General features: G+C 41.3%; 7 protein-coding genes and 1 pseudogene across 8 annotated transcripts; 7 read left to right on the forward strand and 1 right to left on the reverse strand.

The window, feature by feature from the left end:
• Positions 1 to 8211: 8211 nt before the first annotated feature.
• On the forward strand, positions 8212 to 10274 carry LOC146646397 (zinc finger MYM-type protein 1-like; annotated as a pseudogene).
• Positions 10275 to 19435: 9161 nt separating this feature from the next.
• LOC146646398 (uncharacterized) lies at positions 19436 to 23317 on the forward strand. 2 transcript variants are annotated; one of them, XM_085391641.1, is made up of 7 exons: positions 19436 to 19486; positions 20793 to 20932; positions 21068 to 21187; positions 21403 to 21436; positions 21528 to 21575; positions 21965 to 22064; positions 22154 to 23317. In XM_085391641.1, the coding sequence occupies exons 1-7, from the start codon at positions 19447 to 19449 to the stop codon at positions 22227 to 22229; spliced, it is 558 nt and encodes a 185-aa protein (XP_085247767.1). In that variant the 5' UTR covers positions 19436 to 19446; the 3' UTR covers positions 22230 to 23317. The 2 variants fall into 2 exon arrangements, with proteins under 2 accessions (XP_085247767.1, XP_085247768.1); XM_085391642.1 differs by having other exon boundaries at positions 21528 to 21563; positions 22154 to 23316.
• A 1708-nt stretch (positions 23318 to 25025) lies between these two features.
• Positions 25026 to 28405, forward strand: LOC146646399 (uncharacterized). The gene is made up of 7 exons (XM_085392098.1): positions 25026 to 25152; positions 26106 to 26248; positions 26409 to 26528; positions 26773 to 26806; positions 26906 to 26941; positions 27198 to 27303; positions 27385 to 28405. The coding sequence occupies exons 1-7, from the start codon at positions 25143 to 25145 to the stop codon at positions 27434 to 27436; spliced, it is 501 nt and encodes a 166-aa protein (XP_085248224.1). The 5' UTR covers positions 25026 to 25142; the 3' UTR covers positions 27437 to 28405.
• Positions 28406 to 30620: 2215 nt separating this feature from the next.
• Positions 30621 to 34275, forward strand: LOC146646400 (uncharacterized). Its single transcript, XM_085391328.1, has 7 exons — positions 30621 to 30714; positions 31630 to 31775; positions 31962 to 32084; positions 32424 to 32457; positions 32577 to 32612; positions 32933 to 33032; positions 33111 to 34275. The coding sequence occupies exons 1-7, from the start codon at positions 30693 to 30695 to the stop codon at positions 33202 to 33204; spliced, it is 555 nt and encodes a 184-aa protein (XP_085247454.1). The 5' UTR covers positions 30621 to 30692; the 3' UTR covers positions 33205 to 34275.
• A 3557-nt stretch (positions 34276 to 37832) lies between these two features.
• Positions 37833 to 41431, forward strand: LOC146646401 (uncharacterized). The gene is made up of 7 exons (XM_085391327.1): positions 37833 to 37988; positions 38858 to 38997; positions 39176 to 39295; positions 39580 to 39613; positions 39744 to 39785; positions 40118 to 40217; positions 40296 to 41431. Exons 1-7 carry the CDS (start codon positions 37958 to 37960, stop codon positions 40387 to 40389), a joined length of 561 nt encoding a protein of 186 aa, XP_085247453.1. The 5' UTR covers positions 37833 to 37957; the 3' UTR covers positions 40390 to 41431.
• An 8745-nt stretch (positions 41432 to 50176) lies between these two features.
• Positions 50177 to 56926, forward strand: LOC146646402 (uncharacterized). Its single transcript, XM_085391765.1, has 7 exons — positions 50177 to 50271; positions 52157 to 52219; positions 52492 to 53576; positions 53709 to 53830; positions 54086 to 54186; positions 54515 to 54605; positions 55873 to 56926. Exons 2-7 carry the CDS (start codon positions 52201 to 52203, stop codon positions 56000 to 56002), a joined length of 1548 nt encoding a protein of 515 aa, XP_085247891.1. The 5' UTR covers positions 50177 to 50271; positions 52157 to 52200; the 3' UTR covers positions 56003 to 56926.
• A 3495-nt stretch (positions 56927 to 60421) lies between these two features.
• LOC146646403 (uncharacterized) lies at positions 60422 to 68560 on the forward strand. Its single transcript, XM_085391856.1, has 8 exons — positions 60422 to 60545; positions 61410 to 61509; positions 61629 to 61683; positions 62050 to 63194; positions 64625 to 64716; positions 64845 to 64945; positions 66861 to 66960; positions 67273 to 68560. Exons 3-8 carry the CDS (start codon positions 61665 to 61667, stop codon positions 67403 to 67405), a joined length of 1590 nt encoding a protein of 529 aa, XP_085247982.1. The 5' UTR covers positions 60422 to 60545; positions 61410 to 61509; positions 61629 to 61664; the 3' UTR covers positions 67406 to 68560.
• Positions 68561 to 71623: 3063 nt separating this feature from the next.
• fndc5a (fibronectin type III domain containing 5a) lies at positions 71624 to 117810 on the reverse strand. Its single transcript, XM_085391932.1, has 6 exons — positions 117324 to 117810; positions 95481 to 95596; positions 92326 to 92524; positions 76589 to 76678; positions 76289 to 76422; positions 71624 to 75845 (listed from the first exon to the last, which is right to left on the reverse strand). The coding sequence occupies exons 1-6, from the start codon at positions 117379 to 117381 to the stop codon at positions 75786 to 75788; spliced, it is 657 nt and encodes a 218-aa protein (XP_085248058.1). The 5' UTR covers positions 117382 to 117810; the 3' UTR covers positions 71624 to 75785.
• Between the last annotated feature and the right edge of the window lie 26369 nt (positions 117811 to 144179).

Below are 144179 nucleotides of genomic sequence, written 5' to 3' on the forward strand. Positions count from 1 at the left end.
TTTGTTTGTGACGGTAGACATCTCTAAACCATCATGAGTTCAGGCTTTCATTTCAATCCAATTACACCCTGTATTCTCACAGTCGAACTCGTCCGGCTTCACCTCTCACTGGTCACTGTCCTCTTCTCTCAGTGTCCTTTTGTTGTCTTGAATTCCAGCAAACACAGTCTGTTTCTTCTCTGTTTCTCTTCAGTATTTTCCTTTTGGATCAAGTCCCAGCCTGGCAAAATACCACATTCAGTGCCTTTAAACAGTCATGTCACACTGTTCTTACCAGCCTGCTGTCCACCGTGCATGTTTCATCACGTGGTTTCTTCTTTTCTGTTGATCCTCTCAGTCATCTCTTTCAAGATTACTCCAAGCATGGCAAATCTGACAATCAGTGTCCAGTGCTTTACCACCGTTCATTATCCCACTGTTCAACTGCCCAGCCTGTAATTTACAGTACATGTTTCCACCTCGTGGTTCCTTACATGCTGCTGCTGGTGTCGTCAGTGTGGTTTCCGTTGCACTGTCTTTTGCCTGCTATTAATTCTTCTCAAGTCCACGATGTTCTGTTGGTCTTCATCAGGAGATTAACTGTCCTTTGAGCTTCTTCTCAGGATGGGGACAAGTGCGAGGTCAAGCTGTAAAATTTTAAGCCAAAATCTGGCCTGTTTTCTCCCAATTATGCTACTCTAGTGGTTTTGGCGCCGTACTCAAAATTCCAGGTTGAGAGAAGTCCACCTTTATTTATCTGTAATCTGTGTTGACACACTAAAACATACAATTAATAATCTGTGTTGACACACTAAAACATACAATTAATAATCTGTGTTGACACACTAAAACATACAATTAATATCCTTTTCATTTCTTTTCTCAAAACCTCCATTCGCTTTATCTGCCTAGAGTTTAACTCATCTGTTTCTCTCTCTGGGTGCTCACTCGTCACCTTATATGGGCATGCAAACTTCCTGTCACCCACACCATTTCCTGTTACACACACACAGCACGCAGCTGCTCAGAGCAGCTCAAGCTGCTTTGCTGTTTCTCCAGGCTAATCAAACGTATTTTATATTTACAATCTACAAACCCTCTGTAATTCTACTAACTTTTGATCTAAAATGTAGCCTCATTCACACAATGATTTCATAATCCTCTCACACACACACCTTTTAAATAAACTAAACTCTTATAACATCACTCATGCATCTCTTAAATTAAAAACACTTTCAAACTTTAAAACATCCTACTTTACATCACCAAAGAAATACCTCTCACACCTTTATTCATCATTCAAAACCTTCTAGTCACCGCATTCACACACTTAAAGTGTGACCAGAGTTGAGGAATATAACTCAAAACACACTTTCCTAAGAGTATTTTAGACATGCTTGTCATAATCAAAAAGAGCAAGTCAAAAACAAACAAACGAAAAATTTAAACCTCCATTGATTCTCACCGCACACACAAGATATTAAAAATAAAACACACCAGCAACTAATGCTGGAGAAAAGTTACTACTGAAAGTAATGTGTTAGTCTTAAGTATATACAGTGCACTCAATATATTTATATATCTACATCCAACTTCAGTCAATTACTATACATCCCCTACGGCAACTCAAAACTTTATTTATAGTCCTCTAATAAACATAAATGGCATTTTAAACACACACTCAACAATGTTTGCAGCAGTATTTGTAAAACCAACTGTGGCTTAAACAGTTCACTGCTTACTCATTTGCATTTTCACTCACACACACCGTCTAAAAATAGCAGCAGGCAGTCAGTGCATTACTGACTCGACACACAGAGATCTCTCACACCAAATTTTCTTATTCTATATTACAACGACGTCTTATATTTACAACCACTGTCAGATCTGTCAGCTTTAGCGCCTACACAATTTCGACAAATTTAAAATAACCGCCCAGCGGATAAACTCCCTGAGTTTTTTGCGACCAATTAACCAGTATCAAGACTTTAACTGTTTCTGGCCTCATTTCTAAAATCCCTAACTCAATTTAAAAGCGTCAACCAACCCAAACTTTGAAGTTTTAGGTTAAAGTTATATGCCCGAAGTCCAACTTCTTCTGACCAAAAAAGCGCAGGTACCGTTCCAAACGGTAAGGAGACTCTAACTCCTAGCTTAATTCCAGGATGCCCTGTACCCCACAGTTAAGCCAAACTGAACTAACCCTGTTCGCCGACAGGTCAATGTCGCGCGTCCACGACAAGGAGGGAGCGTAACCTCCGGGCTCTGCGCTTCCTAGAACCCCCACGGTTCCGTTCTAAGATAATTTATAATACTTTGGAACAACAATCAACACCCGAAACAAGTGTATAACTGAGGCAGGTGCAACCTAGTGGTCAATGGAGACTCCAACTCACAACATGACCGCTCAGGTCCACTCTTATGACCAAATTTGGACTCTAACCAACACAATAACCAATTCCCTACCAAACTACTTGAGACTCTAACTCAATTTCTTTGGGACTTCAACCCAGTATTTAAACTTTTCCTGGCAGACTCTAACTGCTTTAGCAGACTTTACTGCTTTCATTTCTTCTTAGCAGAACTCTAACTGCTTCAACTCATGAAATTTTCATCAAAATCAAAACAGACATCCACCAGTAACTTCAGTGAGTAGACTTAAATTTTATCATATCCAATTTGGCACACTTTGGAAATAATTCAACAGGTAGTGCCTTACCTTTTGGATAAGCCGGCTTATGCCCACTCACTTTGACCACTGGAATTCATGTCTGCCCGTCAGACCACCTCAGAGACCACCAAATTTCTCCATCTAAACCTCCAATCCTCCCTCCTCAACCACCGGACGAGCCCCCAAATGTTAAGGTTCAAAATTGAGGAAGGAGAGTACAAACCACCCATGGTCCAGAGGATCTTGGTCAAACAATGATTTTAATGAACACACGTGTGGGAAGACACTCTGTACGCAGACAACCAGTAGTCCTCGACTTAATCAAAGCATAAACAGATATTTTATAGCATCAGGGTTTGATTTACTGACGCCCCTTCATGCGTCACAGATACATTTTATACATAGATCAGATCAACACCACCATGGCTTTTAAGACAGAACATCATCTTCTATTTTCATGGCTAGCCCTTCCTGTCTACCTTTCAGTTCTTGTCTTGTTCCTCTTTCTTGCCGAGACAACAAGGAACGGTTCCTCTTTTACCGAGACACTTTTGCAGTTACAGCCAGACATGAGTAACCTCTTCTCTAAATAAATCTAACTAATGTGTGTGTGTGTGTGTGTGTTGACCTCACATGCTCTCTGTGTCACCTGTTGCACTTCTGACCTTTCACCAGAACGGAGGCTCACTGAGACTATGTGTATGTCTTCTACTAAATAAATGTTTTAATCAAGAACCTCTACTAAACATAATAACTGTGTGCATAAGCATCTTAAGGCCTTCTTAAAGCTATCTGTTACTTTGTTAAAGCAATGATCATTTTAAATAACCTAGTGATTCAAATGGCCTCGTCTGGCCTGCTCCTCAGAATAACTTAGACTTTGCTTTCACTTCTGCAAACTTTCTGCAACTTCCTGTCAGCCTGCAACTTAGTCTTTCTGAGAGAGACACTGTTTAAACCTCTAAATGCAATATAAACTACAGATTATATTCTTAATGCAATGGTACTGATGACAATTATTTAACAATAGCGGTAAAATAATTTCCCTGCTCCACAAAGGTTAGTTATTAGAGTTTCCAACCGTTCCGTAAAAAACGGAATCGTCTGGTATTCAGAGAAAATATCAAGCGTTTCGTATCGAGGTGAAAAGGAACAGTTTTTGTCCTGGACTTCAGCTACAATGAAAAAGACACAAAGCTGGATTTATTCTGTGTCTTTGCTGCACAGCTGCCTCTTCTTCTCTCATTTTCTCCCCTCCCTCTCCTGTTGCTACTTCAATCATGAAACTGATCAATGATCAGCTGATTGGCTTTTCTCTCTTGTTTGTTTATCGCTCACTTTGCGCCAGAAAGAGGAAACCAGCGGATGTCGCGCTAAACAACAGCAGCACTTTTAAGCTTGATCAGCTGTTGTTAGAATTTATTTAATATTAATTTCTAGTATCAGCTGATGTTTGCTGGAGCCACAGCTGCAAAAAAGCTGCTGGTCATGATATGGTTTGAATATGTGGTGAGAGGGAAACATGAAGATGAAACCAGGAGATGTCCTTACTGAATCATCAGAGCTGTGATGGAGAAACAGGTTTACCTTTTAGGTGACATGAATGAGTTGAAGAGAAGTTATGAACTGTTTCTGAGAAATAACACCAGGATCCTTTTCTAAGTAGCTAACAGCTGGTAACTGTGCAGGGGCGGATCTAGCAAAGTTTTACCAGGGCCCAGGTAGGGCATTAACAGGGAAAGGGGGGCACAAAGAAATACTTTTCTTTCTTATTCTCATTTAAAATGTGTCGCTTTTAACAAATAATTATCTGAATCTTACAACAAACGTTTTCATCTGATGTAAAATGTATAGAAATCCATTATTGTACATAGTAATTTTTTTTAGGGTCCCATCATAATTTCTGCTACTGAAAATTCAGAAGTAGCTAAGTACTGTATATGATGCCAGTATTTACCCACATTTTCTAGATACTGTACCAGTACTGTGTGTAAAATGCCATCAAAAAGTCAATTAAGTTTTATTGTTTCTCACCTGTCTTTCTATCTCCTTTCACTTTTTAAAGGTTGCCATGTTAGAAAAAATATTTTGCCCTGCCATGCTGTTTATTGATGTGGCAAATGAATGGTTTATGAAAATATATCTAAATCTGCCATCAGTAATCAGTAATGATCATGTCTCACCTCTAGTCTTCTCTGTCTTAATTTCAGGTTTTCACCATGTGTTGTAGATAGTTCAGGAGGTTAACTCGACCAAGCAGTCTACTTTCAGGTACTGTTTAGAATACCAGAATAGGGAGGATGGTGTAGGTTTAAGTTTATTAGATTGATACATATATACCAACAAGACAGTGTACATCACTGTGACAACAGCGTTTGTTTTCATTCAAAGGCTTTATGGTTTTTCCTATAATACCTGGTGGGCCGGTCTCTAGTCAAAATGCCTGGGCTGATTTTTTGTCCCAGTCCAACCCTGGTGTTTTATATACCTGAACATGGAGCACTGTAACTGGATTTGAAGGAAACTCACTGGTGAGGTTACTACCTGCGTGCTTCGGCCTTTTGTTGGGCACCAAAAGCTTTAAAAAACAGTGTGTATGTGTCGGTCAGAGAGTATTTAAGAACAAAGTGACAATCTTATTTTTTTTTGTATTGCAAAATCTATTTTTGCACTCTGCATTCACCCGTGTTCGAAAGCACACATTTCATGTAAGGGAATTTAATGTCCACACGTGTCAGCCTCATCATTTAGGACTATATGCAGTGCCTCTGTTCGCCCTTCCTTCTCATCCTTAAATATTTGACCCTCGGTGAGACTTCACCATCGCTGAAGACGACCTGAAAACAGTTATTAAAAAACAAGCAGTGTGAGAGGACGCAGGTGTTACGCGGCGCTCCATCACCATATGTTAAATTATGTTCACTCCACTAGTTTACTATATTTTTCTCAGGGATGGATCCCAGTGTTATTTTAGCATTTGTTAATATATTCATTTAATTTAATTCATCGGTTTTCAATAAAAATCCAATTATCAGTGTGTGTCACGTTTTATTCTGAAATCTAAATGTTGAATATTATTTTTATGTCATGTCTTCTCCACTGTGGGGATTTGCTGCCTGTTTTCTTTTTTTTTATGGACTGATTTGTCTAATTCAGAGCTCATAAAACTGTCTGCTTGCTTTTGCATGTATATTTTTTTATTTATAGATAAAACAAATAATAAAATAATCACAAATTGTTTGTAGACATCGTAATATAAATACCTTTGTTCGCACAGTGGCGTGAGGCAAATCTGCACAAATCTAAAATTTTAATTAAAAAATTGAATAACTAAAAATAAAGTTTATGATCATGAGCGCTCAGGAGAGTTTGGTGCTGTTGCTTGTCGGAGTCCTGAGACGACATCTGTCAGCGTCCAAGAAGGGGGGTGGGGTGGGGTGGGGGGGGGACCTGGTGAGCCTCACAGGTAATATTTGTTGTTTCTGAGACTGCGCGCTCACAGATCGGCTTATTTCAATGAGTCAACCCTCTTATTTAAAAATATTTAAATACTTGTAGCTTGTAATTGTACGTTTCTTTTTCCTTAAGACAAATGTGTACATTTAACTAGCAAAACTCAGAAGGTGGCGCCAAATCCTCATGTTTTTTCTGCATTTGGAGACGCATGCGCACAGGATTACAGACGGATCTCGGTTATTTCACTGTATGGGCAGAAATCTGTGCCATCAGAAACTGAATTTGAATAAGTTCAATTTGAATTTGAATTGCTCAGATTGAATCTGAATTGTAACTTGAATAAATGCTTTTGAAAACTGAATTTGAATTAGTCTAATTTGAAATTGAATTTATGGTTTGAAAATGATCATCACTAAATTTAAATTGAATTTATATTTTGAAAATGAATTGATTTGCTTTGAAACTGCATTTTATCCTTTAAAAATTCAGCTCTCGAATAATTTCAGTTTCACTTCTCACCAGTGGCGTCGTTAGGCCTATTTTAGGGGTGCTGAAGCCTCCCTAAAATATTCTTAAGCCCCCCTAAATAATTTGGTGGTTTTTTTTTTTTTTTTTTTTTTTTTTTTTAACTTATTCGATTTTTTTTTTACAGAACTTGCAGACAAATTCAATATAAAGATGCAGGAATATGAGTTTAAAGAAATAATAATATAAACCTGTCGCTATTCACACAAATATGATCATAACTCGGTTGGTCCCTTTCGCTTTACATTGTTAAGGTAGCGTCAGTGCTTCGTTATCCAATCCCTTCCAGTTGTTCACAGGGGACATCCACATGACTGAAAATCCAGTCCTCGTTTTCACTGCTACTTTACACTCCGCTCGTATACACCTGCAGAAACACTAGCGTGCATGTGGCAAACGGCAAGAAATCATGGATATACGCAAGTTTTTCAAGAAAGTACGTTTTCATCACTGGCTGGTAGTAACAATTAGTTAGCTCCAGGTAACAGCAGAGAGTCCCATGTAAATAATGAACCAGGTGCTCCCCATTTTGTAAATAAAAACCTGGCTAGCGCACTAAGTTAAATTGTTAGCATAATGTTAATTTCTGTCACTCGTTTTAGCTCTGAAAAATCCAGCTGAGCTCATTCAGGTATGGTTATCATCAGTGGAAATAATAATAATCACTCCATCCCCATTAACCTGTAGGTGTCAGGGCAGAGGAGCACAGAGAGGCAGAGGGGAGAGACGTCTGCTGGAGAGGTGAGTCAAAGGATGGAGTCATTTGTGATGGAGACAGTCTGATTAGAATTTTATGGGACTCAATATGGATATGAAATATGAAACATTTCAGTCACGGTACAACATATAAGACCTGTTTAACTTGAGCTTTTATTTAGGAGAGTCAAGGTTAGAAAGTGGAGAGAGCAAAGAGAGAGAGATATATATAAGTCAAATTAGCCTGACTCACATATTTTTGAGGGTTCTATTTTAATATTACTTCAATTCAAGTAATTTAGTAATATTTTTCAGGGCTTTAAATTGCAACCATTTTAGTCACATGCGTGCTCAAAATATAATGTTTGTAACTTCAAAATATTTGGGAGCAACAAATTACTGTGGAGCGGGAGCAGAAGTCATGATATTAGCAATTTACATTACAATTCAGTATGTTTTAATGTATCTTGAAGGGTGAGGCAGAAGGAGTGGCTGAGGGAGAAAAAGGTCAACAGGCAAGTTCAAGTCAGAGAGAGCAAGGAGAGACAGAGGAGCTGCAGCAAATAGATCGAGAGGCAGAGGAAGATCAAGTTATTACAGAGAGAGGAGAGCAAACAGGCCAAGAGAGGGAAAATGATGAAGCAGCTGCAGCAACTCATTCTACTACAGGGTTTGATTTAGGTGACAAAGACACAGGGCCCAGACAGGTGAAGCTGAAGAGCTATCCACATGATACGTTTGGTACACAGAAGCGAGCATTTAACCACAGCTGGTTTGAAAAGCACAACTGGTTAGAATATTCAGTCAACCAGAATGCAGCTTTCTGCTTCCCATGTAGAGTGTTTGGCAAAAACATCAAACATGATAGTTTGGTCAGTAACGGTTGCAAGAACTGGAAGAAAGCTTTAGTCATCTTTGGCAAGCATGAGATGGCACAAACACATAAGGACAGTGTTGTTACATGGAAAAGCTACCAGGGAACTAGCAAACAGGGAAACGTTGCACAGATGATAGCAACTGCAAATGTGAGTGAGATAGTCGAAAGAAGAGAGTATCTCAGACGAATTGTTGCAGTCACCTCTATGTTAGGGAGACAGGGACTCCCTTTTCGTGGTCATGATGAAGGTGAAGACAGCCCAAACAGAGGGAATTTTCTTGCGTGCATGGAGCTTTTGAAGGAGTTTGATGCTTTTCTTCAAAAACATAATCCCCCATCAAATGCACAGTATATCTCACCAACATCCCAGAATGACATGATTGACTGTTGTGCCCAGGAAGTTACTAGTGTCATTGTATCTGAAATGACAAAGTCTAAAGTCTATTCCATCATGGTGGATGAGGCAAGGGATAAAAAGGCAGAGCAGTTAGCTGTTTGTGTCAGGTACGTGTCAGAGGGGGCAGTGAAGGAGCGTTTCCTTGCACTTGCAGAGATAAAATCATTTGATGCCCAGTCCATTGCAAATGAGATTCAGCAGCAGATCCAAAACTATGGTCTTGCAGAGCTTAAGTGTGTAGCACAAACATATGATGGTGCAGCCGTTATGAGTGGCTCCACTGGAGGTGTACAAGCACATTTTAGAAGGCTCCATCCTGAGGCTATCTATGTGCATTGTTATGCTCATCAACTCAACCTGGTTTTGTGCAATACTTGCAAGGCTGTCCCAGAGGCTGTGGAGCTTTTCAGCTTGTTGGAGTGTGTGTATTCTTTCTTCAGCACCTCCCTAGTCAATCATCATAAGTTCATGGAGACTCAGGCAAAGCTTGGATTGACAAAAACTGAGCTTGTGCAACTTTCAAACACTCGCTGGGCATGTCAGTTGCGATCAATCAGTGCAGTTCTTGAGACATTGCCTGCCATTTTGGAGTGCCTATCTGCAATTGGATCCCCCATAGCTGTTGGTCTCAGAGCAAAGCTCTACAAGTTCTCAGCAGTCTATGCACTACTGATGTTTTAGTCGATTCTGTCTGTAACCGAAGGACTCCACAAATTCCTGCAGAAAGAGACTTTAGACCTGGCAGAAGCTTTTATCTGCAAACAAGCTGTGTGTGACACACTTAAGGGCAAACACTCAGATGCATTTGCTACAGAGCTGTATGAGAAAACCAAGGCCCTGTGTAACACCCACAGTATCCCTGAACCAGGTGCCAAGACAAGGCACAAACAGAGGAAAATGGAGGATTTTGTCCTGGAGGCAACTGTGGGTTCACGCACTGAATTGAACAACTCAGACACATTGAAAAGAGAGTTACTTTTCCCTTGTGTGGATCGGATGGTTGGCGAGCTTGATCAAAGATTTTGCAGTGTAGATGCAGGGCTGCTAAAAGGCGTCCAGGCATGCAGTCCTAAATCTGAGAACTTCTTGAGTGAACCACACTTGAATGAACTTGCAAAGCACTATAGACTTGACCTGAAAAAAGAGGAGGTTCTGGTGGCCAGAAACTTTCTTACCCGGAAAACAGAGGCTGGATGTCCACCCAAAAATATGTTGTCTGTGTACAACCTCCTTGATTCAGACATGTTTCCCTCTCTGAAGGCAACCATCCAAGTTGCCCTAACAGTGCCTGTCAGCAGCTGCTCGTGCGAACGGTCCTTTAGTGCACTGCGTCGGCTGCACTCCTGGCTGCGTCAAACAATGGGTCAGAAAAGACTTCACAGTCTTGCAGTCATGTCTATTGAAAAAGACACGCTTCAGCATCTGAGTCACAACAGAGTGATTGACCGATTTGCCACTCTTAAAAACAGACGTCATTCTTTGATGCTTCCACCCACCAAGTAACTGGTGATTGCAGCCAGAAAAATGTACTTTTTTATTTTCAGTTTTTTTCTTGTTATTGATGCAGCAAACACATTTCCTCTGTTTTTTTGTTGTACTGTATTATAAAGCAGACTGAAATAAAACAATAGATCTATTGGTGGCCTAGGATGTTTAATCTGTCCAAAAAAGTAGGAAAACAATTTCTCAGTCTTTTTTTTCTGTTTGTGAAATTTTGTGCTCATTCACTACGTTCGTTCATGTCGTGTGCATCTCTTGGGGGCTAAGCCCCCCCTGTCCTTAAAACCTAGTGACACCCCTGCTTCTCACCATTCAGTTTCAGTTCTACAATTCAATTTCAGTTCCAAAATTCAGTTTTTTGGAACTTACATCCGGTTCAAGCGCAGATTAATAGAACTACGTTTTACTAGCGGACCGAAAGTGTTACTGACGGGAATCTACAGCGTCTTGAGCTGAATTAAGACTTCAGAAGTCATTCGTCATGTCGAATGACCAGCGGATAAACTCTCAGGTTGGTAATAAATGTATTACATGTATAAGAACAAGCGTCATGTTAACAAATGATAGCCGTAAGGTAACTTTTATGCTTATTGTAGCTGTTAGCTAAAAACGCTAATTTAGCGTAGTTTGCCCTGAATTCAGCTTTGACAACAAATATGATCGACTGTTTCTAGAAGAATTCCAAAGTTGTCATCTTGGACCCTCTCAGAGTACCCCCTCTGTATGCTTGCAGAGACCCCTACAGTAGGGAAACATGCAAAACGGTGTCCAAACCTTTGTGTTTTAGCTTTATTTATGTCTTACACAGCATCCCAACTCTTTAGCTAACTTAATAACTTTAGCTAAAGTGAATAGTTAGTCTAATTCATTAGTGCAGCATTACTGGATCGCCTCTGTTTGAAGTGATATAATATGATATACAACTATCACTGAAACAGCAAACTTTGTAAATAAGCAAACAACACTTCTCATTCTCTAAACGTTTGGCCACAGCTGTAGATTACACTATCAGTGCTTGTTCACTCTTGACAATAATTACACTTCTAAATTCTCTTTGTGCATTTACAGGTAAACCATATCTAATATTTTATCTAAATGACTGCTTTGTCTTTGAAAAGGGTGAGCCTGAGGCCGGTGACAGTCCAGTTCTACTCTAAGTACATCCTTACAGTGGCTCACAGGACAAGGCCACATTCCTGTCCTGCCAGAAGAGAAGAGAAACTTCAGAGTCTTCATGCAGTTCAACCACACCTGTCATATTCCGTATGACAGGGGTCTCAAACTCCAGTCCTCAAGGGCCAGTGTCATGCAACTTTTCCATGCCCTCGAGGACTGGAGTTTGAGACCCCTGCTGTATGGTGTTCATGCTGTTTTCTACCACACAGTTACAGCATGTCTGACTGCCTGTTCAGCATATGCAAAAATATATGATGAGTTTAAGCATGTGATGACTAAGGCCTTCCATTATGGTGTTTGTCATCACATGTCACAGACATCTGGATGATCATTTGGAATAAATAAAATACTAAAAACTTGTTACTTCATCTTTTATCTTTATTATTATTATTATTATTATTGTTCTTATTTTACACTTTTCATTGTTAGGCATTAGGTTTATTTGTAGTAGTCCTTTCCAACGTCTTTCCCTCTTCCATGTTACTGTGTCAGCATCTATTTGGGTTTGGAAGTGGAACAGAAAGTAAGGAAATCCAAAGTGCCATTAAAACCAGGAGAGGTTCTTATATTTCAGAAGAAGGGATTAATTCAAAAGAAATGACCTCAATGCCATATTTCATTTAGGAACCCTAGAGAGCACTTTGCAAAATAACACATTCTTATAATTTCACCCTCAGATGAGCCAAGCTACGACTGTCAGGGAAGGTGATGTAGGTACAGAGCATATGAGAGTGGTTAAGTTAATGTCTCTTGTCTAGATGAAGGCACAAGAGGGACCAATGGCAAGGCGTAGAGATTCAGTATCTTCAGTCTTCAGTGGACACTCCATTTCTGGCACAAAACACCTGTAAAAGATGGTCGATTTAGGAGGTGACCCGACAACTTCAGCCTGTCAAACATATTAACTCATTCACTGCCATTGACGTCTATAGACGTCAATTGAAAAACTTACGTTGACTGCCATTGACGTCTATAGACGTCAATTACGTTTTTCAATGGGAGGGGCTAGAATACAACCTCGGGCAGCTTGTCAGTGAATATCAGACTTGCATTCATGGTATGTAATGACAAAATCGACCTGCAGGTGGCAGTAGTGCGATTTAGGTAGTGCGATCAGAGTCGCAGTGTGGAGGAAGTGTTATAATGATTACCACACAAAAGTGAATTATTCATTGTGAATAAATGTTTCACTATGTACATTTTATTTTTTCATATATTTGTAAATAAATTGTTTTGATAAAACATAACCTTTCTCAGTGTTATTTCTGTTTTATAGAAGTGAAAAACTATTTTATATGTTAGAGGTGTCACAAAGCAAGAAATATTAGTGTCAAAGGCACTTTTCTGCTTGAAATGTATTTTTCACAAAAAGCTCGTTTTCTCCCTTTTTTTGGTCAAAACAGGCATTTTTGGTGGAACCCACCTCTCTTCTACAGCTGATTACTAAAGAATGGAAAATGCTAGAAACAAGCTTTTTATTTGGATGAAAGAAGAGAGTCTGTTCTTCATTTTGGTAGGTTCAGCGTTTATATGATCATAACACACAGTTTTCTGTGGCTCTTCAAAAATGAGTAAAAATGCTCAAAAACCCTGGCAGTGGGGAGTTACCTGATTTGAAAATGGCTGGCAGTGAATGAGTTAATGGAGCAGTATGCTTTAAAAAAAAAATCTAATTAAGCATGCACTCAGTACCCTAAGAACACAGTGATAGTTGTATATCACGTTATATCACTTCAAACAGAGATGATCCAGTAATGCTGCACTAATGAATTAGACTAACTATTCACTTTAGCTAAAGTTATTAAGTTAGCTAAAGAGTTGGGATGCTGTGTAAGACAAATAAAGCTAAAATACAAAGGTTTGGGCACCGTTTTGCATGTTTCCCTACTGTAGGGGTCTCTGCAAGCACACAGAGGGGGTACTCTGAGAGGGTCCAAGATGACAACTTTGGAATTCTTCTAGAAACAGTCGATCATATTTGTTGTCAAAGCTGAATTCAGGGCAAACTACGCTAAATTAGCGTTTTTAGCTAACAGCTACAATAAGCATAAAAGTTACCTTACGGCTATCATTTGTTAACATGACGCTTGTTCTTATACATGTAATACATTTATTACCAACCTGAGAGTTTATCCGCTGGTCATTCGACATGACGAATGACTTCTGAAGTCTTAATTCAGCTCAAGACGCTGTAGATTCCCGTCAGTAACACTTTCGGTCGCTAGTAAAACGTAGTTCTATTAATCTGCGCTTGAACCGGATGTAAGTTCCAAAAAACTGAATTGTAGAACTGAAACTGAATGGTGAGAAGTGAAACTGAAATTATTCGAGAGCTGCATTTTTAAAGGATAAAATGCAGTTTCAAAGAAAATCAATTCATTTTCAAAATATAAATTCAATTTAAATTTAGTGATGATCATTTTCAAACCATAAATTCAATTTCAAATTAGACTAATTCAAATTCAGTTTTCAAAAGCATTTACAGTGGGGCAAAAAAGTATTTAGTCAGCCACCGATTGTGCAAGTTCCCCCACTTAAAATGATGACAGAGGTCAGTAATTTGCACCAGAGGTACACTTCAACTGTGAGAGACAGAATGTGAAAAAAAAAATCCATGAATTCACATGGTAGGATTTGTAAATAATTTATTCGTAAATCAGGGTGGAAAATAAGTATTTGGTCAATAACAAAAATACAACTCAATACTTTGTAACATAACCTTTGTTGGCAATAACAGAGGTCAAATGTTTACTATAGGTCTTTACCAGGTTTGCACACACAGTAGCTGGTATTTTGGCCCATTCCTCCATGCAGATCTTCTCGAGAGCAGTGATGTTTTGGGGCTGTCGCCGAGCAACACAGACTTTCAACTCCCGCCACAGATTTTCTATGGGGTTGAGGTCTGGAGACTGGCTAGGCCACTCCAGGACTTTCAAATGCTTCTTACGGAGCCACTCCTTTGTTGCCCGGGCGGTGTGTTTTGGATCATTGTCATGTTGGAAGACCCAGCCTCGTTTCATCTTCAAAGTTCTCACTGATGGAAGGAGGTTTTGGCTCAAAATCTCACGATACATGGCCCCATTCATTCTGTCCTTAACACGGATCAGTCGTCCTGTCCCCTTGGCAGAAAAACAGCCCCATAGCATGATGTTTCCACCCCCATGCTTCACAGTAGGTATGGTGTTCTTGGGATGCAACTCAGTATTCTTCTTCCTCCAAACACGACGAGTTGAGTTTATACCAAAAAGTTCTACTTTGGTTTCATCTGACCACATGACATTCTCCCAATCCTCTGCTGTATCATCCATGTGCTCTCTGGCAAACTTCAGACGGGCCTGGACATGCACTGGCTTCAGCAGCGGAACACGTCTGGCACTGCGGGATTTGATTCCCTGCCGTTGTAGTGTGTTACTGATGGTGACCTTTGTTACTTTGGTCCCAGCTCTCTGCAGGTCATTCACCAGGTCCCCCCGTGTGGTTCTGGGATCTTTGCTCACCGTTCTCATGATCCTTTTGACCCCACGGGATGAGATCTTGCGTGGAGCCCCAGATCGAGGGAGATTATCAGTGGTCTTGTATGTCTTCCATTTTCTGATGATTGCTCCCACAGTTGATTTTTTCACACCAAGCTGCTTGCCTATTGTAGATTCACTCTTCCCAGTCTGGTGCAGGTCTACAATACTTTTCCTGGTGTCCTTCGAAAGCTCTTTGGTCTTGGCCATGGCGGAGTTTGGAGTCTGACTGTTTGAGGCTGTGGACAGGTGTCTTTTATACAGATGATGAGTTCAAACAGGTGCCATTCATACAGGTAACGAGTGGGGGACAGAAAAGCTTCTTACAGAAGACGTTACAGGTCTGTGAGAGCCAGAGATTTTCCTTGTTTGAGGTGACCAAATACTTATTTTCCACCCTGATTTACGAATAAATTCTTTACAAATCCTACCATGTGAATTCATGGATTTTTTTTTCACATTCTGTCTCTCACAGTTGAAGTGTACCTCTGGTGCAAATTACTGACCTCTGTCATCATTTTAAGTGGGGGAACTTGCACAATCGGTGGCTGACTAAATACTTTTTTGCCCCACTGTATTCAAGTTACAATTCAGATTCAATCTGAGCAATTCAAATTCAAATTGAACTTATTCAAATTCAGTTTCTGATGGCACAGATTTCTGCCCATACTTTGCCTCCCAGGTGTGCTCTGGTCAACCCTCCATGAGCTTCAACCTTCAGCTCACAGCGTGGACAGGAAGAGGCTGCCCAACAGCAGGTGAGCAGTCCACACTAAACACACCATTAAAATGTTTTCTCTGTGGAGGTCATCAGTAAGAATAAACTCTAAATGACTCACCTTGGTAAAAGAAGCTGTCTCAGTGCGCCATCGTGTGGAACATACAAGAACATACAGCCGATATTTAATACGTGAAGCCAGACCAGTTTTTTATTTAAATACATTTTGAAAGCTGTTTAACTATAAGTTACGTCATGCATCAAATATCCCATATTTTGGAAATTGTTTTGTTAAAGTGATTTTAATACTGCTTTTAATGATACTACTGTGATAATAATAATAACAGTAATTATTATTAACAATGGACGGCCTGAGAGATGAGGCCAGGTATGAGTCACCGTGGGCTCTGATGTTCACAGAAAACATTGTGATCTGTGCTGAGAGTGGACGGCAGGCACAAAGGAGAAGACACATTGAGCTGAAGTAGTGAAAGTAGAATAGTTTCAGTATCTGGTGTCAACCATCCAAAGCAACAGACAGTGCAGGATGGGTGGAGCAGGTGGAGACGATTGTCAGAGGTAATGTGTGACAGAAGGATAGCAGCAGGCGTGAAAAGGAGAGTTTACAAGATGGCAGTGAGACCTGCTGTGGTGTTTGGTTTGGAGACAGGAGGCCGAGCTGAAGATGATTTTCTTTGGGAGAAACCGGGATGGACGAGATTAGAAATGAGCACATCAGCAGCCTGGCTGTGGATCCAGCAGCTCTCCTGTAGACAGGAGTCTCTCCTGGCATTTCTGAACAGTCCAATTAGACCAGTACTGTATAATCCAACATCCTTTAAACATCTCTGCTCAGGTGCTCTCCACAGCCCGACTCGCCAACGTGCTTCGGTCATGCGTTCAGCCAAGTACTGTGGGGTGAACTGTGGCCATCTGGGAGACGTCCAGTTGACCTTTTTCCAAATTTCAACCTCACACTTTAAAAAAAAAAAAAAAAAAAAATCCAATGTAGACATTTTTAAGGACACAGGTCTCACAGTATGTTTAAGGCCTGTTTATGACCTTAAAAAGGTCGTTCATGCTGGAAACCCCTCCAGTGGACCTGAGTTAAAACAATCCTGCAAAGAACAGTGAACCAAATTTCCTCCACAGTGGTGTGAAAGACTCACTGACAGTTATCAGTAAATATTTGATTGCAGTTATTACTCCCAAGGTGCGCACAACCAGTTAGTCTTGTTTTGCTCTATTATGTTGACTCCTTTTATACTTGACACACATATTTCTCACGGAAGACCCTTCTTCTGTACCAAACAGTTCACAAACACTTCACTGTTCTCTTCCTGCTTCACCAGCTTCCTCCCTGAAAACTTGACTTGACTTTATTCAGGAATGATTTAAGTGAACATGGCTGAAAAGGCTGAAAATGGGTCAGTGTGTTCACATTACATCACCCTTTTCATGAATTAAAAAAGATGACTTTGAATGCTTTATATATTGTAATGACATTTATTTTATTTGAACATACAGTGTTAAAAATAAACAAACAAACAAAACTATCCTCACCTACTCCCTATCAGCACTGTGCACCTGTGTGGTTAATGTAGAAAGATTACTGGAGATTAAACATAACTAAACATAATTTATTGCCATGCAGTGAAACTGATGGTTACACAGGGTCTGTAAATATCAGCTGCTGATAAAACTTGTTTAATGGTGCTTTCATTTGTTTACATACTTTCAAAATAAAGCAGTCTGGGTGAAGTCGTCACGTTTCGTCATCACGAGCGAATGATTTCGCCACCCTACGCAGCGGTTGCATCAGGTCATTAATATGACTTTTTTTTTCAGAATCCTTCCTGTTTTGTTTTTTTCAAAATAAAATCACACATTAAAGACATTAACTGTAAAATATGTTATTAAAAGGCTACTGGGGGGAATGATAAAGCAGGCACTTTTTGCTGGCTCAGTATGAGTGGTTGCTCAACAGGTTTAGCAGCAACATCAATAATCAAACTCCCACTTCAAAGTTTTGACTGTTTACAAACCTTAAAGCTCATCTTTAACTCAGTCCAGCACATCTGAATCAAGTCACATATATTTTTGAATAATTAGAAATATACTAAGATTTAAAGACTTTACTGATGACAGGTGACATCAGAAAAAACTGTGGCTGAGTGCACGGTCAGTGTGCCATCTCCAAAGGAAAAATCCTTGATTGGGTGTTTTGGTGATGGTAATGGAGACGGTCAAGAGTTTACATTCAGCATGGATGTAATGTCAATGAATGTCATGATAATTTGTGAGTTTTAATAATTTCTTTGAACTGATTGGTGAAATGATTGTACAGCCTTTAACAACATTAGGTTTCAATAGACTCAAGTGTAGACATACACACCTTTAATATATAGTTAAATGTAACTTAACAAGTTGTATCTTGACCAGATGCTTTTCAGTATCCATCAACATGCTTCTGGCAAAGTGCTTTTTTTTGGGGGGGGGGGGGGGGGGGGGGGCTTTTTTCTCGTTTATTAGATAGTAACAGTGAAGTCTGACAGGAAAGTGGAGGGAGGGTGAGGGGAAGACATGCAACAAAGGCCTGCTCATCCCGGTGAGCTAAACTGGTGCTTCTGGCATAATTCTGGTTGGATATTTAACCACTAGTCTCCGCAGAAAAGGTGGAGTCTAAATTAAAATTGGTTAGTTTCCTGGCACGGACCCGACTTCAGATTTTAAATAAGGTCGTGGCTTTAGCGTTAGCCTTTTTTATTTATTCCAAAACCAGGTTTAATGTGTCCTGTTGGAAAACCCCATCATGTCCAAGTTTCAACTGTCTCAGAAAATTTGAAGGTAAATGGCCTGTATTTATATAGCGCTTTACTAGTCCCTAAGGACCCCAAAGCGCTTTACATATCCAGTCATCCACCCATTCACACACACATTCACACACTGGTGATGGCAAGCTACATTGTAGCCACAGCCACCCTGGGGCGCACTGACAGAGGCGAGGCTGCCGGACACTGGCGCCACCGGGCCCTCTGACCACCACCAGTAGGCAACGGGTGAAGTGTCTTGCCCAAGGACACAACGACCGAGACTTTCCAAGCCGGGGCTCGAACCGGCAACCTTGCGATTACAAGGCGAACTCCCAACTCTTGAGCCACGATCGCCCCTCGAAGGTAGTCCTGCTCCTCTTTCTTTATTGCGTCCACTTTGTGTAGTGTGCCAGCACCACTGCAGAAGAACAGCTTCTGATGCTCGACAGCTGGTTCAGTGTTCTTAGCTTTGAAAACCGAATCTTAACTCGTCCAAACATACCACGCGTCATTGATGCCAAAGAGCTCAATCTTTAAAACTCTTCCTGAGACTGCATTTGGCTCGTCCATGTGGGCTGCTGCACATTTTTGAAGCAGGTGCTTTTTATGGTCGCGACCCTCGCAATCCATGATCATGTGAAACTCTCCAGTGTGGAAGACCGATGACTCCACACATTGACCAATACTCATTGGTCTGAGTATCAGTGGTTCCAGTGAGAGCTGCCAAACAATCCTTATTATGCTGGCAAAGATCTAATCAATCATGATCACTAAAGGTAACAGGCCTTGGGCTCGTTGAGTCGACCTTCAGCAGAACTTATTAAAAGATTTAAGTGAATGTATTTCCATGGGATTCACATCATTTTTATGCTCGTCTAACCTTTCAGTGACTCCCTTTGAGCTGTGAATGAGTGCATCCCCATCTAGGATGAAGCTGATCAGAGATCAGTATGTGTTAGTTTGCAGTGAGTCTTCCCTTTCATGTGTTTTAAATCATATAACTCTCAGCACATTTTATTTTGAAGGCGTGGCATTGAGCGTTTTTTTGAGGGGGAGTTTTGGTAGAGAAGACCGTGTGAGAACAAAGACAGGAGCTCAGGAAGTTGAGCATTTAGTCACCAGAGCGATGGCTGGAGGGTGGAGGCTGAGCGCTGCGCTGCTGCTGAGTGAGTTTTGTTAAAGAACTTTTAAAAAAGCTTCCTGGAAGCAGAGCGTGTGTGCTCTTTATGACGAAGGGGAAAGTATTTTTATGTGGTGAATGTCCGTGTGATTGTGAGAGGAGCACGCCGAGGGTGAGATTGCGTCACTCGGTATCCAGTCAGCCTTCGACAGCTTTCACTGTCTTTACTTAAATTTACTCGAGCAGTGATCCGATCTTGTTTTACTAACAACCTCGGGAAGGTAACACTAACATGTTTCCTGTTGTGTAATCTGCACTGCAGTTATTTCCACGTGTCGTCTGTGGCTGGATTCATCGCCGCGTCCTAAACTGACGATTATCTGTTTTACTTTAGAGGAAGTTTAGTTTAGTGTAGCAGAGGAGGTTTCGTTCAGATTTTTACAGTTTGGTTCAGGTTGGTCTAAAGGTCTACACACACACACACACACACACACACACACACACACACTCACTCACTCACTCACGTGTGTATGTGTGTGTGTGTGCTTGTTTGACAACAGAAAACCAACACGAGTCACGAGCCAGACGAGTCACAAGATCAGGCCATATTACATCATTTCCTAGACATGACACTCCCCTGCGGGCCCACCTTTCTGTTCCAAAACTTGAACATCCGGATATTTGACTTTGTCAGTGATTTAAAAAAAAGATTTTAAAGAAATTGAGCTTTGTACAGAGTGCAGGTTTCCCCAAACACTCTGAGTTATTACTGCTATAGTGACCAAGTGACCTTTTTTTATGCGACTGCGTAGCATTTTTATCAGCTGCCCCTCCTCCCACACGAGACAATGTTTACAAATGTTAACACGCCTGACAAATACACAAAGAAGGGACTCACAAGGATCAGAATGACTAACACACTGTAAGCTGACCAAAGCTAAAAGTAAACTAAAACTGATTCACTCAGGTTTAAAAATGGGTCATTCATCTCCACAGGATGTAGTTAATCTGTTAATTGTTGTTATTTAAGCTCAGCAGAGAGCTCGTCTTTGGCATCAGCTAAAAAAAACAGCTTCATAACAATAACTCTGGCCTCAGACCACAAATATAAACTTCCAAACTTTATGCAAACTGCACTCAGTACACTGTTGTATGGATTATGCAAAAACATGCGCCCTGCATAGTGTTTCTTTATTTGATATAAATCAGTTGCATGTAACTGTCTCACCTGAGCACACTCTTTGCCTCGACGGTTATATTTAAATGTACAACATGCTTAATAACGTTTGCATTTATTTATAAAGCTCACTGTAATTGGTCAGAATAAAGAAACCTCATCTTTCTGTTCCTAGGTGTGTTCGTGCAGGCTTTGAGCGGGCAGCCAGTGAAGTGCACCGTCTCCCATGATGGTGGCACGACCACGTACGCCCTCCAGACCGAGTTTTCTGACAAGGATGTGCAGAAGCCTGAGTTCTCGTGGTTTAACATCTCCGTGAGTGACCTCTCACATAAATGTTCTCTTATATATATCATAAACTTTAAAGGGTTCCATGTAATTTGTATTTATTCGGGATTTTGTCGCATGACAGGCTGATCATTTTTATTTGTTTTCATTTGCTGACTTTAGAAATACGTCCTCGCCAACCACCTCGATCAAATTGCTGTGGTGATAAGTCGCAGCTTCAACGCTCTCACTGTCAGAGCTTGCATCGAAAACCTTTTCTGTGAAGGACACGTCAACTCCAAGGTACAACCCTCCAAATATGAGAAAAAACTTTATTCCACACTGGAGGGAAAAAACTTGCCTGTGTTATCGGACGTGTTGTAGTGTGAATAATGCTGTTTGCTCAAGAGAGGTTGAGTTTACTCTGCAAATCTGCTAATCACAAAATAAATATGCAGGGAAAACAATCCTGTCAGCAGTACTTCATCCTAATAACTGTCTCTTTTTGTTTTCCGTAGGGGAAACCTCTCGACTACACGGCCAACTGCACCAGTGAGTATCGCTGCCCCGTCCTCACATTGTGTCTGGTTTTTGTTTTCATCAATTTTGAAGTAAAATATGAATTTCTCGTGTTCTTTTGCAGCCGTCTGCCCTCCCGTAGCTTTGCCCGGAGACCAAGGTGAAAAAAACAGTCAGTATTTATGTCACTGTGTCTGTGTGTCACTAAAAGAGACGAAACTGAAATGAAACGTGATTAAATCACAGGAATGTTTGGCAGCGTCTGCATGTTTTCACACGTGATGAACAAATACAGGAAAGGGCCTCATTATTAGATAACACATATCTGTAACACCAGTTACAGTGGAGAGATCAAACTTTGTTACACTAGTACTTTTTACCCGCTCTATTTATTTATGACATCATCTTTAAATAACAGTGTTGCATGCTGTGTGACGTCCCATTCAGGCTATTTAAGAGAGGTAATAAACTCTGAGAACGTGACTGTTTTTATTAGCTGTGAATAATTTATTTGGCCTTTAATGCAATATTAAATATTATTAAATCTGTTTTCCTTCTCAGGGAACTCTCATCACTGGATCATCCCTGTCATTGTCATTGTCATAGTGATAGTGATAGCGCTTGCATGCATCATCCTGTGCTGCAGAAATGAAAATCTCAGGTAATCTTCTCCCCGTATATAAATCATACAATGACATGCTGTGTCCTCATCTGGCGTGTTCATAACTGCTGCTCTGTTTTCATTGGCAGGAGATGCCGCTGTGGGCAAACCAGAGGACTTTACATCGTCGGGAAGAAAGAAGCAGCAAAGCCAGAAATTGTGTAGAAAGAACAGATCTGAAACGATGATCTTTCCCCTTTTTTCACTTTGAAGTAGAGTGTGCATGAAAAGGTTAATCTCCACCTGTGAGTGGATGCTTTCTGTAGTTTCCCACTGCATCTACACAGTAAGTGTAGATGCAGTGGGAGTGTGGACACTTCCTCTGGACTCATCTTCAGTTTCTCTTTGTTCGTACTTTGGCACAGTTAATGACAGCACAGTGGTGGTAATGAGTGACAGAATGACACTTATGTGACTGGATGCTGGAGACTTGAGGTGCTAAACTCTAAGTCATGTGTGACCTTTTATTTTAAGCATTACTTAATGATGATAATAATAATAATAATAATAATAATAATAATAATAATTCATCTCTGAAGCAGTGGGCAGCCACTGGGCGCCCGGGGAGCAGCGTGTAGGGACGGTACCTTGCTCAGGGGTACCTCAGGGTAGCTGTTTAGTGGATTCGAACCCTCCTGTTTTGCATTATACTTGCCAAAGCTGAACCCCAGCTCACTGATTAGTGTTACTGTAACTGTATCTGGCTACGGCCTCGATCCCGTTGTTGATTTTATTCCACTTGCCGGTTAGCTGTGAGGGATTGGTGCACAGGTGAAAAGTTCTCTGGGCTGTGGAAGCTCTCAGACTCTTTGCTGCACCAGCGAGTGCACTTTGAGGAGCCAAAAAGCATTAATACAACCCCCCCCCCCCCCCCGTGTAAACCAGCTGTGGAAGCTCAGAGACTCATAATGCAGCACCAGGGCGTGCACTTTCAGTGTCCTATAGCATTACAGCACATAGTATATATAACATATAGTAATATAAAGATGAATATAGATGACTTACTATCTATATGCTACTGATATTTTATAATATGAAACTATATTATTTATATATAAATATATTATTTTTATTATTATATAACTTATAAAGATGAACATTGCGATCTTAAACTACTCGTCATGTGTCCTCTTTACGCTGTCCTTATGAAGTGTATATTTTAAGCTGTCAATCAAACATTTGTTTCTCTATCTGTTGTATTACTGTTTCTTTTTCACTCATTAAAAGCTTCTGCTCAGACTCATGAGCTCATTGTGTTTTTTGCAGCTCATGCTTGGTTTTAGTTTGTTTTTTCTTTCTTCCTGTTTTTCCTACAGGGGCTTTTTTTGGGTCTTCTATCTGGTGATATGTTCTGAGCCAATTGAAGCTGAGCAGGTGGGTTGACACATGCACAAGGAAATGATTGGTCATGTTTGTGCTGCTGCCACTTCAGAACACGATGCCTCTGCACATTTAAGCAATGACAGTCACGAGTCTTGTTCTGGGGTGGGGGCTTTTTGATGAAGCTACAGAGGAGTCCTTAAACGTTCTTCATTTTTTTTGCTGATGTAAAATTTAAAAATGTAGTTATAAAATCCAGAATGCATGCTGGTGCTGCGGGTGGCCGTGTAACTCCAACAGCATTTACTGTGTGTGTACATAACAGGAAGGAAGAGGGCAGAGGGGCTTTTCTAATTCACTGCAAGAAAAATCACTGGTGGGAGTTTCCCTGCACATGAACCTGCAGCGACACTCCAAACTCGTTGCTTGTTTATATACAGTATGTATCTTTAGCTTATATTCAGCCACAGACACAAACTGTTTGACCCAAAACATTGACTTTCACACATGCTACTCCATAACATGGTGATGTCACCGTGTTTCCCTTTCTGTGAGGTTACTGCAGGTCAGACAGCAGCTTATGTAACATTACAAGTATACAGAACACGCATGGATGTGGTGTGAGTAGTGTCAGCCAATAGGGATGAAGCCGTCTGGCAGAGCATGCCATAGTATACAGTCATCCTCACGTTGAGGTAACTAGGCCACAACCGTGTGACCTTACGTGACTGGTGTGCATTGCGGTGGAAGAAGAATTTAGAGATTTCCTGGAGCGTTCAAAGAATTTGCAGTCTCAGAACAAACCAAACCAAAACAGTCTGTCAGCTGCTGTAATCAAAGTGGTTTTAATCCTCATAGCCATATAATGAAACAGCTCGAGGTGGATAGATGTTAAAAAAATGTTATAGATATATGTAGTGGTTAATAAAAACAAAGAAAATAAAGAAGAAGAATGAGGTCAAGTTAAGTAACCGTATCGTGGGTTAGATGGTTTCCAGCCCTGTCTAGTCATGCTGAAGGGGATTTTTTTTTCTCACTCGGCTCGTATTCGTGCACTTACTTTATTGCAACGCTTCAACTGAAACATTCCTGAAATCTAAAGTGTTGCAATAAACACTTCTGTTTTTTATTATTTGCAGAATGACATTGCAAAATGTTTATATTTAAAATCTGAAACCATAATTTTGGCTCTGAGTCTGTTTCTTTGGTTTCCTCTTTCCTTGTGTTTGGGTCAAAGGTCAACCGAATCACAACAGTGTGTGTATAGCATAAACCATGTGGTTTATGATTATTTTTCTCCAAAGGACTTCTTGATTCTCTCTGCGTGGCTGATGTGAGATGACTTTAAAGTCATTTTTGGTCTTTGAGGTGTGCTTTGGTTCATTATGAACTTCTCCACAAACCGGAGGTTGGAGCGTGACTTTGAAGAAAGGAGCACTGCTCATCCTTCATTTTTTAAGCTACCCAAAAACTTTCTTCCTATTTTTTTCTCATTTCTTTTTATTGTTTTGGCGGCTGAATTTTGCTACGTGACTCCCTGCAAAATCCTTTTTCTGATGTGTTATGATTTGTAACCTGTGGCTGAGAAACACCTCGGTCTTCCCCCAAAGAGTTGGAGGAAGTAGGTGGAGGAGTGAAGGGCAAGATGCGGGGCCCTGCGATGAATTAAAGGTGTGGTCTCTGTGTGGAGCTTTCAAAAGAAATCTGCAGTTCGTTTCAAGACAGAAGGACTGTGAAGACTGTGAGACACCGGCAGCGATGCTTTCAAGTGAGTAAAGCACAAAAGACTTTCAGTGTGAATAACCTGAGTGAGTCTGCTGCATTGCGTTGTTTCTGCACTCATTTAAAATGTGTTTCCTGAGTATTTTGCATTCATCGTTTTATTTGTGCCTTTTATTTGTTTTTCATGTTAGAATGAGTTCAGTTTTCCTTCAAGCACTTAAAGCTCACCTTCACTCCCAGCTTCACTGTTGCTTTGTTTTTGGGTCTTTGCTTCACTTTTTTTTGTTGAAAAAGAAGAAAGCAAAGTGGCACATTTATGCTATAAATGTGACGTTGCAGCTCATTTAAAGCTGACCAAGCATGTGTCATGACAGAAGTCAGGCACAAAGATAAGCATCGCTCTCACTGTTTGAACTTGAGCGGTGTGAGCGTTAGTGGTGTTCCTTCCTGTTTACCTGATCGATAATCAAGTCAGAGGCCGAGGAGACGTCTGCTACAGTGTGTAATGAAGTCAGTGGAGTTGATTGCTGTGACTAATTACTGTAGGCTCCACTCAGATCTGAGTGAGTGATTATTGGTCTAGAATCACCAGCTGTCAGACCTAATATGAAACCTGTCCAGACAATCCCGTATTTCTTCAAGGGAAGTGAGAATGTATCAAAAATGCCCCGACTGAAACTTTAACAGTTATTGGAGAAGAAAAAAGAAGGCGGCACAAAGACTGTCACATGAGAGCTTTTCCTATACTTAAAGAACCCAAAACACCGCTTTTAAGCTTTATCTTACCTCTAATCTGCAGAGTGTGTTTATTTTTCAAGTTTGGTATATCAGTATACCTGAGCTCGTCACTCCAGTACAGCTGTATGCACGGATTAGGACAATGTCTGTTTTTCATACAAGCATAAAGACATTAATGGCGGTTTTGAGTCTTATTAGCTTGTTTGTGTTTACCATAAATATAAAGATTAAATACCAATAAAAGCACATTTTTGTCCACAGGTAGACTTCAGCTCTCCAGCATACAGGACTTGATGTGCAATGTGTCCCACGGTGGTGGCACAGCCAAATACAACATCCAGAAGTTTGTTGATTTCATGGATGCAAACAGATCCAAGCTCGAGTTCTCCTGGATCACTGCAGACGTGAGTAGGACGACTCAGAGCAGCTTCCCATTTTAAGATGTGGTTAACACTATTATCATACATTTAAGGTCAAGCTTTATTCAAATATATCTGTAAGAACATGTGATTTTGTTGTGTGATGAACTGTTTTTTAAAATTTCTTTTTATTTTCTGACTTCAGAAAAGTGTCCTCGCAAACCACCTGGACCACACGAAGCAGGTGATAAGTAGCAGCTGCGACACTCTCGTCACCTCAAGCTGCTACCCAAACGTTGTCTATGAAGGACATGTCGTCTTAGAGGTATATTAGAGCATAAAAGACAATCTAAGATGTGAGGGTGAAGTTTCTGTGCTTGCATGGTTTGTGGGCAAAGTGTTTTCGAAGAACAGTAAGGGCGCAGAGGCTTAGTTTAGGAGTGGGTTCGCTCGCTGTGGAAATCTGATAAACATGCTCAGAAGTATCGCAACCACATAGTAAACTGATAAACTCTCAGTTAAATTCTCAGATAAACTGAGACATCTAATTGTCTGTTTATTTTCCACAGGGGACGGTTCGAGATTACACAGCCAATTGCACAAGTTAGTCACCGTCCTCCCACATGAGCAATGTTCTGAATATTTTCTTCTCCTTTTCATATCATTTGAGCTTTTTATGACTTTTCTCTCTTTCTTTCACAGCTACCTGCCCTGCAAAAGGTCTGTTTGATGGAAAAGGTGGGACAAAAGTCTTAATCTGCATAACGTATGATTTTTAGATCAAAGTTAAAAGGAATTGGTGATTAAGATGCTGGAAATTTTCAACCACACGCATCTTCTGTTACTTGGAGTAAAATTGCTGCAGCTGCAAAACCACAGACAGCTGTCTTTCACTTTCATTCCTACAGCACAACAAAAGTCATGCATCACAGAACTAGAATTCCTAAAAAGGAAATAGTGGTTTGAGGAAACTGTTTTTGTGATTTGGTACTAGGGGAGTCCTGCTTGACTGTAATCCCTCCTTTCATGATTGCTGTCATGGTTATCCTGACAGTCCTACTGCTGGCAGGCCTCATGGTGTGCCTCGTGCGCTCTAGAAGGTATTCTTTTAATTGTGTCAGCATATAAATGCATCACAGTTACCTGACGTGTTTTAAATAGTTATTCTCTTGTCACTGAAGAAACAATGGTGCGCCCGTGATGCAAGACTCCGCACTGCAGAGGAAAGTCTGAATACCAGCTGATGTGGAGACGGGAAATCCGGAGAGCAGCGTGTAAAAGTTTCTCTGCACATGTTGGATTCAAACTTTGTGTTGATGCCTCTGCAGTATTTTATTAATGATATTCGTCCGTTATATATCTTTGTTTTTCTGTGTTTTTGTCAGGCAGTTACAGAAACACAGCAGAGTTTCCACTCAGGACCCCCAGTATAATAAATACGCTTGAATAATAAAGTCATTGTTTTAGTGCATTAATGTGTAAAAATGTGTCCACCGGGTCAGTAGATCAGAGCTGTAATGGCCCTGACAAAGGCCACTTTCATGACTTCATGGGCTATTCTGCTACTACAGGGTTACCAAGTAAGAGTATGTCATAATTTATTAGAGGATTTAAATTTTTATGAGAAACAAATCAGCAACTTAAGCTTTAAAATCAGTGGATTGAGTGAATGCTGTGTGCCTCTTTAGACTGACCTCCGCCTGCTGCAGGTACTAGAAAGAAGGAGCCTGCAGCAGTTTACAAGAAAACCCTGACAAATTTAAAGTTGCAGCACTTTATCTGTAGATGCACTTGGATCCCAATGGGAGCAGCTGAAGACATGGCTTTTCTTCACTTTTAAACTATGCATGCAGACGGTTTGATGAAGGGCTTTTATTCGGGTTTTAATGTGAAATTTACGATGGCCCAGAGAGATCAAATCCACTGGAACTTGGAGAAACATCCACAAGTAGAAACACAATCATCACATAATTGATGTGAGATTGTAGATACATGTGTGCTATTAGCTGTTTGCTCTCCGTTTGTCACTTCCACAGCTGCTCCGTCACATTATTGTCTCACTTCCTTGTTTTCCAAAGTTGCAGTGCGTTTGACCTCTCAGGGCCTCCGTGGAAAAGTTTGTAAGAAGAGACTCCTCACTAGTGAGGGTCAATTTTAAGCTGGTTTGCTTTGTAGATGAAATATATATTTAACCCAGCTGTATCGCAGTGTGATTTCCTTTTGTTTAAAATCAATAAAATCTTCTGTTTGTGATCATGATTTTGTCTTTATCGTGTGTTGTGGGTGCAACTTCTTTCTTTTTTCCACATCTTTCAGGGACAGAAGCTTTTCAGATGAGAGGGAAAATTTGGTTCAATTTTATTTTATTTATTTAGTGAAAATCACAACAACAGTCATCTCCAGGCCCTTAATATTGGAAGGTAAAGATCATACAGCGTATTGTACAGTAATTCAGGGAAACCCCCAACAATCTGACCACTCCCTATGCGCAAGCACTGCTTTGGGAAGATTTTCCTTCCCACTGCCAATCTAACAGGAAGAATCCTCCTGCAGAAGGGAGGGAGACAGGACAAAAGACATGCTGTGGAAGAGAGCCAGATAACTGATGATTAAATGCAGAGTGTTATATAAACACATGGTCAGAGAAAGTGAAACGCTCGGTGCATCATGGAAGTCCCCCAGCAGCGTACGTGTGTCTGCAGAAATGTACGCAGGACCTTAAACGTCAGCCCACTTCCCTTAAGCTGCAGCATGTAGGAGCGTGCACACGGATATATTTTATCTTTGGAGCCATTTGGAGCTCAATTCGGCTCTGCTACAAATTCCACCACAGTTGCCAGGAGGATGCATGCAATGATGGCTACACGTGTTTCCTTGTAGGTAACCATGTTTAATTGGAAGAACAACGATTTCAAGCATCACCCTCCTTTTAATGCATCCAGTCTGCTATTCTAACTCAGTGAGCATAACATAATGATCTCCAGCCTTGTGCTCGTCAACATTTTCACCTGAGTTGATGAGGACATTATTGAAATGATCTCAGCAGGTCCTTTTATGGCATGAAATGCTGAATGATGAAATGCAGTGGAAATTGAAATTTTGAGATTAAGTTCATTTTCATGGCAAAGAAGGATTTTGCAATTCATCTGATCACTCTTCATAACATTCTAGAGTACATGGAAATTGCTATCATAAAAACTGAAGCAGCAAAATTTGTGGAAACCAGTATTTGTGACTGTACCACAAGCTGCTGTGTGCCTTCTCTTTACTCTTTTCTTGCATTCAGAGTGAGTCCTTATGTCTCTTTCTAGAAAAGCTACCTGAACTGTAGTAACCCTCACGTCAGTTCCAAGAAGCTAGTCTGACAATACAGTGAAACAATGAAGGGGATTTTTTGCTTTCTCTGTTTTCTCTGTATTTCTGCTGATGAGCTTCTTGGAAGCTTGAAACAATGTGGGCAAGGCAGCGCTCTATTATTGCACATTACTCACAGAGTTTCTGATCCTCAACCTTGGTGCGGTCTTAACTTTTTTTTCAGCTACATCAGGTCACGAATGCTTTTAATTTTCTTTCACTCTGATTTTTTAGGGAATTTTATGTCAGCATCTGTTGAAACTGACTACATTTAGGATTAGAGATTAGTTTCTGAGGGACAGGAGTACATGCTTGTACTCGCAGAAGCGCGTGTATCACATTCAATTAGGTTTAATCCCAGCAGCCCAGTGCATAGCCATTCCTCTTGGATCACATCATCAGGACGAAACCCGCTCCCGTCCTGCTGCACCGACTCCCTCATTTTCATGGTATTGTTACTTTACATTTACATTACTCCCGCTTGCATCATCAAAAGTACGAAGTTCCGCTTAGGATTTTTAACAATAAAAGCACAAGCCTAACTTCAATGCAGCAATCTGAAACCATAAAGCACAATATTCAAATATGAGAAATAATAAACTAGCCTGAAGCTGTGTGTGTGTGTGTGTGTGTGTGTGTGTGTGTGTGTGTGTGTGTGTGTGTGCGCGCGCGCGCGCGCGCGCGCACAGTAGTTGAGACTACTCTTAATCGGTGCCAAACAAGCTTGCAGGAGCTGCTCCATTTGGATTGAATGCATCACTCATTGCTTTTTCAGCAGCGGTTTTAATAACTGGTCGTGTTTATTGCATTATTATAGATAAATAACATATTACTTTATGGTTTGTTATTTTTGGTTCATCTCAAACACACTCACACACTAACAGGAAATCCCCTACACTGGATTAAAAACTACACCTGGAATAAAGTGAAACTTCAATTGAAAAAAATAATTTGATTTAAAGACCAATATTAATCTTCACCCACGTCTGGGAAATGGTGAAATCTAAGCTTCTTCTTTCTAACTTTATTTTGAAAGCCTCACTTCCTGCAACGATGTGAAAAAATTAGCAAGACAGAAGTCTCCAGGAGCTGGCTGCAGGCTCATGAAAGAAGTGGAGATCACGCGCGAGGAAAGATGTTTCCTGCTGCGCTCTTATGTGAGTGACCTGTTAATTAATAACGATAATTAATATCATTACTATTATTATTTTGTTGCTTGGAAACAAAGCGTGAAAGCTGCATGACAGAGAGGCAAAGATTTGGAGCGAATACATGTTCTGACTGTTGCGTCACTCTGTGAAGTAGCACTATCGGCTTTCTTTAAGGACATTTGAATATGTTATAATATAATTATTCTTCGCTGTGATTTTTACCGCTTTATTTTAAAGCTGCTGCACCGGTAGTATTTGTACTCCTACACTATTAGATTTTGTTATTTATGCAGTTCGGGGCGGTACTAGTATTCGTAGTAATTTCTGTAGTATTCTGCATGTATTCTGTATTTATTGCAGAATTAATAGTTCTGTGTTCGCCACAGATGGTTTGGTTTCATCGATTTTGTTTTGCGTGTAAACACGGTTTACATCTGCGGCGTAACTCACATATCACACTCACACATGGGGTCACCAGTCACGAGTATTAAAATTTCAGCATTACTGAGGGAATTCCCGGGAGGCGGGACGGGGCGGGCCAGGGGGTGTGGAGTAGGTTTCCTTGCTGTCACTCGTGTCGGTGCTGTTTGTGTATGTGTGTGAGTAGTGCCACTAACCACGTGACCCAGTATTTATGGGACGACACAGCATACTGAAAGTAGTTTGAGTTTCTAACGGGCAGCTTGTAGTAAGCTCACACATCCTGATCTATTCATCTCTTCCTACTGAACCAAAACATGACTGTTAAACTCAACTTTAACATCTGACACAGAAAATGAAACCGTGACCTACTTTGACCTACGTAGTCCTTGACCTCACAGCATGAGCTTTACCTTCATTGTCTCGTGCACTAAGTGCTGATAAAATATTCATGTGCATAACTGTAACATGACTTAACTTCAAACTGCATTTTGTTCCCAGGGGTGTTTGTTCAGCTTTGCAGTGCGCGTGACATGATGTGCACCGTCACTCACGCTGGCAAAAAGACTACATACAACATCTCAGACCTGTCCCCTGATATACGAAACGAGGCTTCCTGCTGCATGTTTACGTGGTCCAATGCAACCGTAAGTGTGATTAAACCAGAGCAGTTTGATCTGTCCAACATAAGCAGCTATGACATATCAACATGTGTGCAGTGAGAAGGCATTCGGATCTATTATGACTTACTTACAGTGTGATAGTCTGGCTTGTTTTAATATAATGTGGTTGAATTGTTTTCTTAATTATTTATTTAAATTCGATGACTTTAGGATTTTGTGATCGCACACCACGGGGGCCTGTTCCTGCAGCCCGTGATGAGCAGCAGCTTTGGCACACTAATCACCTCCAAATGCATCGGCAACGTTAGCTTCACAGCCACTTGCGTGATAAAGGTATGACTCTTTAAAAAATACCTTGTTATGAACTAATTAAGTCATAAAAAAAAACGTTTAAAAATGCAAACATGTGAGGGAGGAGATTTTCTGAGTTATGTTAAGCATTGTGGGGTGAACAGTGTGTTCATAGGAGGGGTTTAATCTGGAAATGATGAGATGAATATACTGTGAAAATGTCTGTGTGGGTTCTCAGTCATCCAGGTCATGGTTGTCTGTGGAGCTCAGAAAGAAAGCGAGTGGACGTCTTTAAGTTTAAAGAACTTAAAGACGTCCACTCGCTTTCTATGCTGTGAAAACAACCTTTAATCACAATCACTGTGTCTTTGTTCTTCATAGCAAAGAGCATATGATTACACAGCCAGCTGCACCCGTGAGTATCACCGTGCTAAATTTAATTAAATAAAATTTTTGTCTTTATTTGTTCAGCCCGTGTTAGAGTTTCTGTGTTCATTTATAAGTCTAATGTGATTTTCTGATGTTGTTTTACAGCCGTCTGCCCTCCACAAGCTCTGATTGATGACACAGGTAGGCATTTGATACACAGGTAGCGTGCTCAGGCCTCAGGTGCCTCGCTGTGGCTCATGTTAGCAGAGAACTGATCTTCAGCACCAGTTAGTGAGGAGATCAAACTTTGATAAACTAGTGCTAAACCCACTCTGTTTATTTATGACGTCACAGATAAATTAGAGCATTTATTTGTGGCGTTATTATGACTGTAGTGCAACTGCATGCAGATTTCTCAAGACTGGTATTAAGCTCTGAGAAAATGCCTGTTTTTGTACCTTTGAACAAACTACTTGACCTTTGAGATGATGTTAGATGTTGTTGGCTGTTTGTCTTTTCAGGAGTGCCTCCTTCCCAGATCGGTGTCATTGTAGTAGCTTTCATTGTCCTGCTGGTGCTCGGCCTCGTGTGCTTCCTGTGCTACAAATATAGACTTTGGAGGTATTTATCTGACTGTAACAGCTGTATTTAATGACATGCTCATCCAATATGGTCTAACTAATGCTCTGTCTTTGATAGTAAATGCTGTGGCCAGACTGGAGGCATCTACCCTCGTGTGATGTTTAAGAAGGCTCCGCAAGCAAAAGCTGATGTGGAGACAGGAGGAGGATAGAGCAGCTTCTCGGTGCACGATAAATCTATAGCCATGCTTTCTCCGTCCTTTCCCCTGCATTACTTAAGTAGCAGTATGCTTGCATTAATATTTCATCTCTGCGGGTTTGCTTTTCTATATTTTGCCGGGCGGCTTTTTGGGACAAGACAGTTACAGCATGAAATCCATGTTACAGGATATTAGAGGCTTGATGTGCCAAACTCTAATGTAAGAGTTCTTCCTTCCACACTGTTCAATTCAATTTTATTTGTATGAAAGCAAAATGACAACAACAGTTTGAGGCTCTTCTGTGGCCTCATCAATGCTAAAAAACGCTGTGACTGATGAAAGGTCATTGATTTCTTCCCACACAGACAAACCTCAGCTCAGTGTTAGAAACTGTATCCTGTTACAGCGCTGTTTCATTAATTCCACTTGCCGGTTAGCTGTGAGGGATTGGTGCACAGGTGAAAAGTTCTCTGGGCTGTGGAAGCTCTCAGACTCTTTGCTGCACCAGTGAGTGCACTTTGAGGACCCAGTAGCATGAATAAATTAACAATGACCCCCCTACTTCCAGCCAGGACCCCCATGTTAGTGTTAATGATGTAAACCAGCTGTGGAAGCTCGGAGACTCGTAATGCAGCACCAGGGCGTGCACTTTCAGTGTCCTATAGCATTACAGCACATAGTATATATGCATACAACACTATAAAGAATATTATAAATAACTTATTATCCAAATGTTGCTAATATTTTTTATAATATGTTTATTATTATTTCTATTATATAAGATATATATGTTTATAATAATTATAAATACACTACCTGGGGTTGAGATGCAATAATAAAGTACAGTGTACTTGTATTGTAGTACTGGATTGCTTGTGATTATGACCAGTTATTATGAATGTTTTAGTCCTAAATAATGCATCATGAATCCTGCCTTATCAAACGTGTGTGTGTGTGTGTGTGTGTGATCAGGCTCACCAAATCATTTTTCTGTATCACGTTTCTTGTATTTGTTTTTGCTGTTGTCACAGTTTCATGTTAATTTTACAGCTAATGCACCTGCAAAGAATAAAATCACTTTGTCTAAAAGCACAAGTCATGCATTATGCAAATTTGTTGTTCCAGGTTTTATATTATAGCTCTTTGTCTGCTGCAAGTAGTCTACAAGTAACTGTATATAATTTTAACTAGGTAGTACATGAATAAGTACTGCTTAACTGCAGGTATTTTACAGGAAAGGAGTCCCACAAACTTCTGTAAGTAAATTTAAATAGTCCATAATATCAATGAATTAAGTAATTTTAAGTACCACATAGTCTCTTAGTAATTTCCCCATCTTACACTATAAGTATGCTGTACTTTTTAGGGGACTTGCCATATTATTGTCAGGCTTGAGTCAAGTGAGAAGCTCCTTCAAAATAGGGAATTTATTTGCAATGATAGCAAAAACAATTCTACAGTAGTGATACATCCCAATCCCAGGTGCCAGTGGTACTTCTTCCACTCCACTTCAGCTCACTCAGTATTTATAATTGCTCACCACACACAGGTGAGTTTCGTTGCAGGTAACAAAAAGAACCTCAATCACTAGAGCCAGGTTTCACTGAATGCAGTCATTCAACAGTCATTCCAGACAGGCTTGAGCTGGGAAACATGAAAAATGTTATGGATCTTCATATTGTGGGGCAGGATGAGACAGACAGACACAGGGTGGATCATAGATGAAGACAGGAAGTCGAGGGGCGGATTGTTCCAAATGCTAATCAATCTGTGATATATTAGCTGCTGGTGACAGTGGTTCTTCTTCTACGGTCCTTCTCCCTTACAAAAGCTCCGCCAGGGTCAAAAATATTTTTCCATTGCCTCCCTTTCATGTTTGGAAAGGCCGTAAAGGCGACTCTTAGGTGATGGAACACCAAGGAGCAGGTCTATTCCCCAATCGTCAGGGCGATGAGGAGGGAGAGAAAGAGCGAACTCTAAACACTTCTGCAAGTTCGTGATACAGAAAAGGGACTGAGGACAGATCAGGTAACTCGACCAGAAATGACCGGGTTAAACTGGAACAGAGAGATCTGTGGTTCTTACACAGTTTTGCCCAGTCTATATTTGGATTGTGTGTGCTCAACCAGGGTGCTTCGTGCATCAAACATGAACTAACTAATCTTTCCACATTTTCACCAGACAGGGACAATGACATGGACTGAGTGTGATGTGTGATATCCAGGAAATGGGGACCATTCAAAGCAGAAACTTGTCCCTGTTCAGGAAGGGTGACAAGTGGGATGTTAAGCTCTTTTGCTAGCACTTGATCAATAAAGCTCTGTTCAGCCTAGGAGTCTCTTAAGGTTTTCAAACAGTGAGTGAGAGCATTAATGATGAATTTGGCTGAAACCATGAGTCTGGGTGGGGAGGAGTTATCATTCATCTTGCCTGCCAGTCTCCCCACACTTACACCCGATCTTTTGTTCGCACAGGGCAGGTGCCAACAAAACGTCCCTTCTTCAGAAGGTGAGAGGTGCACAGGCTGTTTCTCGTTGTATTCAGACTCACCTCTCCCCCGGCTAGGCTCCTCACCACATGGAGGAGAGCCCTCCAAAGGGGTGAGGGAGTTGTAGTTGTTCACTGGGAGAAACCTTTCGTCACTCAGCCAGGATACTTTGTTTCTCTGAACAAATTTCTTCCACTGAAAACACAACCTCAAGAAGAAGATTTCCATCTTGCATCAGCATGCATCAAGACACTTCTTATATGCATATTCACCCACATGGTTATCCGACCAGATACACATGGAAACAAGAGCATAAAGTGAATTACGGAGATCCTTGGCAGCCAGCTCCTATCTTAAGTTTTCTTCTTCTTCGGTCCGGCTTTGTCAAACAAAATCCCAAAGTCTATAGAAAAACTGGCCACACTCCTCCTACCTTGCTTCAGGTGAAACATCTTATACACCGCCACGTCACAGTTGGATCCTTTGTCAAAAAGATTCTTGAATTTGCGGATAAACCCCTCAAAACAGATTCAGGTTAGTTTTGAAACCACCTGTGCCCACTTTAAAGCTCTCCTCCGTGAGAGCAGAACCATGAAAGCACTCTTAGCATTGTCTGTCTAATAAGTTATACTTTGTTGGTGGAAAATCAAGGCACATCTGATTTACCCGTAAACGTTTTGGGCGAAGGAAGCGGGCGCTCCGGATGCTCGGGAGGTGGAGGAGGTGCGTGGACAGCACAGATCAAAGAAGCACTTGTAGATAAAGAGGGAAAAGATGGCTGATTAGAGACTTCTCATTTCTGAGGGATCCAACATATCTTTTAATGCACAAATTTGTTGCACAGTGGAGGCCTGTTCTCTGGAAACATGGGGCAGAATTTGCTCATCACGGTTTAACTGGGCCTCCTGCAAAGTTCACATAGACAGAACGCGTTTAATGGGACCCGAGCCCACTGAGTCCATCTTCTTCCAGAAGATTAGATTAGGTTAGATAAAACTTTATTAATCCCTCAGGTGGGTTCCTCTGGGAAATTCAGTTTCCAGTAGCACAGCACAAACAGAAGTTGCATGTTACAGAGTTGGAACACCAAATAAAGGGGAATGACGGAGTACAAATATAAGAATAAATATAGCATATATACACACATACACATATATAAATGTCACACAGTGGAAATTTCTATTTATCTTTTATATTGGTTTTATTCTGATTTTTAATGCTTATTTATAAGTGTAGTTTTTATTTGCATGATTTTATTCTGTTTGTATTGCATGTTTTTAGTGTGTTATTTGACATTGTTTTAATCCACTGTGGAATGGCTGGGCATGGGACAATTAGCTGACAGTGATCACCTGCTGAGGCATGGGTGTGTCCACAGGTGGCCTATCAGCTGTCTAAAGACCTCTTAAAAGGAAGCTAGCTAAGCACTGGAAGACAGAGGCCCCAGATGGAAACAGGAATGCATGAAGGCCATGTGAAAAAAAAAAAGAAAAAAAGTGCCGCATAACAAAAAGGACCACGTACTTAAGAAAGATAAGATACTTTATCATCATTATACAAGAATGTACAACGAAATAATAGTACACTGTCATGCACTGGATATGGACTTATTATGTAAGATGGGGGAATAGGTACCATATAATATAATATATTACCATATAATACTTACCAAAGTTACCATGACATTGTACTTACACAGTATAATTATGTCTTTGTTTCCTTTAAAAATCTGACTTGTTACCCCCCTTAGTATGCCTATACCTTTAAGGATGTGTAAGTAAATATAATTACATTGTAATTTCAAATTCCATTTAATTACAGGTCAATTACGCCCTCAGTCGGACTTGATTATACCCGGGTCAGTTTTGTAGTAACAACTTTTTTGACATGTGAGACAACAGGTGGTGTCCCCAGGATTGACCTGGAAAGTTATTTTCCATAGACAGTAGCCTGTTGCTCAGGCTTTACTTTCTTGCTTTGGCTATTCAAAGAAAAGAAAAGGCGCGGTTAGGACGCAACCAAGTGTCACATCTATGGGGGTGGGGCAGGTGCAGGATATCCTTTGCTTGCCGAGTACATTAAATCGAGAAAGCTAAACAATGTTTCGTGGTTAATGACAGTAAACACTTTTCTTTCATTATTATGATATGAGATGTGGGAGGGGTGTACAAGCTGGTTTGGTTATTCTGGAATTACACGCCACCTACCCCTCCTGCTCCCTCACGCATAAACGGGAAATACACCTGCAGTCAGCTGGCAAAGCAGAACACGTTCAAGATGGGGATGGTGTCGGCAGCCATGGGGATAAGTGAGTAACTTCATCAGATTATTTGTTAAAGGGTTGACTGGAAACAAACAAACACTGTAACCTGTAGGGCAGAGAGGAAATTGTGTTTATGTGTTTATCAGTAATCCGCGCACCTACTCAGCTGTTTTATTCCGGTTTGTGTCACCGGCACGTCAAAACTTTTAGCCTGTAAACGCGTTCGAGTAATCGGCAGTAAATATTCATGCGAGCCCTTCCTGAAGTTTTAGTTGTTTCTTTGTGGTTTTCATTTCCGTGGCTAAAATCTCACAAAGTCTCCGAGACACGTGAGGAGTTTAAAGTCATGGCACGCGAGGGATCTTTAATAATAATAATGGATTGGATTTATATAGCGCTTTTCAAGGTACCCAAAGCGCTTTACAATACCACTATTCATTCACTCTCACATTCACACACTGATGGAGGCAGCTACGGTTGTAGCCACAGCTGCCCTGGGGCAGACTGACAGAAGCGAGGCTGCCATATCGCGCCATCGGCCCCTCTGGCCAACACCAGTAGGCAAGCAGGGTAAAGTGTCTTGCCCACGGACACAACGACCAGGACAGAGAGCCCAGGGATCGAACCGGCGACCTTCCAGTTACAGATGCGAGTCCCAACCCCCTGAGCCACGGTTTAACACCCAACCACTCACCCACACCCGGAAAGGAGCGCAGAGCATAGTGTGTTAATCTGATTAATGTCAATGTTGTAATCTGCAAAGTTATTCTGTTAGTTCTGAAGTTCGTTGTGTCTAAACTTCAGGTATTGTCTGTAAACGTCGAACCTCCAGAGATTCATGAAAAAGAAAATAATCCATTTTCACGTGCACAATTATATTTTTATTTTAACTTTAAAACACTTTTTGTTGTCAGGTATTTTACTTCATCTTGGTGGTGCACACAAGTGCAACGTCACTCAGCGTGATCATGAGACAACATATAACATCCCAGATCTGTCTTATGCTCAGGGTCCAAGTGATTCCAGCTGCACATTCACCTGGTCCAACGCATCTGTAAGTAAACCGTACCAGAGCAGCTTCACGTATTCTGATGTGTAACAGTTACTACCAAGTCTTAACTTCACATTAGCGCTTCCATCAATATGTATGAAAATGCAGGTTACATGGGGTTGTACTTTATTTACGTGCAGCCTGGCTTGTTGTGATAGAATGTGGAGGGTTTGTGTTTCAGCAAACCGTGGTTGCAACTCACGTTAATAAAATGGAGCCGGTGACGATGAGCAGATTTGGCAAACTTGTCTCTTCCAAATGCATCGGCAACATGATCTTCAGTGGAACCTGCGTGACTGAGGTATCACTGTTTCCATGGCCAACAGTGGTCAGCATAATTAGAAACTCTAGTTTTGATGGGGGAGGTTTAGTTAACAGCAGAAATATAAACATGCTGAAATACTTAGAATACAACAATAAAAGTATTAATTTCAAATTAATACTTTTATTGTTGTATTCTAAGTAACAGCGTGTTGTTACTTAGTGTGAACAGCGTGTTCAAATTAATAATTTGAACACGCTGTTCTGCCAACCCCCAGAAAACATTTAATCATTATCCCGGTGTCTTTATTTTTTTCTTCATAGGGGACACCAAAGGACTATATGGCCAGCTGCACTGGTGAGTATCACTAACAGACTGAACACGTTTGACGAGCATTATTCTGAATATCTCCTTCTCTTATTTGCATTCTGTCATGTTTTTCCTCCATCTTTTAAGTCTAATGTGAACATCTAATATTCTTTTACAGTCACCTGCCTGCCAGAAAAAGAAGAAACAATAGGAGACAAAGGTGAAATAAAAATATCATTTTTTTTATATAGTCCAAAGTCTCTGGATCTCTATTAGAGACAATACAGCGGGGTTAAGTTAGAAGAATGTTTGGTAATTTTGATACTTGATGTTTACATGGAAATCCTAGCATCATGGATATTTACAAGAAATGGCCTTGCTGTGGAGCGTTACAGCATTTATTTGTGGCGTTATTATGACTGTAGTGCAACTGCATGCAGATTTCTCAAGACTGGTATTAAGCTCTGAGAAAATGCCTGTTTTTGTACCTTTGAACAAACTACTTGACCTTTTGAGATGATGTTAGATGTTGTTGGCTGTTTGTCTTTTCAGGAATGCCTCCTTCCCAGATCGGTGTCATTGTAGTAGCTTTCATTGTCCTGCTGGTGCTCGGCCTCGTGTGCTTCCTGTGCTACAAATATAGACTTTGGAGGTATTTATCTGACTGTAACAGCTGTATTTAATGACATGCTCATCCAATATGGTCTAACTAATGCTCTGTCTTTGATAGTAAATGCTGTGGCCAGACTGGAGGCATCTACCCTCGTGTGATGTTTAAGAAGGCTCCGCAAGCAAAAGCTGATGTGGAGACAGGAGGAGGATAGAGCAGCTTCTCGGTGCACGATAAATCTATAGCCATGCTTTCTCCGTCCTTTCCCCTGCATTACTTAAGTAGCAGTATGCTTGCATTAATATATCATCTCTGCGGGTTTGCTTTTCTGTATTTTGCCGGGCGGCTTTTTGGGACAAGACAGTTACAGAATGAAATCCATGTTACAGGATATTAGAGGCTTGATGTGCCAAACTCTAACATAAGAGTTCCTCCTTCCACACTGTTCAATTCAATTTTATTTGTATGAAAGCAAAATGGCAACAGTAGTTTGAGGCTCTTCTGTGGCCTCATCAATGCTAAAAAACGCTGTGACTGATGAAAGGTCATTGATTTCTTCCCACACAGACAAACCTCAGCTCAGTGTTAGAAACTGTATCCTGTTACAGCGTTGATCCCAGTGTTGATTGTAATTCCACTAGCTGTGAGCGATTGGTGCACAGGTGAAAAGTTCTCTGGGAAATTGTTAATGGACTGATTCTTATATAGCGCCTTTCTACTCTCCTGGAGTACTCAAAGCGCTATGAGCTGTGGAAGCTCTCAGACTCTTTGCTGCAATAATGCTAATAATATAATATAATATAATATAATATAATATAATATAATATAATATAATATAATATAATATAATATAATAACAATGATCCCCCCTACTTCCAGCCAGATCCCCCATGTTAGTGTTAATGATGTAAACCAGCTGTGGAAGCTCGGAGACTCGTAATGCAGCACCAGGGCGTGCACTTTCAGTGTCCTATAGCATTACAGCACATAGTACATATGCATACAACACTATAAATAGCTTATTATCTAAATGCTGCAAATATTTTTCTAATGTGGATGTTTCTTTATTTTTGCTTACTTATTTGTACTGTTTTCTTATTATATAACGTATATGTCATTAATTTAAAGGATTCCTCCTGTAATGTGTACTCTGTACCTGCATGGCCAGTCACTGTGAGTGTTTTTGTCCCAGATTATCCTTCTTGCTCTGTTTTTTTGCTTTATGTTCCCCTATTATGCTGAAAATGGATTAAAAACTGCTGATTAAAAACCTGAGTTGATTTTGTTTCTTTGCTTTGTTTCTTTTTTTTTTTTTTTAACATCATATCTGGTGACACCTTAGCATCCAGTGAAGGCTGGCGGAGGTGGGCAGCTGAGGTGGCGTGAGCAGCAGGTCCTTTGTGTTATAGCAGTCTGGAGGAGCTCAGGCACTAACTCCACTGTAACCCGACACTGCTCTTGTGCCTCTGCAGACATTCAAATACAAAGGTTGAGTCTTGTTCTCTGACTTTATTTGTTACTGACTGGGTGTAAAAAAGGTAAATAAACTGTACTTAGGTAATCCATACTGCATGCTTTACAGATTTACAAATTATCCCGGGGCTCAAGCATTATTTAAACTAGTCAGTCACAACATTAAAATCAATATAGTTACCAGATTATTACCTCTGGAAGTGTCATGTGAAGTCTGCCATCAGCACTGACAGGATAAAGGACAAACTCTGGATTCACATTGTGTGAAACATCAAAGGGGTTGTGCTTCTTTTTATCTGCCCCAGAGGCTCAAAAATCATCATGACTTTCACAGTGTTTTTATTTTTCCACTTCTTTTGTACCCCATGTGTTCACTTCCTTTACATTTTCCAGCTAACATCTCTTTGGGAAGCAACCTGTTGGTGCAAAAATGTAATTTTACACCAGTCCAAGTTTAAATTGGGTTCTTTGCTCAAATGTTTGTTATGTATAGACGCATCGCTAGGTCAGTGTCAAGATGCTTAATAAGCAGAAAAACATTCCTTCACGGACTGAAAATGGGTGAAAAAGCAGCCCACAGCCAAAGATAAGCTTCAGATATCCTGGAGAACTGTCGCTAAAGAGCACCTGAGCAGTGTCTGGTTTAAAACTTTTGCCATGTTGACATATTAATATTCACCACAACATGAAAATGGTTTCTGAAACCAGACATGACTATTCTGTGTTTATGCCCTTCCTGGAAACTGTATCTATGGTTGGTATCACAACAAGGGTCATGTGATTTATCAAAATATACATGAGTTCTGAGAAGTCCAGTCTGAGGTTTATGATTTCATAATAAGTGCACTTTCTTGTGTCCGTGTGTGATAAAGCAAATAATGCATGTGGGGAAATCCCAGTGAGATATGTTATTGTGATAACTAGACTGGAAAATGTACTTGTTTGCAGACTCCTTTATGTATTTAGACCAACAGTTTCTCCTCATTAATTTCCCCACTGAATTCCACTGTTAAGGCTTCTCTAGGACACCTCTGAAGTAATGTGACGTATGATTATTTGGTGATCTGCAAGAAGTGAAACTGTTAATCTTTTAAGGCTGTTTGGGGAGCTGTGCTCATACTGTGCAGACTGATTGGGCATGGGGGTTGTAGCAGTGCACCTTTGAGGTGTGGCTGATTGAAAGGTGGAGGCCTCTGGGGAAATTCTCTTAGTGTCTCGGGCTCTAGGAAACACTGCTACAATTAAGGCGTATCAACTACCCACAACAAGCCCTGCTGTTGTTATTGTAGCTGTTCTGAATCTGAGCCAGCAGGTTATATCTAAGAATACAAGTGAAACATGTGGTGTAATCTGTTTCACACAATGAAAAGCAAATAGCCCGGCGCAATCTGAGTAATCTGAGTAATATGGTGATTTAACTGTGAAGCTTTGCAGCGCAGTATAAACTATGCTGCCAAGATGTCAGCATGGATCCTATTCTTAATAAGAGTCTGGGTGGTTGCAAACGTCAAAGTATTGGCTCAAAACTTTCAGATGGTGCACCTGCAAAGTCATGTTTTATGGCTTCTTGCCAGATATTACATTAGCTGGGAATTTCCCGTAAATGGCAGCAGAGCTACACCCCTGTACACCAACTCAAAAACAGAAATTGCTTTTCAGTAAGACGACTCTATTCTTTCAGACTCTTTAAACTCTCTGTTCCCTCTTATTGCAGTTGCCCTCCTGTTTTGCGGTTTTACACGTTGGACCCACTGCCTGGCTCGTTCTCACCCAGGGTGATTTACAGTGTTGTGTTTTTGTGTTTGTGTCGCAGCCAGCTCTCGTGTGCTACTCACACACTCTTTTTTTTTTTCCTGACAGAACAATAGAAACGCCAAAGCCAATCTTAAGCCATATATGGTTTCATGAGCTGAGCTGAGTCTAGGTGGTGATTGGGTGACTATGTATCGACTGTTGTTGCACAGGGTACCGTAAATGAACTCTTTTAACCTTTTAAAGCTTATTACGGGAATTGGTGACGCTTCTAAAAATAGAAAGATCCCAGTAACTGTGAAATGACAGCAGGGGTCTGTCCAAATCACAATTGCTGACAAAAGAATCTGAACTAAACATCTGTCAGCAAGTACATTCAGTTTTCTGATAACATCTTGTTTTTGTGATGCACTTGAAAGCTTTCTTTCTAGTTGTTATTATTATTATTGAGGATGATGATGCCAATAATAACAACAATAATACTCTTATTTAATCATTTTTGTTGTCATTGCTTTACATTTACTGCCATGAATGTTTATAAACTTGTGATGATATAGGATCCTTGGCAGCTGCTGAAGGAGAGGAACATTGCGTTCAGGTCTGGCAACAGGGATTACTACACCACAGCCCGATCCAACCTGAAGAGAGGCATCAGAGAGGCAAAGGGGGACTATAGGAGGAGGATCGAGGACCATTTGAAGAGTAATACCAGCCGGCAGGTGTGGCAAGGCATCCAGCACCTAACCAACTATAAGATCAATCTCGGAGCTGCGGACGGTGACCTGGAGCTGGCAGAGGAGCTGAATATCTTCTTTGCCCGCTTTGAGACCAGGGTACCGGAGGTATTGGAGCCACAGCAGCAACACGCCACCCATAGCAGCACCACCCTCACCCTGGAAGAGCACGAGGTGAGGCGCATGCTGCAGGCTGTTAACCCGAGGAAGGCGGCGGGTCCTGATGGTGTGCCAGGTCGAATATTGAGGGATTGTGCAGGACAGCTGGCTGGGATCTTCACCAGGATTTTCAACAAATCCCTCGCACAGGCGACTGTCCCACTCTGCCTGAAGTCCTCCACCATAGTCCCCTTGCCTAAGAAACCCCACATCACCGGCCTGAATGACTACAGACCGGTGGCACTCACCCCAGTGGTAATGAAATGCTTTGAGAAGCTGGTCCGCAGACACATCACAGCAGCCCTGCCCCGCAGCCTGGATCCACACCAGTTTGCCTACAGAGCAAACCGATCCACGGAAGACGCTGTAGCCACAGCACTCCATGCTGCATTAACTCACCTGGAAGAGCATGGTAGCTATGTGCGGATGCTCTTCGTGGATTACTGCTCAGCTTTTAACACCATCCTTCCACACAAACTGGTGGCCAAGCTACAAGACCTGGGGCTTCCATACAGCACCTGCATGTGGATCAATAGCTTCCTCTCGGGCCGTAGACAGAGAGTCAGAGTTGGCCATCACACATCTTCAGCCCTGAGTCTCAGCACTGGCTCACCCCAGGGCTGTGTGCTCAGTCCACTGCTCTACTCTCTCTACACACACGACTGCACTCCTCGCCACCACAGCAACATCTTTGTGAAATTTGCAGATGACACCACAGTGGTGGGGCTCATTTCCAAGGGAGACGAGTCTACGTACAGAGACGAGGTGGAGCAGCTGACGTCATGGTGTAAGGCCAATAACCTCCTCCTCAACACTTCAAAAACCAAAGAACTCATAATAGACTTCAGAAGGAAAAAGGCAGAGATCCAACCACTATTCATAAATGGGGACTGTGTAGAAAGGGTGGCAAGCTTCCGCTTCCTGGGAGTCAATATAGAGGAGAACCTTTCCTGGAGTGTGAACACCTCCGAGCTGCTGAAAAAGGCCCAACAGAGACTGTACTTCCTGAGAATTCTCAGGAGGAATAACATCACACAGAGACTGCTGGTGTCCTTCTACAGAGCCACCATTGAGAGTGTTCTAACTTACTGCATATGCATCTGGTACACTAGCTGCACAGGGGCTCAGAGGAAAGCACTCCAAGGGATCATTAACACCGCCCAAAAGATCACTGGCTGCCCTCTCCCCACACTGGAAGTTCTACACAACGCCCACTGTTTTAAAAAGGCCCAAAACATCATAAAAGACACCTCACATCCTGGCCACTCCCTGTTCGAACTGTTGCCCTCAGGCAGACGGTACAGGGCAATCAGAGCAAGGACTAATAGACTCAAACACAGCTGTTATCCAACTGCAATAACACATCTGAATACTACAAAAAAATGTCCATCACGCCACTCTTGTGTTAATCTATGCACGGTCTGAAGCATGTGTGTGGGAATGTATGTGAATGTTTTACTGTTATATCTTATTAGTATTTTAAGTATTCTATCTATTTTATTTATTGAATTTTATTGTTTTATTTATATTTTGATATTGCTAGGGATGATGCAATGATCGGGGACCATTCTTAATTTCGTTGTTCTCATGACAATGACAATAAAGTTTCTGATTCTGATTCTGATTGTCTGATAATCATCTACATGTTTGTAAACTATGTGTTTCTGCCAATGGGTCATGTACAGGAAGTAAAGCCCTGTGACATCACATCATTGCTTTTTTGCTGATACATCACTGGGTGTATATACACATTTATAGTGTGTATATAAACTCACTGGCCACTTTAATAGGTATAGATATATACAGGTTGTGTTGACCATGTCTACACACATTAGCATCTTTATTTGCATTAATAAGCAGTTGAACACATGCTGGCCGTGTTTGTTTTTTTTGTATAGCATCCAAAGCCGTGTTTGTTAGGTTAACACAGGGGTCTCCAACCTCCAGGCCCAGAGTCACCTCAGATCAGCTCCATCAAAATGGAGGAAAAAACAGAGCCTTGTGTTTTCTTTGTATGTAAGCCTTACATGGGGTATGAGGTTTCCTGTGGATTTGTTCTATAAACAAAAAACATAGCAGGTGAAATTTCCTCTGAACTTCCAGAACTTCCTTCTTTCCCTTTCACATTGTTTCCAGCATCGTTGATCTCACCATCTCACTTTCACCACGTCAACTGTTGTCAGTATTGTTTAGCTTTTGCTCTGTTTAGGAAACGGCAGCTGTGCTGTCTGGAAATTCTGCTCTTCATGCATCACTGTACAAAAAAGTGTTTTAGTGAGGGGAAATGTGGGTGCTGCCTCGGGCTCGGTGGTGCTACGGGGCGTTGTCAGTGGGGGGAAGTGGGCCTCCTTCCTTCTCCTTCTGGGATATGCAGCTAATGCAGAGATGTTTGGGATCTCAGCCTATTAGAGTTCATGCACAAGCCATACCTGACAATACAATATGATGCCTCCAGACATCCAGACAAGATAAAAGTTATGAGTCTAAAGGGTGGAGGACTTTTCTTCTGAGTCCTTAAATGTTTATTTCTTACAGAAAGACAAAAGCCAGTGTTTTTATTAACCATTCATCCATATTTTATGCATGTTTGTTGAGACACTGACTGACTTTTCTTAAGAAGTCTGTTTTATCTGTTTGATAAAAGGTTTATTAAATGGAAGATTTTTTTTAATCCACTTTAATATACACTAAAAAAGGGGAATAATCTTTCTTCAGTATATGTCATTACCGTATGTAGTGGTTTTACTGGCCCATTTGGGAATATAAAAGGAAGCAAATTAAGTTTGACACCCCAATTTGAGGGCCCATCGCTGGAATAAGCTGCAGCTTACCCTGCAAACCTGAGCTGGACAAGCAGTTAAGTGGATAGATGGATGGATGTTTTAGGTGTAGTTTGTGGAAGAATAGGTTCCAGTGGGGGGGATTTTGGAGAGCTGGCACTTTAGGTGCTTTGCGCTTCTTCTCCAGCGCTCCTGGACTCTTTCTGTCCTGCATGGCGTCCACTCTCACTGGTTTGCACTGTGGCAATTCAGGGATGGAAGGAGGGTCTAGATGTGTAGCATCCACCTGAACACAAGATCTGAGATTTCTCAGAAGAACATTACGGCGTGATTATTTGCTTACTTGACTTGATTTGATTGACTTGATTATTTTGCTCTTCCTGTCCTTTCTCCCAGAGCTCTGGTTTCTTCCGCCACCACAAGAATTAATTAGCTCATCAACCAGCTCTCTCTCACACACGGGATCTGAATTTTAGTATTTAGCCCTATTTAATCCTTCCAAGTTGAATTAACCTCATCTGCATCATCTTCAGTCACCACAGCGTGATTTACCACCAAAGGGTTTCTCAGAAGTCGAGCCTTGTGAGTTGATGTGTCCATGTATGGCAAACAATGCATGTGTAAAATTTCCAGTAAGATTAAGTAGGTTTACTGTAGGTCAGACCACAAAACCATTCAGACCACAAGCTGGTTTAAAGGTAAGGCTTCTGGGAACCGTTCTTAGCACCTTCAGCTCTTTGTTGTCTTCTTTGAACCCTCCTGAGTTGCTTTCATTTCAGTTTAAGAATCATTTGGACTTTTGAAATTCAAGGGGTTGAGGGCTTGATGAACAGCTTAAAATAACATCCATAACATCCACCCAGCAGAAAGTTGCACTGCTATGAAATTATTCACTCACATTCTTCACTAAGTCAGGAGGAGTTTAAGTCATGAGATTAAGCTGCACAAAAAGTTACTAATACTATGAGTAACAGAGAGAGTGTATAAACATTTGTGGCGTGACTGGTTTCCCAGAAAACAAAGAGGAAGTAATGACAAACAGAAGGAGCCTTGGTGATGCAATTACATTACATTAGAGCACTCTCAGCCTGATAGTAAACAATGGCTCCGAGCACACTGCTCATCACACATAATCAAACACAACAGCTTAGAGGTGAAGCTCTCTGTGTACATTATAGGGCACACCATAGATTTGTGCATTAGCATAGATCCTGTCAGGCATCATATGCACAGCAGTTGTGTGCTGCACAGTAGCAGCTTGTATCACATGAAACAGTCTGATTTCCCAGATGGGGCACCACTTACATCAAAGTCAGTCATGTGAGTTTTTGCTCACATTTTGCTGCCACACTTACACCCTAATCAAAAACAAAAGCCAAAGGAGAACTCTTTGTACTTGCACTGTACCACATGTATGACTCTCTTGGCTTAAACTTTAATGTATAGATTCATAAAATTACAGAAAACTCGCTGGCAATTTGATCCTGTAATTTTAAAACAGTAAATAGTGACCAAATGTTTTCTGTTACTAACAATTAAAAAACAAATTCTGCCATTTAATGTTTTGTTTTTTGTTTTATTTCTTTAACTCGCACAGTGAGTCAATGTGACTGAACTATAGAGTAACCCCAGTGTAGACGTCAGACATCAGTCTGGGTGATGATTGGGTGATTGCATAAAATCTGTTGTAAGTAAGGTGAAGAGGGTGTGATGTGTCTCAACCAGTGGGGCATAAACAGGAAGTAATCGTCTGTCGCACATGAGCAGATCAGTACTTTCCAGGTTTTATATTCACACAATTATGTTGTGTGGGTAGTATACAGCCACAGGTCATGCTGCTTTCTCTCTGTTTGTTCATCAAACGTCTGAATCTGCCACGCACCAACACAGACTCAACACCTGACTGAAAAGCAAACTGTAAAGATGTAATGTGATGTTAATCCAGTGACTCAAAATGATTCATGCTGTTTAACTTTGAATATCACAAAGAATATCAAGTTTCTCATAGTAAGCAGACAAGTATGAAAACAAAAGATTTTTATTTTTGTTAAAGAAGGTTAACACAAAAATGCTGGATTCGAGGACCAGACATGATGAATGTCACTGCATTCACTGATTGAACTGCTTGAAGTTTTTCCAAAGGAAAAATGTTTATTCATGGGTAAAGATGGATTTTCTTCTTGTCTGCAGGTAAATCAGCAGTACAATAGAAGTAAAGCTTTTTGCTTTTTAGTATAATTTTGATGATAGTGATCGCTTATATTTTCTGCTCACGATTCCCTCCAAGAGCAGCCAATACTGTTCTGTGAAATCACACTCTGGAATTTGTCCTGAGGTTTGAAAATCCTGGTCCTTCTGTGGGGGCTGGGAAAGTTTCCAAATTGTGTAACACTTTTCACATCTTCACCTCATATACTTCTTTGACTTGCCACTAATTGACTGGCAGCCATTCACTAACCATTGATTTAGGAATCATTTCTACAGCAACTGCCATCAACCATCAGCAACCACTCACCAGCAGTTTAACAGGGACTACAGATTATTCCTTAGTGGTTGACAGATGGTTGCAGACTGCTTTCTAGGCCTGCATTTGGGGCCTTGGCTTTTGTTTGATGAAATTATGCTTGACTGACTCTTTTAGCATCCATTTAGCATTTCATTATGTTTTGTGAGATACTTTTGTTTGGTGGTAGAAAATTAAACAGCGAGAGTCAAACATAGTCCAACCAGGAGCACAGCTGCAGAACCTGCAAAACAGTCATATTAGAAAGAAACTGTACACATAATGTACATGGGCACTATGTAGATAGAGGTACATCTAAATTAATTCCAGTATCATAAGCTTTGTAATCCCAAACCCCAAAATAAATGCAAGCTAGAACCTAAATAAGGACATGTCCCAAATTTCCCCTGGCAATGTCACAGAATAAAGGTCTAATTATTATTATAATTGTAATTAAAATATTAATTAATTCATTATTAAAGTTTTTAAATCAAAAAATAAATATAAGTAATTAACACATTTTAAAAACATAAATAAAGTTAAAGTTATTTGAAGAAAGTTTAAATTCTTGCAACCGGAAGTTTGAACTGAACAGTCCGCCAACCCATTAAGGTCGACTGTTCCCTGTCGCCTGTTAAACACCTGCACGCGGGAGTGAAGGAAGGAAGTAGGGCGGGAGGTGAGAGCTTCAGCGGGTGAGTTTGGTTTGATATTAAAGCCGTTAAATTTAGTTGTTTTAAAAAAAATAAAATAAAAAAACCCGTTACTGAGTCTCTCAGACGGGCAGCGTACCGCTCTCATCCGCTCCTCTGGTTCTCGGCGTCCGCTCTGGGGTCTCGGTGTTGCTCGAACGGGTAGCGGACTTGGCAGCTAAGTGTGTTAATAGCTAATGTTAGCTTTAAGCCATGTAATAAACTAAGCTTTTATAAATCAGCTACCATTATTTATGGGAACTATTTTTAAGTAATATTAAAAAAGTTCTCTTACCTTAAATACACCCGAGGTGTAGTAATCATGAAGTGTCAGAAATGTTTGCCTGCCATCCGCGATAGCTACAAACATCATTGATTCAGACTTACAGAAGTCATAATTTAGTTTTATTTAATTTTGTTGGTGGTATTCGCTGTGTGAAATTTTATTATGTAATGCAGTCATATTCTAAGGTTGAAATATTTTAGCGTTTTCGGTATTTGGTCTTTAAATTTAAAGTGATTGACTCAGTGTAAATGCGCCTTATTACCTTAATGGGTCAAAATAAGTCCTTTGCCACAAGTGAGTACACACGTTGTTATTTTTGTTTGTTTTTTGGCAGGTTATCGTTTTGATTTTATTGTATTAATACTGGTAATTGTTATATTTATGAAGGTAGAGCTAGTTTTTTTTTATTATTGCTATTAATACAATTCAAATGGGGAGTAAAATATCTGCATAGTTGTGGTTTGACCAAATTGTATGTGAAAAGACTGAATGAGATGATTTGATGTGACTTTGATTTCTCAGTGTGGGCCTTGGTAGAGCTTTCCCTCTACACCAGGGGTGGGGAACTTCAGACCTCAATGGCTGGTGTCCTGCAGGTTTTAGATGTGTTCTTGATCCGAAACGGCTGATTCAAATGGGTAAATTACCTCCTTAACATGTCTTACCTTCTCCACATGCCCAGTAATGAACAAATCATTGGCTTCAGGTCTGCTGACCCAGGGTGATATTGAAAACCTTGAGGCCTGGAGTTCCCCCACCCCTGCTCCACACCAATAGTGTTTCCATTTTTTTGTTTTTTGTTTTTTGTTTGCACATAAATTTAAAAAATATGATCTCAATAATAATCTAAATGGTAAATGGCCTGTATTTATATAGCGCTTTACTAGTCCCTAAGGACTCCAAAGCTCTATACACATCCAGTCATCCACCCATTCACAGACTAATCTAAGAGCTCACTAATGGCATTTGTGGCTAGGACTTGTTAAGCTCTCCAAAGGATGACTGGAGCTTCATGTGTCTTGCTCAGTATTCAATAAGCATGGATTAAATATGAATCAGGGCAGAGTATGATGATGTCTGCATTAACATAGAGCCAAAGCTTTTTTTTTTTTTTTTTTTTTTTTTTTAAACAAAACAATAAAAATGCTAATTCATAAACTAAAACTTAAGTCTGAATCTTTTTGGTAACTTTAAATGCATGTTCAGTAACTCAGTTTGGGAAATCCTGAAATATCATCATCCAGATTCAGTGGGAAAAGCTTTTAATCACTTATCCAAATGGCGACTTCAGTCTCAGCTGACTGCAGGTTTCCTCAAGCTTATAAACGGTACAGCTGTATACTGACATGCCTGCAGTCAGCTGAGACTGAGGAAGTTACTTGGATGAGTGATGAAATATTTCTCCCCCTGGAAAGGCTGCATCCAGATGAACAGAATAAACTTGCTGAGTTTCTAAAAACCTAGAACTTACAAAAAAAGAGGAAAAAATGAAAGAAATTTCCATGGAACAGTGTAATCTTTATTTTCTGTGCTTTTCAACATGCGCCCTTGACTTGATGTAAACACAGAGGCGTACATTTTTTCTCTTCCCTTAAACTGAAGGAATAGGAATCCAGGACACATTCATCACGAGCACAGAAAAGGACATGGCGCAAAGAATCCACAGTGAGTCTTGGGGAAATGCTGTTGACACGCAGGAGTTCATATTCTTCCAAGAGTTGTATAGTGTTGCCCATTAATGCATTAAGGAGAAAAAAAAAAGATGTTAATCTGATATAAACTTCTGTTTGAACAATTATTTAATGACTAAAAAAAAGAAAATGGTGCTTTTCCCGTTCTTTTTCCAATAGACCTAGATGACAAATATCCCACAAATATATTCAGAAGACTCAGTCCACCCATATTTGACCAGTTGAAACCTTTTTCTGTCTGTCCAGGGATCATCAGTTGTGACCAAAAAGCTGATGTACACCAGTTGAGACGGCTTTCTAAGCCATTTATTAATTTTAAGATTAAGATCATTAACAACAGCACAAATAAAAGAAAACTGCATGAATCCAGTCCTGATGACTGTTATGTGACCCCATTAAAAAAGCCCTTTGATCCAAAGGCTTTGTCCCCTGACCTGGGGTGTTTTGTGGAATGTTACAGCACTCCTGTGAAACAGGAATTGGCATCCCCTTTTTCCACATTGAATCCTGAACTGACAGCTAAGACGCAAGATGTTGGGAGTGAAATAAAAGAAAGTGTGAGCTCTCAGCTGCTCTCAAAAGATGCAAAATATGGGCCTTCCACAGAAAGAGGAGGATCTCTCGAAAAAGAGACCAAAGCACAAGATCTGATGCATGAGAGGGTTTTAAATCCTTCACCGACATTTGACTGTGACGTGGATGACATCTTGTGTCTCAATCCCGATAGCCCTTTAAGATTTTTGGAAGATGAAGACGGCTACATGAGTCGCAGTTGCCAAATCTTTCAAGATGGGCTGTTTCCCGTTGCTGGACTCACTGTGGCAGAAGAACCAGCAGATGAGGTGAAGAGGGAAACGTGTCTCAGTGTAAAAGACGTGGAAGAGGATAAAGGCTATATATCGCTTTCGTTTATCAATGAAAATAAAGAGGCCGAGTTGGTGAACTCCAAACAGCTTACAACTAACTCAGCCAAGGGTGACTATCATCCCCAAACTTCATCTGACCCACGGGTACATGAACAAACTGCAACCTCTGGATGCCTTACCGTCACAGTAGACAACCTGATCCCAAGTAGTTGCGAACCTCTCTTGGAGCACGTGAACACTAATTGTTTGGAAAGTTGTAAATTGGAGGGGGTGTGGGATATCGGTCCTCCAATATTTGAATCCTCTATGTGCCACAGCGAAACGGACAAATTGAAAGCAGAGCAGAGCTGTCAGGTGTTGGAGGAGGTGCAGGAAAATGTGACTGAGCCTGTCCAAAGCACACTGAAGAAAGAAGACACTGCTGTGGAAACCAGCTATGAAGCCACTCTTCCCCTCAAAGTACAGGTATGTTACCTCAGCCTTTATCTTATTTGCCTGGATTACTTTTTAAATATAAATATCAACTGTAATATTGGGGATCACTTACGTAAATCTTGGACATTACACAAATTGCCCTTTTGACTTTTTTTTTCTCAGGTTAAATCCAAAGTACAGAACTCAAACAGAAGCACCCCGGACAGCAGTGTTGTTTCTGTCCCAAAGACGGAGGCGACAAAGCCCATCAGAACCCTTCAGCCTGGCAAGAGCGCCTCTCAGAGGTATTGTAGTAATCACTGCCACCACTAGAGGGAGCTATGTTACTGTAACTCACACATTTTCTTTCTTTTTTTTTTTTTTTTCATGGCTTTGTGATGTCAAGGTTGTCTGTATCTGCCTTATTGTTTTTTTTTTTTTTTTTTTTTTTCTTGCAGCTTAATGTATCTTTTCTTAGCTGAGCAGGCTTTGTGTTTATAGTTTCATAATTTCATGATTGACAAGATTAGATTGAACTTGGTGTTTTTATTTTCCTTTAGATCCATGGTCTTCGGCAGTGAATTACAGTGGGAGCAGGAAAAGGAGCTCTATGTGCATTCAGTTGTCAGTCATATGTATGAGAATCCAGGAGTCAGTAATGGTAAGAAGCTGACCTAGTGTCTGCGCAAAGAGAATGGAGCACTCTGATATCTAAATTATCAGGCCTTTCTCCTGTTTACTGTTTTGTTATGCATTCCTTTTTAAAATATCCATTAATTTACACATTATATAGATTTATTAGAACATGATTTTGAGAAGGAACACCAGAGAACAGTTTTTAAATTTCAGCACAATACAGCTTATTTTTTACATTTTAAGCTCTGTCTACAGTACTGTGGAGGAGTGTAGTATAGACATTTTAAAACAAACAAATGAAACAAACTAAAAATACTTAAACTATGCAGGGTAAAGACATTTGTTTCCTCCAGGTGTCACAACTGAGCTCCGGAGTTTGATGAGCTGTGTATCAGCAGGCGTGAAAAGCAGCGAGTGGCAGCATCCCTCTGACCTCACCCGCAGGTACATCGCGCTCTCTGCAGTTCTTTATAACTATGTTGAAGTCTCACTTTCAAGCAATCATTTGGCAGATCTGAGGAATGATGCAAAGCAAGATTAATGGGTTAACTAGATGTTTCATGCAGGTTCAGTGTTATGAAGGTGGCTTTTCTTCCTGGTTGGATGAGCATAGTAAATTATGCTGAATGGATACACTTGTCAGGAGCAGGTTATGTTTACTTGCATGCTGGGGCAGCAGGTTGAAGGGTTCCAACAGGGTCCATAAACTGATCTGCAAGGGCAGTAAAACTGTGGGGATGGAGCTAGACTTTGAGTCAAAGTTGAGGACAATGCTGGACACTTCCTCCAACCCACTCAATGACGTGCTGGCCAGTCACATGAGCAGGTTTGGTGAGAGTCTGAGAATACCTAAATGCACAACTGAACAACACAGGAAATCATTCCTGCCTGTGGCTGCCTCATGGTACAATCCCTCAATGTAAAGCACAAGTTCAATTCACTTATTTTTTACAGTGCCAGATCACAAGAACAGTCATCTCAAGGCACTTTATATTGTAAATTAAAATTTGTATTGTTTTGTAGTCCCTTCAATAATACAACAGAGAACAAAAAAAGTTAAAAACCTCCAGCAACTACACACTGCAGTAGTTGCACACCTGTACTATCTGCACATCCTCTGCAGAGGGGAAAAATAAAATACAGTAAGAGGGCACCTCAGTGTCAACCCTGTATATTTAACTTGTGTGATATACTCGGATGTTTTTAATTAAAGCTATTTTCTGCCTAAACACACAGCGCTGCTGCTGCAGGAATTTGCATGTGTTCAGTTGGTGATGCAAAAAACTCATGTTTTTGTACTTTATCCCAGGTTAACTCAGTTTAAAGTTTCATAGGTTTAATTTCTGTCGAAATAAGCAGCAGCACTTAAAGTAACTTTATTAAGTCATGAAGTATTACCCTCATCTTATTTATAGCAACAGTTATTGCCTGTGGGAGACATTTATTGTCTTGTTTTTAATAATTAATGTTATTTATGAGATTTATGTGTGGCATATTTGCCTGTTGATTTTATTCATTCTTTTTATTTAATTTTTATCATTATTTTGTGTTATAAGAACTTACTAAAGACTCCAGGGTTAAAAGACCAGCATGTAGTGGAGCGCCGGGAGCAGCCTGCCTAAGACAACAGAATGCTGATAATCACTGCCATGACACCCATTTTGTTGATGTTGAACTTCATAGTTACGCCGTCTTCTGCCCTTATTTTCAGAAATTACTGGAGACACTTTGGGCCAGCAGCAGCACTGATGACCCTGGATGAATGGCAGGCCAAGAACTGTCTGATGCACAAGCGCTTCGATAAGATACCAAAGATCTTTGAAAGGAGTCCGTGTCCGTAAACTCAGCTTTGTGGTTTATAGACGCGTCAGGAAAAACTACACTTTCAAGACATATTTGTGTATATGTATATATTTGAGTATTTAGGTTTTCTTTCTGGCTTTTTGATTTACTTTTCTTTCAAATGCATGCACGTTCCTCCTAATTTAAAAACTTATGCATGTTTTCAGTGATTTTGTTTTGTGAAAGTCTGAATCACTGAAGAATGTCTTAAACTTGAATTACTGACTTGGATTTTTGGATTTTAGGTATTTGCTACTTCATATTTGTCTCATGTTTACTCTGCATATGGTTAGTTTTTACTCCTTTGCTGTAAAAGCCTGATGGGAGCACCCTGAGGGTGGGCGGCCAGGACCACCAGAGTGTGTGAATGTGAAAACTCGAGGTGATGTCGGATTTTCAAATTTATACCACAGGTTAATTTACTAAAACTCTCAGGTGACGTTGAATCTCACTGACCTCGGGGACAGAGGTGAAGTTTTCTTAATCTTTTGGAAAATTCAAATAGAGAAAGAAGTCCTCTAAGATTTTCAAAAGCATACCATTGGTGGATCTACTAGGAGGCTGGGGTTGGCACTCGTGGCTGCCAGTGTTTTACATGTGTTCCTGTTAATCGGTCTCCTCTCTGGGGTTGTAACGCAGCAGACAACAGACTTCCAATCCAATAACAATGAGACTCAATTTCTATCTTTGCTCTTTGTTTTTGGACCTTTTGTTTTTGTGCGTCTTTTATTGCACTTAATTTTTACTTTACAGTAGCGATGATTTGTTACTATGTCAGTTTTACTTACCAAGTAACAAAGAAGCATCTGCACTTTCTAGGTACTGTTCTTTGAAATATTTACTCAGCGTTGGTGTAAATATTTAAAGATTTTGCTCAGTAACTAAAAATTATGAACATGGTTATATTGTTGCATTAAACGTTCTTTTTCCATGGCTGATTCTTACTGTCGTCTTTGGCCATTTATTTAAAAAAAAAATATAATAATCATAATCAGACAAATTTAAATACAGTCCAGTGTCAGGACTCTAATTGTATTTTTCCCCCATATATTTTTAATTAAAAAGTTGTGTTTTACAATACAAACATACATTTGAACACCCTCACATTCACACACCCATCCATACATCAAACCTGCCTACATCATATTCAAATGTACAAATAAGCATAGTTCTCACAGTAATACGAGGAATTTGGGTAAACGAGGTTCTCCCCTCTTTTCCTTCTTTCTCATAAACATCCTTCACCTCCCTAAAATATCCATATATGGCTTCCACATATTCACAAAGTGCCACTGTTTGCCCATGGCAGTATATGTTAGTCTTTCCAGGCCTAGAGAGTATTTCCTTCTTCCAGAGTCCCATGGAGGGAGCATCCATACTCCCCCAACAGTGCAATGGCTTTTGTGGCTTGAAGTAGTCCATAGTCCAGTAATTTCGTCGGTTTTTTTCCGGTTGTTTAAATTCCCTTGGATATATTCCAAGTACACAGAGTTTACCCTTGAAAGGGATTTTTACCTTAAACACTTCAGACAGACATTTGATATCTTTCCAAAATTCCTGGATTTTAGGACATTCCCATAGACAAAGGAGAAGAGTTCCTTTTTCAACTAAACATTTAGTAAAGATGTCTGGAATATCATTGGACACATGATGGAACTTGGCGGGTGTTATATAGGTTCTCGTGAGCCCTTTATATTGCAGGAGTTTAAAGTGTGTGTTTATTGTTTGTTTTTGTGCTTTTAAGCAAGCCTGGTTCTAGTCATTTTCATCCGTCCTCCTGGATCTTAAGTCTCCAAGCATCCAGGTTATCTGCTGCTGAGTCTGTGGAGGAAAGCATCAATAAATGATATATATATATTATCTATATATATTATCAATAAATGATAATATATATAGAGAGGAAACCTTTCCCTTTTGTATTCTTAAAGCATGCCTCTTCTGTTTTTGTTAATGGTGGAAGTTCAGCAATCTTTTGCAGTTTTGATGACAAATAATTTTTCAATTGTAAATATTTAAAAAAGTGCTTTGGGCGTATTATTAAATACTTCTTACATAACTGATCAAATGTGAGCAACCTGCTATCTGCATATAAGTCTTTAACTTTTTGAATTCCTTTATTTTTCCATATTTTAAATCCTCCATTTTTACCAGGAGTAAATGTTTCATTTCCCCTAATAGGGGTGAATTGCAAAAGCGATGGAGGATCATCCACATGTTTATGTGCTGCATGCCAAATTATAATTGTATTTTTCAAGAAAGGGTTCTTTGTATTCTTTTTTTAACATCTTAGTGTCTGAAGGATGTAGAAAAGTGTGTAAGGGAAGATCTGAAACAGATTCTTGCTCAATGTCAACCCAGGCTGGGAGGTGTTGTTGGGCAAAAATAATTGGTGGCTGATGTTAGTTGGGCACGGAAACTCTAACCAATGGTTTAGCGTTTCCGTGACCTTTTCTACAAGGGGAACATAATTTGAGGTTCTTTGATATACCTTTATTAGTCCCACAAGGGGATGTCCTTGAGGCTTGAGGTGATCCTAGTGCCTAAATATTTAAAGCCTGCTTTAGTTGTTTTAAATGGCCACAACAGGCCTTCTTCTTTCTTCCTCATTAAGAAACATTAACTCTGATTTAGAATTTTTAATTTTGTATCCTGAAAATTCTCCATTTTTTTTAATCAACGTTACTAAATTAGGGATACTATCTTTCAGATTAGTCAAAAAATATAATATTATCTGCAAATAAAGAAATTAAATGGTCTCTTCCTCCTCCTCCTGATAAATGATATTCCTGTATTTGCTCTCACAGCGATGGCCAGAGGTTCTATTGCGAACACAAAATGAATTGGTGACAGAGGGCAGCCCTACCTGGTTGACTGCTGTAGATTAAAGGGTTTTGATATTTTATTATTAGTTAAAACTTGTGCTTTCGGGTTTGTATACAATAACCGGATCCATTTCAGAAATGTTTCACCCAGTCCATATTTGTGGAGCACCTGTAAGAGATGGTTGCATGGATCCAGTGATAACAGCACAGTGTCTTACTATTGTTTTTCTCATAAAGTACATTATGTTATTATAGCCTTGTCTCGTTTTAACAAAACCTTGTTGACCATCTATTATCAAATTAGGCACACATTCATCTGGTCTCCCAGAGAGTGCTTTACACAAAATCTTTGTATCACATCCCATAAGACCAATTCCCCTATAAGAGGAGCATTCAGTCGGAGGCTTATTTGGCTTCAATAAAAGGGACTCTAATTATATTTAAATCCAGAATATACACTTACAGTTATAAAATTAAGCATCAGTTGATCAGTTGGAGCTTTCCTCAGATCCTCCCCCCCCCCCCCCCCCCCCGCAGAAAGAATCTGATTTGTACCAGTAGATGTAAATTATAATAGTAGTTAAAATTGCTTCCATCATTTTTGATAATTTGCACTGGTTCATCATTTAAAATAGTTTTTTTTAGGGGTTATAATTTTGCTTTTCCTTTTTCCTTTTTCACATGCAGCTTTGTATTGGGTGGTTGAGATTTATCGATCCATAATGGTGCACTCTCGCTTAAAATATTCATATAACACTAATTGAATAGAATAAATCAGTCTGCAGGTTTTGCCCCTGCACATTAATTTTTAATTTTTAGAGACGGTGACAGTGACATACTAAGAAAAAGGATATTGTGTATAAAGTGAGAAATTTAGTTAATTTCTTCAGTGAATTTGCTATTTTGCAACAACAATTATCTCAAGGTGCTTTATATTGAAAAGTAGAGCTCTTATAGTTCTTGACTGAGGATGATTACAACGAAGGTATTGCACACAATCATCTAATAAGTGATATTGTATCCATCCCTGGAGGAGGAGCTGGCCTGGGAAGAATTTGACATCTAGATGAACTTGAGGCTTCCCCAGTTTACAGACCTATTACCTGAACAAAGTCAACCTGGGGCATGAATGCACCGTGTTGCACACGGGAATTATATGAAGTATTCACCCTCATTCTGATGACTTTGTGTTTTGCATATTTGTCATTTGTTTCACATCATAAAAGTTTAGGTAATACAATTAAATACAAGTAAATTATTTCATTTATGAAAGGAAAAGGTTATCCAAAAAAGTATTAAATTGGAGATAATACATTTTTATTATCAATATTTAAGATTATTAGTTGATTTGCAGATGATCCCTGGATTTATCGATAAAGCCAGATGACACATCAATTAAAATAAAGTCAATAAAAGGGCAGTGACATTTAACATGTAAACCGTAACCTTACTCCAGTGTGTGGGCCTAAACTGAAGAGACACAAATAACTATATAGACTAATCTTTTTAAATGTACTTTAAGCCTCTGGCCAATCAGAAGCGTTAGCACAGATGTAAACAACATGTGAGCGTTTCATGTCAGTTTGTTCACCTCAAGTTTGAGCTTTGCGGTGTCGCCTGCTCATTTAACCTTTATGTGCGTCGTGTGTTTAAACACCTGTGCGCGCTACCGAGAGAGGAAAACGTCTGCGTGTCTAGCAGATTAATTTCCAAGAAAGAGGTGAGTTTTATTTCATGTTATTTGTGTGGTCTTATAGCTGTAGCATATCCAAAATATCGATGAAGGTAACAAGCTAAAAGCTAATGTTAGCCCTGAGCATGCGCAAGGACGTGTGTTTTTGAGGACCGAGCAGGTGCGAAGTAAGTTAGGTAATATAAAAAATAACGCGGGGCTAGAGTCTCCAGGCCTAAGGCCAACAAAAAGTTTGTCTTTAACCAAGTGCGGAGGAACGTTTGGGCTCAACTAAACTGATTTCGGCTGTTTGGCTAACCATTTGGCTAACTCTAAGCTAATAAACCGAAACGTAAAAAAACTAAAGTGAAATGCACGCAAGTGTTTTTAGTGGTGATATAGTTTGCTTTTGTTTTTTTAGAGAATGTACAAAGTTCCCCAAACCCATAGCATTATATTTAATTTTCAACATAATTTAAGTTACGTTAACTAACAATATAAATGGGAAAATTATTTTTTAATTGGCTCACGCGTTGAACAGCAGGCTGCTGCCCCCCGAAATCGAACTCAAAGACAAAAAAAGATCAAAACAAAACCGCACAGTTCAAATCAGTGACTTGTAATGTGGTGATTGAATTTCTGGATTTACATAAAAAGTTTTTGTTGTTGTTGATTTAAATGTAAATCCACTTTTTAAAAAATTGGGGGAAGCTCAAACCCTCCCTGGGGTGATATTAGAGTTGTTTGTGCATGTTAGTGTTTGGAGTTTTTGTTAGTTTGGAGATTACTTGAGTTAGGTTAGAGTTGCTTTGCAGTTTTGTATTTTCCTTTTTGCTTTTATTCTACCGTGAATATTTATTTTATTATTATTTTTAATTCCAAAGCTACTTTTGGCTGCTTGCTTATTTACAGGTGGTCGTCAGAGCAGGTAACTCTGCAGGTTGGATCTGCAGCTTTTTACGCCAGAACTCGGGGGGCACAAGCCTGGTGCCTTGTCCTGGGATCAGACCAGGTATCCTGTTAGGTGAATGTGTAAACCATTACACTATGGAGCCACTGGTAAAAACTTTGCATAATAACCTTTAAGAAAAGTTTGAAGATGACACTGTGCTTTGTGTTTGGCTTTGACAGCAACAATAGGTAGCCAAAAGGACAAAGCAGGTGGAGATGGCTCATAAAGTCCTGGGTGAGTAAGTGCAAAATTGATTTTAAAACTCACAGCTTATGGGTTGTGTGGACTGCATGATCTCATAACAACACAACAAGACAAGTGACCTTTGTGTTATTTAAGTTTTACTGTGGGATACGACAGTGTATTGGTTAGTTTGAGCAACTAGGAGGACATTCATGGAGGTTGTGATTAATATTTGTGTTGGTGTTGTGCTGGCTAAATGTTTAAAGTTGGAAAACTTTTGTTATATTGGAGGTTTTTGTTTTCTAAACAAAAATGGGGGAACAAATAAATGGCATAAGGTTTGAGTGGTCAGCCCAGAAATCGCGTGTGCTGGGAAGAAAATAACTGATAATGTTGAATTTTCTTCACCCTCAACAGGTATGGATAAAAAAGCAAGAAATAACGTGATGGTCTGCTGTCTGAAACCACCCATATGCGAAAGTTTGAAACCTCTTTCCATGTATTCAAGGATGACCTGTAACAGAAAGGCTGATCTGCAGCAATCGAGAAGGTTTTCTACATTTAATCATTTAGAAATTGAGGTCCGTAATAACTGGATAAATAAAAGGAAACCGTACTATTCCAGTCCTGATGAAGGGTATGTTAGTCCGTTAAAAAAGCCCCTTAGTCCACAGGCTTTGTCCCCTGATCTCGAGTGTTTTACGGACTATTACAGCCCTTTTGTGAGACAGCAATCAACATTGTCTTATCCTGAACCTTTACCTAAAAAGCAAAATGTTGGGAGTGCAGTAAAACAGCCTGTGAACTCTTGGCTACACTCGGAGCACATCAAGCAGTGTGGATCCTCCACAGATCCAGGAGGTGAAGAGGAGATCGTACAAAAACATATTACATCTGAGAATATCCTTTTAAAATTTTCCCCTGTGTTTGACTATGATGTAAATACAATATGTTACCTCAATCCCATTAATACCTGCACTGCAGCAGGTAATTTGGATCCTGCAGAAAGCTGCACAGCTCCACATTGCAACACGTTTCCAGAGAAACAATTTCCTGCTGTTCCTGCTGTTCAACACTTAGAAGAGATGGAAAGAAGAGTTGGACGAGAGAGTTTGGGAGTCAGTGATGATAGAGGCTATGTATCTCTCTCCTCCATAAATGACCATAAAGGAGATGGGTTATTGAACTCTAAACAGCTCACTAGTAACTCAAATCCCCATCTCAGGGTGGTTGAGAATGGCTGTCATCCTCAAAGATCACCCAAGCCACAATATAATAAACAAACTGTGACCTCTGGAGGCTTTACTGTTGCAGTGGATGACTTGAGTCCTGCTGTCAGTGGGCCTTTCATGGAGCTGATGACCTCCGTTGTGGAGAGTTTAGAAGGTGAGACTGAGGGGGTGTGGGATATCTGTCCTCCCACGCTTGAATCCTCTCCGTATGGCAAAGTCAGGCCAAACACTGCTAGTGACAGACGTCTGGCATCAGAGTCATCTGGACACAGTACAGAAGACACCAATCTGGAGGACGCCTGGGAAAATACCTTACCTCTTCAAGTACAGGTACACTTTGCTCCTGTTCTTTACAGCAGTGCTCTGTATATGTTTTCTTTTTTTTTTCTTTTTTTTTTTTTTTGCAAGAACACACAAGAACATCCAAATAAATCAGACAAAGTTTTGTCCTGACCCAGATGGCAATGAATGTTTGGCCTAATTTTGGCTCCTATCTCAGCCACGGGTCCACCTCACATTGCCCAGTGCCATAACTGAGCCGTAAGAGCCAAAATAGTGCAGAGAATTGGCCCCAATTGTCCCAAATCTCTCTATCAGGAAGCAAATTACTTCAGTGAGTTCGTGATGCTTTTGAACTCCATTCTAATGCAGCATGCTTTACTAGGGACGTGTGCAGTGGTGCATCTCAGACAATTTGGAAGATGTGTGTTAATTGAAATCTTAACAAACAATCAAGTTGGTATCGTAGCCTAAACAGACTTAACCCCATGTAACCTCTTTGTCTGAAAAGCCAGTATTGAATTATAAAATATTGATGCGTCTTCTGGATATGAAAGATGAAGCTTACACAGAAGTGCCTTAAACCTGCCGTCAAGGGGGCGATAGCTGCGACTGTGGAAAAAAAGACTGTAAATCAGTCCTCAGCTGTGAACTCTGTTAACACTTTGCTGATCGTTTTATGTCATGTTGAGTAAAACATTAAGTACATTTTGATCATTTTGAGAGGCATAAAAGGCGGGTTATCGAGGGTATGCTCATCGACTGTGGTTTCACTGAGAATCCACCCTTCACTCATCACAACGTGATTCATAATATAAAGTTACCCAAGATGAAAATAATGGTGACGTCATAGCACCTAGGCCCATTTTTGCGGTTTAAAAACAAGGGAAAACGTATATTTTAAGACAAAAGTAACGTCTGTCATTTGTAACACTTGGAAATCATGACCCTCGCTAATCCAGGGGTATGTTAGCTGAACTGAGCAGATTGTGGTGCACTTGGAGGAATATCTCTGCATAAATCCATGTGTTTGCCATGATTGAGCTCTTTACACAGCATATTGTTACCAATCAGTTTGATCACAGTCGTGTTCGAGGGCATTTCTGGAGAGGTAAATGTTGAGCTATAGTGGATCGACACAGATATTTTCTAAGCTGATTGACATTGGCGAGCTCTCCTTTGTCTCACTGAGGGTCTCTCCCTGGTTTGGTGTCAGGGTTTGTTACCCACCTTCCTCTGGTTGTGAGGATAACATTGCAAGGCAGAATACTCCCTTAGGTCAGCATGATTCCTGTGGCCCGTGTAGCCCATCAGCTCTACCTGAATTTTTATTAACTAAAATATATTTGTTTGTGTTTTGTGTCATATTAAGAGTTCAAAGAAAATGCTCTAAAAGTTTTTCTCAAATTAATGATATTTGTAAAGCTAAAAAAACTGTGATAACCCAGCAATCATACACAAATATTCTGTGCTTCCTCAAGGTGAAATCAAAAGTTGTTGTTCCATGCCAGCAAACCACAAAACCAGAGGAAGAGTCGCGTGCTCGGACTGCCAAGTGCTCCGGGACTCAAAGGTACTGTTACCTCTAGGGGGAGCAGTGGGACCACACTAGCCTCGCTCTGGTTTTTAGAGGCGCTCGGCCTGTTCTCTAGAAGCCTCATATTTACAGATTTGTGGGGCCATGTGCTTGTATCTTTTCAGGCCTGTGATCTTCAGCAGGAGGTCAGACTGGGAGAAGAAAAAGAGACTCTATGTCCATTCAGTAATGAGACACATGCAAGAGAAACAAGGAGCACATAATGGTAAGAACCTGTTGTTCTTTTCTCCCATATTTCTTTTCTTCTTCTCCTATTTTAAATATTTATTTTGATGTTTTACCTCAGAGGAAACTGACAGTTAATGTTTTTTACTATGATATTTATGGAAACATGCGTGAAATGGTGGCAGACATCATGGCAATGACTCCCTGAAATGATTTTTCAGTAGTCCTCTGAGCCTGATTGTAGCTGATGCTTTATGTGTGCTGTGCTGTGAGTATGTGCTCATGAATTCAAGGATAAGGTACAAATTGAAAACATTGTTTCGCTTTCTGACAAAGTAACCTTTAACCTGGATCGGACTTGGCCTGGGCCCCGAATTACGAATCTCCGTCTACATACTCGACATGAATGTCACATCTTTGGTGTTTCACAGATCATGACTTATTCTACAAAAAAACGATCCCTGCGAGTGCCACCTACTCCAGAAATGTTATCAGATGGTTGTTTAAAAATCTACGAAGGCTTCAAAAGTAAAAAGTAAAAGGCAACATTCTTGTAAAAAGCACCGGAGATGAATGCTGCAGTACATCGTTAATATGGTGATGTGATGCACAGAGCAGGAAATGATCTTTTTTTTTTTAAAATTCTAGTTAATTATTTTATTATTGAGTGCGCTCTCAGTGCTGTTGTTTTCCTCAGCTGATGGCTGTACATTAGAACTGAAACTTTAAGCTGGATCCATTTAAACATTAAATGCTACTCTCATGAAATCGTTTCAGTTTGCCACATAGCGAAGTGAAAGGAATTTGATTGATAGGCCAAGAATATGTGTGCAGGGTTCTGGTAATTGCAGGATGTTGCACTGATGGCTAGTAATGAAAATGCAACAAAGACGTATGTCAGGCAAGCTGATTGGTCAGCCCTTATGAGCCAGAGATGAAGTTTCTACCATTACTGAGTCACATGTGAAGAAAACTAGCTGAAGTAAGGATTATGTTTTCACAGTAAAGGACGCATTTAACATTTACCTCGAGTTTGCGACTAAAATGTAGACGTATGTTGGCTGTAAAAAGTGATTCTGAGATTCAGCCTGAGCAGCTTCACTTTTAGCCGACATGAAAGTTGATGACGCAGCAGCAGCGAGGATGGCGCTGTAGTTGTTTATGGCGGAGCCTCTCTGACTCCACACACAGTGCGCCGAAGAGAAAGAAAACATTTTTCTACAGTTGACAGCAGCCACGGTTGTTTCTGTAATCTATCCAAACCTTTGCAGGTAAAATGCCAGTAAGAGTGCTTTATCAGATCACACGATAAACAAACTTAAAGGTGAAGGAAAGTGATTCTGTTCGCCTCCACACAGAAATAAAAAAACTGTCTTGACCTTTAAGCTTGGTGGCGTTTTTTTTTTTTTTTTTTTTTTTTTTGTGTGTGTAAACTTTGCTGCAGGTCGATTGTCAGCTACTGCATGCAGGGGTCTGTCTTAAATCCAACCAGCATGTAGTGTTACCGGTATGATTTATTTCAAAGCTTTAGTTAGAATAAATAAATCTGTGAAATTATTACTAAGTACTGGGCCACCTACACGTTACACCTACAGGAGCTGCTCGGCCATGGAAACCGATGCCATGGAGCTCGCGGTGCACAGTTTTAGTGCTGATGTTAATGGAAATGGAGTTTTAGAGCTCCACGGCTACTGAGTCCAGAGAGCTTTGGTGACTTTTAATTGATTAAATAAGCAGTTAGTGGTACAGAAAGTAATAACTAAGTAATACAGTTACTTTTACTGTAAGTAATGACAGTAAAAGTAATTATTTTATAGATGTAAGTTAACGTGTAAACGTCTCTCACTTGGAAGCTTGTGTTGTGGGGTTTTATTTCCCCCCTCTGTGTCATGACTCTTCCCTTCAGTCACGTATGACCTTCAGTTTTGATGTTCTAACATCTGTGCCTCCTTCAGGTGTCATGTCTGAGCTGCTGAGTGTGCTGAACCGTGTTGCTGGTGAGAAAGCGGGCAAGGATGGGAAACGGTGGCAGCATCCCTCCGACTTCACCCGCCGGTACGCCACCTTTTTTGATTTTTTTTTTTTTTTTTTTTTTGTGGATTCAGAATAAACGAGTCTGAGTTTTATTTGTCTTTTTGTAAAAAATCAAGTTTAGTTTTAGTTGTCTGGCTTTGTTCAGTCGTCTCAGACTATCTTAGTGAAGTTCATCAAATGCTTCCTGACTGTTTTGTCAGATTTGTCAAAGATTAAATGAAAATATCCTCTAAATTTAGTTTTACCAGCACATAATGTCATGTTTTATATCTAGTTTTAGTTTAGCTTTATTTAAAGTTGTAATAATCTCCATCTGAATCTGCTTAATTTCAGAAATTACCAGAGTCGCTTTGGTACAAAGCCAGAGATGACGCTCCGAGAATGGCAACGCAAGAACTATGGCTCACACGAACGCTTTTCAAAAGTTCCTAAACTGTTTGAAAGATACCACTGTCCTCGACTCTAAAATGTCTGAGCAAGAAACACTGTGTGAAAAAACCCTTTACTGTTATGGTGTAATACGGCCCTTTTCAGACATGCATAACCTCGCTGCTGGCAACATTCAGACGTCATGGAGAGAGGCACAGCACGCACAAGCGCTGTAGTGAAGTGTAGCCACGCTTTAAATATTTAGCTCTCTCCACTGATGTCGATAAGAAGGTGCAGAGTGCTGCTGAGAGAGCTGTACTCCGCCCCTCACACACAAAGAGACCCCTCCTCTCGATAAAAATGTTTTAATAACTGAAAAGAAAATATGTACATGTTATTGGTAATTACTGTATTCATACAAGTGCAGGGCCTCTGGTACAGTGCAGCTGTGTGGATCGGGCAGTGGGGTTACTGAGGAGGAAGGTGTGTGTCTGGAAGGGGCTCGTTTTTCCTTGTGTCAAATATTTGCACTTTTTCTGTTTCTTGGGTGAATTTGTATTTGGTTGCCTGGTTTGTCTGTTTTGTTGTTGCACTTTTGCTTTTTCTTTCTTTCTTTAGATTCTACGTTTGTCTTTTATTTAAAAATTGGTGCATGTTTCAATGTGGTGTGTGCCGATCCAGTACTTGCATCCTTCCAAGTGACATCGGGCCCATCTGTCCTGCTAAATTCTTCACTATCCTACGAGCTGTCACATAATATCCTGCTTGATACGCTAACAAGTTCTTTTTTTCTAGATTGTTGGTTATTTTTAATTAAGTGTTGATTTGTTTTGACATCTGAAAAGCGTGGCTAATGGCAATTCCACAGTCATCTACAATTTTGAAAACGATGTTCAAGCCTCATCGTCACAGTGAGAAATGCTGATGGCTAACAGATACTCCCAGCCAAGGTATCTATCTGACTGAGAAAGTTGGATCAGTACATCACAGGTTATCAGGGATTTGTCATATTTTGATATGGGGAAGAAGCAGGAAAACTTTTCAGGCACGTGAAATGTCTTTTTAAATGGTTGAAAACTCTGTAATGTGTTGAAACATGTGCTTGCTATCATCAGGATTTGCAAGCAGCTGTTTGCGGCACACTTACTGACGCACTTTTGAGTTTGATATGGAGGCAGGCTGTCATACCTGCTGTCATACCTGCCAGGTCAGTTCACCCACATACCAGCTGTTTCATCTTCGTCCAACATTACCGGTGGTGTAAATGTGTCTGATTGTGTCCTGAATTATAATACTCTCTCTGGGAATAAAACAGTTCTCAGTGCAATTTCTTTTTTCATAATCGTGCCTGTTTATTAGGATTGTGGCCTAAACAAATGTCCTTTGTGCTTTCTTTTAAAGGCATCAGCTGAAAGTGATGTTTGGGGTTTCTCAGTGTTTGGGTTTTTTTCCTGCACTGTGACACAAGCTCAGGATATCCAGCATATCTCTTCCATGTCTGACTTCACTTACTTAAACATCAGCAATCAGGGTGAGCTTTTCAGCTCAACCTGGGGTTTGTTAATCCAACTCCAAGCATATTCACCTAAAAGTGCGTTAGCAGGAAGACTGGAAAAGTACGTCTGAATTGATAAAGTTGTAATTTTATTAAGTTTGAAGCTGTGGAGAAAAGCCTGCAGTGTGTAAGGTAACGGACCTCTCAGTATCGCAGCATGTCGGAGTCGGGTTTCATTAAATTAGTGTTTAGATGTGCGTAAGACCAGTTTTAATTTTCAATCCTTCAGCTGGAGCACCGGCTGTTCAACAGTGTGAGAGTAAGAAAATAATGTAAAAATAGAATTCAAACGTAAGCTTGGTCTACTGTGCAAATTTGATATAAAGGCAAAAAGGACAAAAATGTCTCATTGACTGTTTAGGATCAGATGCACTATTGTGCAAAAGTCTTGAGCCACCCCTCATTTAAAAACAAAATTTGTGTATTTCTATTTTTATATTTGCTATGAAAATGGGAAAGAGGTACAGCAATGTATTGACAGATGAGCAAACATAGAAATGCAGCATGCAAAGCAGGTCTGTACAACTCTAACAAGCTTGAAAGTCACTATTTGGTATCACCACCTTTTTATTCAACACAGTCTGAACTCTTCTCGGCAGCTTTCTTATAATTTCATTGAGTAGTCTTCAGGAATGGTTCTCCAGGCTTCTCTGAGGACATTCAGAGCTCTCCTTTGGATGTTGGCTGTGTTTCGAGGATCCCACACTGCTTCAGTGATGTTGAGGTCCAGGCTCTGGGCAGGCCAGTTGTTGACTGGTAGTGTTTCATTGTGTATTTTTCTGTCCAGGTCTGCTTTTACTGGACTGGAAGTGTTTGGGATCGTTATCATGTTGGAAACGTGAAGCTTTGCCAATCAAATGCTTTCCAGATGGTATTGTGGTGGGAACAAATGACAAGTTTCTGCAACAGACTGCTACTACCAAGGTGCCTAAAGATACAATTAAAAATAGTCTCTTACGTTACCCTTCTTTTTTTTCCCTTGAGTGAGTCATAGTTTAGTTTTAAGCAGCTTAACAAACAAACAAATAATCATTTGAAAATGCTCAGGTACAGGGTCTGGACTGAAAATGGTTGAAAAAGCAGCCAGTGTCCAAAGAAACACTTTGAAAGACCTGCAGAAAGCTGGAGAACTATTCCTCAAAGCCACCTTAAAAAAAACTCTTAGGAAGTCTGACTGCTTGGAATCAAAACAAAGAAGTGATGGTGGCTCAAGACTTTTGTGCAGTACTGTATTAATTCATATAGAGCAGCGTTTACCTCTCCTGAGGTTTGAGGGATCTTCCTGATGGTGGAGATTTCATACCTTTTCTTTTGAACTGCTAATCAAATTACCTCTTTGGCCACACACTACAACTTGGGGTTAAACAGGAAGGTGTTTAAATTATAGATATTCGTTTAAATTGTTGTTTTTATTGTAAAGCAGCAGCGACCTCTTTGTACTCTTTGCTGCTCGGTGGATTCAATGCACTGTGCTCTCATTAAACCTTGCATGAAAAGTGTAAGTGCCACCGGCTCTTAGCAGAGAACCCACTCCCTAGAGTCAGAGAGTCATCATAATAATGCTCAGCTCCCAGTACAGTTGTCTTCCCGTGTTAATGTTTGGTGAATAATGCTGCATTTTGTCAGTTTTATTCTGACAGCCCAGGTGAACACAGGCGGCCCAGAAGCACGGAGCAGGGGTCTTTTCCACGAATAATGCATGCGGTTAAAGTAATCCCGTCTGTGCAGATAGTAGGGCAGCCTGTCCCCGCCCGGCCAGCCAGAAGGTATGTAGGTGTGTGTCAGCATAGGCCTCGTGAAACTGCAGACTGCAGGGCACTTGGCGCGCTGATCCACACCTTCCAGCTGTGTTTTATTTTGTGTGTTATACTTTCCCTCCCCTCCTCTTTCCTTCGGAGGCAGTAACACAGCTTTGTGTTTACCTGACGTGCCTCACAGTTTTCCTGCAGCTGTGTTGGGAATTGTCAAAACAGACTACAAATAACGAGTCAGCTATAAAATCCCACCGCCTCGTTTCGCCTGCTCAGCCAAACAGTCGAGCCGGCGGTCGCTCTCGTATTGATACATGCGAAAGCAAATGCAGTCTAATGTTGGAGTCGAGTAGGCTTCGAGTGATTTGTCGTTTCGCTGCTAAAGCCTCATTGATTTCTGAGCCATTACGAATTCATGCACGTTTTCTTAGCTGCTGACTGGACGACAAATGCATTCACCCAAAACCACGTTGACGGCTGCATTTTTCAGCAGGACACATCTCTTTGTCAAACTTTGATTCCTCCACAGTGTTACACCCCGGCCTAGGCAACCGGCGTGCAACGTATGAAAATAAAAATAAGAAAAAAAAAAAACACACGAGAAAAAAACTACAGCTCTCCACCAAAATCCCAAAACTAAAGTATCGACAAATCTATTTACAACACGGGGGAGATCGCAACCATGACCAACTGACACACAGGGCTTAAATACATAGAAGGAGCAATCAGGGAATGGACCACAGGAGGGAAACACAGCTGGGGCAAATTAGACCTGACGAGACAAGGAAACGTAAACTGAACACACTAACAGACCTTCAAAGTAAAACAGGAAACACATGACAGTCACGCAAAAACAAAACACTGACAACACCGAAACGTAACACACAGCAACCGTGAAACACACACCTCTATTTTGAAAATATTAGATATTTTATTTAAGCATACACAAGTAAGCATACACCATATTCTTCATAATTGAAGTTGTGTAACCTTGTGCATAATAGTTAAACCATGCTAGCCCTCTTTAAGCAATGACTGCTGTACACTCCATACAATGAATATAAACATGATAGCACTAGTAAAGCAGTTAATTTTTACTAAACCATGCTTCTTCGTCATCCTCATTCCTAAATTTCAAGAATCCCATAATGAAACGGTCAAACTTCATGTATTTCCAGGCATGTTTCTACTCTAAAACAAAACACATGATGTGTTGTTAAAATCCAGCGATTGTTGCGAAACGGTCCGTCACTGCAACAGAGCATCGTCTCCCCCCCCCTCTTTTTTTCTCAGGCATTGATTTAGCACAAACGGTAGCAGGCGAAAAGGTTTCGGGCCTTTTTTAATGAGTGGTTTGACGCCACAGGGCTCACGTGGAATGTTGAGTTCGTGCTGTCGTCACCGGTTGTCGAGTGCGATTAAGGAAAGATTTTTCATCTGGCCACCGTTTGCTTAACCTGTTCCAGTCAGAGTGGTAGCAGCTGGGTGTTGCCTTCAGCCAACTTAAATCCCAGTAATCAGTTTTTCAGTAGCAGCAGCGATGGGCTAAGCGAACTGCACTGTCCACTGTCTGTAATGAGTGGACTCTAATTAGATACCCAGATGCCTTCCACTTAATTAGACATGTTATGCCACTGTGTAGCTGTTAAACATGGTCAAACACTTGTGTGTAAAACCAAATAAATAATTTTCATGTATTAAGTTGGAGAGCTCACCTAGTGCTCAGCTGCTGAAGCTGCAACCCTTAAGGGAAAGGGTTGGCACTTTCAGACATCCACTTGATGGCTTTCTCAGCCATTAGTTAGATGAAGAGACTGACTGCGCTTCCACGTTTGTACTGTTGCTCGAGCCAGCAACCCATTCTCATTCCCAGGGGGCAAATACTGCTGTTTTGTTAAAACTGCTGGTTTCTCACAGATGCACACAGTTGTTCTTTGGGACTTATGAGGTTAGTGAGACGGAAATTAATTGTAATCATGAAATTTGGACACTAGCATAGGACCCCTTGGTTTTGCATTCACTTTGGGACAGCTGCGGATCAAACATTAGACAGGAAAGTGAAGTGGAGTGACCCAGTGCGAACTCTAACCCAAGAAGCTCCAGCTTTCATTACACAGCTGAAGAGCGACTGAAGAGTTAAACAGAAAGCTCCCAACGGGAACAGCAGACGACCCAAACTTCCAACTTCCTAATGTTCACTTTGCGGGTCTTTAAAACTGGACTGTTGTGTTGTGGTGGCTGTGGCTGGTGCATTAAGGTAACAGCACCATAGGACATCTTGTAGCATCTGACAAAACAGGATTATTTTCTACCCCAGGATAGCAACGTGCTGGCATTCGATGCCTTACTTTGAGAATGTGTTGGCTGTAATTTAACCAGCTGCTAAGAGAAGTGTCGATCTTCTCGTGTAACTGCAAATTCCCAAAATGTCAAACTATTTATTGGTAAAGTTTGACAACCTGCCACGATAGCCCTACATTTAAATCTTTAATAAGGAATACAGTATTTACAGTGTCAACACGCGTACCATCATCACAACTTTTAAAATGAACTTCATACGTTGCTAGCTGACTCGATACCAAAGAGGAGCAAAGGACTTTCACTGTTTCGGGGAATGCAGGGGATAAATATGTTGTTGGATGTTCAAAGAAATCATTGGAGACGATTCTCGTCATTATCCTTCACTGTGTGGACGGATGCCTATTGATCGGAGAGTCTGCCACCGGGGAAAATGTTCCGGGGGGATAAAACGGATTCAGCCTTCAGCTGAGTGAAGTGTTTTAAGTAAAGTGGTGATCACTTCACAGAAAATTTCCCAAAGTTTGTCCTGGCTAGACAGAAGTGTTAGTCAGGAGAGACCTTTACATTAGACAGACTCACATTTTAAACCTTCATGTGACAGTTGCGGTGAAGAGGAAGAAATTGTGAAAGGAGACCGGGGAAATGGTGTGCAGCAAATAGCAGGGCTCGCTGCTCGTGAGTGATAGAAACCTGCCATTGCATTAGTTATCAGTCTACTCATTCTGTTCATTGCTTTTTCTCTTAACTGCCTCCCTTTTCCACTGCATTCAAGGCTGAGGAGCCGGGACCTGTTGTGTTCGCAGTAAAAGACGAGTCGGTGCATCACAGAATGAGAAGCTGCCCGTCGATACGGATTCCCAGCAGCTTGAATGGCCCTCGAACACCACGCCTGGGTGATTATGTGAAATATCCAGGGCTGTGTCCCTCATCGAAAACACTCTTCTTTTTAATGCACATAAACAGCATAATGACATAATAGAAGCACATAACGGTAGAGGAGTGCCATGAAAAACGCATTCAATAACAGGACTTTAACAGCCGTGTCTAAACAAAAAAAATTCACTAGCAGTAGCGGTACCCTCTTACAATACGAGACTATATATCTTCCATTTAGTCTTGTCATATTTCATTAAATGCTCTTCAGACTGATGCTACCAAACAAGAGTGGAATTTTAAATGTATTTACACATTAAAGGCCAGCCACCTCTTCCAGCTTTTCAGACAACACATCGACCTGTAATGTTTCCCTTTTTCTTTGCACACACATTTAAATACTGGGTGGAAGATAAATATCACGGTGTGAGATACAGGGGCTTCCATCTTATTAGATAAATCATATGGTGTGATTTATTTTTAAGGCAGTACTACTGAGTTTGAATCAGCCCTCGAATGTGTCATTTTGCTCCCAGATGTGCCATATACCATTATGTTTCAGCACAGATGTTGACTTTAAACTGGTGAAAAAGTCTGAATAGAAGCCCTTCTGTCTGGTGACAAAGAAATCGTAGGGTTGCAAGTTGGGCCCCATTTAACAAAAAAAAAGATTTTTTTTTTTTTAGTTTATTTTTTTTAGTTTATTTTTAAAATCCCATGCTAACCACTGGAAACCAAAGTTTTTACAACAGCGCTTAAGGACGTTTGGGGCTCGGAGTTAATTCCCTCCAAACTGGACGTGCAGTTCATTTGTCTGCCTGAACATTACAACATGCTGAGAGGTCGGGATTTTATTCAAAGAGGCTGCGGCGTTTGAGTCCTCGATTCTACACTTCCTCTGAGGGCTGTTATTGCTGATATAAGAGATCTCCTGTGTGTCTCTGAAGAGGAAAGACCACTTCTTCCGAGAGTCCAGCCCCTTTTAGAGTTCGTTAATTAGATGAATGCACTCCATTATGGCAGTTCTGCTCCTCTCCAGAATGCTTTGAGATTCATCCCCCTCAGAGAGAAAGACACGAGGGAATACTAAAGGGCTCATTCTGGACATGGAATGTAACATTTCAGAATAAAAGCATGAGGGACAAGAAGTAGGATGAAACCTGGCTTCTCATGAACTCTATTGTGAATATTTGTTCAGATCAGAGGTTCCTTTTAAGTGTTTTTATCTTGTTGATCAAGTCCTGGTGATTCAGCTTTGGTAGCAGCCCTCTCAAAAGCTGCTCTGACGTTGTCACAACACATTTTAGAAACATCTCATAAATTAGCCAGGTGGTAGAGTCTGGATTCCCTGAGGGGGCGGAAAAAAAAACAAGTGAATCCACAAGATTGCAAAGAGCTTCTGCCCGAGAGAGGATCAATGAAACAAAAATACCAGAACAACAAAACTGTACTGGTGGCACCTTGTAAAAATTTAAACAACTACACCCTAACAGCCCACTTAAGAGTACAGAATGCAACATGTAATGATGAAGTTATGCGTGGATATAAAAGATTAAAGCAGAGGAGACGATTTCAACCCAGAAAAGGGAAATGCCCAGGTTTTGCGGTCACTGATAACACACTGCAAGACGCTGAGAAGAAGGTGACAGAGAGAATGAAAAGGTCTCTGGCTCTGTTTATCAGCTTTGGTCCCTGGGGCCTGTTTATCTGCAGTCTCTCCAACACCAGAGCCATTCGGCTCTAATCGCTGCCGCCCCACAGTGCAGTAGTCACTGAGCACGGAGCAGCCGCTGCTTTTCACACCGGCGCAGGCGGAGGGAGCATGCTCGACACCCAGAGTCCTGCGGCCTCGCTCTGGCGCCAGGCCCGAAGGAGAGAAGGCGCTGCCGAGGGGCCCAGAGTCCCAGCGTCATCCTGACAAGCAGATGGGCTTAAAAGGGGCCTGCTTGTTTGTGAGAACACAAAGTCTTTTAGGTAAAGAGAAGACGTCCTGGCAGTCACACCTCAATGATGTTGACAGATGGCATCCTATTGTTGTTGTTGTTGTTCTTGGGGAACTGTGGGAGGAGAGAAGAAGACGACAGGTATGAGACGACCGCAGGACTCAGGAGTCGCACAATAAAATTCAATGAGTATGAGGATGCCTCTGCTGCTACTTGGATGCTTTATTGATGTTTGCAGGAGAGTGAAAGGAATAAAGATTAGTTCTGGACTTGTGCTGTCAGCACACGATACATGGTTATGAAATGGGCTCTGTGCATTGATCAATTAGAACTTATTGCATGACTCGAGGGCTGCTGCGAGCTGATGCTGCGTAGTCATGCACGTAATGGCGCCATGTTGGAGCAATGTTCAGCTTTAGCCTGACGCTCAGATGACACCATGGGAGCGTATGAAGTGTCAGTGGAAAAAAGTCTAGAAGTGGCCGGGACCATTCACCTGCCCGGCGCCGCTGAGGGGGAGACACCCGGGGAGAGGAGGGGAGGGGGGTGGGTTATACCTTACTGCGCAACAGCCCCCCCGTCGGATGCTCGGGAGTGCTGCACTCTGAGGAGTTTTTGGCTTTGTCCTTGTTGTTGTTCGGCTCGTTGTCTTTGATTATGTCATACTGGCGACAGAAGAGGGCGATCACACCTGGGGGAGAGATGGTTCGCATTCATGATCGGACAAATCTGGGTATTGTTATCGTCTAAACATTAAAAGCTGGATTTTGTGTTGTATTTACAGAAAATTGGGAAAATCGAGTGTAATCCACACAAAGGCCGTCTGATCCTGGTTTACTGAACAGGTTTGTCCTCACCTGCCCACATGATGAGTACCACCACGATGATGATGAGCTCCCCAGCCCGCAGCTGGGTCGTCTGTCCCACTTCCTCCATTGTTACTTCGTCTAAAAAAGATTTTAGAGGAAACAGGAAATTAGCCTATATTAAAAAACTAACATTATAGAGAATATATATTACAGTGGTATCTCATTTATCCGCAATAGATAAAATCTGCGAAGTAGCCAACTTTATTTTTTATTATATTATAGATGTTTTAAGGCTTTAAAACCCCTCACTACACACTTTTTACACTTTTCTCAGACAGGCATGAACATTTTCACACTGTTCTCTCTTGTTTAAACACTCAAAGTTCAAACCTTTGTAGAAAATAAGTCCAGTATTATAGAATGAAACCAAAGACACCTGCAGGTGTTTTTTTTGACATTTCTGTGTTTGTTGGGGAGAAAACGTACAAACATACAGTACAGCACTTCAGAGTCACACTGCTAGCGATCGAAGATTTATGTAAATTTGAAAAGCTGAATGAATTCTGTACAGGAGTGAACTACGTTATAGCGAGGGACCATGCCCTTCATGCATAGTGGTCACAACATAGGACAGCTATTGCAAAGTATTTCTGTCAGTGTTGATGGTATACTTGCACATAAACCACAACATTAGACACACTGATGTGTCACTCCATACCCTGGTGATGTCTACCTAAGTGCACATGTAATTTAAAAAAAAAAAACACAAATGAGAAAAAAAAGTTCAAGAATCTTTTATTCATGATGAATAAAGATACTAATATATAAAGATACTAGTTAGTTAGCTATAATAAAGTAATATCTTACTAGTATCTTAGATATTGGTAGATATTGGTAAGATATTGGTATCTTTATCTCTATCCTCTATTGGTAAGTTTATCCTCTGTAAAACAGGCCATTTTAGTTCCTTTTCCCATCTCTTTTAGCCAACTTTCTAAAGCCAAGATCAGAGGAAAACTGTCTGAAACAGTGTTTGGTGAGAGCAGGGTCAAGTCTGACCTCAATTGTACATATTCATTATATGTAGCTGCAACTGCAGCAGCTATCCGAAAGCAGCTGGATAGCGTAGCGGTAAAGCTACATGTCTTTGGAACAGGAGTCACAAGTTCGATTCTTGCTTGGGTGCGTCTGTATCCAGTAAGCAGTGAGGATTCCATTCCTATGCAATCATCCACAACACACATGCTACGGCAAGGGGGAGCCGGGATGCTAAGACAGGGGGTATATCGTCCTCCCTGAGGTCGGCAATGTCAGGAAGAAGCAACATGAGTGTTTTAGCTAAGAATGTGAGGTTTAGTTGAGAGAGAGAGAGAGCTCAAGAATACTGAGAGCACAATGAGAGTTCTAAGAGTACTGAACTGGTGGCCATAATTCTCAAAGGCTACGTGGTGTTAGGAGAACTATTACTCAAGATGCTCAACAGCAGGCTAAGATAATCAAATTACCTGTGTAACTGGATTACTTTTTTGAGACACGACAGAGTAAAAAATAGGTTCTTGATTCTAAATAAATACTTTTTTTTCTACTTCCATGTGTTAACATCCTACACAGGTAATTTGATTATCTTAGCCTGCTGTTGCTTTTGAGTAATGTCTCCTAACACCACATAGCCTTTGAAGGATGCCACCAGTTCAGTACTCTTGGACTCTCATTGTGCTCTCAATATTCTTGATCTCTCTCTCAACAAACCAACATTCTAAGCTGAAAAGACTCATGTTGCTTCTTCCTGACGTTGCCAACCTCGGGGAGGACGATATCCCCCCTGTCTTGGCGTCCTGACTCCTCCTTGCCGTAGCACATGTGTTGTACCTCATCACCATGAGAGATAAGCACTGGACTTGAAGAGGACTTGAACTTGTGACTCCCACCCCAAAGGCTTAGAGTCTTACCACTACACTATCCAGCTGATATCAACATGAACATCAATATATATATATCACATCTTGTATTAATGTTGCCATGTAGCCATTTTCACACCTTGGCTCAGGGTCCATGTCCCTTTTCTCCACCAGTAGCTCTTAGAACTGAAAAAGATTCTCAAATTAAATTTTTATATATTATAAATTTATATATTTATATATTTGTAATTTTTTATAATACTTACTTTATATGTGTATAAGTAAGTATTATCATTCTTCATCATTCATTTGTATCTTTATTCATCATGAATGAATAAACTAGTAAGATACTTAGATATAAAGATACTAATATCTAAGATACTAAGATACTTTATTCTTTAAATAAAGATACTAAATATTATCTTTATTTTACTAAATACTATTTAGTATCTTTACTAAATAAAGATAAAATAAATAAATATATATACAGTGGGGCAAAAAAGTATTTAGTCAGCCACCGATTGTGCAAGTTCCCCCACTTAAAATGATGACAGAGGTCAGTAATTTGCACCAGAGGTACACTTCAACTGTGAGAGACAGAATGTGGAAAAAAAAAATCCATGAATTCACATGGTAGGATTTGTAAAGAATTTATTCGTAAATTAGGGTGGAAAATAAGTATTTGGTCACCTCAAACAAGGAAAATCTCTGGCTCTCACAGACCTGTAACGTCTTCTGTAAGAAGCTTTTCTGTCCCCCACTCGTTACCTGTATGAATGGCACCTGTTTGAACTCATCATCTGTATAAAAGACACCTGTCCACAGCCTCAAACAGTCAGACTCCAAACTCCGCCATGGCCAAGACCAAAGAGCTTTCGAAGGACACCAGGAAAAGTATTGTAGACCTGCACCAGACTGGGAAGAGTGAATCTACAATAGGCAAGCAGCTTGGTGTGAAAAAATCAACTGTGGGAGCAATCATCAGAAAATGGAAGACATACAAGACCACTGATAATCTCCCTCGATCTGGGGCTCCACGCAAGATCTCATCCCGTGGGGTCAAAATGATCATGAGAACGGTGAGCAAAGATCCCAGAACCACACGGGGGGACCTGGTGAATGACCTGCAGAGAGCTGGGACCAAAGTAACAAAGGTCACCATCAGTAACACACTACAACGGCAGGGAATCAAATCCCGCAGTGCCAGACGTGTTCCGCTGCTGAAGCCAGTGCATGTCCAGGCCCGTCTGAAGTTTGCCAGAGAGCACATGGATGATACAGCAGAGGATTGGGAGAATGTCATGTGGTCAGATGAAACCAAAGTAGAACTTTTTGGTATAAACTCAACTCGTCGTGTTTGGAGGAAGAAGAATACTGAGTTGCATCCCAAGAACACCATACCTACTGTGAAGCATGGGGGTGGAAACATCATGCTATGGGGCTGTTTTTCTGCCAAGGGGACAGGACGACTGATCCGTGTTAAGGACAGAATGAATGGGGCCATGTATCGTGAGATTTTGAGCCAAAACCTCCTTCCATCAGTGAGAACTTTGAAGATGAAACGAGGCTGGGTCTTCCAACATGACAATGATCCAAAACACACCGCCCGGGCAACAAAGGAGTGGCTCCTTAAGAAGCATTTGAAAGTCCTGGAGTGGCCTAGCCAGTCTCCAGACCTCAACCCCATAGAAAATCTGTGGCGGGAGTTGAAAGTCCGTGTTGCTCGGCGACAGCCCCAAAACATCACTGCTCTCGAGAAGACCTGCATGGAGGAATGGGCCAAAATACCAGCTACTGTGTGTGCAAACCTGGTAAAGACCTATAGTAAACGTTTGACCTCTGTTATTGCCAACAAAGGTTATGTTACAAAGTATTGAGTTGTATTTTTGTTATTGACCAAATACTTATTTTCCACCCTGATTTACGAATAAATTCTTTACAAATCCTACCATGTGGATTCATGGATTTTTTTTTCACATTCTGTCTCTCACAGTTGAAGTGTACCTCTGGTGCAAATTACTGACCTCTGTCATCATTTTAGGTGGGGGAACTTGCACAATCGGTGGCTGACTAAATACTTTTTTGCCCCACTGTACACTAAAATTATTCTATTTAGTATCTAAATAAAGATACTAGTACTCTTAGATATAATATCTAAGAGTACTAGTATCTACTAATATCTACTAGTATCTTTATATCTAAGACTAGTATCTTATTAGTATTCATGATGAATAAAGATACAAATGAATACTTATACTTACTTATACACATATAAAGTAAGTATTATAAAAATATACAGCTGGTCTCTCTCCTAGCTTGGGAGTCAGCACAGCCTCCCCCTGACCTGGCGTCCTGGCTCCCCCTTGCCGTAGCATGTGTGTTGTGGAAGATTGCACAGGAATGGAATGTAACCCTCACTGGATACAGACTCACCCAAGCAGGAATCAAACTTGTGACTCTTGCGCCAAAGGTGTGTAGTCTTACCGCTACGCTATTCAGCTGCTTCCGGATAGCTGCTGCAGTTGCAGCTACATATAATGAATATGTACAATTGAGGTCAGACTTGACCCTGCTCTCACCAAACACTGTTTCAGACAGTTTTCCTCTGATCTTGGCTTTAGAAAGTTGGCTAAAAGAGATGGGAAAAGGAACTAAAATGGCCTGTTTTACAGAGGATAAACTACGAGGCTCAACATAGTCCCACTGGACTGTGAAACATTAAAGGCTACTCTAATCCAAGAATAGAAATATGGAGCTGGAAATGAACACAATAGGTCTTCTTTAATTACACCAGCCTTAATGAAATTCCATCTTTGAAGTCATGACCATCAACAGAAAAGTCTGCCTGTGGGTGCCTGCAGACATCCACTGAGCAAAACAACAGCACAAACAACTAGGGTTGCCAACCGTCCCTTAAAAAACGGAATCGTCCTGTATTTAGAAACAAAAGTACACGTCCCGTATTGAGCTAATAAGGGACGCACTTTGTCCCGTAATACAGTGAGAATCAAAAGTAGTCTATAAATGTTAATGGAATTAACGCTTTGTTTGAAAACATAATTCCCAGCCCCTCTCCTGCTTTGTGACCAATGAGCTGACAGCACACTTATGACAATTCGAGTATGACAATTCAGATTACCGCTCATCTCATTGGTCGAGGAAAGGTCGCTTACGGAGAAAATACCGGAAGACAACAGATGACCACAACAAGAAGCATGGCCAACAGGGAAACAAACGCCGACACTGTGGTGCAAGTCTCGGACGACAGTACACCTAAAGCTGGGCAAACACTGTGCGATTTTTTTCAGTCACGTTATTCAGCTCCTGCTCAAACTGCACGATTGACTCGCAGGGGTTAGAAGTTGGTAGGTCACGATGCAGGGTTTCACACTATACGACCCGATGCTCTGATGCGACCTGAGTGCTCACACTGTGCCTCCATAAAATGAAGGTTATAACAGAAAATCTGTCGCTCGCTCTCTCTGTCTTTCACTCACACAGACACACCACCACATCAACTTTGCTAAATTGCTAATGAAAAACATTGATCAGGCAGCTGTGATTGAGCAGCAGTGTAGATCCAACTATTTTCACGGTTGTTGTGGTCGTGATAATTTTGTGAGGCCACATCGAAAAGGCTCGGATGAGCTTTCCAAAGTTCTACAAGTTGTGCCTCCATCGCTGGTGTCCAGATCACACGCTGCACAGCCGTGCTGCTCCGTCTTTTTCACAGACGTTTACGTGTTTGCGCGTGAGCAGTGTGAGCGGCTGTGTCACCACAGCCGCTTCTCGTTACCCCACGTATACTAAACGATGCACGATGAAGGCCAAAATCGGGCCGATCACCAAATCGGTTACACGACTCAAAAATCGTCTCAAAATGGGCCAAAAATCGCACAGTGTAAGCCCAGCATTAGAGCAGCAATGTTTGTTCGCTCAGAGAAAGAAAAAAAGGCTGCAAAAGTACAGGGAGGAATGGGAAAAGGAAAACACCTGGCTGGAAAAGTGCACGATAACACATATAAAGCGCACTGCACTGTGTGCCAGCGCACTTTTTCCATAGGCATGCTTCTATTGGTGGGCACATGAAGAACATGAGGGGCATGAAAGCTCGGGGAACCCTTTACCAATTTTTTGTCCGCCAGGCCAAGGCAGAAGCAGATATGGTATGTAAACATTGGTTTGTTTTTTTTAAACCCTCTGGTTAAGGATATGGGCATGTGCAGTGAATATCAGCGCTATGTGGCCAGAAGTGTGATAATATAATTTATTTTGTGTAATAAACAACTGCAAGGATAGATGATTACAACAAATAGATGACTAATACATAAAAGTAATACATATTTTAATAATGATGATGAGTTATGATGCGTAATCATGGGAACAAGTGGGTTTACAAACAGGAGCAGCTGATTAGCATTAGAAAAGCTGAAATAATACCTCAACTGAAGCCAACTGTACTAAATGCATATGTGCACTGTTACAAGAATATTTTTCGTTCTATTGTTTTCTATTAATTTATATAATTTTAAGTTAAGCAGGACAGTTCTTTTAAAGAAAGATTTACTTATATTCTCAAAAGTTAAGCATGACAGGCTTCTGTTTAAGAAAGAGACCTGTTTTACTGTGTTAATGTTGTCATTGTGAGCTAAAAATAAATGGCTAAATGATCATTTGTTTCCCATATGGTCATATCACAAAGAATATGCATCTGCTTAAATCAAATTCAAGTCAAATGGTTAAAAAATAATTTCACACACAAAAAAAAGAGCTACAAAATTCACCACACTGGGAAGGGTGAAGACAACTGGGTTGCCCGGCCCTGGCCACGAGGTGTCCCTTATTTATTTTTCAGGGAGTTGGCAACCCTACAAACAACTCTTCCTCAATGCTGAGTGCTGGGGAAGTCACAGGCTTGATATAAAGTTCACTGCAGCGTGGAGAGCACTCTTATTAGATGCAGTGTGTGACATTTGGAGGGCCCGGTGTGGCAGGAACCCCACGCTCCAGTAGCTTTTAGCATCAAGCATTTCTGCTGATCGATCGGCCTCTGTTGCCTTGTATTAAATAATCAAAGTCCAGCAGCCCTGGGCACCTGACACTGTTGCAAGCTGGCCTCACTGGGGCTCACTGCATTGCTCTAAAACACCTCTGATGCTTTCTGACCAAGATCCAGACACCAGGCGGGTTTTATCTGTTACAGCCATCAATAAGTTCCACTTAGTTTTAATATTTTAGCCTTGTTGGCCTTTTAAAAGTCGTCTCCCGTGGAAAGAGCATTTTGGAAACTAATGAATAGCATTCATTTAAAAGGAGACATTTATTTTTTATTTTATTGAGGTCTAAATGTCCATCCTCATGTCTCTAACCCAGAAATCGGTCTCATTACGCTGTGATGAAGGATCTCTCGGTTTTTTAAATGCATCTGGAGGACAGATGAGAGGGGAGTCTGTAGGAGGAGATGTAATTGAGGACACACAGGTGCATCCTTTGCAGAAGTGTTTTTACCTTCAGTGCATAAAAGAGGTGCAGTGCACAGCTGGGACAGATCAATCATGGTTTTAAAAAAATGAAAACTTTTTCTTTCTTAGTTATTTAAGATGATCAGACTTTCTCCTTTTCACTGTCTCTGTGTGATTAAAAACATTATATCCTGTCACATCTTGGCATGCCGTGAATTTAATTAAAAGCGGCATGAAGTATAAACACTCTTCCACCTGAGCTCATAAAATCCAGCTGTAACAAAACTATTTATGATGCAGACACGTCAAACATTTTATTCACATCACTAAAGTAACAGCTCTGAGGCCAGCACGTCTCATTCTGATCAGTGCCTGTTGCATCGACTGTTCTCCACTCACATCTCTGTCAGGTGAGAGGGACTAACGAGTAGAAGAACCAAGGATGGGTGCTTTATGTCTACTGAGGCTTGTTGACATAGGCAGAAAGCAGGACGACCACGCTATAGGACAGCGAGCTCCGTGGTAAAAAAAAATCAGTGGTTACCTGGCAATAGTACTGAATTTGTCCAGCAACTGATTATAGAAGTTGTTTGGGCTAATTATTTTTAATTGCAAGATAGTTGCCAGTTTTCGTTCTCGTGGGAGGCAACTTGCCTCCAAACAGTTGCAGTCTGACTCAGACTGAGTGCAGTCTCGGAAAGATTATCAAAGTTTTCCAAATAATTGTTGCCAAATTTAGAAATGCAGAGAGATTGTCATAAGATTACACTTGGGACTCGACTCAGCTTCTTACCAGTTGATTGCATTGTTGTTATGTTCCCATATCAAAGCAAAGTTGCCAAGACGCTGTGTAATTTTGCAGTTAAATTGCCATCATGCAACAACTGCATCATTATTTGTGGAGCAATTCCTTAATTTCTGTTCCACATCTTCGAGGTTCTGGCTGGACTCTGAAGCTAAAAAGTTTATGTGAGTTTGTGTTTATGCTGATCAAAACATGTTTGCAAATTTCCCTGACTTATACTTGATTGTTATGTTAGCACAAGCAGATTACATGTAAGTGCCAACTCGACCCTATTTAAAGACTAATAGCAGAATGACTTGTTTTATTGCCATTGTAACACACTGTGATGGCTGCAGTTACAGCCACACTGTGGTAATATCCACCTAATATTACCAACAACAACAAGGACACTGCATTCACATTTTCTTTCTTTAGATATGATTTAATTTAAAGGATAATAAATAACTGGTTCTGGTTTAGAATTAATTTGCATAACACTGTTCTAAAATAATTGTGCACATTTTAGTTTACACTGTTATTTATGATTGAATCTCTTTGTTTTCTGAGTTACCTTAGTTGCAGCTGCTCCAGTCTCTTCATTGAGGAGCCAAGAGGTGGAAAAGGGGCGGAGCAAGCCTAGATGGAAAACTGCAAATTGGCTCATTCCATAACTTGAGATCATGGGGGGGAATTGGAGTTCGTTATGTTAGTCTCAGTTAGGTTTTGTGTGTTTTACCCCTGTTTTGTGTTTTTGTGGGCTGATCAGCTCACAAATATTTAAGTTTCCCCTTTGCCTCCTTAGGTAAGTAAGTTTGAGTTATCAGTATTGTTTGTTGTTAACTTTGAGTAGAGTTCTGTTATTTTGACCTCTTTTATGGGCCAAGATTTAGATTTTTTTTTTTTTGTATGATTTAACCAACTATGTTTTGGGATTAAATAAAAAAAAACAAAACACTTTTTTTTGGACTTGAACCTGTGCCTGAGTTTCCTTCGCTGCTCGGTCCATCCCACACACCAAAGTTAAGTCCCAGTGGTTGCAAACCTGGCTCCCGTCTTCAAAGCAACCAAAGACTGCAGATTCATTAAACACGCTTGCTATAATTTTGTTTGTGCCAGCGTCTCCAACAACTCTTTTGCCTTGTGTGACTGCAGCTTAAGCTACATTTTTAACATGTGGCTTTAATAAATAATAAAATGTGGTTAGCCTAAAGGATGTAATTACTTCCTCCACCATCCAGTCTTATTTTGTCAAACAATGATTAATTATTTGTTGATATGTCCAGACTGCTGCTGCTCTTTTTTGGCACAACTTAGGAAACATGCAGCCTTTGATTATCAATTCACATTATGTAACTAAATAACATCTCACACTCAATCTTCCCTCTAATTTCTCACGTGTCTGAGCAAACTCCCTGAGCGTCCCTTGGACCACTGTGAGCAACAGCAGACGTGTGCAGTATGGTCACGCCAGCATCGAATCCATCCAAGTCACATGGTTTATTAAAATAATCAAATTACAGCATTTACATTTATGTTAGACTACTTTTAATTAACTGCTTTAGCCCACTTACAATGAAAATTAAAAAAAAATCTTGTTCATGATCTGTGTAGCATGTTAACACTATTGGAAGTAAAAATAACTTGAACTCCAATTTTGAAAACACAACTTTCTTTTCTTTTTTAATAAAGCTCTGACTTGTATTATGAGTCTGTGGTCTGGGAGAGAGTCTGTAACTTTCTGTCTGCAAAATACAGTAAATAATGACCAATGCTGGGCAATTGATTATATAGTTACTTCTTCAAAAAAGTAATTGAGTTTTGCAAACAACAAAGTTTTTTGCAGCTGTTTACCTACAAATGCAGCCAAGGCGTTTTTTTAAACAAACATTTCAAACTATTCACAGAACAATCAGCTGTTTTGCATCAAATCTGATGCCACACAAATGATTTGTGCCACTCCAAAAAATAATTTCTGTCCACTATGAGATAAAGGAGAACAACAGCCTGATACCTGCAGGCCTGACAACAGGAGATGTATCACTCCTGTAACACCTGTAACATTCAGCAGTCGCCTCATTATTCTGACACACACAACAAAACTACACTACACACTAACTACACAAGATTTGTGCTAAACGTCTCAAATCTCTCACATCTCAAAACACCGCCATCACTCCTAAAACTTCCCCCCCTTCCTAAACAACTAAATGCCGTGTTGCCATATCATTTTTCGACCAATAGGGAAGCGTGGGTTTTTTTTTTTGTTTTTTTTTTGTCTTTGCTCACAGGCTTTTGAGCATTTTGCTTATAAAATGCTGTTTTTTCTTCTCACAGTAAATATAAACAATGATAGTATTCAGGAAAAAAATTGCATATATTTTTATCATAACTCTGGTTTTACGTGTCCTCTCAACACAATTTAAAAACTGGTATAAAGTCCACAGTTTTTCCCTCAATTGTTCCGTCTGTCCTGCTCACATCTCCAATGGTTGTACACATTGTCATTAACGTGGCTTCACTCCACAGCAGCCACCCCGTTTTGCTAGCTAAAACACCGGTGTCGGCACATAAGGACGCTGTCATAGCCTGTCAACCACGTTGATTAGCTGCGTATATACGAATGTGAATCGCATCATTGGCTGGACTATGGGATAAGGTGGCATCGTTCTAATCCCATATGGGAGCAGTCAGTCACTTACTGACTAACACTGCAAAACAGAATAGTTTACGTATTTACTTTCATTTCAATTCAGGTTAGATTTTTTTTGTGTGCAATGCAGATTTTCTGTGCGCAGAGACCGTGCCAGCAGTGCGCAATTGCGCACGCCTGCAGCTTAGAGGGAACATTGTTCACACCTGCTGATGAAAGATAAGTTGTTCCTTAAAGGCTGTGTTCATGAGCAGCTTTTTTATATTTACTTTCACCTCCTGCTCACCTGTTTGCCTTTCTTCACTCTTCACTTCCAAACAGGGAAAACAAACAAAACAGAAAATGGGAAAAGTGGTCTTTTAAAAATTAATTTAATTAAAAGAATTGCTTGTCTCATTTTGTCTCTGATTGATGTCATTTTGATGAAGAACGAGTCAGATTTCTCAGCTTTGGCTTAAAAGAAAAAAATCATTTCCCCCCCTTTCTGGTTTCCAGGTCCAGGGTTGTGCTGATTACACGATACTCTCAGTTTCTCTGTCAGGTTCCCGCTGTGCAGTATCCAAACACGAGATGGAGATAAAGAAAATGTTTCACTCAAGATGGATCCTCATAAAAGAACAAGCCAGACTTTTAGGACAGATGAGAGAGAAGTTTCTACCTTTATTAGATCTGAGGAGACGATGAACCTTTTCACCAGAACTTTTTATTCTCCATGTTTGCGAGTCTGTAAATTTCCTTGAGAGGTTACACAGGTACATCTGTGCCCCCCCCCCCACACACACATTCTCATTTTGATGTCTTAGTGAGGACATCTAATTGACATAATGCTTACCCTAGGCCCATACCCTAACCCTCAAAAATGCCTTCAAACTCGTGGGGACAGGCTCTTTTGTCCTCACAAGTGACTGCTGGTCCCCACAAGTATAGTAACATTTTAATTTTTGGTCCTCACAAAGATATGTAAACAAACCTACACACACGCACACACACACAGTGTGTTTCTGACAGCAGAATTTAATTTTCAGGATTTCTCTCTCCTGTATTGCCGTGGCTGCTTCTGTCAGCCACTCTCTGTTTCCCCTCCTCTCTTCCTGCTGTTTTGTGCACAGGTTGTTCAGTTCCCCCCCTCTCCCTTCATCTCTCTCTTACTTCCTTTGATCTCCCGAAGCTTAAACCCATTGTGAAAGAGGAAACGAGAAGAAATGCGGAATAATCCAGCATTTCAGGCTCATCCTTTGCTCTTTCCACTGAGATCAACGTGATACTGCAGAACAGAAGGGCTGAGCAGCTGAGCGAGGATGGTGAAAGCCTCTCTCTGCTTCTCGGGACATTCGCCTGTCATACAGAGACAAAGGACTAAGAGAAGCACTGAGACGCTCTCCCTCCACACTCTGTACCCTGTGCACTTATCTGCAGTGAAAGACAAACTCCTTCTCTCTCTCCATGGCACATTTTGTCCGTCAGTCATTCTCAATAAGCGAACAGCTCTCGTCCCACTGTCTGGACTCACAGCTTAGCCATTTTTTCTGAAGGGAAATTGGCAGGATTATGAGCGAAAAATGATGTAGTGGTAAATGACGACCATTTGTCTTGTTAGAGAAAGACAAAGTGTTTAATCATAAAAGCCAAACATATCTGGGTGGATTTAAGAAGATCTCTCTAAACTAAAATTACCCTTCATACTAGATACTAGATCCCAAATCCTATCCACGCGATTTTCTAATAAATTACAAAATGTTGACTGAAGAACACCTTCTCATCTGCCATCAAAGCTTTTATTGTTTCAACACAGCTACGCTAATTAAACAGACATCCTTGAGCAAGCAGCGCAAATGAGACAGAGACGGATGTGTGTCGTCGCGCTAAACCGTGAAGCTGTTGTTGAGTAGAAGTGAAGGATGATGAATCACAGACGTGCTCTCTGTGGATATTTGCTTTGTGATAGTTTCAAATGTGTGAAGCAACATTTTTCAGCAAATTAGGGGCTCTGTGTGTGTGTTTGTGCAAAACCTGCAGATTTTTGGATGAGGCAGACTTCCTGCACCCGACTCATTTAAGAAAGCGGGGGGTCGCCCTCTGAAACACAGACATGACCCGTGCTTCTTGACCTTTTGGGAAATAATTTGCTCTCTTACTGAAAGTCACACGAGAACACTACTAATATTCTCTTGTCTGTACGGCGAATACAAAGATTCATCTATCTGTGTTCTGTGTAAAAATCTAACCACATCCACCTATTTCCAAAGCTTACTAATTACATCACGCCTGATTAGTCTGAGCAACAACAAAAGTTAATGTGAAGGAAATACCAGGAGAAAGTTAACTCGGCTTAAAGACAGGAGCTCTTTCTCTATCCTGAGGTTAAGTTGGGTCACTTTTTGTCCTCATTTAAAATTAAAATGCTTTTTGCAAGCTTTTCAGCTGCATGTAGGAAAACAATTGTAAAGCAAGTCCACTTGTTATCACCCGTTTTCAAGTTAGATGTCACTGATTCATCCAGATCAGGAGGTTGGACTGACCTCCTGTTGCCTTTGGAACTGCCTTAATTCTTCATGGCACAGATTCAAAAGGTGGGGAAAACGTTCCTCACAGACAGCCTCAAATACTTGTTGGAGATTTGTCAGCTGCACCATGATGCAAATCTCACATTCTAGCACATCACAAAGGTCTGCTGTTGGACTGAGATCTGGTGACTGTGGAGGCCATATGTAACTTACCAGTTTGCTGGCTGGATACACTGTGATTGGAATTAACATGGTCAGCAACAACACTCTGATAGGGTGTGGTGTTTTAGACAATGCTCGGTTGGTACTCAGAGGGCCAAAGTGTGCCAGAAGCCTAAACTGTTGCTACAAGGCAAGATGAATCCATGCTTTCATGTTGTTTATGCTAACCTTTGATCCGGAAATGACATATCAAACCAGGCAACATTCCCAGTTTTCTGTTGTCCACAGAACTGCTGTTCTCTAGATATTTTACCTTGGGATGTTTCTCTGTAAACCCTAGAGATGGTTGTCTGGGAAAATCCCAGCACAGCAGCAGTTTCTGAAACACTCAGACCCGCCTGTCGGACACCAACCACCACGTTACGTTAAGGGTCGCCCAAATCAAGTTTCTTCCCTATTCTAAATAATTTAGATCATTAAGCTTGTATAAACAAATCAAAATGACCTAAATTATATATACTGGATTGATACTGGTGATTCAAGTTCTTTAATAGCTTTTGTGGTTTATGGATTAAAAGCAGCTGTGTCAACAAAAGCTATGGACTGACAGAATTTGACGAGCTTTATTTTTAGTTATAATTTAATACATTTTTCTGCCCCTGGTGAAACTCAGAGTGTGCACTTGTGGATACGAAGCACTTGTGTTTATTTTGAAGTCATTGTTCTGCCTTTGAGGGTTTTGAAAACAGCAGGAGAGAAGATACGTCCTGACAGTGGCGGTCCTAGCCTGTTTGGCGCCCCGGGCAAACACTTCCTCTGGCGTGTATTTCTGGGATTTCACACAACCCAGGATTCAAATCATGAATACATAATGGGCTTGGATTTACATCATTATGAACCCCTTTCCACGGGTTGTGTGTGAGACATTAAATCATCAAAATATAAAATATAAATTTTAAATTGTTATTGATCCCTTTACCCCTAGTCCTAAAGTGTATATTTATTTTCTTACTCTTCTTATATTTATTGTTTGTTTACTTGCACTGTTGTAACTGGAGCATCATCGTCTTGTCTCTCTATATACTGGACTGTAATAAAGTTTACTTTGACTTCAGCAGCGAGCAGGCGCACTGAGGGCTCTCGCGCTCACTTTTCGCGTACAGAATTTCGAAAAAACATTGGTGCAAATTATAAGTCTGTATCATGATGTCTGGTGTTTTCGTGTTTGTTGTTTTGTTTTTATTTTGTTTTATTTTGCGAGTTGGTTATTAGACGCTGCTCCAGCCGGTCAGAGAATCCCCCGCCGCCCCGCCCTCTCCAGCAGGCGCACCTCACAAACGGAGGGCGCCCTTACTCCCAGCAAATGGGCGATAGAAAACCGATCAGTGCCTGTGCCATTCCCAATATGCGCTGGCTGATGTCGGGGCAGCATGAGTACGAGCAATTAATTTTTTTTTGCCGATGTCCGTGATGCCGCCCTCACCACGATGCCGCCCCGGGCGACACGGGCGGTCGCCCGTATCAAAAACCGCTACTGCGTCCTGAAACCTCAAAGAAACGAGCACGTGCACGGACAGAAAGAGAACAGGCTGCTATGAAAGCGCACACGTTTATCTGTGCTGTTATTGATTTCTGTAAATTCTTCTCAGCTACACAAATAACACACAGACAACACATCCCGTGCTAATTAGGCCTCGGCGGTGGCGAGAGCATCGCCTCACTGCTCTGCAATGATTGTTTTTGTGTTCTACATGCCTCTGCCAGCCCGCTCAACACCAGAACAGAAGTTCAGACTCTTTCTGGCTCAACATTTTGCGAAGTATCGGAGTGAAGCTGCAGCTCACATGAGACATGAGTGTAAATGAGAGGAAGAATAGTTGGAGAAGCGCCTCAGCCAAAAGCGCATCGATTCCCCACCCCTCACAGCTCCCACTGCTTCCTCCCTGCGTCTGATAAATGCCTTTCCTCATTTTGGTTTACAGTGCAGTTGTGCAGAGCGTGTGCTGGGTGAGGCCACGAAGGCAAGTCGATACACAGTGAAGTATGCATCCCTCTCAGCTCTTCTACTCCCGAGTTGTGGTTAGAGGGGGCAAGCTTCAAGAGCACTTTCTTGTGAAATTTCATTTCATGGTTTGTGTTTCTATTGATTTTTATTGGTCTTTGGACAAAATCAGTCACAATGCTGCCAAAAGGCCAAGTCCCCGCTGCAGTCATGTCTGGAAAACCGACAGATTCAGGGTTTTTTTTCTTTTAAGTGTGGACGTGTTGGGTGAAGGAGTGTATTTGTGTGGATGTGTATGCATGCGTGGCGCTGTCACGCTTCACCTTCACTCTTAGAGGCCTGAGTCTCGGCCTCCTTCGGCGTCCGGAAGCGCAGCGGTTCGCTCAGTGGGCTCGTCCCAGACATGGAGATGGACTGGACATGCACAATGTAGTCTGTCTCTTCCTCCAAGTCCCATAATGCACAGGATCGCGTGGTGGTGTTGACTTCCTGGATGAATCGCAGCATGCGCACGTCTTTCTTCTGTTGGAGGGTGACAGAGAGACACATGCAACCGGCGTTCACACTCACACTTTATTTCACTAAAATTAAACTTAATGACCGTGGCTCTGGGTTTGCCTGTTCATTTTTTATTTCCGTGTACAGTTTTATAATTCCTGGTCACCTCCTTTGACCTCCCGACTTTGTTACTTTTCCATCCTCTGTATCAGTCTTTCCTGTCTTGTTGGTAATTATAATTACAAAAAACTTACTCTTAAAGCACTTTTCTCAAAATTACAAAGTTTTTCACACAAATTAAACATATGCACATCAATCCCCCCCCTCCCGAGAATACTTAAAAAAAAACAAAACAATCAAGACGTGGCTACTCTGATCTCAGTGGTCCCGCCGCTCGGGAGCTCTTTGATTACTAGCCAAGATGCTGGAATAACCATTCACCAATTTAACACCCAGGCACATAAGAAGTAAATAAATCTTTAATGTACTCTGGAGCAAGGCCATTTAGTGCTTTAAAAGTGATTAGTAAGATTTTAAAATCAATTTGGCATTTAACAGGCAGCCAGTGTAAATTTGCCAGAACTGGAGTGATGTGTTCATGGTGCCAGTTAAAATTCACGCAGCAGAGTTCTGGATCAGCTTGAGCCGGTGATGTGAGCTCTGACTGATGCTGTTATAAAAGGTATTATCTCCTTTTATCACAATCAGGATCAGTATCAGACAACTTTATTAATCCCAAAGGAAATGCTTTAGTTATGATGACTGGTATGACTCAGGAGCGGATCGTCTACTAATCTCGAGGTTGGTGGTGCAATCCCCGGCTACTGTAGTCTGCTTCTGAGCATCTGTAAATCCAAATGCATCCATGAGAGTACGTGTGAAAGTTAGGCACAAAATAACACACTTGAACGAGGCTTGTTGTAAGAAAGCGCATTCGGTGCTCAAATAAAAGCCAAGTAAAGTATCTGTCCATTTAGCCTCAATCAAGGCGGGTGAAATAAATGCAACTCAGCAGCTGACAAGAATGATCTAATTCTGGAAATTGTTCTTGTTGCGCTAAACCAGGGGGGCTGAAACAGAGATCGGTTTCAAAAACAGCTCCCAGGTTGGGAGCAGACTGAATGAAAAAAGCTTATTTTGGGCCAAGGTGGTAAATTTTAAGATTTATCTTTGGTGAGTTTAGTTTTCACCGTTAAGTGGGTAAGTAGATTACCAACGCTGCTGGTGTTGTTGGATAGTAGAGTGTTGGCAAAACAGTCGCTGAGAGGAAGTGTGCTTATAAAACAAGAGGGCCAAGGAGAGAGCCTTGAGGGACACCACAATTCAAATTTGACAGGGGATCATTCATTACCTGTGGACACAGACAAAATAAATTTAAATACATTTCTAAGTTGTTAAATTGTGTTGTTTCTCAGATCTGTCTTCAGCCTGAAGTGATATCCTTACTCATTATGTTTGACCTCCGGATTTAAACATCTGTGTTTTGGACATTTATTGTTAAACGCTGATTTAAGATGGGATGCAAACTGTTTTGGTTTCTGGTTAAGAGATGCCTGGAACAGTTTTAAAATCACAGTCACAAGGACCACAGTTAGCACAGTTAGCATTGGAAAAACCACACAAAACTGTGTGGAGGGAGACGTTGGAGAACCATAAGGACTTTTGGGAGCACTTGAGTTGTGCTTGACTTCTGAATTGAAGTTTTAATTGTCAGGTGCATTTCATGTTAGTGTTATAGAAAATAAAGAGTGAATATGCTTTTACCTTTCTTGCCAAGACTTGGAGGATGAGTTTGCTATATGATAGAGGATGAAGTTGTACAGTACTGATTAAAACCACCGCCACCCTTTTTGAATGCTTCAAACTTGTCATACTTTAAAATAACACAGCATCTGATATTGTATACATCTCTGTGACTGCAGCAGCTTTGACAAAACGGCGGGATTTGATGACCAGTGAATGAGAACAGCCTGAACAATAACAACTGCAAAGCAGCTGAATGTCCTCTGCTATTGTTTCTTATTATTAACTTTTATTTATAGCTTTAAACCACACATTTCCCAGCTTCCAGTGCTGCCATCAAACATGTCACTCCAGTCTCCTGTGGACCGGTGCATATGTGTGTTTGTACAACCACGAGATGGCAACTTGTCCCACGTAAATGCGTGGTTGTGCGAGAGATGTGTGTCTAAGCTTGCATGTTGACTTTTCTCCTGTCACACAGCTGTCATAGTCTGTCAGCGAGGGGACAGGCTGTCCGACGGGATGCCGTATCCTCTGATGATTCCCATAATGCATTCTGACTTGGAGTGAGGGAGCAACACAGGAAAGGAAAGTGGACGTGGCAGATAATAACCTGTGACAAGCCACAACTTAATTTAATTAGTTTGGGAGTTTCTTCAAGAAATCTTTTACATGCATTAATGAATGTACCTACATTATAGTACATTTACATGTACACTCAGGGGACACTTTATTAGGTACACCACCACGAGCCTGAACCATTGATACGAATCAGGATGGAGCCATACTTTTATGTTGTTTTACTCCAAATTCAGGCCCTTTCACCCAAATGTCACAGCAGAAAAGGAGACTCATCAGACCAGGCAACATTTTTGAAATCTTCTATTGTCCAATTTTGGTGATGTGGTGTAAAATGTAGCCTCAGTATCCTGAACTTGGCTGACAGGAGTGGCAGACGGTGTAGTCTTCTGCTGCTGTACTCCATCTGCTGCTCAGTTTGAACTTTAGATTTTTGCATTAATGAGGAGTTGAACAGGCGTATCTAGTAAAGTTGTATCTTTAGCTGTAAAATTGTAATATGAGTTGCAATAAATAAAAGGTTTGGATGATTTTATTCCCTCCAAAACTTGCCTGAATCTGCTAAATGCTTTTCCATATGTATTTTTTACTGCTTATAAGCACAGTAATTAGCATTAATGGTTACAGTGGTATAGAGGGGACAGAGAGTGTTACCGACCTGCTGTGTGATGGCAAAGCCAATGACTGGGTCTCCCTCGGGGATGTCCCATGACACCACAGCAGAGTTTGCTTTTACCTCTCTGATGGTCACATTGACGGGAGGCGACAAGCTATCTGCAGAGATAAAGATAAAGACAGAGAGAGAAGAAAAGGTTATTGTATGTTTTAAAGTACGAAGGAGCAGCTCTGTGAAATGACTAGAATGGCAGAAGTTTATTCAGTGGCGTGAATAAATGGCTCAGTTGAATCCATTATTAGGCCTGAGCACTAAAAGTGCGAATGCCCTATTGTAATCGCTCCCGTTCTTCTTGTTATTATCCAGACAAATGAATTGGCTTTTTGAGGGCTTTAACATGTTTGAAAACTCATGAAGCTTTGCACATGCGTCAAGCCTGGTGAAAATTTACTGGTCTCACTGGTTTGAGACCTGGGCACAGCAAAATGGCTCAGTAGCGCCCTGTACAAAGTGGGGAAAAATGAGCCCCTGCTTGGGCTTTTACGTAAATGTATGAAATTTTGTACACATGTGTAACATCCCAAGATATACCAAAAAGTCTATTGGACCCATGTGCCAACTCACCACCACCATTTTGAATTGAAGGTAACATTTTGGCATAGATTTTGCCATTTCCAGGCGTTGTACTGTTGCAAACTCCTCCTAGAGATTTTATCGGATCAGCTCCATATTTCGTCAGTCTAGACTACAGATCTGAGCCATATTAAATAGTGGAACTTTAGAGTTTTCACCTAAGGGCGTTTCTGTGGCGCCACAGCGAATTTCAATCATTCGCTTTGAAATTATAATTGGCTCTTATTCCCACATACATTGACCGATCTGTACCAAACTTCTCACACGTGATAAAGCTACACCCCCCGAACACATTTCAACTGCAATATTTGACAGTGGTCACAGCGCCACCTACTGAGAACAGGAAATGTCATGTTTTACACTTTGGGCTACAGTTTCAAGACGCTTGATGCCAGCAACCTCAAATTTGTTCATGGAAGCCTGAAGGAGTTGGTCTTAGGTCACATTCAAAACAGTGAGTTTTCATAAGAGGGCGTGACCTCGGCAGCTTGGTGAATTTTGATGTTTTGCCATGAAACATGAAACTGATATACCTCAAAGAAATCTAGTCCAAACTCTCCCAAACTTCACAGACATTCTTCTGACATAAGTGACCTCATCTGCAAAAATCTCCATTACATACACTTTAATGCCAGATGAATTCTACTTAATTTAATTTTCTAACATCAGTAAACCTCACCTGCTAAGACCTTAATCCTCTGACAAGCAGGTCAAAGTTCATTAATGAAAGAGAGAAACTGTGTTTGCTCTGGAGTTCGTTCCGAGTTTGGCTGGTAACACCTCACCTGTGGCAGTCCAGGAGGTTGGATGAATGCACCACCTCAGCTGGCTCATTTTGATGTGGAGGAGTAGAGGCTCTTAGCACCTCCTATCTGCCAAAAGATCCTCAACGTCTAAGTCAGCAGTCATAAAGGCTTAAAGGTTTGCGACCATTTGGCTAACTCCAGTTGGTGGGCGAGTTGGGTGGCAACTGTTGGCCAACTGGTTGCTGGAGGTTGTTGGCAAGTTGCTTGCATGAAATTGGTCACAATTCTAAGTACATGCTAGTGACCAAAGCAGTTAACATGGAGTTTTTGTATACTGCAGCAGACTCTTTGTGACCAATTACATCTAGCAACACCCGGCAACCTCTAGCAACTACTCGCATACTGACTGGAATTTTCCACTCACAAACCAGCTGGTCTGCAGGACTGAGGTCTTAAGCTGCATCCACACTGGGAATGACGTTGTGACCAAGACGATACAACGTGAATGACATTCTGTAACAAATTGGGCGTGACCAATGAGAGAAGTGAATACTGATGATGTGACCTGAGGAGATTAGCAATATATGAGAAGGTTAGCTAGGCAGCTGGAACCTCGACTACAAACGCCGTCAGCTTCAAAGCAATGCGCAACAAGCGACTTGTTTTCAGCCCTCATTTCTGCCGCTTGGACTCTCAGTTTCATTCTTTACGGTCACATCCAGTTACCAAAGTTACCGAAGGTGATGGTCATAGTGAGGGTGGGAACGTAGATCTACCTGTAAACTTTTTCACACTGTATTTCTTTAAATAAGCACTTCAAAATTACAGTCAGGTGTTGCTACCAACATGGCTGCTGAGTGGGAAGACTGGGGTCTGGAGGGATTGGTTTATGGCGTCATCTTTTACTTCTGTGTGCTTGTTGGACCCATCAGCAAACTGTGACTGCAGCTAACGTGTCTGTGTGTGTGTGTGTGTGTGTGTGTGTGTGTGTGTATTAGTCTTGTTTTCATCTAAGTGTCATATTTCATGCTCTAAACACACTTCTAGTTTAATTGGGGTCACAGGCTACAAGATTTGAGAATAATAATTTGTATCGTTATATAATTAAGTGTGAGCTGTACGTGTGTGTGTGCGTGTGTGTGTGCATCCACCGCCTGCTGCTGAATGAGACTGTAATTACTGTACGAGTTCTGAACAAGCACATACCCAGTGGTGGCTGTATTACATGAATGTTTGTGCAGATCAGAAGATCAAGGCGAGAGATTAAATAACATCATCATTCGATTTGTCCTGAAATGGATTTTTCTTCACTTTCTTGTTTTATGATCACGACTCCTTCTATTCTTCTTTCCCCTCAAATAGAGAGGCCACACATTCGTACCGTCATAGTTCAACTGTGCCCTAAAGTCACGATCAGTATGCACCACAGATCCATAACTGACTGGAATTCATGTCAGTACAATCAGTTATGACTCTGTGATTTATAGTTACACCTGCATCTACCTGACTGTTATTCTAGTTTGTTGGCTTTATGAACTGGTTTGAACTGCTGAATCTAATATTCCTTGAGATCTTTAGTTGATCTAAAAACAGGCCTTATACAACCAAGTTTTACCATTTACTCTTTATTTTGGTCCACATCAGGACCATAACCTGTCCATACCTGTATGTTCAACTGCTTGCAAATTTAATCGCCCAATCACATGGCAGCAAGTGATTTAAGTGACTTTGAACATGCTGTGGTGATACCCGACGGTCTGGTCCGAGTGTTTCGGTAACTGCTGGGATTCCCACAGGAAGAAGAGCTTCTTCCTGAAGCACCACAGTACTGTCATCTGAGTACAGGAAACTGAGGCTCATCAAAATTGGACAGTAGAAGATTGGAAAAATGTTCAGTCTCGACTTCTGTGGTGACATTCAGATGGTAGGGTCAAAATTCGGCATACACAACATGGCATCATGCATCCCTCCTGCCTTGTATCAACAGTTCAGGCTGCTGCTTGTGGCATACTTTGAGCCTCTTGTAGCAACCGAACATTGTTAAAACATGCCACCATGTCAATCCCTTTATGACCACAGGATACCATCTTCTTATGGCGGCTTCCAGCGGGATGACGATGTTGAAGAATCCAGCAAATCGGTTACTTGAGCATGGCCTCCATAGTCACCAGATCGCAGTCCAGTAGAGCACATATGGGATGTGGTGGAACAGCAGATGTCATCATGGATGTGCATCCCTCTAATCTGCAGCAACGGTGTGATGCCATCACATCAACACGGACCAAAATCTCTGAGGAATGTTTCCAGCACCTTGAAACTCTGCCAGGAAGAACTTAAACAGAGGTCTAATTCGGTAAAAGCAAGGAGCTTGTACATTTTCCAGTGAGTGTAGATTAAATCACAAATTCTCCAACTAAATGATGCATCATATCTGGTCCAGCTATCTGAAATGGATGAAGTGGAAACTATTAGAAATGTCAGAAACTGAAAACAAGGGCATTTTCGACCGTGCGTCCCATTAGGGAGTATTTTTAAATTTGTGACATGTTTGGGATGTTTACATTCTTGTTTATGCAAATAAGAGAATAAGCTGCTGAATATTAAGGTGAACAACCTAATGCAGTGTGTCACTGTCCCTCTCTGTTCTCCGTTTTTGGTGTTTATTGATATTTGTAACAAGGACCAGTGAATAAGGATGAGGAGAAGTGGTCCCTGTCAGTGAGGCTAATGGGACATAAATCTAATTCAGGTAATAACACAGTCAGCGTGTTATTGAATAGGTTAACGCTCGCTTGCCCTTCGACGGGAAAACCTCACAGGATGATGAGCTGCTGCGGCACTTGTTTACACCCTGACACGCTGCACGTTTAGAAAGAGCGAAGCAGAGCCAAAGCAGGCCTCTAGGTTACTTGCTTCCACTCAGCCTGCAGCCGATGTTTTGATAAATAGCCCGACTAACAGCAGATGACAGGAAGGAGACCCACTGCATCTCTTCATCCGAGTGGGGGGCCTGGATGTTTGAAGTGGATTTGCTTTTGTTTACTGTCTGCTGTTTGCCTAAGGGACAGGCGCCACGGGAACACTTTGAAGGCTCAGTTTGCATTCCTGCACTGCTTCCTTTGTTCTGATGTCGATTAGTTTTGGTTACTTTCATTCAGTTTTTTTTTTTTTGCAAAATGGCACCAAGTCACAAACCGACTCATCTGCAGGTTTCATCTTCGCTTTGGGCTTCAGTAAATATCAGCATCAAAGGCTTCTGCAGCAGTAAATCTGTACTGTACGTCTGTTACTCACGGCTCACTGCAAAATCACAGTTTAGTGATTAAAGTGGAAAAATACAATAAAATCAACGGTTATTAAAACATACATATACTTGAGATGGATGATAAAACATATTACAGTGGCACAGGTGGTACACTTGAAGGATAAACATGTACAAAAAAATTTTTTATGATCACAAACTGTTTTCATGTCTCATTGCTGGTTTAATAAATAAAGAGCCTGATCAATATTTCTGATATGTTATTTAGTGATTTAAATTTGACATCTAATGTATCAACTGAAAGCTTTTTTCTCCAAACATTTGTTATGTGTAGAAACTGTTTTACTCATTTATGCTCTACCACAGCGGTCCCCAACCCCCGGGCCTCGGACCGTGAGTCGTTTGGTACCGGGCCGCGAGAGTTGAGGCTCAGGTATGAAATGTATGGTTTTCAGGGTTTTTATCGGTTTTCAGCGTTATTTTGTTATCGTTTTTATCGCTAACTCTGTTTTCCTGGGTCTTTTCACGTGTGTTATGAATAAATCTTCTTTTTTTCGGTACCGGTACTAGTTTTATTTTGTTGTATTTATCCGCGACACCTTAAAGGCCGGTCCGTGAAAATATTGCTGGGCATAAACCGGTCCGTGGCGCAAAAAAGGTTGGGGACCGCTGGTCTACCTGACTGCTCGGACCAGCTCATCATTTGGGACCTTTGCAGAATGCCCTCTAGTGGACAAACTATGCAACCCACTCGTCACACGGTTGGAGGGTGTTTCTCCCGTCTCTTCTTAAATTTGTGACTCCCTAAATAAGATGCATTAGTGTTTAAGCAGAAACCCCCCTCACAAAAACAAAAAACAGGTATTACACTGGGTGAATGAATGACCCCAGCAAAACAAAGCCTGTTTTTTTGCTTTTCTTTCACTAATACTGGGATCCCTGGAAGAGCTGGGAATGACGTCACACAGCCCTGCCATCAGAGGCAAAAGGAACTCATTTATCTCTTGTTAATCAATACAGGTGAGGCTGGTTCATCAAGGCAAATGTCTTTAAAAGATCCCTTGAAATGCCTGCAAGGTCACGTGTGCATGCGATAAAACGGGGTTACATGACGCCTCAGGATCAGAACAAGGACATCAGTGAATCACTCTTGGGTGAGGAAAGTATTAAACATGACAGAAACACAGCAGCTGCTCATCACATATGTGCTTAGGACCCCCATCGTCACACTTTAACGTGGGATTTTTCAAAGAGCAGGGTGGAAATTTTCTCTGTTGCTATCGTCGCTGATGGGAAGTTATAAAAATGGAGGAAAAACGTACGTTCTAACATGTGGTTAATAGTGCTGTTTTTTTTTTTAAAAAAAGGGTCTGTTTGAAGTCATGTTTTTTCTTACACCTAACCAAAGATCAATCGAAAAGACACAAAAGTTGAAAATGGCCGTACACAGGATGCAAACTGTGTTCTGGGTGAAAGTTAATGATTTATATACAGCCACGTCTCAGTTCCTGTTTTCTCAGGGGAAGCCAGTCCTGACAAGTCGTCAGCTGACAGAGACTACTAAAAAGGAAAAACTATAACTGAAAAGAAAGAAAGGAGTGAAATAAACATCATGTAGAGAGAATAGAATTTAATATTGCAGATGTGATAAGAGCATCAGGCTGGTGTGGCTCTGCGTCTCCTCTCAGTGATCACGGACTAAAGTCTGATCTGTAAAGCTATAACTGTACCTGGTGTCTCATGTCTTTTAAACCATATAATTTCGCACAGAGCTTATTAGTTTTTAATAAAACCTCTAAACTTTGGATCTTGGTGAAGCAACTTTCTCCTTGCTCCTTAAAATGAAGCCGTCTGCTGCAAAGCCCTTTGAAATCAGGAATGTCTTTCCTGCTGGATGAGCTTAAATAATGAAACGCACATTTTCATTGATGTCCTTGACTTACTTACTTTGTTTCTTTCTCTTCTATTGGATACACTGATGACTCACTGTTGCTTTGCATTTTTGAATTATTGTGTTTCAAGTCTGGGAAAAAAAGACTGTCTTCTTTGTTCGTGAGTCCCAAAGATTAAAGGGTAAAAACATGTCCTTGTAGTTCTGCTACATGAAGTTCAACTCTCTCTTCGAGTGTCCTCACATCCCACAACTTCTGGTCACTTTGTGCCCGTCTTTGGCTCCACTTTCACATATGACTGCATTACACTTTGGGGACAAAGAGAGGGGATGCTGGCCGTGATTTCAGGTCTTAAATATCCACATGACATTAGAGTCCACTCTAATGAAACACCAGACAGATGTCTTCATAAACTCTCTGCAGCTCACAGTCTGCATCTCCCCAAGAGATGGGGGTGACTTTGAGCAATGACGGATGTGTGTGTGTGTCATTGTTAGCCTGATGATGATCAGAGTGACAGCTAGTTGTCTACCCCACACTGTGCAGTGTAAAGGGTGACAGCTCCTTAATGCCCCCCTTCATTAGAAAACTCACCAGGACAGAATGTGTGTGCATGTGTGAGCGCACAGTCAAGAGAGGAGGCTAATTTGCTGTTTCACAACACAGACTTGTGTAAACACGCACACACACACACACAGTCTCCATGCATAAAGTCCATCATTGCTTAATGAACACTCTCGTCTCTCTGTTGACCTTAGAAAGAAAATCCTCCCTCCTCCTGCTCCTGGTAGAGATTATGTAATGTTGCATACTTTAGTTTGCTTCAAAGAAAAAATGCTTTTAATTGAATCTCATCTTTTGCTGATGATGCTGCTGAAGTTTGCGCTGAACAGTTAGTTGAGCTGTTTTGTACTTTGCATTAGGGAGCTGACGGGTTAATGACCGGCTAATATCTCTGAATCGTTTAAAATCTGCTGACTTTAGGATTACAACACATCACAACACAGGCCTATCGTTAGTTTTATACAGCACATCTGTACCATGAGCTGTGAGACCTGCCTGTACTCTACACATGCTTTGAAAATGAAGTCTATGAGTAAAACCCGTCTTTCTGCACTACACCATCAGTGTGATACCTGGGCCGACAGCAGGGGCTTTTTTCGAGTGGGAGATCATAAAGCTGGGTGGTGCTCCAGCTCCCATCCACCCCTGTGGTGTGATATTATTGATTTGTACCACCTTATTACAGCTCTGCAATCCTCAGAAATGCCTCTCTCGGAGTTAGGCCTCTGGGCTGGTTCTGCTCCCTGGGATGCTAATGAGTTAGTCTGCATGCTTTTGAACTAACATGAAAACTGCCTGTTAGCTACATCATATTTCACTGTTATCTCGCACTTAAGAGGCAAGTACAGGCCTCAGGTGCTGCTTACTTCCTGTTCTCCTCTTTGAATCACTTTGTGCTTCGCTGCGCTGCTACTAATTCATATTTAGCAAGTTAAAACACTTAGTTCATTTCCAGCTAATAGTATGTAAACAGTCACTTTGTATGGAAGGTGCAACAAGCAGTAGGAACACTTTGGCGAGGAGAATAATACAGTTTTAAATTAGCACATGTTTATTATCCAGGGGCAAAGCTGACAGCAGTACCGGAGGAGCCGCAGTGGCTTGCTGCATGCTCCTCCATGCTAACGTGTTATTAGGCCTCCGAGCTGCGTGCGCGTCAGGCGTGCTGTGCTCGCAGAGGTCAGCTGGCAGCGATGCCCTCATTCATACTTAATGTGCCATGATAGAGCCATCAGGATTTTGTGCTGATCTTGAATTTGCCCTTGCATGTGTCAGAGGAGACCTTGGCATGTGGCCTTGTCCTTGCAGATGCACACATCTATAGAAGGATAACAGAGCGACTGAGTGTGGAGGGACCTGAACACAAAGTGTTTCTGTGTCTCCTTTAGAAGCTGAAGAAGCTGATAAATAATTTAAAAGTGCTTTATTCTAACGCATGTTTTACACTCTCTCGTTTCATAATTGATTGCCATAATTCCTTTTCCATAACTGACAGCTGCTTCCCAGCTGATCCACCTCTCATCCACAAGTCTGCTTTAAATCTTACGTAAGCCACAAACAGGAGCTCACCCTATGGATTTCCTCTTTTCTGCTTCTTTGTCCCATCGTTTGTTTCAAACAGCTGCCACCGCTGATGGATCTGTATCCACCACCTCTGTGTCAGAGGAAATCCACCACAAACATTTCCTCTATTTCTTCTTTTATTCACTTTTGCTTTCAACACCTATTTTTCTGACAGTAACGGACACTTGGCGCTAAGCCTCCCCCTCACACACACACACCCCCGCATCGGCAATGTGTTTTTGTCTCTTTCTTTTTATCTTTTGTCTGCCTCTCCAACGCTCCTCTCCATATTTCTGTATAGCTACTACATTGGGACTTTTTGGCAGCTCCTCCATAGTCTGCTGTGTACAGCTCTCTGCTACTTACTAACACTTCAGTGGGAATCTGGGTGCAGAGAGGAGATGGTGGGTGAAAAGGGGAGACGGTAACCTTGCTGTGACTTATTCATGCACTGTTCTATTATTGATTAGCCTCACGCTGCTCACACGCTGCCTGCTGATCCGCTGGTTTACTGTGTAGGCAGATGAGCTGCTTATAAATGAAGAGCAGCTTTCAGTGTGAAATATAATCCTCGTATAGTTTTTCCTTCATGGGAAAACGTCCCCGTTTGTAAGATGTAACCCACCGCTTTGTGTGGCTCAAACTGAGCATGTTAGCCGTTACCATCTTGGCTGTTAAGAGCCAAAATTAGGTTATGGAGACAATGCAGGGTGACTTAATACCTGCTAATTAGTGCCAAGACCCCATCACACAGGCCTAGACACCAATTGGTCACCATCTGGTAAACACCTGTTCCTTGGGAATGTGCTCTAGGAGGTTTGCTGGCGTGAAACTGGTTGTAAAGAGGCATAAAGCACTACAAAGAAAAACAACTCGTGATTGCTTTGGTTATTGGTGATTGCTGCAGTCACAGCTTTCACCTCTAGCAACCACTCGCCAATCTGCATTTGCGACCAGGCTTGCTAATCTAAAAAAACTGAAGCAAAGCCATCTTGAATGGCATATTAATATAATTAAAGAGCTTTAAAAATGCTCCAAAACACAATCGTGATGTCTAGTTTTGAACAGCAGTGACAATCTATAGTTTCAGTATTCAGTGCTCCTAAAAATGCACAGATTAGAGCTTTACAAGTTAACTACAGAGACTTAAACCTTTTCAGATCAGGTCATAAACCTGCTGTAAATATACTTTTTATTTATTTTAATATGAGAGTCTACGGGGATAGCTTCATGTGATCATTTGAGGGGCTGCTGTGTTTTGGCACTGCTTCATTTTAACCTGAGGGTTTCTGCCTGTTCTGAGCACCGCGATGAGCCTCGTTGTGAGGCTGAGAGCTGTTTTTGCTCTCACCATCTTTCCTTTTTAAAACCAGATGTAACAGGAACAATACACATTACAGGCTACCAACCTGTCAAAGCGTATTCTCCTCTGTTGTCCCACTGGATACTGATGGGTACCACAATTTAGCAAATGAACATCATGTTATTGTTTCCTGAGATCATAGCCGAAGTGGAGTTGAGGGTCGTTTTCCTCTTCCCTGGCAGACTAATTTTTTTTTGCTGGCCGTTAAGACACTTCAGCACTGGCTTCAGACCATGTCCGTCTTTTATATACAGTCAATAAGCGAGGCCGTGTGGGTTTTCTGCACGTGTGCCTCTCCGTTCTCCGTGGTGCAGTCTGCATTTGTACACAGCGGCTCTGTCAAATTATCACACCTAAGGGTCCTTCTGTCCCTTTGCAGAGAAATGAGTTATTTACTCCAAGGAAATGAATTTTCCAACCGAGCGGACCACAAGAACAGGGAGGTGGGGAGGGTGGGCTGTAAAACTGCATCTCTCTCCTTCCTTTAAGTGCGCAAACACGCACATTTCTCTAATTAAATGTCAAAAGGCAGCGTATGAAAATCAATGCAGCATTGTGTTCAGAGAGAAAGCCAGGCAGCTGATTCAAAAAGGCAAAGGAGTGCCGTGAGGCTGATTATTTGACAAGCCCACTGTTAATGAAATCTACTCTCAAATCAGGAGCAAGCCACCCCTCCGGCAGTGAAACAACCGTGCGGTGGGACGGGGCTGACGCTGGGCTCACAGCTTGATGCGACGTTATGAATATGATATTAGCGCTTCATAACATACTTTCCGCTTTTCTCTGTATTTCACTTCACAGTTACTGTAGCTCCCCCTCTCTCCCTGTGGATTTTCTTCCAGCCTTTTAAGCAACTGGGAAAGTAATGGCTACAGTATGTGCCTGCGAGGATTCATATCACAGACAGGTGCAGGGGGCGGGGGGGCGTGGAGACAACGTGAACAATATGCACCTCCGTGTTCCTCTCCCTTTGCCACTGGCGCTCTCCATGTTCCTCTTTGAGTTTCTCTCTCTCGAGCGCCATCTCCCTCTTGCATCCACTCCTTTTCTTTCCTTCCATCCATCACTCTCCGTGTGTGCGTGCTTCTCTCTCTCTCGCAAATATTCCCGTAAGAGTAGCACATGCCCTGAGGCGCCTTATGGAGGATCGAGGCCCCCCTCTGCCTGAACCAGACTCGTTGCTCAAGTTTGAGAAATTTACAGCATCTTAAACTTTGTGGCCACTCTGGCAAAAGAACAAAAATATCCCCTGACTTATTTATGTCAGACACACTGGGGGCAAAACCTTCGGGACAGCAGACAAACGAGCAAAAGTGTGTGGGTAACGGCAGGGCAGGTACCTTCCCGTGGGTTCCACCTGTGCCTCAGATTATTCAAATGTAAAAAATACACCATCTGGCCCATCACACATAAAAACAATCTCCCCACAAAACACAGCAGCAAATAAAAATAGTATTTTTATGCTCTGCTGAGGAGAGCTGGGTGAGAATTAGAAATCAAGTAGCCCACGCGCAGTTTTGTGCTTAAATCATCATTTAAACAGAACCAGGCGGATCGATTTCTGCTGCTCGAGTCCCGCTGTGGTTCTGAATTGGAAATTTGGAACCACAGTACTAAGCGACTGATTACAGACCGTAATGTGCTGTCAGGGATGTAGGCATAAATTATGCATCGCAATCACTGAAGGGATGCATGTCTGTCTTCATTCGGAACAAGGAAATAACTATTTTAAAAATCAACACAATGTGATGACGAAGTTTTAGATTTTGATATGGTTTCAAAATATTAACAAGATAAATGGTTGAACTGTGTAACACAGTGCGCATAGTGTACATGCTAAAAAGGGAATAAGGAATATAAACTTATTTAAACCTATTGATAAAGATATTTAATCATATTCTATTTTATTAACCAAGCACCATTCTACTTATTTAAGATATTTCTTACAGGGAGTGCAGAATTATTAGGCAAATGAGTATTTTGTCCACATCATCCTCTTCATGCATGTTGTCTTACTCCAAGCTGTATAGGCTCGAAAGCCTACTACCAATTAAGCATATTAGGTGATGTGCATCTCTGTAATGAGAAGGGGTGTGGTCTAATGACATCAACACCCTATATCAGGTGTGCATAATTATTAGGCAACATCCTTTCCTTTGGCAAAATGGGTCAAAAGAAGGACTTGACAGGCTCAGAAAAGTCAAAAATAGTGAGATATCTTGCAGAGGGATGCAGCAGTCTCAAAATTGCAAAGCTTCTGAAGCGTGATCATCGAACAATCAAGCGTTTCATTCAAAATAGTCAACAGGGTCGCAAGAAGCGTGTGGAAAAACCAAGGTGCAAAATAACTGCCGATGAACTGAGAAAAGTCAAGCGTGCAGCTGCCAAGATGCCACTTGCCACCAGTTTGGCCATATTTCAGAGCTGCAACATCACTGGAGTGCCCAAAAGCACAAGGTGTGCAATACTCAGAGACATGGCCAAGGTAAGAAAGGCTGAAAGACGACCACCACTGAACAAGACACACAAGCTGAAACGTCAAGACTGGGCCAAGAAATATCTCAAGACTGGTTTTTCTAAGGTTTTATGGACTGATGAAATGAGAGTGAGTCTTGATGGGCCAGATGGATGGGCCCGTGGCTGGATTGGTAAAGGGCAGAGAGCTCCAGTCCGACTCAGACGCCAGCAAGGTGGAGGTGGAGTACTGGTTTGGGCTGGTATCATCAAAGATGAGCTTGTGGGGCCTTTTCGGGTTGAGGATGGAGTCGAGCTCAACTCCCAGTCCTACTGCCAGTTTCTGGAAGACACCTTCTTCAAGCAGTGGTACAGGAAGAAGTCTGCATCCTTCAAGAAAAACATGATTTTCATGCAGGACAATGCTCCATCACACGCGTCCAAGTACTCCACAGCGTGGCTGGCAAGAAAGGGTATAAAAGAAGAAAAACTAATGACATGGCCTCCTTGTTCACCTGATCTGAACCCCATTGAGAACCTGTGGTCCATCATCAAATGTGAGATTTACAAGGAGGGAAAACAGTACACCTCTCTGAACAGTGTCTGGGAGGCTGTGGTTGCTGCTGCACGCAATGTTGATGGTGAACAGATCAAAACACTGACAGAATCCATGGATGGCAGGCTTTTGAGTGTCCTTGCAAAGAAAGGTGGCTATATTGGTCGCTGATTTGTTTTTGTTTTGTTTTGAATGTCAGAAATGTATATTTGTGAATGTGGAGATGTTATACTGGTTTCACTGGTAAAAATAAATAATTGAAATGGGTATATATTTGTTTTTTGTTAAGTTGCCTAATAATTATGCACAGTAATAGTCACCTGCACACACAGGTATCCCCCTAAAATAGCTAAAACTAAAAACAAACTAAAAACTACTTCCAAAAACATTCAGCTTTGATATTAATGAGTTTTTTGGGTTCATTGAGAACATGGTTGTTGTTCAATAATAAAATTATTCCTCAAAAATACAACTTGCCTAATAATTCTGCACTCCCTGTACATACTTGTGCATGTTGTAATTTTTAATAGCTCTAAGAAATATTTCCATATTTTGGACAGACAAAGCACATCTTATATTAAATATCTAGGTTGTTGTAATAGAGGTTGTAGGAAAGAACATAGTTCCTAGATTAAAACCATGATTTCTGAAACTGACATTTCTCTTCACTTTTTTCTATTCATTTATTCATTCAGTCACTACAGTGGCTGCAGCAGCAGCATTACAGACCAGAACAATATAAATGTTTGATTTTGGGTGAACTGGCCCTTTAAGTCTTCTGTATTTTCTTCTGCTTTTGAGTCTTAACTTAACTTACAGGGGGTAAAAAACCTACAGCGACCAGCCGGAGAAAGAGCAGAATGGGGTAAGAGATTAAGAAAGCGCAAAGATGACATGGAAGTTTTTACTCTGTTTAGCTTCATGGATACACGTCTGATGAATCTCTTCGTTGCTCACCGAGTGAACATGTTAGTAACACAGCTTTACATTCATGCCACCAACTCCCTCCAGATGGCAGGTTCAGCCCTCCTCCTCCACCTGCGCACATTCAGACGTGATGCTGGGCAGATGACTGACTGCGTCAGAGAGCTATCACTGCCGCGTCAGTTTTTTGGCACGGCTGCTTTGTTCTCCCACGGGCCCAGGGTCCATATGATTGCGCCAATCTGTCCTCTGATGCCCGTTTCATTTCAGTTTTACACTTCAGACCCAGCAGCAGCCACAGCCGGAGGCACTGTCCACCCTATTCTCATGAACAAGAGCTTTCTTCAAAGCCTTCAGATTTGGCACAAGAATGACTTGGGAGACCCGCTCTGATTTTAGTGGGTCAAGGTTTCACATGTGCAGATCTCAATTATCACAGAAACAAACTAAGAAACACTGCAACAACATTTTATGCTCACTATTCAACGCCGTGTTTCAGGAGCAGAAGGATTGTCACCATATTTCTGAATTTGCTCCCGGCCTAAAGTACTAAATGTCCTCGGGAGTCTTCACAATATGTACAAGTCCAGACAGACATGAGTGGACTTGAAAGGCAAGCAAACACAAGCTGGTAATTCAATAAATTAGATCAAAGCGACGGTGCTGAACAAATACAAATGTGCTCTGAGAGAAACCTCCAAGTAAAATGACATTTGTTTTCCAGCTCCTGCCCTTTGGTCTCACTCCAAATGCTGCCACCTCTAAAAGCTTCAGTGTGTATGCTGTTAACTACAAGGCCATCACTCTATTCATCTGCATCTTGCAAAGCTGCAGGCAAGCTCTCAAAGACGAACTCAAACAGGCTTTTTTGAAGGGAAGAAGAGGGTTAAGGAGGTTACACCATGCTGCAGAAAAGAGCAGCAGCATTGTGGAGTCGATACAAACGCTCTGCCGTGCTGCCACTCTGAAACTGGTTTCTCATCACGCGTCCTCTCATTTGCCTTGTCAGATGACAACATGTGACGGGGCGCAGGAAGGATTAAGAAGGATTATCAGGGGACTATTGACAGTTACAAAATGTAACACAACAGGGGAGGATGGACCTTAATAAATAAATAAATATTGTATTATCTATTATCTCACTTCTGTGCTGGAGAGATACACCAGTTCTGTCAAACCAGGCTTATAAATTAGTTCCGTTTTCATCTTTTATATTCTGTTTCACACAAACTCACACTCTAGAAACAAAAGAATGGAAAGTCACCTCAACTATTTGCCAATAAGAAATTATATGAAGTGCTAATATTGCAGCATACATCACACATAAAGATGGTTTCCATGGAAATTGTAAAAAAAATAAAAATAAAGAAGATAATATAAAAAAAAAGGGATGTGTATAATTCAAACTAAAGCATGACTTCAGCAGCTGCTGATTTCAGCATGGCTATATCCATCTTTCAGAGGCACTGACGTCTCATTACTCAAGCTTTTAAAGTTGTATTGGTGCAAACTAATATCTGAAAACCTAAGACATGTTTGGGAAAATCAGTCGCCCAAGTATTCCTCTTTAGTCGTGTTTGCACGACAGGAAATATATCTGGTTACATGATGCGATCGCTGAACCCCTGAACTTCTGTCATGTTGGGTTCATGTTCAGTCAGACTGAGCTGGCATTTCTCACGGGTAATGTTGAGAAAAAACTCATTTATTCCAAAGAGGCTGTGATCACTGGGTTTCCCCATTGAAATACAATGTGGATTTAATTTAGCTGCCACTTTGTGAGATGCAGGGTGTGCCTCCTCCCTACACATGCAGGTTTATGGTGAACAGGGGTGGCTTGGCACTGTGTATTCACGCCACTGTTACATGCACTTGCAGCATAATAAGAGATATCCCTGTCAAGCCCCCAAATCTGATGCAAGATGTTTGTAAGAAGAAAGTGCAGCGACTGTATGGAAAAAACAAAACAAAACAAGAACGCAGCTTTAAGAGAAAATGTTCCAACTGTAAACAAGGCTGCAAACAGCGAATAATTGCCAACAGCTAATCATGCTTGTAAAATGGACTAACGAACAAACAGATAATCACAGACAAAATCCACATCCCCTGTGAATCTCACACACAAACACACACCTGCCATCCTTCCCGAAGCCCCGTAATGAGCCTATTCAGAAGGAACAGTGATGATTCAACCCTCCAATCAGGTTCCTGCTGCCCCAGATACCCAGCACGTCTATGGGACACAGATTTGAGTAAAATTGGGGCACAGGGGTTGAATCCACAGGACTGAAGCTACAGAAAACAGCTTCTGATTTTAATTTCTACAAACGTGTTGTTGAACGCGAGAGCCTGACACCACCTCTCTGTTCACGTACAATCACTCACCTAATTTCATGCATGTGACAAAAAGTGCCGTCTTGAAACAATAACATCGGAGCGCTGCAGGTTGTTTTTTCTTTTTTAAATGAATAATGCAGCCCGGTGTCTGCTGAGCAGCCCTTAAAGCATAAACAAGCATTTGTAATTTGAGAAACTGCTACGTGTGATAAATGGCACAGAGAGGCTCTTCCAAAGTCACATCTGTTTTGATTTTGCAGTATTTATGCATTTCTGTGTTGGATCGGAAGTCTCATAAATATTCAGAGCGTGAGTTTGACAGTGTGAGAGAGCGCGGGAGATGGGTGGCTTTTACAAACTTTGGCCTCTCTGTGGATGCTAAATGGCTTAGCACCTGACACATAATCTACTGTACTAACAGAGAATGCATCACCTGGCAGGTGGGTGCCATAATTTTCTTGGATCTTTTTGGTTTACAGCTCAAAAAAAAAAAAAAAAAATCAAAATCTTGTTATCTCTTGAAAGATTTCCCTTTTTCATTATTATAAACATCCCTCAAAGACAGAAAAGCGCCTGCAGCTTTTCCATCTCTGTTCACTTTCTTGATTGATTCATTGACTTTTCTTTTTGTTCCTCAAACACAGAACCGTTAGGGAGTGAGCAAAATTGCCTGCAAGGATTTATGGCCTCATTTAGATGAATGTGTTAAGAGAGTCAATTTACATTTTAAATGGAAACATTACCTTTCCTTTCACAGGACCAACCGACTGTTTATGAGTCCCTGTAAACACAGACAACCTTAAAGACGTCACCACGGTGTCAGTTTTACTCCTGCCGACCCACCTCTCTGCTTCGGCACTGGTTTGGCCTGCTTTTCCTGCTGCAGGCGTCTAACTATGTCTAAACTAAGTGGGAGACAAAAGCTTGACTCATGCTGGAGAGGGAATCCAAAAGTGTCACCAAGCATTTTGACTCACTGAGGTTTATAATAGTAAGCCAAACAAATATGAAAAAGTAAAAATAGAGTGTGATGATGTCATAATTTTGAATGATCCTGATCTGTTGGATTTTTATTTATTTATTTTTAGATACATTTAGGAGATGAAAGGATTTAAAGGACGCGGAAAGATTCAACAGTGGTCCTCTGGCCTGAGTCCAGGGACCAGAGGCATAAACCTCTGCAGTAAAACAGTGAGTCACAATCATAAAGCTGTAGGTCCTCTTTAATAATCACAATCCATTAACTGTATATAAAAGATGGAAAGAGCCGCCATTGTGAAGATTTGAGCCAAACATTTTCAACAACAGCATCATCTGAGGTGAATCTTCATGAGCCAGCGAGCATGGCCTGATTTATTCTCCTCTTGTAATTACAAGAATTTACAAATTTAACTTAATGTTCTTTTTAATAAGACTTTATTTATTTGTTGGGCTTAATCATTACTTTTAATATACAAGTGTTGAGAGAGATCACAGAGTGAGGGAGCTGAGGGTTGACCTCGAATCGACTGACAGTCGTTATGTTGCCCCCTGCTGGCCATAAAAAGAATGTAAGTTTTACATGCCGTCTCGCACATGTGCACAAGCTGGATTTGTACCTCTGTCTTCATTCATGAAAGGATGCAAAAATCCTCATTTTTTTAGCATTTGCATAGAAAATCGGCTTTTGTGCCTCACATTTTGAGACACAGAAATGAAAAGAACTATTTTTGTTGTCAGAGAAGTGTTGAAAAGGAAAAAGGATTTTAAATGAACTCAATTTTATAAGATCAGGGGAGAGGGCGCTGACAGATGTTAAAAACTAGCAGAAATCTACGGGAGGTGGCAAAAACTCAAGTTCCTCCAGTGGCCACTTGAGGCCGGCTGCAAAACGGAGTCAGTCTCCCTGTGTTAAACTACCCAACATCAAAGTGTTCAAATCTTTATTTACAGCCTGAAATTAAACTCAGTGTTGGGCTCGATGGATAGTTTCCCCCTTCATGGTAACTTTGAGCTGGTTGAATTTGTTTACGTCCATCTGCATGCTGGAGACAGGGGCATGGCCACATTGATAGACAGGTGTCCCTGACAGGTGACGGGGAGCTAGAGCCAATCACTGTCTGCTCTCAACTGCGGTGCTGCGTTTGAAAGCATTTTAATGGATTATCTGACTAATATCATGGCTTGCTGTGTGGAGCGGCCCATTCAGGTAATTTGTACTTTTGGTGAGTCAAAGTCTGCTCTTTTATTAGTAGCTTCAAAATGTGGCGTCTAAAACCGGTGGGCGATGTTGATCTTGCATAAACCATTAGATTAAATCCAAAGAGGAAGAACCTGCATACGGCCAATCACACCCTGCCTCAGCTGGCCATTTTTAACCACCGCTGAAACGGGACAGTTTATGTATTTTTCATCTCTTTGTCACTCACTATAAAAACTGTGCGTGAAAGATCTGAGGCACGGGTGTCAAACATAAGACCCGTGGGCCAGAATCGGCTCGGCAAAGACTCCAGTCCAGCCCACTGGACCGCTTTGGAAAATTATGAGGAAGGCATGAATTTTGGTCTTATTTGCTTGTATTTCAGTTTTACAGCTTTCCCTGGTGATAAAGAAGTCCTCATACTACACCACAGTAATCAAGTAAGAGATAAACAATTACGTTTTTCTCTAATTTGACACATTTATTTGTTTCATGTTTAAATCATGCTGACACATTTCTCTTATTTTTGACAGCAGCATTTCTTTCTCATGTAGAAAAATTGAAAACACTGTTAAAATGATTTTATTCTTATTTTAAGGCGACTCAGTTAGAAGTGTAGTTAAACTTTGTTACACTGACAGAGATCACAGTGAGCTGTGTGTGGCCCGCCATGTTAAATGAGCTTGACATCTCTAGTTTCAGGTATGTGGCAGTTAATGAGAGGAACAAGGCGATGTGTCTCTAGAGCACGTCAAGAACATCCAGCAGAATCTTACTGGCTGAATTCTGAAGGTGATTTCAGCTCTGTTAGCTCGGTGGTGGATGCCTCATCCCAGCGTCAGCTATCCTCCACCTCACTGCATGCCCGGTTGGATAAATGGTGCGTTTAAAATTGCTGATGAAAATCTCAGATCTGCTCTGAACTGCTGTGATGAAGCACCCACAACAGGTGTAAGCATAAACAAACACTTGATAACATTTGGAATTGCATAATTGTCTCTCTTTGAATGAGGTATTTATAGGGTTAATAAAGGCTTTTTAACAGAGTAAGGTTCTGCTGAAGTCCTTCCATCCATTTTCTTTACTGCTCATCCATTGTGAAGTTGTGACAGAGGGACTGGAGCCTATTTCACATGTCACAGGATGAGAGACTACAGAGCCTCAGTCTATTCGAGGACTAACACAGAGAGAAACACACCTATGATCAAATGTCTGTCCAGCACATGTTCGACTAATAATTGTATCCAACAGTCATAGCTGTTTCACAAGAGAAACAACAAACAGGGATGGAGCGATTCTGGCTGATATTTAGATTTTATTTTCCTTTCATCCACTATTTCTGCCAAAGAAACAATAAAAGTCTACATTAAAATAATAATAATAATAATAATAATAATAATAATAATAATCACTGAACCGTTTGAAGGGTTTAGGCTCTTTGTCGCATCATCGTTCAGCATCTAGCACAAAACTGATGCAACCCAACAGATCAACACTGGCTGCTGACATCAGTCCAGACTGACTGATATCAGCCAATGCAGACGTTCATCCAATATAAATGCAAAGAAACAAACTCATAAAACAAAGCAGTTAAAGCTGCAATCAGCATCATTTCTGCACACTGATGGGAAAAAAAGTTCCTTATTGCACCTTTAAAGGTGCTGCTGCTTCCATCTTAAGTGCTGCTGTTATTCTCCATCCTTCTACACCAGTTTTAAACCAATGGTGGCATTTTCTACTTTAATGCAACTATAGAAAAATTCACTTTTTGTTTTTCAAGCATAATATTGTTTACAAGGTATCCATTTATTTATTCATGCATTTTGAAACAGGCATTAAGATAGTGGTTTTATAATAATAATAATAATAATAATAATAATAATAATGGATTGCATTTATATAGCGCTTTTCGGGGCCCTCAAAGTGCTTTACAATTCCACTATTCATTCACTCTCACATTCACACACTGGTGGAGGCAGCTACAGTTGTAGCCACAGCTGCCCTGGGGCAGACTGACAGAAGCGAGGCTGCCATATCGCGCCATCGGCCCCTCTGGCCAACACCAGTAGGCGGTAGGTGAAGTGTCTTGCCCAAGGACACAACAACCGAGACTGTCCGAGCCGGGGCTCGAATCGGCAACCTTCCGGTTACAAGACGAACTGCCAACTCTTGAGCCACGATCTTTGATCCCTGCTTGTCTCACACAGCTTTAACCATCATGCATTCCCCCCTGTGGTCAGTTTAAGCAAGCAAACTAACCTGACATACTTGTCTTTGGACTGCAGGAGGAAACCCACTTGTAAAAGCCCACCAGGCACACGGACACCAAAGACTTGGGAGGGTTTGCAAGCATGAAATGGTTTGTTTTAGTTGCCAAGAAATAAAGAAGAAACTCTACAAATGTGCACATTGTTGACAATACAGAGGTCTAAGAGGCACATTTGTGTAGTCTGTGCCTGCAGGGACCTAAACTGACTTTTACTGTACATCTATTTCTGGAAGTTTAGGAGACAAAAACACACACGACTGAGGGTGTGTGTGTGTGTGTGTGTGTGTGTGTGTGCGCGCGCGCAGAGACAGGAGCAGGATAGTGATGTATCGTGAGTGGAAAGGCTATGGAGTGGGAGTGTGCTGAGTGAACTAAAGGTGCACTTTGATGGCAGGAGTGTAGTGTGGCACTTCATCACAGAGAGCGGTCAAGTGTGTGTAGTTTGAAATCTAAAAAGCCTGTTTTAGAGATGTGCACACACACAGGGTGAGCTGGATACTTCCACAGCCCTGGCAGTCCAATCATGTATTTATAGTGGCCAGTGGCTGTCGACTACAGCCAGACTTAGAGGGAAGTGTCTGTAATGAGCAGTGGAGTCAACAAACGTCCCTACATATGTCTAATTTTCACACTGGGATAGTTTGCCTGTGTGTGGACATGCAGCAGTTTATAGTACTGACCTGAAATGAGATTCAAAGGTCAGCTTGGATCACATCAATCACACACACACACACACACACACACACACACACACACACACACACACACACACACACACACACACACACACACACACAGTTTAGCCCCACTGTGTCTGGTGATGTGGATCCCTCACCACCACTAACTGTAGCATGTTTAATTAGACGACCGCACAGAAATGCATGTATTGTCTTACAAACACAGCGTTTCCCCACAAACACACCAGACTACGCAGCGTCTCACAATAGCAACACCACCACCAACAACACTGAATTAAATCTGAAGCCCAGCACCAGCAGCATTTCTCTCACACAGATGCCGATAGAGGAATTATTCCATGGTTCGTTTAGTTGGAAGAAAATAGAGATAAAAGCCACTCTGGAAGGTGCTGCTGCGCTCAAATTCGCGGAACATCTTTGTAATTGCACACAATCGTAAACTTACCCGCTGTGACCAGAGAGACGCCGAGACAGCTCAGGACGAGCAGGAAAATTCTCTCCATGTTTCTAACGCCAAGAGGACGCGCGGTCCCATGCACTCTGGCCAGGGGAGCCGTGTTAACCGCCGCGTTGTGCTGCTTGGCATTCACGTCAGTTCGTGCGTGTCATCTCGACTGGAAAGGCGACAAAGGCGCTCTGTCCGCGGGCTTTTCAGCACCTCGGACAGCGCTTCGGCAACACCTCCGCTCACTCTGCACCCTCCAACCTCAGACCAGCAACCTGCAAACAGCAGGTGAGCTTCATCATCGATGCGTCGTCGATCCTCCAACTGTGCTCCCAAATCCTCTCAGATCTGCTTCTGCTGCTGCTGGTGGTGGTGCTCAGCACCGCTCAGCTGCTGCAGACACAGTGAAACGTGCTGGCTTTGTATATGAGCGCCTGGACTGTCCCTGCCCGCCACACTGACTCCAGCGAGAGAGAGCGAGGCTGCAAACCCCCCCAAGGACCCCCCGGCTGCGACAATAACAGCGAAAAAGTCAAGAAATGTCCAAAAACTACAGTTCAGCTTTGATGTTTTTCTGTAACACTCACTCACCGCTTCTCCTCCTTATGACATTAAAAATAATAAACACCCGCCTTCTTCCACCCCTAGTAACCCACCCTCCACGCCTCAGAGCCCAGCAGCAACACCACGCTTTAAAGACCGACTTCTCCCAGGCCTCCGAGAGCGAGCACAGCTGATCGACTTGTCACCAAAAGCCTCTCCTCTCTCTCATCCACAGCTTCAGTTGCCCACTCCTGTACTGTGAATTACTGCTGCCCACTCATCGATTAAATATGCATCCACTGGCCCACGCAAACAGTTGCAAAGACAAAGTCTCAGCGGAGCCGCTTTGAATCCTTTCCCCACCACTTCAAAAACAAACACGTGCCTCTCGACTTTACCACTGAGTTGACATCCTCACCACCATTACCTCCGCCACCGCCTCCACTCCCTCCCGTATTCGGCTCACGTTGTTTCAAAGCGAGCAGAGAAGTGGAAAAAAGTCTGCATAATTACCTCAGATGTTTTCCCCTGCAGCGCGATGTGGACTTGAAGCTTTCCGGGATGTTAGTTTGCGTGCGTGGAGGGGAGGGGAGTGTCAGTCCCGAGTCAGGAGACCGGCACTGTCCCCTAGCTGTGTCCCCAAGAAATGTTTTCTTTACCCCGCTGTGCACCTCGATTCATAGCCCGCTTCCTCTGACGTGCTTCACAGCAACACTGCTGCTGGTGGTGGTGGAGGTGGAGGGGTTATTGTGCTGCTTTTTATGCATGCTTCACTCCTGTAGGCTACTGCTCTCCCCCTCCATCTAATATGTGAGTGAGGGAGAGGAAGAGAGTTTGTAAGGAGACAGGGGAAATATAGGCTCCATCCTCACCAGCATAATGTATCTGCACAGCATGTGGTGGAAGAGGTATTCACATTTCTCAAATACACCGAAAACACTCCAGAGCAAGTAGAAGTACTGCGTTAAACGTGCTACTAAAACTGCTCTTTAATATATGAAAGCTCACAAGTATCAATCAAATCATTCCTCCTGTTTGGCTGTCAGCAGCGACTCTGCTTTTGGTTTTGGTTAACTCTCATCACCTTCAAGCTTTCAGATTTGACCATGCACATCAAGAAATTATCCTCAGGTCAAGACAAAAAAACAGAAAAGAAAGACAGCCTTACGACAGATGCATCCGTCATGTTTGGAACTGAAGAAAACAATGACACTCTGCTAACAGCATAAGTATTAGAAGTGGTATTAATTGTGCCATGTAGAGCTTGGTAGTGGGTCCATGCAGAGCACCACTCCTGACACCCTGATGTTTTTCCTTTTCAGTCTGAATGTGTTGCATTTGCATTGCTTTCATGCAAAAGTGGCGTTTTAAGGAAAAAAAAAAAGGTATAAATCTACTTTAACTGCAGACAGATGCAGCTAACAGCTTGTGAACACAGCATGTTCTCATTTAGCGGTTTAGAAGTCAGATTTTTTTCCCCTCAGAAGCTGGTGGAGACTTTCCCTCAGTATTGTTGCTGGTGACAATATTCAGAGTAAAAATATTAATTATGCAGAACTATAGATGGTGTAAAAGACCGATGTAGCTTCTGGGCCTAAAAGTGAAGCCGGCGTTTTAAAGCCGCATTCTTTTTAAAGGACACCTGTGACAGCAAAAAGACTTCTGGTCCTCTAAAAATCTTAGTGAAAATGACCCTCAGCCCTGACCTCTGTAAACACTTTCCTAATGAGTTTATGGTCTTAGTCACTTATTTCTGACCACCTCCTCCTCAGCACCTCCTTCAGCTCTTCTGGGGAGACACTGTGACATCCCTAAACCGCATCTGACCTGGGACCTCCTCCAACTGGATGAGCCTGAAGCACTTCTGTGGGTCATAATGAATGTTCCCATCTTCTGGCAAAGGTACATCACTGGGAACTAATTGTTTCATGGCTCTCACAATATCACATTTCCATTTATTATCAGGGCTAAAAATAGTAACCTACCCATTATGCATGCATAGAAAAATAATCTTGAACTTTTTCTCTTTGCTTGCGAATTAATTACACTTTATTTTTTCATATATTATGGTTGCCATCAATATCTGGATGCTCCCATACCAATCATTCTGCTAAAGTAAGCAGTAATGAAAGCTGTCATTTCTCCTCTAATGCAGAGATATAAGGTGGCAGCAAACAGAAATGGGCTTCAGCTTTTCACAACCTCCGGAACCAGTTTTGGACATGCTCCAGTCCTCCCATTTGGAGGTCAGAAAATTAACCACTCTGCACTGACAGCTTCTGATCGATCAAAATTAACAGAGCAACATTTTGCTCTAACAGTTTTTCATCAGACTCACTCAGATTAAGACACTGTTGTGGCAAATATGTCACATGACCTGAAATGGTTTATTTGGCAAGCAGCAGCAGAGGGGAAACAAAGCAGGTCAGGTGGTTTTGTGCTTGTTCTTCTCATTTCTAGAAGATAAAATATCACCAAAGTTACATGTGTTCAGTTGTTTTAATTGTGAAAAAGTTGGTAAGATTCAAAAAGGCCACTGGCTGTAAGTTTGGGGTTTACAGAGACATGCTCAGGCCACTGAATTGGGGTCAAACTGAAGCGTGAAAGGATCCCTCAGGGCACAGACATGTCCTGACTGAAAGAGGACTCGGAGAAAGGAAGACACACTATGACCCAGAAGCACAAATTGGATGACAGGTGAATTTTTCCACCTGGACACAGTACTATTTATAAAGTATTATAGCCCAGCAAACATAGCTAAAGCAACAACGTTACCTCCTGCTTTACGAAGGCAAAAACTGAACCACTTATGGATGGATGTACATGTCCATCAAGTCTAACAAGGTCATCCAGGTGATGCCAAAGACAGACTTTTATTTTGAAACAATTTTTCAAACAAACAAAGGTTCAGCTGACTGCTACTTGGTGCTGAAATGTTTTCTGGGATGTTTCTGTGTTAAAGTGATTTCTAACCCAATTTAAGTTGTTTTTTTGCGTGTAGTTGTTTGTTCTTTGTGTTTACTCACCCCATGTCCTTTTTCAGGTCCAGCCCACCGTCTGATTACCTGCTCTGTCCTAATCTGCTCCACCTGTGTCCAATTGCTGGGTGGAGCCTCTCTCTGTTGAGAATCTTGGTTTTTGCCACTACTTGCAAAATTGGCCTGAACTCTGCTTTACCTGAAGTTTGAGTAAAGTTTGCCGGCTTTCACTTGAGGCCTGTCCTGTGAAACAGGATTTTATCTTATCCAGGTAACTCCAGGTTTAATCCCGGGTTTTCAGTACTACAGAGGTGGATCACTTCTTGCTGGGGTAGATGACCGCAAATGTTCCAGGTTGGAGGTCAACAGGTTTAAAACCACCACCTGTTGATGGATCAGCCAGTCATTGTTGGAAGCATGTGAAGTCTTTGTTTTTTTCCCAAATGAGCCACAACTCTATTCCCTGAGTTTTCCCCCTCACATTGGCTGCAAACCTTTTTTTTTTCCAAAACAGTTTTATTGTTCAGTAAGCATTAATATATCCCTTAACATCATCTTTGATGCATGTTTTTCTACATGATCACTGTTGCTTTTTCTCCCTGAAAACCCCAATTAATTGCACAATATAATTTAAAGCAATAAATTGCAAAATAAATACAATAAAATGAAAAAAAAGTCAACTGTAGCAAAAATGATCCAGAAGGCGTCAGAAGGTTCAATAAGAACTAAATTTTCAAATAATGTAAATTTTCTGCTAATTATTTGGTGGTTCAGACTTTAAGGGTTAAGACTGTAAAACAGGTCACCTGTTTATACCATAATGATAGGACACCTCAGTAGTAGCACAGGGGCCCGTTCTTCGTACGTCGCTCACTACATCCAAGATCAAACCATCGCGCTAACCGTGAGCTCGCTAATCCGGTTCTCCGAACACACCTGCTGTTGACGATTAGTACAGCTGGACGCAGTAATGTGACATCACTGGGTGTCCTAAAAGGGGCTACGCATCGATAGTAGAAACATTGATCGGCAACCCTTTGATTGGTCGGCGAAAATGTCGACGGAGCGCGCTCGGCTCGGTATTTTTCGGCAGCAGAGCAAGAACTCTTGAGTGAGGGATTTCAGGAGTTTCAGAGTTTAATCAGAACGCAAGGGAACACTGCAAAGGCTGCAAAAGCAAGGAGCGAGGGCTGGCAGGAAGTTGCTGACAAATTAAACTAGTAAGTAATTTAATAATAACAATAATAATGGAGTGGATTGATATAGCGCTTTTCAAGGCACCCAAAGCGCTTTACAATGCCACTATTCATTCACTCTCACATTCACACACTGGTGGAGGCAAACTACGGTTGTAGCCACAGCTGCCCTGGGGCAGACTGACAGAAGCCAGGCTGCCATATCGCGCCATCGGCCCCTCTGGCCAACACCAGTAGGCGGTAGGGTAGATTTATTATATTACACTATATTATCCAATATTATATTACATTATATTATAATATGTTATATTTTATCCTCTTTCACATTAGAGCCACAACAGGACCCACTAGAACATGGGAACAGGTAAAAGTGAAATATAAGAATATTCTACACAATGGTAATATTTATCACTTATATTGCTTTTAGTCTCTTGGAAAGAGACCCTGAAATAATCTGTTTGTTTATAACAGCAACCAAGAAAAGGGCAGAGCAAAAAAAGACAGATGGTGGTCCTGCACCCCCTCGTCAACAAGTTGGTTAAGTGAATAATACCCTCACGGGAAAATCGATATCTCTCTATGAGCACACTGTCGCGCTGAGCTAAAGGATCCTGTCTGTCCCGCAATATACGCTGAATTCTGAGGACTCTCCTTATCAATCTTGCACCTTCCGCAATGGGTGGCTCGCGTATACGGACAGGACATGGCTGCGACAGGCTTCCCAAATCCACCTTCGCTTTTATAGCCGTGGTCTCTCATCTTGATTACACGAAGTAATTTACAATTGCTACTCTGAAATATGACTTACATCTGTAATAATCACATACATGTAATAGAATGTTAATAGTACATTTCCCTTTTTTAGGAAATGACCTGTATGTATCTGTGTGACATCAATAAAAGGATCAAGTGCTGCATTGTCTTTAGTTACATTGATGTTATTTATTTATGGTGAAACAGTGGTGGAATATCGCTGTTGCTTTCGTATAAATGAAGCGGACATACCTGCGTGGCCGCGATCTAATCCTGTTTACATAAAGTAAACCTGTTGCTATGACAGCAAGTCCCGGATGAGCTTCGGGGAACCGAACGATCCAAGATCACGCGAAATCGTCAACAATCAAATCCAGCTAACCTACTTAGCGAGGTACGAAGAACGGGCCCCAGGCCTCAGGTGTCCAGAGTCATGTCTTTGATGCACTTCGTTGTGTAATAATACTGGATGGTTATATAAGCCTGCAAGCATGTGAAATGCACACAAACATGACTTTCTGGCTGATGACAGAAAATGTGCTGCTTAATGGAGCACACATAACGCACACACAGCTAAGGCAAACTGACTTAATGAATCTGAAGGCCAGGCAGCACGTTGACTGTACTGTCAACAGTTTCCACAACCCCGGGAACTCCCAGGGATCTCTGAAAGTCTTGGCCCAACAAACCATTAATAGTCTTTATATTCAGCACTCAGCAAACACACAAAGGACTCAGCCCAGGCGGGTAATTTGCTCCTGGAAATTGGCCTCGCTGATACCTTACAGTCTTCGACATTAAACGCAGATCAAGCAGAAAATCAGCAATAAATCTGACGTCTTTATGGACATTGTAGTTCATCTTTGCTACCGTGAGCTTCAGCCCAGTGGAGGGAGACGTTGTTTATCTGTGTGTGCGTGTTTGTGTTTGGTCAGGGGGAAAGGATTTGCTTGGTCTCTGTAATCATTTTTCAAAATGGAGAGCAGGGGGCATGAAGTGGAACGCTGGTATGAAGTTATAGAGGTTATGCACAGCTTATCCAGCTCTTTGATGTGTCCCATCCCCCAACGCTGATTTTACGATGGTCAGTGCCTAACGCGAGTCTCCTGCTTATATAAGAATAAAAATAATGGTCTCAAACAAGTTAGCTAGACTTTACTGACAGTGATGTAAAGTATTTCAAATGACCCAAAGATTCAAGCGATAAAGAGATTAGAGCAAAACTTTGTACCTACATATATAATTAAGAATAGAATAGAAGATCCAGATGCAAGAGGCTCTTTAAAGCAGGCACAGGTGAAGTAAATGGTTTGTAATCATGAATAAAACTCACCAAGAGTTATCAAAGGTTCCTGGCGGTTGGGGTCTTGGGACTAAAAGCAGTGTTTTTTCCTGAAGTTAGTGAGAACTTTGTGACTGCAAAGGTAACTGCAAAGCGTGTGAAGAGGTTTAGTGATTCGTCCCAACGGACACATTAATTATGCAGCGGGTAATGATTGGGCCGAAGGACTGCAACATGGCACTTTCCCTGTTTTATCGACCACTCAAAGCTCGAGGAACATTATTTACTTCAAAATCAGTACCAGTGACCCAACAAGCATGCAGGTTCATCACCCTAACTCCGCCCTGAAGGCCACTACCCTGCAGGGGCCTCTTTACTCTTCAGGCTGGTGTTTTATGGGGACAATTTAATGAAGGTGTCAGCTGAGGACCTGTTAGGTGGCAGTTTTTGTAATCTAGAGACTCTGTTCAGTGCCATAATATCCCAGTAATGGACTTTGCCCTCAGACTGCAGGCTTACTTGTGAGATTTTCCAAAAGCAGCAAGGGAGGCAGGGTGAGGGTGGGATTATTTCAGGGATATTTCTGAGCACCTGATGGACAGGTTGAGAGATGAGGTCAGGCTGGAGTCTCTGTGGATGATGATGTCTGCAGATGACACTGGGATCTGTAATGGGTGGAGAACAAGTTTCATGGATGTAGGGATGGAGGCTATGCAGACAGTGGGTGTGACAGAGGAGGATACCTGGTGTGTGGTAGGGTGACACCAGACAATAAAGCACCAGGGCTTCCAAATTTTATTTCAGTTAACCATCCATGGACAGGTGTCCATGTTGCTTAAAATGCTGAGTTGAGTTGTTGTATATTTTGAGCCTATAGTTTAACCCAGTGAGGCCGGGTAAACTTGAAACAAAACATACGAGTATGGCAACAATGATCCACGAGAGAATAACTCTGAGAGAGAAAAGTCATAACAGGAAGACGTACAGAAACTAAAACAGCGACAATAAAGAAATATGTGCAAAAAATAAACAGTTGTAAAAACAGATGATCTGTGCAGGTGAGCAAGAAAACGGAAAAGATCTGAGAAAATGCAGCAATGTAATACATCAACAAAAAGGACAGAGTACTTCATGTGGTACAGAAGAAAGTTATGAGAGTGAGAAAAAAGTTGGATTAGTATGAACCAACAAAAAAATGATAACACTAAACAGCACAACATTTTGTTTAGTTGATAGTGTCGCTGTGGTGACAATATATAAAGTATAAAATCTACTCTATTCAGATATTCTTTGAAATTATACTTGTGCATGTCAGGGGAAAAGGTTATTTCCATAAAGACATATACCTGTGACAGGGTAAACGTTTTAAAAGAAAATTGTATCTTTATTTGGAATGGACAGGAAAAATCCATCAACATATGAATGACATGAAAACAGAGTCTTTCCAGGCTTTTAGAGTCCAGGAGAGCAAATGACAAACACAGTGATCGGCATATTATCCTCTAATGGAGAACTGCCTGATAAATAAAGTTCTACAAACTTCACATGTTCTCCAGAAGGGGACTCACATTACATAAACGTAGAACACATTATATGGAACTATAAACATGAACTCGGGGTTGCCTGTGCTGCTGTCATGGAGGAAAAAAAAGTAGAAAAAAAAGTAAATAACCCCCTTTGTCTCAGTGTCTATTTACAATTTGCTATTTACAAGTGAAGACTAATTTACACACTATATACAAGCTCGGTAAGGCACGAGAATCACAAGCACGAATGTCACAGCAGCAGACCAGGGTCAGGTCTGCTGCTGCTGTCAGTGGCTGCCCCGGCACAACTGCTGGTGAGGGATTTTGAAAAGAGCCACATGATCAGGGACCAATCAGCCGCCGCCAGCTCTCCAATCGGGAAGGACCTGTGGAGTCTTAAAGACAGAGCACAACAAAAGTACACAGCTGGCCCAGGGCCGTAACAACCAACTTAATCTCACTCCTACGTTCCAGAAAAGGGACCAGACCCATGTATAGAACCTTAAAACCTGGAGGTATTTGAGCGTTAAAAACTGCGCTTAAGAAGGCCTGGACCAGAAATCTTTTAACCTGGGACGATCCCAAAAGACATGGAAATGATTAACAAGAGTCGAGCCGCATTGTCTCCAGCATGACATATGAGCACCTTTTATCTCTCCTGATATGGCGTCTTGAAGTATCTAATAATATTTTTCCAGCCATGTTCTCTCCAGCTCATAGAGCTGGATGTGGACCAACTATTTCCCCACTCCCCCACAGAAATACCAATCCCAGATTCCCTTTCCCATTTATCTTTAACATATAAAGTGTTATCCTCACTGGCACTAGAGAGAGCTTTGTATAGTTTGGAAATGGATTTAGCAGGGGTCATGGTTGGAGCATTTTTCAGGATGTGGGAAAAATGTGATTTAGCATCTGTAGTCAGTCAATTTGCACTCATGATCAATATATGATCTCAGCTATAGGTATCTGTGAAAGTTGTATTGTATCAGGTTGTGTTTGTCTCGCAAGGTCTCAAAGCTGAGCACAATGTTTCTATGAGTAAGAGAGAGGAATGTTTTAAGGCCATAAGTTATCCATGATTTAAAGTTAGAGTCATGCCTGTTTGGAATCAAACCTGAGTCAAAAGCAACTCTTAACATTTTGTATATCCCACAAATGTTGATTACCTTCTGCCAAACTTGAAGAGTGTGGGTTAACCAAGGGTTCCCTTATCTGCCATATTAGAGCAGAGTGCACACACTTGGGATCATAGCTGAAAAGAATCTAATTAAGACAAGGGACTATCAAAATAAAACAGGAAGTAACTAATACGCACAGTGAGACCCAGACTGATACACATGAACTTCACACGGTGACTGAAGAAAACATATGGAGACAAGACTGTTGGTGAAAAATATAAAACTGAAAACTGCCATTGTCATCTTCAGCTGATATTTATTAAATTTTTTGGGTTTTTTTTGGTTGTTGTTGTTTTAAAAAACTATAAATAACCAGAATAAAAAAATACCATTATTTCATGAATGATAAGCATAATCATTTCTGCTACAATTTAGTATCATCATTAGCTTTAAAATCTTTCCACTCCTCAGTAAACATCAATGTAACGTCTCCCAGGGTTCTTACAATTTAACACATATAGAAAGAATATCATTATTTATCAATTTAAAATGTTATTTACAGAAAATGATAAAGTTTCAACACAAAGAGATAAAAATAAATGCAATGATGTAACTATTTGAATGATTTTAGTTTTACGTCTCCGCCTGAGACACTTTTGATTGGAAGGAAATTTTACAGCTTCAGATATCCGACCCTGGAATGCCAACAAGACCGTGAAAGAGGAGCTGGAGCGAATGGCTGAGATTGACAAAATCTTGGATGTCTTGGTGTCAGCAAGTTATTTTAATCCATTACTTCTATAATTGTCCATTCATTAAGTTTTGAGTTAATATTAAATGTGCAATCCTGAGTATTCTGCACACCAGGAGCATTAGTCAACGGATGTTTGAGACAATTCATACATTTGAAATTGCTGAGGCATGAAACTCAGTGATTATCACTGGAAGTCATGAAGTAAGAACTCCATCTGACCCAGCATTACGGCCGTGGAGGATTATTAAAAAAAGGCAAAACAGTTGCTAAAATCCACACCCTGATTTAGCATTTCTTTTCTTAAACACAGAATAAAACAGCAACTGCAGGACACCGCGCCATGAATATTTTACACGCACCAATATTTTCTGACACGACACTGGAGCTTACCGTGACTTTCCTGTCTTTCAATATGATTTTGGATTATGAGCTCTGGCAGGTCACTCAGAGGTGCAGACCAGGACCAGGAGGGGATTTTTTAGAGATTGGTGTGGGGTGGGAGCAGGGAAAGAGGGGGCAGGAAGTGAGGGACTGCAGTCTTTGTTCCTGTTTCAGCCTGATAGGATTGGGACTTTAGCCCAAGGAGGAGCAGGGAAAGAGGGGGCAGGAAGTGAGGGACTGCAGTCTTTGTTCCTGTTTCAGCCTGATAGGATTGGGACTTTAGCCCAAGGAGAGGAGATACAAACACTGAGCTGTGACAGCAGGGGAAGGTACGATTTAACTCCAAGAGGGAAATAATTCCAACATGGAATAGGCTTAAAAAAAAGCTTCTACCTTTCCTGACCCCTCTTTTGTCTTAGTTTGAAAAGTGGTGATTGGCACGCGCTGTCTGGGGAGACGAATGCATCGGTTCTGCTGCCACGTGGAGCGGCTGCAGCTGTAGCTGATTGACTTCCTGCTCATAATCCCATTACGCTGCTGCAGATTCACAGTTCATCAGTAGCTTTGTGTGAAGACATGCTCCCGTCTGAAAACGAGGTAAATCTGAACTGACAGCGGCTGACTGTCAACTCAAAGCTTCTTATGGTAGAACGCAGCCGATGAAGCTTTTAAAGTGACCGAAAATTTAACTAAATTAATTTCAACGGTCGAGGAAAGAAAAGCCACATCTGACGGGCAAAGAAATAAAGTGTCTCCTGAAGCAAATTACTTGTTTGTTGGCTTAGTGAGTCTATTAACTGAAAGCCAATTTATCAGTCAACATGCTTTGTTGAGCTGTGGGAATGCACGTTGGCTTCGGATTTACAGAAAAGTAGAAGCAGTGCAGTCTGTCTTCTGTTTCCGGTTGTGTCATTAAGTCCTGTGGCTGAATTTATTATATGCGCGTATAATGACCTGTGGCATTCCCACTGTGTGCACGCTATTCATTTTAGCATCTGTTTTAACTGATCTGCAATTGTGTAGCTCATCATAGCATATTCTAGTGAAACAGGTCTGTCCAGCTGTGGTTTGTGCCACATGTGTGCATGAGGCTATAATAAAGGATAATTCCAAGAATGGAAAATTCAAACAAACCGTATTTATCCTTTAACACATTGAGATGAGCCCCAGCACCCCTTCATCTGATTTTTAAACTGCTGTTATAATTGGTAATCACTGCTTTAGGAACCACAGTGTTAATCAGTTTTACAGATGGTTCAGTGAGGACCACAGAGTCAAAAGAAGATTGTAGTACAAATGACTGTGTTTAGCAGACAAGGCCCCCAGAGCTCAAAGGGGAAATGGGTTGCAAAGCAGCATGCAGTCGTGCAGAAATGACTGGGAGTAGCTCCAAACTCAACTAATTATTAATAAATTGGAAAAAAGTATCAGAGGCCAGAGGACAGGGTACAGTTGAGTCTGTTTAGTCACTCAGTGCTGGGTAGTCATGAGAGGGGAGAACATCATACTAAAGATGATAGAAAAAACAACAACAACCATGTGCCGATGCATTCAGAAGTGTGTGTAAAGGTGTTTTACAGACTGAACTGTCTTTAGATCTTTTAGATGTCAAATTTGGGCATTTGAGGTCTTTTACATTTGAATTAAGACTACTGACTACTGACTACCCCTCGGTGGGTTAACGAACTGGGGAATAGAAACCCAAACTGGTACAGGGAGGAAATGCAAAGTGCACAGAGAAAAGCCCCAGCTGAGCAGCAGGTCTGAAACCAGAAGATGCTTTCTGCGAGGCTGACAGTGAAAATACCAAATCAAAGAAAAGCATTGGCTCATGCATCACCTTTTTTTTTGCAATATTCTATAGTTGAAAGAAGACTCCCTATCGCATAGATTTCATACAGAAAGTGTAAATGCACTTGCTGTGTGATTCGCTCCTCTGGGAGATGCCGGCTGAACAAGGTGAAAGCCTGAAAATGACTGAAGGTAGGAGGCAGACCTCAGTCATCTCTTAAGGAGAGCAGAGAGCATATCCAGCTCTCTGTGGAGCTGATAAAAGAAGTCGAGTAAGGGATCCAATTACAACCTCCCTTCCTGTCTGTCTCCTTCCTGTCTCTACCTCTACTTTCTGTGTGTTTGACTGAGGAATTACAGGCTCGTTAAAGACATTCAGTCTCTCCACATGACCACAACGATGTCTTATCTCCCTGCCTTTTGCTGCAGCTCAGCTCTCTCCTTTATTCCCTTTCGTCATGTTTAATGGTTTTCTGCACTGCTTCTGCTTTTCCCCTCCAGTCAATCTACATTTTTTGTTTTGTAATCTTTTTTAAACGGCTGTCTGATACCATCTCCCGGCCTTTAAGTGTTTGCCTATACGAGACAGTGAGATTTAGAGCAGGTCTGTGGGTCAGGGATGTTCATGGTGGCGATCATGTGCTCCCCTCAAATAACGACTGCAATGAATCAACCGGCGAACGAGGGAGCCATTGCATTCAGCACTGCGGTCAGCACTTCTGCCTTTAACTAACCCTGTGAGTGGACGTTAAAAGTGTAGTGGAAGCTGTTTGTGTTGAAATGAGTGTCACAGATGCCTGCTCTTAGTTTAGCCCGGGCTGAGTGATTTGATTTGGTGGGATAGTTACAGTGCAGAGAGAGCATTTCTTTCCTTGGTGGATAAGTCAATTTAATTGGCCACGTTTTGCATCACGGAGCACAACTGCCGAGCTGTTTTTTAATTTTTTTTATTTTTTATGAGAAGCTGTTACAGGCCTCATTGGAATAAAGCTTTCCGACTCCAGTGCTGTACCTATTCATCAAGACTGCAATCTTTAATGAGGACGAGTTAATGTTTACTTTGTGAAGTCAAGGAAATGACTTGCCTGTTGTGCATTAGAATGAAAAACAAGAATAGTAAGCCATTTCTCTTTGTGCGGTGGTGTGTGCTCAACTTTGTATTGATTTTAACTGCACCATAAGTCCAGATGAGTTAAAGTACTGTCTTTAACACAGTCAGGTGGCTTGAGTCCCCCTTTTTTAATGCACATTTTGATTTTTATAACTCTTAGAAGTAAAACTTTGTCGTGTACACAAATTAAAGTTATAGATGCTGGCCTTAATGATCAGTTGAGCAGAGAAAATTAGGGCAGCTTAGATAATTCTCTGTGGGAAGCTGGTTCCTACCTCAGTGAACAAAACCTTTAATTTTCTGGGCTTCTTGGTCAGCCAGACCATGTTCTGCTTACACCCAGCACTCCTGCTTGTGGTCCAACATTCAAACACAAATTGGCATTTGCAAATTCAATCACCCCAAAAGTCTTCATCAAAGCTGCATCAAAATCCACCACTTCTAAAAGCTCAGAGAGAGAGAGCAGATCATCTGAGATGAAACGGGCGAGATTGATTGAGAGAAATCCACTAAGCTGCTTCTGCATCTGGTTTGTGCCACTCTGACTCTTGATGTGCAATGTCATTGAAGTTCCACCGCTCCAAGAAAGCACTCAGGAAAACGACTGTGGCTGCAGAATAACAGGGGGGGGAAGGCTGACATCATCTTCCTCCGTTTAATGAATATTAATAAAGCAGGAGGAGTGATGAAGGTAGTGGTTGTTAGACAGTGCAGACATGTCACGAAGAATTGGGCGGACATGGCTGTCTTTTATCAAAAGATGTGTGCGTGTGTGAGCGAGACTGTGAGTGTATACAAAAAAGAGGAAGACGTGATGAAAGTGTCTCGGTGGTTTGTGACAGGAGGGAGGTCACCGCGTCCTCCACGGCACTGATGCTGTCACATCTCCTGACGTCACAGACTCTCGCCTGACATGCTCACGCACACCCACCAGCATGAAGACACAAAGAAAGTCGTTTTACTGTATTTTATTAAAAATCTTTAATTTACTCCTTCTTTCTGAGAAAAAGAAAAGATTGTGCACAAGTAGGGAGATGTGAAGGTACTGACTTTACATCTGCTGTCTGGCTGTGGCCTTTCTGTGTGTCTGCATGTGCAGCCTTGTACTTGTGAGGGTTCTCTTCAAGTCTTCCTCCCAGAGTCCAAAGACATGTTTGTTAGCTTAACTGGAATTCTAAATGAGATAAAATCAGCAGGCTAAACTGGCGCACAGATAAACCAACAGCTCTAAAAGGAAACTGTTGAAGCTTGTAAGCACTTCATACACAGAAACAATTAATTAAAAGAGCAATTTATCAGTGCAGTCTATGCTAAGATAGGAAACCATGTGGTGTGCGTTCAAATTATGTTAGTGTGGTAGAAGCTTAAATTGTGTGTTAATTGAATTAAATTCGGCCAAACACATAGAAAAGTTAAAATCAGTGCTATCCTCCTTAAATAGATGATGGTAATGGTGGTTTTTAAAAAAAATTAATTATGAGGACAAATTAGCAAGCAGCACAGTCGTAGTTGCTCCTACACTAGTACTAAAACTGTGGGATAAAGAGTCACAGCAGGTTGGGTGTGGAGGGAAAATATGAAATGAAGCAGACTGGATGACTGCTTTTTGTAGAAGAAACTGAAATTAAAACAGAATTATTGTTATTATTATTCTTTTACAGCTCATGAATAATGAAAAAAATGTGTGGTGGGGTTGCTTTGTGTCTTCACTGATGTTGTCAGTTTATTTACTTGTTTCATTGCTGTGACTCCAACTCTGGGACCAGTAACATTAGTTCTGCTTTGTTTGACTTGATTTGCTGCAGCCAGGCCTGTTGGGGTTGCACAGAGTTTACCAGTGCAATGTTGCAGTACTCATCAGCGATTCCCAACAAGGGGTAAAGGCACCTCAGGCGGTACCTTTGGAACAGACAGGGGATACATGGAAAGATTAGCTCAACTAATTTAAAAAACAAACAAACAAACAAACAAAAAAACTCAAAGAAAGAAAATAAATTTCACAACTGTGTGGAGAACACATTAGAGTAGTTAGCAGCTGACTAAAGCCACTGGATAAGTATTAGAAAAGGGACAACACATGTTAGGTGTCAGGACTTGACTGGTAATCTGACATACTGGGCATTTGCCTGGTGAGTTGACGCCTCCTCTATATCTTTTGAGTTATTCGAGCTACTAAGTGCTGTCCTGGGCCTTTCATTGATATCTCATGTGTCTGGGTAGCTCCAAAGACACAGGAAATCACAAAAAGGGAAGGTTTTTTTCTTCCTCAGTTCTTAGGACTATATATAATACATGTATATTTTTTCTTTGTTGAAATAATTATACAGGGTGTAAGCTGCGCACGACCCTACAAGCACAGAGAGCAGCCCATTCGTTCATTTTCAACACTAACACCGGATTGCCCAGTCGCTCTTAATGCAACCTGCTCCTCACCCACTTGCCCTGTGGACTCGTGCACCTTGAGAGCAGAGATTAGTGTGAAGAAGTTGTTGATAAAAAGGAGCAAACAAAAGCAATAACGTGAAGCTGAGAAACTAAGAGAGAAAATGAAAGGGAAACTAGAAATAGCTCCACAGTAGCCATGGTGAAGAGCTGGAGGAAGGTGCAATTAACATAGATGGTGGGAGACGATGAGGGAGAGATTCAAGGATTCACATAAAATGAATGGCTGCTTTGACCATGAGCCACTGCTAATAGCTATAGTGTAGATTTTAATTGTTGCACGCTGCACTGCAGTGCAACAATGATGTCCTAACCCAACAACAACTCGACAAACCTGCTTAAAAAGATGAAAACACCAGAGAGAGGATATTTAAAATATTGTACTTTCAAAATAAAAGTCAAAAACCTTATCAAAATCGGACACCATTACATTACATAAACAAAAGATGACAGAAAAGGGATGTTTGTAGTTGAAATGGTTATCTATAAATATGGCTAACAGCTGAATTTTATCTGTGGAACAGATAAAGAATCGATGAGTTTGGCTGACAAACAGCACTTTTCACAGATAAAAACTACAAAGTGCTTCCCAATTAAACCAGAAAGAACATTGTAAAACAATAATATTAAATCATAAAACAACAAATTCATTCAAAGATTGACTGTTTAAAGAAGTCTTCAGTTGCTTTTTAAAAGAGTCAGTGGAGTCTGCGCAGCATAAAGACAGTGGGAGAGGATTTAAAGCTAAGTCTCTAAAGTTGAACCTAAAATTGACTGGAAATCAGTGAAGAGGGGCCCAAACTGGAATGACGTGATTTTCTGTTGGTGCCAGTTAAAAATCTTGGTGTGTACGGTCTGATGGTGACCCAAAGTGAAAAAGACAATTACAATTATCCAAACAGTAAGCAATGAATAAGCATCATCTCAGGCTCAGCCTTTGACCTCAGTACTCTGAAATGTTTCTTCGATGATAAAAACAACAACAGTTGATGCTCAAGTGACATTGAACTGTCAAATATTATGCCCAAATTTCTGAGCCTTGATTGAACAGAAGAGCCTAAGAATCTGAGATCTTATGGTTGGAAACAATAATAAAAGTTTCTGTTTTATCAGTATTTAACTGGAGGAAGTTGCTTTAGTTGCCTTTTTTTCTTGGAGGCAATTTGAAGACATTGAAGACAATTTATAACTAAGAGGCTTTGAAAGAACATAATAGCAGAATTTCATCAGCATAGCGATGATAAGAAATATTATTGTAGTGTTTAATAATTTGGCCTACAGGGAGTATGTAAAGCAAAAAAAAGGAGAATCGGATCAAAGACAGATCCCTGAGGTACCCCACAAGGCAGAGCCACTCTTTCAGACAATACTTGATTGATACGAACTAAACAAGAGTCCAAACTTCAAAAACATAACCAATGAAAACTAAACAGAGATAAAAATGTTTATTAGACAGAGGATGAGCTCATGGGCTGCATTGAGGCTAAGTAAAAGATAAATAAGGATGATTTATTAACTGTTATTCATGCAAAGCTGCTCTACTCAAGTCCAAGAATGAAAATATGGGGTTGGAAATGAACATAATAGGATCCCTGTTATAAAATCCCTGAACAAAAGACAAAGCTGAAGTGGTTGAGTCCATCTGAAACGGGCTTTGGGCTCAGCAATAGCTTTAGATTTTTAAAAATGTAGATAAATAGCTAATTCTTTAAACTACAAACATAAGAGCTGAGTTATAATGAAATAATATTTTCCTTTAAAGCTCCCTCCAGCCCTACATGTGTGTGAACACCCACACCTTCACATGTGCACATATTACAAGGCGAGGATTAGCAGAGCAGTGCCGAGGGGCTCACATGGGAGGAATAAACACAAATGATAGCAACAGGAGAAGAGAAACACACTCCCCGCGCTCAGTCGCTCTGAGCTTGTGGGGGCGGACTCACTGGTTTGAGGAGCACAATTACTGACACACCACAGCACTCATTTGCCTCCTGAAACAGCACATTGGCTGCTATATTATGTAGTGCCTCTTTCCAAATCATGCTTGGTCTTCCTGCTGAGCTGCTCTGCTGGCTGGGAACTTAAAGCAACGCCCTTTGTGTGTGTGTGTGTGTGTCCTGCTCTCTGTGCCCTATTGCTGTAAGACACCATGAGGATGCTGCTGCAGCTGTGTTCTGCCGGTCGCCCTTTTCACTCTGACGGCCTTTTCACTTCACCTCATCCTCTTTCCCATGGTGGACATTAATACACTCACTGGTGGCATTATTTGACCTCCACACACACACACACACACACGAATGTCTAACGCTGACATTACCTGGCTTCTGTTCTCCACACAAACTTTCATGCACAACATAGATTTAACATCACTCATCAGACTTGCAGTGTGCAATTTAAGTGGCGTTTTTACATGATGACATTTCAGAGATTCGAAACCCTGAAAGCTAACATCCTCACAGATGAAAAAAAAAAAACCCCACTCCACAAAGAAAAGCATCTGGAAAAGCAGCCGTTAAATATCCATTTGCCGTTCCTCTCTGTGTTTCAGCTGTGCCCGCTCTGTAAATTGAGCGCATCTACGCAGTGCTGGAAAGCCACAAAACCTACCGTACTATGGCAGCAGCATCCCCATCATCCTTTTCATCTGTCACTCAGTACCTCTCTCAATTAAATGGACCACTAAATACCGATGTTCATCTCCAGGGAGAGATTTTCTTTAAGGAAAGAGGCTGTGCACTTGGAGGTCTGAGCCACATGCCAAATGCACATATATGTGCTGGCTGGATTGTTTGTTTTTGTCACATCGGAACAGCAAATCGGACTTACAAGCCTTTGCGGCGCTGATCTCTTCTCAGCTGTCTAAGCAGAGAAAAGGCCAATCTTGTGTAAGCACTGAGCAGTTTAGGCGGACATGGCGAAAACTCAGATTTGTGACAATGGCTTCAACAGTAGGACTTTAAAGCTGCGTGAAATCAACCGAACAGCTGAGCTGAGGCACGCTGAAGCTGAAATGAAAATCATGTCCGATGACACATCTTGGATGGCTTCCTCACAGCGACTGAGCATAATTTGTCTCTTAATATTAGCACCTCTGTCTTTTATTCTCCCTTCCTCACACTGCTCATCTATTTTAGTCATTCTTTCCAGCTTCCTTCTCCAGCATGCATGTGTTTGTCTTTGTGCTTTTGTGTTCAGAGAGAGGGAGAAGCATTTGGATACTGAAGGAAGCCATCCCACTGGGGAGCTGCAGCGGGCAAAGCACCGGTGCTCTCTTCAAAGTGTGAGTTGAACGCTGGCCTCTAATCGAAAGGCTCTCTGCCTCCGAACACCCCCTCAGCCCATCCTCTGATGTAACAGGTCACTTTCACACACCTACTCTCTTTTACAGCCTGTTGTTCATCCTTCATTGAACTGGAATTGGTCACAGCTGCACAGTAGTAGTAGTAGTACTATGAGCTATTCGTGTACAAATCAGAATTGAAGACGAAAATATATAAGAAAAATGTACCTTGTTTATCCAACTGAACTCAAATTGGGAAGATATCTTTGATTATATGGCTTTGATTCGTACCAGGTGTAGCAGCAGACTTAGGTGCCACGGAGTCCTTAATTAAGATATATGAGAGTAAAATGTTTCTTAATGTACTTTTCTTACAGTAAATATTGTAAACTGCATTGAACACATATCTGCTTTAGAAAGAAGCTGTGAGTTTACGGCCCTGTTTTAGAGATAAAAAGTGTCTCTTCACAGCAGTGGGGCACCTTGTACACAAATGAGCCTCACCAGTGTAGCCTCGCCTTGTTGGGACCCAGATCAAGGTGACAGGATCTCCATCCACCCATCGTGGAGGAGTAGTGGCTCTACTCTGAATCCCTCCTGAATGACTGAGCTCCTCACCCCATCTCTGAGGGCGAGTCCAGGCACCCTTCAGTTATTACTCAGAGCTCGAGTCTATAGGTGAGGGTAGTCACGTAGATCGATCTATAAATCGACAGCTTCGCTTTCACGTTCAGCTCTCTTCACAATAACAGACCTGTACAACAATCCACCTCGCTCCAGTAAACTGAAACTTAAACTCTTGGTGCAGCAACTTGTTCCCAACTTGAAGTTGGAACTCCACCTTTTTCCAGCTCAGAATCATGGCTTCAGACTTGGAGGCAGAGCTAGAGATCTGGTTACATCCTATGAGTCAGTAAAGTAAAGCAAATATGGAAGTGCCTTAAGCCTGCATCTTATGGCCAGAAGGGGCGAATGCTGTGCTTCTTAAAAGGTGTCAGATTATATGGAAATAATATATGAAACTAATATCTCACTCAGTAACATTTTTATTGAGTTTATGGTCTCAAACACACTTTTTATATCTTATTTAGTACATCCATGATGTTTATTTTGTAAAACATTGTCCCATTTGAAGTGAAACATAAGACAAATCGGGCTATGCTTTAGGATGTCACTATCTTGTGTGTGTAGTTTGTCATTCAGATCCATCACTGTCATGTGCAGGATCAAATTAATCTCTTTCAAATTAACCAATTTTAAAAACTTCTTTAACTTTTAACTTTTTTCTGTCCCATGAATGTGATGAACGGAAACTTGACTTTACTCTTAATATCAGCAGACTTCCCATATATAAAAACAGAGCTATCTTATTGTTGTTTCTCCCCAGATAAAGAATAGAATGAATGTGACGCTAATATTGGTGGAACTCATAAGCTGAACCAGTTTGAAATGTTTGCAGTGTAGCTGTTCAGGGATTTAAAATTTAACGACAGATCTAAATCTCACTGTGACTGAGAAGTGAGAGAAATTAGCAAGGTGAATTTCAGTCTGAGCCACAGCACACTCTCATGGTTACTAAGCATATAGATTATCACGGATTATCTCTGAATAAAGACCAGTAAGATCTCGCTGATTCCAGGATTTTGAGGATGTTCAGTCTTTCTTTTTCTGCAAATGTAAAATGAGTATCTGCCTAAAACGTCTGTCACAAACTTCTTTAGTCGACAAGAACATGCTGCCATCTATCATAATGACTAATATAATGTCCTACTTTTAATATTAATTAACAGGAAACACTTTCAGGACTACTCACTCATAGGCAATCAGAAAATCATTAGTCATGGTGTCAAATCTTTCATTCTGCCAGTATCAGAGTTTACCAGCCAATCTTAATTTTCCTAAAATCACTGTTGTTCTTCGTACCTTTGCCATCGGAAAATTGTTTAAAATCAGTTTCGGGTGTGTCACGTAATGTAATGTGTTAGCTTTGCAGTTTGAGTAATTCTCTGTTACTTTCTTAGACAATGAAATCCTTACTGTGAGCAACTAAAGGAACAGGGAATATTTTTATGCTTCCTTCTCCAGCCCTACAACTGGATCAGTCAGGTCACCTACGCCCCAGTCCTGCAGCACAAGAAACTGGTCAGCGACCCACTGGTACGCCATAGTCACTGGAGGAAAACTGCGTAATCCCTGACTGGTTGGTGAGTGGTTGCTGGAGGTTGCTGTCAGTCCCAAAATAGGGTGCTACATCAAAAACCTTTGTGATTATTTTGGTCACTAGCAGATTTGAGTGGTCGGCTGCAGTTTGCAGGGAACACTAACTAACCAGGTGCGACTTTCCATGTAGCGATCAGTTGTTGAATGCTTGCAGACAAGTAAGTGTTTATCCATGCAAATGTGTTTGTTCATGCAAACTATCGGAGATAATTTCATTCCACCAGTGACCAAAACTATGACGAGGAGGTTTCTGGTGCAGTGTCATTTGGTTTTTTTTGCACCCACTTTCGCCTAGCAACAGCAACCTCCTACAATCACTCACCAAATGCATTGGAATTGACATTTTTCCCCAGTAACTGGTGGTTTCAGTTTCAGTTTCTTGATCATTAATACACAAAATGTCATGACCTTTGACCAACAACCACTGATCAATGATCAGTGGTCATGAGTACCATTCACACAGAGTTGGGGAATGGCTGCAATCACAGCATTGTAAGATGGTGAAAGATGTAGCCTTAGGCCCCCTCCTCAGAGACGGTCTTTCCCATTTCACATAAACGGCCTCCTTGACTCCGCCCTTAAACCAGCAATCGTCTGTGTCCAGGAACTGACCTCACAGCCCATTATTCATTCAATGTGTTAGTTTGAGTCATTGTGCAAATGTACCGTTTATAAAGTTGGGGAAACCTGCAGTCAGCTGAGACTGAAGAAGTCACTAGGATGAGTGACGAAATGTTTCTCCCTCTGAAAACGCTACGTCCAGATGAACAAAATCAACCTGGATAGATACGGTTTGGCAACAAAGCTTAGTATTAGCTGATAAATTAACAATCAACCAAATTTGGTAACTTTCATCCTTCCATTCTCTTCCACTTTGTCTTCTATTTAACCAATGAACAGATTAGGAGCATCGCAGGGTACTGTATCTTGCTCAATGATATTTTGGCATGCAGACTGGAGCAGCCAGGCATTGAACCACGACCCTTCAGTTTAATAGACGCCCTCATTGTCTTGTATACCGTCTGTGGCAGGAGAATATTACAGGGCTACCGATTTGAAACCAACGCAGCCAACTATTAGTAAAGCTGGCACTGAGCAAAAGTACAAAGCTTTTTGATGGTTATGTGGTGGAGGGGTTACTGTTAATATAATCTTGGTATGAAACGAGTTAAAGTCAAAACCCTCAGCGTGTCTGGATATATAACCAGCAGGCTAAATGCAGAAGTACAGAAGTACTCTTAACGCATTACATCTCTCTGCAGGTAACACTTCAGTGTAACAGATTACTTTTTAATGGCAGTAATCTTGGACTACATTTTCAGATTGCATAATAAACACTCGTTTGTAAAAACCAAAAAAAACCCCCCCAAAAACTAAGCCATGCAATTATGCCATCCCGGTTCACTGTGAAGCCAAACTATCCTCTCTTTGTATCTCTCTTTCCCTTTGTCCATCCCTTTCTATCCTTTTCTTTTTCTCCCATTGTCTTTGTGCCCCCCAGGTTATTCCTATTAGACATTATTCAGCATGAGGCTGACAAAAACCTGTCTGCTCTGTGCTGATAGAGCCACAGAGCTCTGCTCCAGCCTCTCCTCTCTGACGTTATGCCATGCACACACATGCACACTTGCAAAATAAATTCTCTTTATATTTGGAGCAGCATGATGTGTGTGTGTGTGTGTGTGTGTGTGTGTGTGTGTGTGTGTGTGTGTGTGTGTGTGTGTGTGTGTGTGTGTGTAGAAGAATAAAAACAGAAATGGAAGCGAAATAATTTTCTTTGCTCGGCCGGAGAACAAAGGATTGAAAGTTGACAACGGTACAAACACAGATTTTGATTCTCCAAAAGGAGGAGAGAGCCGTGCATTCAGCGGCAGACGAGGGACCGCAGACAGTGATAGATGCACACAGACGGTGGCTGACAGTGAAAAATGAGAGGATGGCAATTGTTCTCGAGGTGACACATACTGATGATGAGAGCTAGCATCGAACAAAAAGGAGGACTGAGCGGAATGTGTAAGATGAGCCGGAGATGTCAGGTGAGTGGAAGTGAGTTCTGCGTATGACGAACACAAAACAACTCGAACAACGCTGAAAGGACTAATAAGAGAGATACGAAAGCTAAAAAGAGAGAGCGCTGAAAGGCTTCCATTAATTTCTGACTCGAATGTGAGAGATGTTCCTCCTTTTCTACAGATAAATAGAAAAATCTTCAAGAAAATGTCCAGGATGAGCAGATCACATCACTGGGTGCATTTACTGAGAGGAAGAGAGTTTCGCTTTTACTGTTAGTGTTTCCTTTTAAATTAAAACAGATCACTTTTATGTGCCTCATTATGAAACCATGAATTCTGCGCACATGTTGGAAAGTGCATCTGCATACTAGTGAATCTCAAAAAAGAAATTTGAATATCAAATGCTTTTTTCCCTGAGAAAGTTCACCTCTGAATCTAAAAGGTAAACTTTCATATATTCTATATTCATTACATGTAAAGTGAAATAGTTCAAGCCCCTTTGGTTTTCATTTAACTGACTGTGGTGCGTAGCTCATGAAAATCAGATTTACACATCAACTTCCGAAAAGCTGTTAGTGATTCCACGGTGTCCTTCGTCTTGTCTGGATTTTGAGACGTTCTCATCTTCGTCCTGAAACATCTTTCTCTCTGTAGGGTTCAGGTCAAGCACATTAAAATGACCATTTGTTAGCAGTTTTGGTGCCACTGGAAAAAGAAATCAGCATCTGAATAAAGCTGGTGAACAGATGGAAGCATGAGGTGCTCTAAAATCTCCTGGTAGGTTGCTGTGTGGACTTGATATAGCGGGCCACCCTCCACCAACACCAGCAGGTGACATTGTGCCCCAAATCATGGCTCTGTTGTGTTTCCACTCATTCTCTAGAGTTTAACACATGCAGTCCAGTTCTTCTTCTACTTATTCCACGTAATATACTTTCGATGGTTCAGGAATTGCTTGATGGTGGTTGCCTCCGGACCTTTTCCTACCACACTTTTCCTTTTTTAGTTAACTTTCCATTAATGTGCTTTTGCACAGCACTCCACAAGCATCCAGCTTTTTCTTCTGCGGCCTACTTTCTTGTGCAGAGTGAAGATGAAGGTGTCATCTGGCAAAAGTCTGCATTTTTCTCCATGACTGTGGTTGCAGGTACTGAACGAGACCAAGAGATAAACAGTACTTATACTCAAACTTGAATTGAAATATTTTAATAAACTGGAACACAGAAATTCACTTTCTTACGTTTGGAATGAGTACGTGCATGTGCAAGCGAATGCATTTGTGTGTATATATAAATAAACACGTGCAGATATGATCTTAATGTGTTTCTTTTTGCTTTCAGCTCGTTTACCCTTTTGCTCTCCACAGACAAGCAACACATGGAGCCCAAGTTGAGATGAGAGGAAGAAGAAAAAAGTAATATCTGCAGACATTTTAACTTTTAAATGGTGTCACGGAGCATAGTTCACCCTAAAATTTATTTCACTTATTGAACTTTAGCTTTGGCAGCCAGCCTTTAATCTAAATACAGCACCAATATATTTAAACCCTGTTGATAAGAGCCATAAACATCTCCACCCACCTTCTCCATTATGTGGAGACATTTCCTTCAGAAATATGCAAATAAATAGAAAAAGTGCTGAGTTTGATCACATTCCTCAGAGCAAATATGAGGTACATCTTATTTAATGTATCCAGGCTCAATAAAGTGCTCATTAGCAGGTGATGGATAACAAAGGCTGTTCCTCACCACATTAGTCCATTATGAGCCATAAACAACGTACAGCACAGATATGACACCTATCAGGCAGGCGATCAATCTTTCATTCATTCCAAACCACTGAGGAGGACTAAAAGGCACGTCGGTGAAATACTGTGCCGGGCTGTCAGCTTGTCAACGTCACTGATAAAAATTTACTGTGGTGCACTCTGACTACTGTGTGAATGATGAGGAACCCAATTGCAAAGTGGAACTTGGCAGCCAAATGAGGTTAGCCCCGTGTTACCTCCTTTTTTTGGCTCTGGAAGCTGAAAGAGAGCAATGTTGGCGACTGTAAAGACCACTCCTGTAATTGAACCAAGTGCAGGACACATTCGAAAGGAGTTCTTGAGCACTGCTGATCATGAACAAGGAATGATCGCCTTTGTGACATCAGAGCGTTGTCTTGCCAGTGTCGATGCCCCGCTCATCTTTGTTGTCTTTAAAGCACCGGAAAGCCAAACTTCAATAGATCGGTGGCATCGTGTGGCTGAGTGCCTCGCTGAGTTTAACGAGCATATCTGTCAAAACAAAGCACTTCTTTTGATGTGTGGTTACATTGTTTTCTCACAACCTCATCAAAGCCACTGTTATGTAGAGGTTTGATTGTCTTATTTGATCTGAAGCAGGGCTGTCAAACATGTTGCCCAGGGCACAGAGCAAACCCACCAGGGCGTCCAGTTTGGTCCACGGGAAGTGAAGTCATCAGTTTCAAAATTCGCTGCCTTTCCAGGTCAAATATATTTTTAGATCTAAACACAGTGTTTGAATCATAAAAACACAGAATACTGTTGTTCACTCGTAAAAGCTCCACATGTGATCGGTTAGTGTTTTTAAATCATGCCACTGTGATGACAGAAGACTCACCGACACATTACAAAATGCAACAGCAAACAAAACACTGCTCTTGATTTAGACAAATCAGCCACGTCCTCTAACAAAGTGGAGCTTTGGATTCGTTTGAGTCCTTCCTGCCTATCACCGTTCCGCCATCTGCTTCCATCGCCCTAATGAAGCATGTCCTTCTCTGAGGACCTGGGAGATGCCACCTCCACACTGGCCTAATCAACCCCTGAAAGCCTCAGCCTCTCTGGCGGCAGCTGGTTCAGGCCAAGCCTCGGCTCAGCCCAGATCAGTCATTTCATCAACACCCAGCACCTAATGAACTAGACGATGGAGGGCAGCGAGGGAAGAGGGAAATGAGAGAAAACTACAAGTGCATAGGCTCTTTGTACTAATAACGAAGTCTGTCCCTGATGAAAGTGGCTCTTTTGTTCCATATTGGGCACACTCAGAGGACGGGACTTAGCGGTCAAGGCGATCTGACCACTTTAACATTCAGCTCTGTGATAAATGGTCAAGTGGTAAATTATTTCTCCCTTTTGGGAGGTCTTTCTTCTCATATGCCAGAACTGTATTAAGCTCTCATTTTAACTGATTGGTTCCTTTGTGCTCGGAGGCCCATGTGGTGCACTTGCAATCTCTCATTTCATGTATGCAGTATATATATATAATATACATTTTTTTTGCAGACAGCTCTTTCTCCTCTGCATCACCTGAGAAAGTCACTTTTATTTAGCACAAGAGAAGTGATAGAAGTAACGGTCAATTTAAAACATAGATTCAGATAAATATGGATTCCTAAAACGAGCTACTCTGAAACTGTGGTCAGACAGGATGTATCTCCCTTTAAATATGAGGGAAAA

Source organism: Rhamphochromis longiceps, linkage group LG19, assembly GCF_057381845.1.
Source record: "Rhamphochromis longiceps isolate RC_006_pf linkage group LG19, R_longiceps_female_GT1.1, whole genome shotgun sequence".
NCBI classification, from domain to species: Eukaryota; Metazoa; Chordata; class Actinopteri; order Cichliformes; family Cichlidae; genus Rhamphochromis; species Rhamphochromis longiceps.

Excerpts from the sequence above, each read along its gene's own strand:
- LOC146646398 (XM_085391641.1), top strand. The coding sequence starts at position 19,447 with ATGGCTGGAGGGTGGAGGCTGAGCGCTGCGCTGCTGCTGA. Across the intron at positions 19,487-20,792 it reads GAGCGCTGCGCTGCTGCTGA|GTGTGTTCGTGCAGGCTTTG; the intron begins GTGAGTTTTGTT and ends TTCTGTTCCTAG. Across the intron at positions 20,933-21,067 it reads TCTCGTGGTTTAACATCTCC|AAATACGTCCTCGCCAACCA; the intron begins GTGAGTGACCTC and ends TGCTGACTTTAG.
- fndc5a (XM_085391932.1), bottom strand. The coding sequence starts at position 117,381 with ATGGAGAGAATTTTCCTGCTCGTCCTGAGCTGTCTCGGCGTCTCTCTG. Across the intron at positions 76,679-92,325 it reads TCAGGCCTCTAAGAGTGAAG|ACGAAGTAACAATGGAGGAA; the intron begins GTGAAGCGTGAC and ends AATCTTTTTTAG. Across the intron at positions 76,423-76,588 it reads GGTACTCATCATGTGGGCAG|GTGTGATCGCCCTCTTCTGT; the intron begins GTGAGGACAAAC and ends TCTCTCCCCCAG.
- LOC146646399 (XM_085392098.1), top strand. Across the intron at positions 26,249-26,408 it reads TCTCCTGGATCACTGCAGAC|AAAAGTGTCCTCGCAAACCA; the intron begins GTGAGTAGGACG and ends TTCTGACTTCAG. Across the intron at positions 26,529-26,772 it reads AAGGACATGTCGTCTTAGAG|GGGACGGTTCGAGATTACAC; the intron begins GTATATTAGAGC and ends TATTTTCCACAG.
- LOC146646400 (XM_085391328.1), top strand. The coding sequence starts at position 30,693 with ATGTTTCCTGCTGCGCTCTTAT. Across the intron at positions 30,715-31,629 it reads GTTTCCTGCTGCGCTCTTAT|GGGTGTTTGTTCAGCTTTGC; the intron begins GTGAGTGACCTG and ends TTTTGTTCCCAG. Across the intron at positions 32,613-32,932 it reads AGCTCTGATTGATGACACAG|GAGTGCCTCCTTCCCAGATC; the intron begins GTAGGCATTTGA and ends TTGTCTTTTCAG.
- LOC146646402 (XM_085391765.1), top strand. Across the intron at positions 53,831-54,085 it reads GGCAAGAGCGCCTCTCAGAG|ATCCATGGTCTTCGGCAGTG; the intron begins GTATTGTAGTAA and ends ATTTTCCTTTAG. Across the intron at positions 54,187-54,514 it reads GAATCCAGGAGTCAGTAATG|GTGTCACAACTGAGCTCCGG; the intron begins GTAAGAAGCTGA and ends TGTTTCCTCCAG.
- LOC146646403 (XM_085391856.1), top strand. Across the intron at positions 64,717-64,844 it reads AAGTGCTCCGGGACTCAAAG|GCCTGTGATCTTCAGCAGGA; the intron begins GTACTGTTACCT and ends GTATCTTTTCAG. Across the intron at positions 64,946-66,860 it reads GAAACAAGGAGCACATAATG|GTGTCATGTCTGAGCTGCTG; the intron begins GTAAGAACCTGT and ends TGCCTCCTTCAG.
- LOC146646401 (XM_085391327.1), top strand. The coding sequence starts at position 37,958 with ATGGGGATGGTGTCGGCAGCCATGGGGATAA. Across the intron at positions 37,989-38,857 it reads GTCGGCAGCCATGGGGATAA|GTATTTTACTTCATCTTGGT; the intron begins GTGAGTAACTTC and ends TTTTGTTGTCAG. Across the intron at positions 39,614-39,743 it reads CTATATGGCCAGCTGCACTG|TCACCTGCCTGCCAGAAAAA; the intron begins GTGAGTATCACT and ends ATTCTTTTACAG.